The sequence below is a fragment of the Labeo rohita genome, chromosome 19, assembly GCF_022985175.1.
Source record: "Labeo rohita strain BAU-BD-2019 chromosome 19, IGBB_LRoh.1.0, whole genome shotgun sequence".
Lineage (NCBI taxonomy): Eukaryota > Metazoa > Chordata > Actinopteri > Cypriniformes > Cyprinidae > Labeo > Labeo rohita.
The window spans coordinates 25,416,233-25,538,128 of NC_066887.1; the positions used below are offsets into that span (position 1 = coordinate 25,416,233).

General features: G+C 35.0%; 6 protein-coding genes and 1 non-coding gene across 8 annotated transcripts; 1 reads left to right on the forward strand and 6 right to left on the reverse strand.

The window, feature by feature from the left end:
• Nucleotides 1-22,954: 22,954 nt before the first annotated feature.
• On the reverse strand, nucleotides 22,955-31,813 carry si:ch211-288g17.4 (uncharacterized). 2 transcript variants are annotated; one of them, XM_051137095.1, is made up of 18 exons: nucleotides 31,633-31,813; nucleotides 30,487-30,634; nucleotides 30,099-30,200; nucleotides 29,848-29,925; nucleotides 29,583-29,636; nucleotides 29,327-29,410; nucleotides 28,430-28,510; nucleotides 28,138-28,233; nucleotides 27,937-28,029; nucleotides 27,775-27,858; nucleotides 26,690-26,794; nucleotides 26,256-26,408; nucleotides 26,013-26,129; nucleotides 25,516-25,608; nucleotides 25,156-25,242; nucleotides 24,231-24,317; nucleotides 23,996-24,091; nucleotides 22,955-23,774 (listed from the first exon to the last, which is right to left on the reverse strand). In XM_051137095.1, exons 1-17 carry the CDS (start codon nucleotides 31,679-31,681, stop codon nucleotides 24,007-24,009), a joined length of 1,596 nt encoding a protein of 531 aa, XP_050993052.1. In that variant the 5' UTR covers nucleotides 31,682-31,813; the 3' UTR covers nucleotides 22,955-23,774; nucleotides 23,996-24,006. The 2 variants fall into 2 exon arrangements, with proteins under 2 accessions (XP_050993052.1, XP_050993051.1); XM_051137094.1 differs by having other exon boundaries at nucleotides 23,958-24,091; nucleotides 31,633-31,810.
• Nucleotides 31,814-33,705: 1,892 nt separating this feature from the next.
• On the reverse strand, nucleotides 33,706-43,811 carry LOC127182021 (uncharacterized). The gene is made up of 18 exons (XM_051137096.1): nucleotides 43,694-43,811; nucleotides 43,530-43,595; nucleotides 43,247-43,385; nucleotides 43,062-43,166; nucleotides 38,351-38,425; nucleotides 38,193-38,249; nucleotides 37,975-38,058; nucleotides 37,707-37,799; nucleotides 36,693-36,788; nucleotides 36,519-36,611; nucleotides 36,345-36,431; nucleotides 35,815-35,919; nucleotides 35,405-35,554; nucleotides 35,205-35,315; nucleotides 34,938-35,030; nucleotides 34,687-34,773; nucleotides 34,420-34,515; nucleotides 33,706-34,265 (listed from the first exon to the last, which is right to left on the reverse strand). Exons 2-18 carry the CDS (start codon nucleotides 43,579-43,581, stop codon nucleotides 34,196-34,198), a joined length of 1,593 nt encoding a protein of 530 aa, XP_050993053.1. The 5' UTR covers nucleotides 43,582-43,595; nucleotides 43,694-43,811; the 3' UTR covers nucleotides 33,706-34,195.
• Nucleotides 43,812-44,532: 721 nt separating this feature from the next.
• On the reverse strand, nucleotides 44,533-83,231 carry kmt2ba (lysine (K)-specific methyltransferase 2Ba). The gene is given in 38 exon segments (XM_051137098.1): nucleotides 44,533-47,892; nucleotides 48,004-48,133; nucleotides 48,298-48,381; nucleotides 49,603-49,710; nucleotides 49,821-50,073; nucleotides 50,156-50,284; nucleotides 50,391-50,503; nucleotides 50,584-50,703; nucleotides 52,480-54,880; nucleotides 56,376-56,531; nucleotides 56,709-56,869; nucleotides 57,130-57,208; nucleotides 57,300-57,417; nucleotides 57,506-57,664; nucleotides 57,910-58,044; nucleotides 58,132-58,214; nucleotides 58,319-58,407; nucleotides 58,873-58,949; nucleotides 59,071-59,181; nucleotides 60,914-61,012; nucleotides 61,124-61,311; nucleotides 61,397-61,510; nucleotides 62,585-62,702; nucleotides 62,867-62,959; nucleotides 63,119-63,265; nucleotides 63,395-63,508; nucleotides 64,386-64,500; nucleotides 64,502-64,767; nucleotides 66,322-66,416; nucleotides 68,252-68,500; nucleotides 68,717-68,769; nucleotides 68,896-69,106; nucleotides 70,099-70,255; nucleotides 70,334-70,441; nucleotides 71,268-71,452; nucleotides 72,640-74,124; nucleotides 75,038-75,104; nucleotides 82,844-83,231. Coding segments are annotated over 38 exon segments (8,937 nt in total). The 5' UTR covers nucleotides 83,135-83,231; the 3' UTR covers nucleotides 44,533-47,616.
• A 1,721-nt stretch (nucleotides 83,232-84,952) lies between these two features.
• On the forward strand, nucleotides 84,953-85,025 carry trnam-cau (transfer RNA methionine (anticodon CAU)). Its single transcript has one exon. It is a non-coding gene; the product is annotated as a tRNA-Met (tRNA).
• A 5,861-nt stretch (nucleotides 85,026-90,886) lies between these two features.
• Nucleotides 90,887-98,227, reverse strand: ndufv1 (NADH:ubiquinone oxidoreductase core subunit V1). Its single transcript, XM_051137097.1, has 11 exons — nucleotides 98,155-98,227; nucleotides 97,058-97,236; nucleotides 96,897-96,979; nucleotides 94,788-94,958; nucleotides 94,439-94,622; nucleotides 93,808-93,997; nucleotides 93,516-93,728; nucleotides 93,251-93,417; nucleotides 91,712-91,793; nucleotides 91,456-91,601; nucleotides 90,887-91,362 (listed from the first exon to the last, which is right to left on the reverse strand). Exons 2-11 carry the CDS (start codon nucleotides 97,229-97,231, stop codon nucleotides 91,285-91,287), a joined length of 1,488 nt encoding a protein of 495 aa, XP_050993054.1. The 5' UTR covers nucleotides 97,232-97,236; nucleotides 98,155-98,227; the 3' UTR covers nucleotides 90,887-91,284.
• Nucleotides 98,228-99,504: 1,277 nt separating this feature from the next.
• On the reverse strand, nucleotides 99,505-116,089 carry hcn3 (hyperpolarization activated cyclic nucleotide-gated potassium channel 3). The gene is made up of 7 exons (XM_051137093.1): nucleotides 114,958-116,089; nucleotides 108,101-108,533; nucleotides 105,924-106,085; nucleotides 105,567-105,785; nucleotides 105,340-105,486; nucleotides 102,038-102,278; nucleotides 99,505-101,918 (listed from the first exon to the last, which is right to left on the reverse strand). The coding sequence occupies exons 1-7, from the start codon at nucleotides 115,467-115,469 to the stop codon at nucleotides 101,698-101,700; spliced, it is 1,935 nt and encodes a 644-aa protein (XP_050993050.1). The 5' UTR covers nucleotides 115,470-116,089; the 3' UTR covers nucleotides 99,505-101,697.
• A 2,961-nt stretch (nucleotides 116,090-119,050) lies between these two features.
• Nucleotides 119,051-120,900, reverse strand: si:ch211-81a5.8 (uncharacterized protein LOC560648 homolog). Its single transcript, XM_051137376.1, has 4 exons — nucleotides 120,804-120,900; nucleotides 119,665-119,991; nucleotides 119,491-119,578; nucleotides 119,051-119,397 (listed from the first exon to the last, which is right to left on the reverse strand). The coding sequence occupies exons 2-4, from the start codon at nucleotides 119,853-119,855 to the stop codon at nucleotides 119,248-119,250; spliced, it is 429 nt and encodes a 142-aa protein (XP_050993333.1). The 5' UTR covers nucleotides 119,856-119,991; nucleotides 120,804-120,900; the 3' UTR covers nucleotides 119,051-119,247.
• Between the last annotated feature and the right edge of the window lie 996 nt (nucleotides 120,901-121,896).

The following is a 121,896-nucleotide window of genomic DNA, read 5'->3' on the forward strand; positions in this document are numbered from 1 at the left end:
CAAGCTTGTAGTGATGGCAGATTTAGCAGCCTGCGTTTTTTAAATGTCGTACAGCCTTGAACCTGAACTTAATTATACTTACACTTAATTAATTTTCTTGGTCTATGTGTCTTATTTCTATGGCATTTCCAAGGTTTTGCACAGTTCACCCCTGCTATCTTTTTAAGACTGCTGTATTATTTAACTGTGTGGTATCAACTGTTCTGAATCCGCTACATGTTACAAATTACAGCTGCAATGTAGCATATACATGACCTCAACTGCTAACCTGTGTTATCAATAAAGTGCATAACAACTCATGCATATATAGTCAACATGTTTACAGCATACAATTCCCACTTCAATATCTCTTATAAAACAGTCATAAATACTTTAGTTTTCCCCAGAGTACAGTAGATAGTACTGTAAACAACCATCTAAATGGTAGATTCATTAAAAAATCATTATGAAGTATTCATTAAAAATAATTATAATGAGAAAATTTGTACACTATAGGTTCCTTTTCCTCGTCTTGATCATGCACTTTACTTACTTTATGTAACTGGCATTTCTTCCAGCTGAATAAGACCTGTGATCTGAAAAAAAGAAAGTAGAGAGAGTGAAAAAAAAAGTGTGATATAAAGATCTGAGTCATATATCAACTCAAGGTCCATTATATGTACATTCAAGCCATTCAGTCACAAGTCTCAAAACAAAATTTCACCACCAAATTGTGAAACTGAATCAGTACCATCGCAACCAGATGAGTAGCATTCAAATTAAGCATCCCGAATCTGAATCAAAGACATTAGTTAGGAATAACTAACCGCATCGTGCTAAACTAGTGTTTCAAAGGGGCAGAACTAGTGCTGGGTGTGTAGTGCTGGGATGTACCGGTTCAAAGCTGGTTTGAATTATGCAAACGGTTTGAATTTTTAACTTATTTTTGGGTAGTTAACTGAGAGGAGATCCCTGTTAACTGCATACATTTTCGACTAATCTTAAAACTACTATTATAATACACAACTAATTCTTTAACTGGCCAAATAAGCCAACAGTAAATGGCGGTTAACAGAAGCCAGAGATTCTGAAGACCAATGCAAAGAGGAGAAAATACTTATAAAATAATTATTATTAAATCTGATCGTTTTAAACCAGATTATGCTGTAAGATGGTTTTTTTTCAACTACATTTCAATTCTGTTATAGGCTAACTAGCAATTTTGCAAATTTGTAGTTTTTTCCCATTAATTCCTGTTAATTCCCAGTAATTGTCATATATACTTCTATATATATCCGTTTCCATAGAAAGATTCCAGCTTTTGGATGGATGGAAGGATGGATGGATGGATGCATGGATGCATGGATAGATTGATGGATGAATAAAAGGACAGATGAGTACATGAATAGATGGACAGAACGATAAAACAATAGAATGATACAATGACAGATAGATAGATAGATAGACAGACAGACAGATAGACAGATAGATAGATAGATAGCTAGATAGATAGATAGATAGATAGATAGATAGATAGATAGATAGATAGACAGACAGACAATCATGGAACTATAAAACATCAAATAGCTCCTGACATCAGAAAAGACACTTAAATATGTTATTTGTGTTCAAATCAAAGTGTCTTGTCACTAATGCTTGAACTGAATTTCTATGAGTGTCCCAGAGCTCTCTTGAGGGTCTGTTTAGCCACTCAGATCAATACAACTTCGGAGACTGTTTTTGCAAAATGAGTGTGAGAAGTGTGTTGTGTGGAGTTGGGTTGTTAAAGGGATAGTTCAGCCAAAAAAGAAAATTCTTATTATTTACTCACCCTCTTGTCATTCCAAACCTGTATGATGTTCTTTCATCTGCAAAGAACAAAAAAACACTTTCTTTAAAATACTTTTGTGTCACAAAATAATGAAAGTCATACAAGTTTGGAATGACATGAGGGTGAGTAAATGATGACAGAATTTAAATTTTTGGCTAAACAATCCCTTTCGCCGCATAGTACAGTAACAAAAAGTGTTAATGAAACAGCCACAAAAGAACGCCAGCTCCCCTTTGCACTGTTACACGAAACCGGCCAATCAAATCTTCAGAGACAGATGTGCGGCCCAATTACTGCAGCCCTTTGAGAACGAGAGCTACATATCAGACACGACCAACAGTACCAGGCACTCTAATGCACCAATAACAGACACTGTCTCTGTCTCTCACGAGACACACACACACACACACGTTTGCATGTAGATGAACATACTGAAGTATCTGCATTAGGATCGTCTCTATGCATGCATATAGAGGACTCGCTCACGCAAATACAGTCTCTCTCCTTGTCTCGCTATCGCTCACACCCAACCCCCCAGCACCTCAGGGTTTGAAATTCATGTGCGAAATAAATAGAGAGGGAGAGGGAGACAGACAGAGAGAGAACACATGGGGTAACGCAGGAGGCTGGTGAGGGAAAGAGAGAGGAAAAGGGGGGAGGGGAGAAGCGAGCAGGAAGACAGTGACATGTGAGGACAATAGAGGAAAAAAAGAAAGTCAAAAATGTAAAAAGGAAGCACGATATCTAATGAAAGAGAGGGTGGCGTCAAAGGTACGACTTTGCCAGGGAATTCTCTGCATCAGCCTGGAAACATTCCAACACACACACACACAACATGTGGACACATTCCAGCGAGCCGCAGCTGTTAACCCTTACACCACAACTGTACTTCCATAATTACTGCTTCTCCAAAGAAACGTATGTTCAGACAGACCGCTGCTACCCCCCGCCAGACATAAAGTGCAATATATTAGACACGCTATCAGCTCCAATCATCAGATCCTTCCTACACAGTGAAATGTCATTGCCTCTAACAGTGATATTCTCAATGTCATGACAACTCGAACACACGCAGACAACAGAAAACGCAGACAATAATATCCCAAAGCTGTTCGCACAAACACAACTGGACACAGTATTTAGAATATTGCTCAAGGTTTTTCAATACTTTGGTACCTAGTGAGTTATCTGGTATCATCTCTAAAAAAAACATATTATTTCACCATTGTATTTTGATGCACTGTTATTTATATTTATTTATTTAGTCATATATAATCATAATTTTTAATTCTCTGGCAGATGTTCATTGAAGAATTTGCCTGGATAAGATAACAGAAATTGCTCTTAATGGAAACAATATTAAAATAAATCATGATATAAACAATTTACAATAAGGTCCCATTAGTTAACTTTAATTAATGTGTTAACTAATAATGAGCAATAGCATTTATTAATACAGGTAATAAACAGGTAAATAATATTAACAGATACATTACCAGTCAAAAGTTTTTGAACAGTAAAACGTTTAATGTTTTTTAAAGAAGTCTCTTCTGCTCACCAAGCCTGCATTTATTTGAGTAAAATTGTAAAATATTTTTACTATTTAAAATAACTGCTTTCTATTTAAATAGATTTTAAAACGCAATTTATTCCTGTGATCAAAGCTAAATTTTCAGCATCATTACTCTAATCTTCAGTGTCACAAGATCCTTCAGAAATCATTCTAATATGCTGATTTGCTGTTCAACAACATTTTTTTATGATTATTATTATCAATATTTTCAAAAGTTGAGTTCATTTTTGTTCAGGATTCTTTGATGAATAGAAAGATCCAAAGATCAGCATTTATCTGAAATATAAAGCTTTTGTAACATTATAAACTATACCACTCAAAAGCTTGGAGTCAGTATAATTTTTGTATCTTTTGGGGGAAAGAAATTAATACTTTTATTTAGCAAGAATGCTTTAAATTGATCAAAAGTGATGATAAAAATATTATAATTATAATATTACAGGAGATTTCTATTTCAGATAAATGCTGTTCTGAACTTTCTATTCATCAGAGAAACCATAAAAAATTCTACTCAGCTGTTTTCAACATAATCATAATAATAATAAATGTTTTTTGAGCAGCAAATCAGAATATTAGAATGATTTTTGAAGGATCATGTGACTGGAGTAATGATGCTATAAATTCAGCTCTGAAATCACATGAATAAAATACATTTTAAAATATATTTAAATAGAAAGCAGTTACACGGTTCAATTTGTAGTTTAGTCAACTTTAAATTTTAAGTTACTTAATTTTAATTTAATTGACAACTGGAATATTTTAGTTCACTAAACTAAAATTTTTATTTTTTACAGTGTATTTAAAATAGTAAAAATATTTCATAATTTTACTGTTTTTGCTGTACTTTGGATCAAATAAATGCAGACTTGGTGAGCAGAAGAGACTTCTTTAAAAAACATTAAAAATCTTACTGGTCCAAAACTTTTGACTGGTAGTGTACAATTTATTACGCAAGTAATTTTAATAAATGTACATGCTGAAATTAACATTAATTAATTAAATAAACATTAATTAATTAGATTAATATATGCTTTAAGTATTTTTCATTTTAAGTTCATCTCAACTAATGCAGTTAATTAATGCATTTAGATTTGTACATTTTCAATAAGCATTATACTATATTACACTTCAATAAGTATTATATTATATAGTTGGCAATCAGTTCAAAACTGGTGAGCTGCTTATTACATACTGAAGCGTGAAGAAGCAAATGTAAGCTAATATGTAAATCAGGTTGAGGGTATTTAATAAAATAAGTGCTGATTTCAGCTCCAAACTTACAGTGCAAGCATATTTTAGCCTATAAACCTAAAGTGCATCAAAGTTTTTTCTCTGGTTGTAAATTGCTTATTCGCTCTATAACGTAGTAAAAAAGTACATTTGTTCATCATTATATGCTTCAGACCTATTATTGTGTGTTTGTGTTAGACAGTTTGCCAAGTTGATCCCTCATTAATGCAGATTTAGTGCTTCAGTTTTGAGTGACGGTAAGATTACACAACAAAGTTGCATTTCTATGTGCCTTCCCTTCGCTAAATATGCATATTGAGTGTTTTTCAAAAATGCCTCCCGATCAAATTAGCGGGAACAATGAACCTGATACTTTAAACTGGTAAACAGCCCTTTAATTTTCAGCCCATGTTTTCCAAATGCATTGTTTTATGCTACTGACTGGAAATCGTATCATTCAGCTAATTGAGACATCTGGCTGAATCACACGCCACTGTGAGTTTGCACCGAGCGTGTGTGTGTGTGTGCGTTTGAATGAAGAGCTATGCGCGGCCTCCCGAAACTGCGTTGAGATGCAGGGGAGGACGACATGAACACGTAAGTGAAAGAGAGATCCTTGCAAGAATCAGAAAAAGAGCTCTCAAAACCTTGAAATGTCTTCCCAATCTCCAACTGCTTGCTTCCAACTTACAACCACATTTACATTGGCGTTAAACCGCATGACTGCTGATAGTAACTAACATTACAATGACATCTCACAGACTTATGCAAAGTAACAATTCTTGGATTCTTTGGCCAATGCATTAGAGATTAGCACTGTATAAGTTGAAATAGCACTGACGTACCTGTGTTCTCCTCAGGTTCCTTTCAAGCTTGGACAAGCACAGCAGACCTCAACTGACATAATTCCCCATAGGGTTTTGTTTTAATCTTTCTTGAGGAATTCATCCTCCTGCATGCTGGTCGAGTGCTACCGAGCTCAAAACGTATCCTGTGGCTATGTGGGAATTGAGACGTCAAAGTATCAACCAATTTCTGACACTGACACCAGGCTCTTCTGCTACCTCTACTTCCTTTTTGGAACACAGCCTGCATATTTTCCTCAAGGATCTATTCTAAAGAAATTTCATGAAACAAACAACCAACACGTCCAAGATTCTGGGAAATGTGGAAGTTAAAATGCATGGCAAATTCTCTTCTTCAGCATTTTGTTCACACAGTATCAGAGAAGCTAATGTTGAAGTTTTGTTGATCACCACAGAGTTTTCCTGATTATCCAAAATACTGCTTATTATCATCCTCTCAAGAATGCTAAGTTAGTCATTTTAGCTGGCCAAGGAATAGTTTACCCAAAATGTGAACATTTTGTCATAATTTACATCATGCAAATCCGAACCGGTATGACCTTCTTTCTTCTGTGGAACATAAAAGAAGATATTTTGAAGATTGTTTCAGATTTCATTTCAATTTTATTTTTCTAAATATCTTCTTTTGATGTACCACTACTATCTCTATGCAAGTTTGCATATAGCTGTTAACTTAACACAGGCATAACATTGGAAATATGTGCCTCTATATACACATTTCTGAAGAGCTCCAGTACAAATCCTGTGAAACTACAGTTCGACAAAACAGCTCAAATCCTCATAAGGAAGTTAAAATAGCATGGACTGTCACATAGTCAAAATCACGTCACGATAGTCACATATTGAACGTGTGTTTTAGCGCCACTACTGCACATTTCACACTGCAACAGCAACCTACTTCAATGAGGTTGTAGGGCCCTATGAAATCCTTTTTTTTTTTTCAGTTTTATTTTTTTACCCATTTTAATTTTTCTGTATTCCTTTTCTTTTATTATTTTATTTTTTCTAGACTCTGTTTTAATAGTTAAATTAAAAAAAAAAAAATCAAAAAGCATCTCTAATTAATTTAAGTCATGAAACCTAAACAATTTAACAGCAATTTATTAAAAGGTCCTATGATCTTTTTTTTTTTTAATGAATTTTGTGTTTTCCTTTAATTCTCTGGATTCCATTTTAATGGTTTCGATCATTTTTAACAACCAAGAGCATCTCTAATTAATTGATTTTATTAAAAAATATATATATATTTTTTAATTTAATTCTTCTGGTCAATATTTCTTACAAAATAAGGTTTTAAGAATAATTTTCTTAGTAGTAGTACTGTTACTACATTAAGTAATATATTATTGCCGCAGTTCTTCAAGTCAAACTGAACTTTTATTTTGATAGGTTGCTGTTAAAAGTTTCTGTTGATATTTGATATGACGGTTGAGATGATGGTAAAATGCTCATGAAGTGACTCAAAAAACTTCTGGAGATTATTTTCATGTGTTCATGTACTCATATATTAAGGCGGCAGAGGCTAAAAACACCACGAGTGTCGCACGCTTCAATATGCGTGTAATAAACAAAACCGTGAGTCATGCTGAACATGCAGGATTCATATATAAATAGTGTTTTTGTGGCTTAATATTAACAGACACTAGTTCATATCACATTTTGATTTAGGTGTACTGACCTACTCTTAATTTATCCATCCAAAATTCCATTCCGTGTGACATTCCACGTTATACAGTAAATTCCATTTTCATGACTGGATTGCTAATTTTATTTTTCAACACTCAAAATCTTTGCAGAGGTTCTACAGATTTCTACTAACCATTGCTTATTCATTCACAAATAGACTAACTCTCCAACTGTGCTAATTGGTGCTAATAGTCAATTCTCAAATCAGTGTAACTGCATTTTAAGCCTGGAGTATCACAAAGTACTAATATTAGAACTATTGCAACACAGTTCTGAAAACTATCAGGGGCCAGTTGGATAAACTTAGCCTCTATGTTAAGACAGTGTCTTAAGAACTTTTCTGACCAACTACCAGTTAGCCAAGGGGTAATCATCACCCCATTAATTCAACTTACTAATATACATTTTTATGTAACTCACTTGTAAAAATTATGAACAGTCTTAAAGAAAAAAATTAGCTGACTAACTTTTAAGACTAGTCTAAACCTTTTATGCATCTGGCCCCACAACTTTATCAGAAGCTAAAATGCAGGATCAGACTCACTGATTCAACATACAATTGCTGCAGTAAAATGTTAACCGTACTGGTATATGGTATATATATATGGGTATTAGATGTAACTAGGTATGTACTGTATCTAGCAATCATTGATGCTAAATCATTTATTTTGAACAATGCATCACCTATTGTGTAAATGTGCCTAATTACATTTTCTCTAATGCTTTGTTTAAACCATATTGTGGTGTTGTGGTTATGTCAAGACAGCTAGAGAAATAATGATATATATCTGAACATTTGTTGCTGAAATATTCACAGTTAATTCTTTCAAAGCAGCAAAGCATTTGCCATGGTATCAGGTCATCAGTAAGTGAAAGTTCCTCACGAGATATTTCACTTTCACATGTTTCATCCATCTCTCTTAACGGAAAAATCCAGCACAGTCCAGTGACTGGGGATATCCTGAGGTGTATGCAATCCATTACAGTATGGTATGTGGTTGCATTTCATCCATTATGAATGAGAAATACATGAGATGGAGAGAACCGAGGGAGGGAGTAAAACAAGGAGTGGGAGAGAAAGACATAGACAATGAAATGCTGAAATGTTCCACAGCCTGATCTGGACATGGAAAACAACTCGGATAAGGTAAGTTGCGCCTGGATAAGAAAAGGAATGGTATATTGAATATTGTAAATGTAAACTCGGCATGGATGGGATGGTTAAACTAAGTAATGTTTTGATAGCACCAGAGAATACTTCTAAATACTTGTTGCAGAATATTAAGAAGTATTTTTTTTTTAAAAATATCAATATTTTGGTAACACTTCAAAAAAGGTGTCATTTGTTAACATTAGTTAATGTATTAACATGAACAAACAATGAACAATGCATTTATTACACTATTTATTATTTGTTAATGTTAGTTAATAAAAATACAGTTGTTCATTGTTTGTTCATGTTAGCTCACAGTGCATTAACTAATGTTAACAAACACAACTTGTGATTGTAATAATGCATTAGTAAATGTTGAAATTAACATTAAGATTAATAAATGCTGTAGAAGTATTGCTCATTCTTAGTTCATGATAACTAAAGTAGTTAACTAATGTTAACTAATGAACCTTATTGTAAAGTGATACCGTTTTTTATCAAATATATTACACACTTCAGCTCTAAACTACACATTTATTTTAATGTCAGACAATCTCAACATCAGGATGATACTCAGTTCTAAAAATATAAGGGAGTAACGATTCATGCCTTTTCTTATATGCGTCCTGCGTTTAAAAATCCTACCAAAGCAAATGCATTTATTTTGAAATATGAGTTTTGATTTGATTCTAATTTATAATTTACAAACTTGCGATTCGATTCTGATTTATGATTTGATATCGATTATTTTGGATATATATACATATCAGGTACAGAACATGGTAAATCTTCTCAATCTCTCAATATTAAAGGTTAAAACTAAACTAAACTAAAAGTTAACTTTAAATTTAAATTACATAATTATATTTCTAATCCAATTAATTTTCTGAAATATAAACAGTTAAATTACAGCTACCATAAAAACTTGGATTTATTCAAATTTCAGTATTGAAGAACAGTAAAAAATTCTAATGAATATGTTATATGGTGCTTACATTTAGCAAAATGCTCCTCTCTAGAGTTCATTTTTCTAGCTGCCTAACTAGTTTACGGTCACCGAATATGTTTTATTTTTTCTGAAATAAATGTGACGTTATGTGACATATTGTTTACAAGCTGTTATATTGTTATATCTTTCCACAGCTGAAACACTGAATGAGTGATTACATGAGATAGGATAATTTCAATAAGTTGTACTCTTTCTTTTAACATCACTTCAGATGTTTTTTCATGTTTATTTCGTGCTGAAACTGTAAAGCAGAGGAGACGATCAGTTCATATGCACTTTGCGCTGTCACTTCTAAAACGCCATTTATTGTTTGAATATTGTAATAAAATGGACAGAATTTGAATTCTGAGACTTTGTTTCATATCAAAAGTAACAAAGCGCACTTCAATGTTTTGTTTATTAACTAGATTAGACTAATCGATTCTTGGGATTTAAGATTTGAGAATCGATTAAAATCGAAATTTTTTTACATTTTTTTACCCATCCCTAAAAAATCAAATTATTTGTGACAATATCCAAAATAACATACAATATTAGAAATAATATAAAATTATTATTTTTTTCTTTATAATGCATATTTAACCAGATTGCCCCACCACTCCAGACCCTAATCAACTCTCACTGAAATTGAATTCTGAAATAGTTTCTTGTTTTTCATTTTCTTGGCTAAGGTACTTCAGGGAAAGTATAAAAAAAAAAAAATCTGTAAAAGCATATATAAAAGTTACTAAACTGAATGGCTATTCAGTGTCCCAAGATGTATTGAATTATGAATGTCTTTGAAGAAGCATTGACGTTTCTATACACAGTTGATATGCAATATCCACAGGGTTCTGGCATGAACAAACATGGGTAAGAGTGATGACGTTTCTGACCTTGATATTAGGGACAAGGCTGATGCTAATTTACACACTGTTCTGTTACAGAGAACCATGGGAAACATTCCACGATGACAACTTTGTAAGACTGATGAGCCTGAAACAAGGTCACATGGTCTGCAGCACTAAGAGATTCAAAATTTAAAAGTATGAGTTACACAAAAAAAAGAAGATTATAAATCTATAGTCCAACAATGGAAGAATAAACCACTGTAAAGGCAAAAATAAGCTTAAATGATATCAATATTTGGATATCAATTCCAAATATTGCACAGAGTGATTCAAAAATCTTAAGACCACAGTAAAAATCTGTGGTACAAAATAGTTTAAGGATTTTAAATATATATATATATATAGCATTCTGTACAATTTACAATTAAACTAATTAATCAAATTAGTAACAATGATCATGTGAACTCTATTGTACAAAATATCAGATACTTGAAGAAAAAGATCCATGCTGCAGTTGAAATTCTGAAATAATAAAATTCACAATTGGATTGTTTAATTGCATGTTGGATTTCAAAAATTATTTGAAAAGTCTTTATATTTTAGAAGCCTACTGTTATTTTAGCAACAAAGGGACTTTCTAAATGGTGGAATTGAACGCATTGAAAATGCATGTCAAGTCTTTCCTGCTGTGCCGAATCAAAAGAAGGTACGCTGCATAGTTACAATGACTGTGATTACATGCACTTCATAAATTATACACCAAAGGACTTCTTCAGCCCCAATCCATAAGTTTCACATATCCTCTTGATCACAAGTTGAGCTCCAATAACAGAGTTACCACGGAAGCCTGGGTTACGTAACGTTACATAACAGACAGGCGGCATGAGTAATATTTCATAACACCAGAGACCCCGACACCATGGCATCATCTCTCCTTTGCTCTTTTCTCTCACTTCATCTCTCTTCTGATGTTGAAATCAATGGCGTTATTTTCCGGAAAGTCCCCTTGACGGCCATCGATGGCTCGGTATCAAACGGAGCGTGTCGCCGCAGAGCGGCCTTGCGTTTTTTTCCTCCGCCTCTGTCTGTCTCACGCTAGACTAGACACTTTCCTCATCCAAATTTTGATATCAAAGAGTCGTCAAATTCACCCCCCACCCTCGACTCCGCTCGGCCCGATTTCTTTCTTCCCTCTGTCCCCTTGAGTGCTAACAGGGTCAGGTGAGGGTCACGGCACAGATGCACGCCATCCACCAACAGGCCATGGCAAGCGACCAATCACAGACAGCAGACGGCAAAACCACCATCAGGATGCTTTTCTGAAGATAATGGATTTTATATTGCTGCAGATTAATGAATATCAACAACAAGCTCTTTGTTAGATCAGACGTTATGAATACGAAAGCTACAAAATGTAGATACTTAAACAGGAACAGAGAGCAGCAAACACAACATCCAGACCACATTACTGAAACATCATCCTTTTTATATATTTTTTTTCTTCACCCATGATAGATACTCCAACGAATATGAAAGCCAAGTATAAACATGTTAAAATGGGAAACAATCAAAAGGAACTATCTAATGTTAAGATGTTTTATTACTTGTTAAGCCAATCGAAAATGTCCTTGGGGTTCAAAAGCCACAAATTACATAATCAGCATAACAACTTAAGTGAAAAGAATTTAAAAATTAGCATTGTAATTTACAATCCTAAGTAGTTCAAGTAATATTTCCATTTTTTTTTAAACCCTAAAACTTATTTATTTGCAGTAGATTTTGAATCCCAAATTTTCTAAGCAGTGTCAGACTTCTTAAGCCCAATTTTTGTATGTGCAATTCAAATGCTAATTTATATATATATATATATATAAAAAATATATATATTTTTTTTTGACACAGGAAAAAAAAATTATTAACACCTCAAAAAATATACACTGCTAGTCAAAAGTTTTTGAACAGTAAGATTTTTAATGTTTTTAAAAAGAAGTTTCACCAAGCCTGCATTTATTTGATCTAAAGTACAGCAAAAACAGTAAAATTTTGAAATATTTTTACTATTTAAATTAACTGTTTTCTATTTTAATATATTTTAAAATGTCATTTATTCATGTGATTTCAAAGCTGAATTTTTAGCATCATTACTCCAGAGACATGATCCTTCTAATATTCTAATTAGCTGCTCAAAAACATTTTTACTATGATGTTGAAAACAGCTGAGTAGAATTTTTTTCAGGTTTCTTTGATGAACAGAAAGTTTAGAAGAACAGCATTTATCTGAAATAGAAATATTTCGTAACATTATAAATGTCTTTATCATACACTTTGATCAATTTAAAGCATCTTTGCTAAATAAAAGTATTAATTTCTATCATTTCTTTCCCAAAAAATTATACTAACTCCAAGCTTTTGAATGGTATAGTGTATAATGTTACAAAAGCTTTTTATTTCAGATAAATGCTGATCTTTGTATCTTGCTATTCATCAAATAATCCTGAAAAAATGTACTGAACTGTTTTAAATATTGATAATAATAATAAAAAATGTTTTCTGAACAGCAAATCAGCATATTAGAATGATTTCTGAAGGATCATGTGACACTGAAGACTGGAGTAATAATGCTGAAAATGTACATTTGATCACAGGAATAAATTACGTTTTAAAATATATTCAAATAGAAAACAATTGCTTTAAATAGTAAAATTATTTCAAGATTTTACTGTTTTTGCTGTACTTTACATCAAATAAATGCAGGCTTGGTAAACAAAAGAGACTTCTTTAAAAAAAAATAATAATAATAAAAGTCTTTTGATTGGTAGTGTATAAACACTCTATTTTTAATGTGAACAACAGTAATGGTTTTTGTTATATAATTTAACCAAGCACACTGTATATAAGATTTTTCATTTGCAAATAGACCTTTAGTAAGTTAAGCATCATAGAGGTTAGTTAAGAAATCCACAGTACCATAAATCCGAAATTGTTCAAATATACAGCACACAGAATGTAAAATATTCTTAGATAAACACTATACTAAAAAATCAAAAGTCAAAAAATGAAAATTCTGTCAACATTTACTCACCTCACATCGTTCCAAGACTGTATCACTTTCTTTATTCTATGGAACACAAAAAGAAGATATTTTGAGAAAAGCCCATACAGTGTTTACCTACATTTTCTACAAAACATCATCCTTTGTGTTCCACAGAAAAAGAAGACATAAAAGGTGAGTAAATGATGACAGAATTATAATTCTTGGGGTGAGCTCTCCCTTTAGTTCCCAATTAAATTTGCTTCAGGAGAACAACCTTTAGAAAACCACAAACACACACTTTTCATTACAACCCGCTTACAATACTCACCCACACACAAACAAACATTACACCTACCAGATCCAGGTGCATTGAGGACCAAACGCAGACAGCGGAGCATGATCTAAACCACAGACACTCCCTCTATACAAAAATGTGGAGAGATACCACAATAACCCACAAAAATCTCCTCCAGAGAGTCGAACATCACGACACACACAGTCAGCGCCAGCATTTGCCTTTTGTGCATTTCAACAACAACATCTCTGATTTAATGCCTCAATGCACAGAGCAACCCCTGGATGAGATGTGCACTTTAACACATGCGTCCGTCCGCTCGCCGTCCGTTATGTCGCTTTCAACGATATATCGCAACAAGAACAGTTACTTCTCCAAACTCAAAGACCCAGCGCGCATTTTCGCCAAATGCGAAATGTACAAGTCAACTATGGCAGGCCTGAGATCTGTGGCCATTGTCTCTGATTCCCCTGAGCTAGCGGACGACCGGATGGATGGACAGTATGTGGGGGTTCCCGGATGAAAGGATGATGGACAGAGGAAGTTAGGGGCATACTGGGAACGGCGCGCAACACAGAACCAGGGAAAGACAGCGACCCCCACAATTCCAAGCATGTTCAAGCACGCATGGTGACATACACACACACTCACGACACACACATGCACACGCAGAATCACTCACGGACAAAATGTAGCAATTTTGTGCAGCACAAGCGTTAGACAAGAAAAAGTGAAGGAATGGAGAAACAATAATCGCCCGTTTTTAACACACATCTCACACATGCTTTGATTCTGCTCTCTGCTGATGCCTGAACGCTGCACATCACTGATATGAGCCTCGCAAAATGTGAAACAAGACAATGTAGAGTGAGCTACTGTTTTTTAAGAAAAGGAGACAAAAATAGATAAAAAGAAAGTGAGTGAGAAATAGGGGGAACAGAGAGTTAAAGTTGAAAGATAGGGATGCATAGAAAAGGATGGTGACTAGAAGGGTTAAAACAGAAAGACAAGAGTACCAGTCTGGTCGTTCCTCCTTCTTTTCCCGCGGTTTCGTTGATCCCACGCTTGGCTCTTTCTCTCGTTGCTCCGGGTCCTTCCTCCTCTCCGCTATCCTAGTGACTTCTCTTCCTCCCAAACCACGCTTTTTCCTCCTACCCATCCCATTTCCTACTGTTCATTCAGCACTCTGAAGTGCTTTCACATTATGAATGCGAGAATTTGTGGGAAAGAGCTGGAAAATGATTGAACGAAAAAAAGAAAAAATGATGAATGTAAGTGAAGTGCAAAGGAGAGCGGATGGTGATCAGGCACCGAGACAAGTAGGAAAAGGAGCTGTTGAAGGGGCCTGGTTTTTTTAGGGAGGCACGCAGAGGGGTGGGGGGGACCATTAGAAAGGCTGCGCGTGTTTCTGCGTCCAGGAGGGAGGAACACGGATGAAGCTGCCAGGCTGCGAGGATGAGAAGAGAAGCACTGCAGCCGGCGGAGAGAGAGGAAAAGAGAGCGAGATCGTAAGGGCGCATGTGTACGCAAGCGACCGCATGAGGAGGTGGGAGGGGAGAGAGAATGACAGAGAGGGAACGACAGATAGAAAAGAGAGGCTAAGGGGTTCACGGGAGGGAGGGAAGAAGGAGGAGTGAGCCGTAGCTGAGAGTTCAGGGGAGGGGGCCGGAATACATTTTCTTGTCCTCGTCTCCCGGCGTTCGATTTTCTTTCACTTGCGCTTTTGAGAGTGTGCGTGTTTTTTTTTTGTTTTTTGTTTTTTTCAATCTCACCTTCTTCATTCCAGTGCTTGAAAAACGGAGGATATTCCAGCCTGCGCTTTCCCGTTCTTGCTGTCTTCCAGGTCATTTTCTCCACATGCACTTGAACTCCAAATCCTGTCTGCCGGCCCCTCCCCCCGACCTCTGTGACTCGCTCTCCTTCGCTCCTTCTGATGGAGGCTTGAAATAGTGCTCGCAGGCTGTAAGTGAGAGTGAGAGGGAGGGGAGGATGAGGGGGACAGAAAGGGAAAGAGATGTAGGGGGAAGGGGAGAAGGTTTACACGAACAGACTCTGTGCAGAGAGTGTGTGTCTGTATGTGTGTGTGTGCTAGTGTGTGTCAGACGGAGAGAAAACGAGAGGAAGAAACCCCGTGCACATACATGTGTTCAGTGACTTTGATTCTCAGAAATTACAGTGAGCTGCACAAAACATTAATTCTTGGAAGCAGATTGAACAGGGGCATCTATTGTCTTCGAGGGGCCACCAGTGGACAGTCCTGGCACACTTGAAACCCTATAGGCAAGATAAGATAGTATGAGCAGAAGGAAACACTTTTTAATAACTTTGTAGCTCTCTAGGTAAATGCAAGCATTTATAAACAGCAACTGAACTTGTTCATCATGCATTTTCATTGTATGGAAAACTTATTCTATAATACATTTCTATAATAATTCCACAGAACAAAGTTATGACATAAGACATAAGAGCAGTTAAAACACATTTAAAGTCCTCCTATTATGTCTGTTCAAATATGACCTTTCATGCAGTGTGTCATGTAGCTGTATCTGCAAAGTTGTGAAGCAGACATTGCACAATAAATAAAGTTATTGTCTATCAAAAAAAAAGAGCCGGCGTTCTACGTCACAAACAACTTGCCCACCCACAAACACAGTAAAATTTCCATGTGGTTTACGTCATGTCGAAAAGATGCTGTGAGAGCAAATTTATTTTATATTCCCAAGTGAGGTAAAATTAAATCTATTTTTGGAGAAAACTAAAGTGTTTTTTGACCTTGCATACATGTAAACCTCTTTTAGGAAACTCATAAAGCAATATTAGCAACCTTTAAAATGGCATAATAGGAGCACTTTAAAACAACACTTAAAACATTAAACGTACATTTAGTTTTGTTACTGGAACTGGAAATGTAAAAATAAACTTGTTTTAATTTCAGCTACTGTAGTTGCTAAAGCATCATATCTCACTTTCTTTTAGTTTAACCTTAAAGGAGAAGTCCACTTCCAGAACAAAGATTTGTTCATGTCTTTCTTTCTTCAGCCGTAAAGAAATTATGTTTCTTTTTTTGAGGGAAAAATTTTGGGAATTTTCTCTATATAATGGAGTGCTATGGTGCCAACTTCCAAAATGCAGTTTAAATGCAGCTTCAAATGATCCCAACCAAGGAAGTAGGGTCTTGTCTAGCGAAACGATTGGTTATTTTCATTAAAAAAATACAATTTAAATACTTTTTAATCTCAAATGCTCGCCTTGTCTTGCTCTGCCTGAACTCTGTGTATTCTGGCTCAAGACAGTTAGGGTATGTCGAAAAACTCCAATCATATTTTCTCCCTCAACTTCAAAGATCATTTCAAAATCATCCTGCATCACTGCAGAAATACCGACCCAGACCAGTCTTTGCTAAGTGAACATGCAAAGAAGATCAAACACCCTTAACAAAAAAGTTAAAACAGCAATGTAGGTTGATTTTGAAGTCGAGGGAGAACATGAGATGGGAATTTTTCGACATACCCTAACTGTCTTGAACCGGAGAAAACAGTTCAGGCAGAGCGAGACAAGATGAGCGTTTGGCATAAAAACTATATAAATTGTACTTTTTTTATGAAAATAACTAGATAAGAGCCTTCTTCCTCAGCTGGGATCATTTACAACCACATTTGGGATCGTTTGAAGCCGCATTTAAACTGCATTTTGAAAGTTCAAACTCAGGGCACCATATCAGTCCATTATATGGAGAAAAATGCAGAAATGTTTCCCTCACAAAACATAATTTCTTTACAACTGAAGAAAGAAAGACATGAACATCTTGGATGACAATGGGTGAGCACAATGTTATCTGTCAATGTTTGTTCTGGAAGTGGACTTCTCCTTTAAGTACTGAAATAACTAAAAACTAGAGACATTTAAAAAAACTAATGCAAAATGACATAAACACACAATTGAATTACTAAAACTATAAAATAAAAATTAAGGGTAATTCCATGCAAATATCAACCTTACCATGAAAAAATAAAGTTTTTACCAAAGGTTTTTACTATGCTGATAGCACAGATGTCAACATTTGGTGGTTTAAATATCCATGTAAGGTCTCTCTTAAAGTTTTTAAAGCATTTTTTTTATTTTTAGTGCATGATTTTCTATAGTCTGGTAATTGCTATTTTCAGGCTTGTCACATCCATAACAGTACATATTTGTCATAAATAGACACATAAAAATTAAAATAAAGTAACAATTATATGTTCTGTGAAGAGCCATCGCTTCTCTGTTTGTTGGGTATTAGTGTGTCTGGTTTGTGCATTTTAATTCACAGAAATCCTACAAAGTATGTAGTCTCTTAAAAACTGTGTCCTTTTTTGTCACATCCATAACGCATGATTATTTCCCTTTTTTAACATTGAAAACTTGTGCATAGACTGATCTTTTTCTGATGTTTAGACTCAACAAGGGTTTATTTTAACATAAACAGATGGTTCAGTATATTGGTAACACATACATTCTGTAAGCATTTATATGTCACATCCAAAACACTTGAATTGCCCTATTATAAATATACTAAAAAAAAAAAAAAACTATTTAAAAACAATAATAAAACCTATAATAACATACCACTATCTAAGTGGATTGACCACATTAAGTTAATGGGTGATTTTGTCATAGCATTGTAGACAACCAGTTTTTTCCTAAAATAACCAAGCAACTTAATTATCAAATATTCTTATCTATCTGTCTATCTATCTATCTATGTACTGTATGTATGTAGTTATTATTTATTCATTCATTCATTAAATGCCTATGATAATAATCAGTGTCTAATTGGATTGACCACATTTAGACATTTTAATTGTTGGTTTTGTCATAGCATTGTAGACAACCAATCTTTTACCTACAATAACCATGCAACACAATTATTAAATATTCTTACTTATTTATTTATTTACTTATTTGTTTGTTTGTTTGTTTGTTTGTTTAAAATCCAATTGGTGGGGCTAAAATAGTTTGTGGTTTGAACTTTAGTAATTTTTAAGCCATTTTTAAGTTTTGGGCATTTAAAATGTTAACACCTTGTTTCAAATAGCCTACAGCAAGGGATTTCACAATGCAGGCAGACTAACCACAAACTGGCATAGTGAAACCAAAAGTAAGTGTCACTGGAGAATATATGAGATATCAAATAGACAAGAAAAATCCCATTTTGGTTACTGAAATATACAGTTAAACCAAAATTTATTCAGACACCTTCAACATTTCTCACATTGGCACAGTTTATTCACAGTTTACTGGTTTAGAAAATGGTAATAAAATATGACAAGAACGCAGAGTTAAACTGTGTCAGAACTAATTCATCTTGATAATGTCAGATAACTTTGATAGAAAGGTATGTAATGGATTGCAATCAACCAAAAATTCAAACAACTGGTAGTATGACAATATTTTCACAACTATCAATATTTTGTTGACCAATTACCAAGCAATGCTTAATTTTGTTCAGTCTGTGGTGTAAAAAGTTCGCATTAGTAATTAAAAAAAAACAATTAAGCAAAACATGGACAGGTCAAAGTGTCTGAATAATTTCTGGTCCCAACTTTTTATCAATTTTACAGGTAGTCAACTTTATGAAGAATTTTTGGGTATAATATGTCAGTTTACTTTATGTTGCTACCCTCAGTTACATAAATGAGCTATAGCGTCCTGCACCCACTAGTAAAAATCGAAACATATATCTATTGTCCGAATAATTTTTGGTTTGACTATATAACACATTTTCACTATATTATCTATTCAAGCATAATGGGCAACACATTATTTGAATAATAACCCATTTAAAAGAGACATATTGCTTTCCATCAACACATTTGCTGAGAAGGAGGCAGAAACAAAAAAATAAACGATAAAGTTAAACAAAAAACGAAAAACCTAACTGAACTTGAACATGAGCTACTGTACCTGACGAATATCAAGACCTTGTTTATAAAGTAAAACATCTACCATGTTATCGTATTTGTTCATACGATACGTTTTAAACACCACTGCAGTTTCTCCACAACGAGACAGTGACTCACTCATCAAGAGGGTATGCAAAATAATACACTCCTCGATTCCCGCCATTTTAAAATAAGATACGACAGAAATAAAACGAGTAAGGTTATGTAGTCCACTAACCTACTCAGAAAGTCAGTCAGTTGTCGTCGCCTGACGAGCTGATATTCAGCACAAAAGCGCGAATTCTAACAGTTAAAAAAAAACCAAGAGCATAATAATACTGAGTAACAGTTAACTTACATTTAAAACACAATATTCCCAGGTCGTTTTCTTATTTTGTCCTTTCAGAATCTCCAAAGGAGGCACAGAAGAAGACGGTTTTCCTTCCTTACTGAATTGGTTCATAGACAAATGGATTGAGTAACGTCAAGTGGTTCAAAATTCAGTCGTTTCTGACTGAATCCTTTTTGAACGGTTGAGAAAATGATTCAACGACTGGCTAGTCAAAACAGTTTTCGTTCTTGAATGATTCAGTTTTAGAACGGATCGTTTGAATGAATGATTGAATGACTCGTTCATAAAAACAGTAACTTGTCGCTACCTACAGTCAAAGAAAGACTCTGCACTACTAACAGTGTTGCCAACTTAGCAATTTTGTTGCTAGATTTAGCAACTTTTTCCCAAAAGCACCTAGCAACAAATTTAACTATTTAAAAAAAATATTAGGCAACTTTCAGCAACTTTTGAAAATTGACTCAAAAGATTAAAAAGACTATCTATCTATCTATCTGTCTATCTGTCTATCTGTCTGTCTGTCTAAATTCATTGTGTCATTTAAAACATGCTGGTGAAAAATTCATACAGAAAATTCCTTCATATTAACATACGAAATACACTGTGTTCTATTTTATGGACTGTCCTTAGAGTAGCATTTAACTTACTACCAATTCACTGCTTAAAACTATAACTGTTAATCATGTGTAGTTTTACTATTTATTTGGAAAACACATAAAATTTAATTGTTCAAAAATGTGTAACATTTCAATAATCCAATGTTGTATTTAAAAATAAAAATATAATAAAGATTTTTTTATATTGCTTTTACAAACAATATATATCAAGTGTTTATTTTAACAAACATTTATTTTAAATCTAAACCAGCAAAATTAAATTCACTGCTTAAAACTATAATTGTTTATCATGTGTAGTTTTACTAGTTATTTGGAAAACACATAAAATTTAATTGTTCAAAAATGTGTAACATTTCAATAATCCAATGTTGTATTTAAAAATAAAAATATAATAAAGATTTTTTTATATTGCTTTTACAAACAATATATATCAAGTGTTTATTTTAACAAACATTTATTTTAAATCTAAACGAGCAAAATTAAATTCACTGCTTAAACCTATAATTGTTAATCGTGTAGTTTTACTAGTTATTTGGAAAACATAAAATTTAATTTTAATTTTGCTTAAATTAAAATGTAAGCAGTTCACTGCTTAAAACTATAATTGTTAATCATGTGTAGTTTTACTAGTTATTTGGAAAACACTTAAAATGTAATTGTTCAAAAATGTGTAACATTTCAATAATCCAATGTTGTATTTAAAAAATAAAAATATAATTAAGTTTTTTTTTATATTGCTTTTACAAACAATATATATCAAGTGTTTATTTTAACAAACATTTATTTTAAATCTAAACGAGCAAAATTAAATTCACTGCTTAAAACTATAATTGTTAATCATGTGTAGTTTTACTAGTTATTTGGAAAACACATAAAATGTAATTGTTCAAAAATGTGTAACATTTCAATAATCCAATGTTGTATTTAAAAAATAAAAATATAATACGTTTTTTTTATATTGCTTTTACAAACAATATATATCAAGTGTTTATTTTAACAAACATTTATTTTAAATCTAAACGAGCATATTCCTTGCTGAGATTTGAGTAATTTCAATGTGTGTTCTATGCAATGACGCAGTTTTGCGTCATGGTTACATAATGACATCATCATCCAATGACGTCACAACATCATTCAGCAACTTTTAGCAACAATTCGACCTGCCTTTAGCAACTTTTCCTGAAAATTAGTTGCCAACACTGACCACTAATGCACAGACTGACTGTGTAATGTGCAAACACAAACAAGCAGGTGATACAAACAGTCCCAATATTCATTAAAAGAACATTAATGTAAATACTTGTCTGACTAGATGATTAGCTTACTAACCATTACAATATACCATAAACAAACACCATTTATTAAGGTCTCATATTTATAAAGGCCACAGTGAGCCCTCATTTAAGTCCAGAGCAACCTAATATTTAAGCCAGGGAAAATGTTACTGAGATAACAACCCTGCTGCAACACCATTGTGCCCTTCAGCAAGACACTTAACCTCAAGCTGCTCCAAGGGAATCATCCCTGCAATTAGTGTACTCTAATTCACTGTAGATAAAAAAAAACAACTGCTAAACCACACATAACAAGTCCCGTTATGTCCTGTTGTTTAAACTAAGCAGCACTATGCAATCCTGCTAATTGGGTGCTTGCTAAGGCTAATATTGCTATTCCTACTTAAACCTACTGTATCCTTACTGTATTCAATATGTGAAATTCTAAGGCCTTTAAATATACTAAACTAAACATACTTGGGAAGTCAATAGTCTGACACTTGTACATTTCAAGGGTGATGTTACTGAGTTTTAAAATGTACTGTTTTGTTGTCTTTTTTTGAATGTGTGGATAAAAAGAAAGATTTTTTTTCAATAAATAATGAAAGAATTTTCAGTGTTGGCTCAAATATCCCTTTGAGTGTGTTATGCAAGAGCTCAATAGAGGTGGCTCACGGCTAAGTCCTTGTGAGGATCAAACCACTAACCTTCTAGTTACTTGCTCATCATGTTTTAACCACTACATCATAATATAGTTACAAAACTCTCACTGACAACAGCAATATATTACGGGTTCCACTCAGGTACTGTATTCAAACTCTTTTGGCTTCTCCACCAGCCAGGTGCACACATGCTAGTGCTGATAAAGCTTCATTTTTTCATTTCAAAATGCTTGTACATCTATCTTTTGTTGCCTTTCTGCTCATTTTCTCAGCTCTTCTACTTTCCCCTTGGTCTCCGAACAAATCAGTCACAGTGACAGTACTGCAAACAGAGGTGAGCTGATGCAATAGAAAGAACCTGGTCCAGACAGGCTGCTCTGCTGCTCGCGAGCTTCAAGTGTCTGTAATTATACGCAGAAATCCAGCCACACGGATCTGAAGCTAACATCAAAAATGAAACAATATTAGAAAACGTATCCTCTAACTACAGCATGGCATCATTTGTATTTGTGTCTATCATGGCGGCCAAGAAAGTGATTCTGGTAGGTGTCCACTGGCACCCAGTGCAGGTGGTGTAAGAAGATTTTCAGCGCCCTCTGCTGGTTGATGGTGGCTTGTAAAATAACTGGAAGTCAAAATGAATTAGTTGAATGTCTGTTTCTCTTTATTAGCCAACATATTAATGCAGTTATATTTGAGATAGCTGAGCTGTATAATTCATGTGTGGGGAATTACACCAATTTACATTACTCATGTTAAATATGTATATGAATGCATATGTACATGAATATTTGTCCGTTCAAGGCCACTTCTAACAGATGAAATGCTCAAGATACAAGAAAAAGATTTAATGCACACTCAAAGTACAACCAAGGGCAGTCAAGTATTGATGCATGTTGCTTTTTTTCTTTTTTGCTGACTTTGCAGACCCACAAACAGATGTTAGACACACTTTCTCCAACTCACTGCTGCCATCTTATGCCACCATCTTTGCATTGTGCTTTGGTAGACTAGAATTTCATTCAGACTACGCTATTCTTTATTTAGAAATTAATAAAGGTCATAAAATCATTATTATTTTGAAATGTAATACGGTTAGTAATACAGACAGTATATAATGTGAAACTATTTAAATTCAGCATTAAAGGAAGAATTTACAGTCAGAATAAAACAGTCCAAAACAGCTAATAAACACATCACAATAATCCACATATAATCAACACAACTCCAGTCCATCAGTTAAGGTCTGGCTATGTGTTTGTATTAAATAAATCCATCATTAAGACCTGTTCATTTCAAATGAGCCTTCTATCAATTTCATTGTTTTCTCCAGTGAAAAAGTCATTACATCTGAATCACTGTGATTTTTGTTTTTATTTTAGCTGTTTGAACGCTCATTCTGATGGCACACATTCACTGAAGATGATCCATTGGTGAGCAAGTGATATAAATTTCTCTAAATCTGTGGATGAAGAACAAACTTTGGTTACATCCTGGAAGGCCTGAAGGAGCATAAATGTTCAGCCATTTTTGATTTTGGGTACACAAACCGGTCAAAATCTTGTTAACACATTTAGGTAGGGTTATTAGTATTAGCATTCCAATCAAACAACTTTAGAAATTATTCTAGGAAGAGAAGAGGTACCAGCATAAGGCTTATTCATAGGTCACAGAATGACCTGCCTTGAGAGAAACTAATCAGACAGCAGAAAGGCCAGACTATTAACCAGGACAGTATTTGTGGCAGAAAAAGTCTTCAGCATCAATTTTCTAAGAGTTCTGAAAGAGCAAAATGAAAATGTTAGCAATGTAATCTCAACATTCTATGATAGATATAGATATATATAGATATATTATTTATACTTTTTTATATATTATTTTACTGTATGGATAATTTTGGAACGAAATAAGTTCTTACTTAGTGGAAGCACTGATCCTTTCCTCCAGACCATCGATCATTTTCACATATTTGTTGAAGACCATTTGTGTGACACTATTAAAGGATCTTTATAATCATAGAGAAACAGTAAAAGTGTTATTTAGTTAGTTATATTTGCAATAACAATACAATATTAACATAGTTGACAGACATTTCTAAGGTCTAAAGTTTTAAAAGTTACAATTTTTTTGAAGAATTCTCCTCTGCTCACCAAACCTGCATTTATTTGATCAAAAATACAGTAAAAGCAGTAATACTGCTGAATTTTCAGCATCATTACTTCAGTTCTCAGTGTCACATGATCATTCAGAAACAATTCTAATATGCTGATTTGCTGTTCAAGAACATTTTTGTTATTATTTTCAATATTTAAAACAGCTGAGTACATTTTTTCAGGATTCTTTGACAATTAGATCCATAGATCAGCATTTATCTGAAAATAAAAAGCTTTTTTAGCATTATACACTATACTATTCAAAAGCTTAGAGTCAGTATACTTTTTTGTCGGGGGATTTTAGAAGTTAATACTTTTATTTAGCAAGGAAGTTTTAAATTGATCAAAAGTGAAGATAAAGATATTTAGAATGTTACAAAGGTTTCTATTTCAGATAAATGCTATTCTTCTGAACTATCCATTCATCAAAGACAACTGAAAACGTCTGAAAAAAATTAAGCTTTGAAATCACAGGAATAAATGACATTTTAAATAGTAAAAATTAAATTTTGTAATTATTAATAGTAAAAATCTAAATTTTAGCGTTTTTGCTGTACTTTGGATCAAATAAATGCTTGGTGAGCTGAAGAGACTTCTTTAAAAGCATTAAAAATTATACTGTTCAAAAACTTTTGACTGGTAGTGTACATGTGCAGCTGTCCATTTTTTATTTCAAGACTTTTTCCTTACTTTTGTGCTTTATCAAGCTTCTCTTGAGTTAATTTGCCACTGTCAATCAACTCTTTAATGAAAATGCTTTTCACTTCATCCCAGTGCCTATGAAATGTGAGGTAAAAAAAATAGTTTGATGATTTATTTAACTAATAGCGCTCTGTTTATTATAGCATAGACTGAGGTTAAATGTTCACAGGTGTTGTTGTAAAAGTGATATATATCTGTATATAGTATATCTACACATTTAAAAACAAAGAAAAACAGCTTGCTGCAGTGTCATAACATTACAAATTAAAATGTTTTCTTTGGAAATGTCAAAAATAAGATTAAACAGTTAGGACTGGGCTTATTGAGCACAAAATATTTTCACTTTACCTTGCTGATTGCTCGAGTCCATCATTATTAATATTTCTGTTGATCTTAAAGAGAACTCTGTCCCAGATGTCAAAGCATGTTGCTTTAATTTTGCTGTTGATGCAAACATTAACAGAGAAAGTATTTGGATCAGTTTTATATTTGAACAAATTTGTCATAAATTAATTTGTCATCTGAACAGATTTGGAGAATTGTATTATTACATCACTTGTTCACCAATGGATCTTCTGCAGTGAATGGGTGCCGTCAGAATGAGAGTCCAAACAACCGTGCAGCTTTTCACATGGATTTCACATGGCGTAGTGAATTATTGTGAAATTTTTATCAGCTGTTTGGACTCTGATTCTGATGGCACCCATTCACTGCGGAGGATCCATTGGTGAGCAAGTGATGTAATGTAAAATTTCTCCAAATCTGTTTGATGAAGAAACAAATTGATTTACATCTTCATTTTTGGTTAACTATTTCTTTAAACATTGGTGCTTCTTGTATCTTACTGTAAATGTCGCAGTGGGTCCTCATTATCTACATTTGGTATTATTTGGTTTTTCTTGTTTATGGAGACATGCAATATTTCACTACTAACAATATTCCACATTTCATAAAGCACGCCCCTGGAAGACAACAGAAAAGGAAATTATCGCGTTAGTGTTAAAATGGTTAAAATGTTTTTATTTTTTATTAGGGCATCTGTAACTTATTTAAAGTGCCCAGATTGATTTAACAGACAAAGTTCTTACTTCAAATTGGACAAGATGTCCTTGCCTACTAATTCAGTGAGAGTGTCTTCAGTGGCAATAAAAAAAACATTAACTTCAGATATCCCAAGGCCAATTTCAGACAATTTTTCATAAATTGGAAGAGGGTAAACTGTCACAATTTTCATAATGGCACTGTGAAACAAAGAGCAGAGTGAATGGACATACATTTATGCATCTATATTGAAAGGACATTTAAACTGACTAAACTGAAATGCAATACATTCATAAGGCACATCTTATGCTTTTATATCCACACAATAAGCATAACAGCATTATGCATGATTAATGGATTTTAATCCATGCATTTGAATCATGCCTTGGTTCTCAGTTAGATATTAGTCATACAAAGTTATTAATTCACAGTCATTTATTATGCACAGTGTACACTGAATGAAAAGTACTGTCATACTAACCAGTTGGACTGACTGAATCTCTTATCTCCAAAAATCCCATTACCCCAGCGAACATATTCTAGGGCTCCACTGTCAAAAAGATCACCAAAACGCTCATCTGCCCAACTAGATGAGAAAAAAGGAGTTCAGTTCAGTGCCTTTGCACTGATACGGTTCTTGGGTCAACAGTGATGGTATTTGGTATTTGCACAAAAAGCAACACTCATAAACTAAACTCAACTTTCTGAAATCCTTAAAGATTTAAAGGAATAGTTCTCCCAAAAATGATCATTTGTTGAAAATGTACTCATCCTCAGGCCATCCAAGATGTAAATGAGTTTGTTTCTTCATCAGAATAGATTTGGAGAAATGTAGCATTACATCACTTGCTCACCAACGAATCCTCTGCAGTGAATGGGTGCCGTAAGAATGAGAGCCCAAACAGCTGGTAAAAACATCTCACAATATTCCACAAGTAATCCACACGACTCCAGTCCATCAGTTAACACCTTGTAAAGTGGAAAGCTGAATGTTTGTAATAAACAAATCCATCATTAAGACCTTTAATTCCTGGATAAAATACAAGGCCTCTACTGACAATATTAAAGTTATCTTATCTAAATCAGGAGAGAAATAAGCACAAGCACAGTTTGCAAGCAAAAACTGTCCAAAACAGTTTTAAACAAATATGTTGGTGGATTTTGATGTAAGAGGACAAAAGGGAGATGAACTTTTTGCTGGAGGTAGCATTATTCTGAATTATGGACTGGTATTTTGGCCAGAAACAACAGTTTAAAGTTAAAATGCCTTAAACACGGATTAGATGTTCAGACGTTCACTTCACAAGACATTAATTGATTGAGTCGTGTGGATTACTTATGGATTAATGTTTTTATCAGCTGTTTGGACTCCCATTCACTGCAGAGGATCCGTTGGTGTGCAAGAAATGCACTGCTAAATTTCTTCAGACCTGTTCTGATGATGAACAAACTCATCTGCATTATCAAAGGCCTGGGGGTGAATACATTTTCAGCAAATTTTCATTTTTGGGTGAACTATTTCTTTAATGTGTTTTCCCTTGTACAACTGAATTTAAATTTTCTTACGTCCAGACTTGAAGTCCTGTCTCTGGGCTAATAATCGTATGATATTTTTCAGTATTTTTCAACACTCTCAACTCCTTCCATCTCCTGCAAAACATGCAAGGCAAAACTTAGATTCACATTTATTTAACACATATTAGGTAACTACTATGCTCATAGTCTTACCTTACAGCAGCTAAATACATGTTATGGAATGGCCGGCTCTCAGTGTATTCCACTAGTTTATCCCAGTAAAATGCAAGAACTCCAGATACAGTTCTATGAAATACGCATTCCGTAAATACGCATTACAGCTACTATGATTGAGAAACATACAGCTTAACAGTATAAAAAATAGAAAATAATACCCTCTGTGTATGTCCTTACCTCAATGTTATTACAAACTCATCTTGCTCATTCTGTTCTTCTAAGGCAGAAATTTCCATGGCCTTCTCTCTGAGCTGAAGCACAGCGTTTTTTACTCTAATAAAAATAAAATTGAGCACTAAATGATGGACTGTAAAATTCTAGATTTGTCACCTGTGTATTTTGACATTTTACTCAACAGAACCTTTTTAGGAAACAGCAGCTGCATAAAAGAATTAACTTGAATGCACTGAGGAAGTGTTATTGATTTGGTGTGATTTAACACAGCAATGCATGACAAAACAGATCTTACTTGTCAAAAAGTTGATTGATGTCTATCTTTCCAACTTCTGCAGCAACTTTTAGGACTTTAACCATCTGTGGCTGTGCCACCCTGTTATATATCACAACAAATAAAACAATATCCAGTCAACACGAAAACTAATTTGCTTTATACAGTTGAAGTCAAAATTTTATATACACCTTGCAGAATCTGCATAATGTTAATTATTTAAAGTAAGAGGGATCATACAAAAAAAGATATACAGGCAAAATAAGAAAAATTTTCAAAAGTTTACACCCCCAGCTCTTAATGCATTGTGTTTCCTTCTGGAGCATCAGTGAGCGTTTGAACCCTCTGTAATAGTTGCATATGAGTCCCTCAGTTGTCCTCAGTGTGAAAAGATGGATCTTAAAATCATAAAGTCATTGTTGAAAAGTTTTCAAATACACAAAAATGCTGAAAAACCAAAGAATTTGTGGGACCTGAAGGATTTTTCTGATGTAGGCAGTTTAACCATTCAGGACAAACACAAAACAAAAAAAATAAAACACACACAGCTGTGAATCATTCAGGTAACAACACAGTATTAAGAATCAAGAACAAAAATGAACAGGGTCATTTTTATATATTCAACTATCATCTTCTCTTGTAGACTATATGCAAATGCTTTTCATGTGAAATACCTCATTCAGGTCAGTACTACATAAAAAATAACAAGCCGTTTGTATGAACCCTCTTATTTTGGTAAAATAATTAACATTGTGCAGATTCTGCAAGGTGTATGTAAACTTTTGACTTCAGCTGTATATATAATGTAAATGTCTTCACCTTAACTTTGATACAAAAACAGCTACTGATGTAAATATATATTATTTCATTTTTTCACACAGGGAAAGAAACAGTTTGTAAGAAATAATGTGGTCATACATCTTGGACAGAAGGTGGGCAAGGAACCCCAGGGGATATCTGTCGATTGGTGGAGCTCCTGGAAGGTAGCGTGACTCCACATGTCTGCATTAAACAATACTGATGAGCTACATGTTTTAGTTATTACTTCAAACAGTTCTTGAGAAGACTATCTAAGTTGGTGGATTTGAACTGTTCAACGGATTTTATGCTCTCGTCTTTACACAATTTCAAAGCAGTCATCTTGTAGATTCAATTTAAGAAAAAAAAAGATTACTTCCAGAGGTCCATTCCATTTTTGAAGATCCCCTTAAACAAGCCAAATGATTCTCTGTAAGAAGACCAGAACACATTAATCAGTCTTGTGGACTGAGACATCATATCATATTCAAGATGTTCTGATAAAAATATATTTTGCCGCATTAGACATATTCAGCCCTATACATTTCAGCAGCTATTCATTAATTAATTTGCTTGTTGTAAAAACAGAGATAAAAAATGTTATACAATAACATTAATTAATTGGATGAATGGTTTCATACCGCAGATCCTTACTGAGGAGTGCGCTTAACAGATCATTAACCTCCTCTTCGTAAAGTTCAGCCAGTCTGCGAAAAAAACTGTTAAACACACATAAGAAAAAAAAAGAGGGTTTGAAATTGCTCAGGAGAAGAAACAAATATATCATAAGTAGCTTAAGTTCAGCTTTATTATTCAGTATTTAAATGTTTTAGGCTCACTTTATGATTATAGCGTGTAAACGGTTTTTGTATCCAGTGAATGAAGTACTCACCGCAGTGCCACGATGAACTTATCATGTCCTTTAGCTCCTTCCTCAGCATTGATCCTCTTGATCATCTCCTTCACAGACATCCACAAGTCTTGCATATCAGTACTGTACCACACAGAAAACAACGGTAGTGAATTTCCAACCCTCATTCCAAGAAAAATTCCATAGAAATATGGCCCAGTGTACTGTGTTAACATGAAGACATGTTCCATTTTGATTTTTCACAGGTGGTGTTTTCCTGTATTTTGAATTGAGTTGTATTGTGAAATTGTCCATTAACTTGGAAAACATGCAGATGATTTTCTACCAGAACATTATCTGTATTTCTACTATTTTTTTCTAACAGTGCACGGTTTATGTTAACTTCACATTATACATATCTCTGCTTTACCCCGTTTTCTTGATATCATTGTCTTTGATAACCAAATTTCCTCTCTCTATTAAATTGTCCAGGAGTTTCAAAAATGCTTTAGCTTCAAATGTGAAGAGTTTGTCTGCCATTTCATAATCTTCATCTGTTAGGCTGACACTGTCCACACCTGTGTAAAAAAAAAACAAACCAGAATTAGAATCAACTAAAATAAAATTAGCATAATATTCAATGGTTTCAAATGATATGTACACATTTTATGAATTTTCTATAATTAAACACACTTAAATATTTATTTAGCTTTTATTTGCGTGTACAACTGTTCAGAGCTGTGCTAGCTAACCATGTGCTGATTAGCATCTTTGAGCTAGGTTCAAAAATATATATAATTATCAATACCAAAAAAAGTCACAACCGAAACATTTGGTAGTGACATCTTTGTTTTTGAGTGTTATCCCATAAAAATGTCACTACCGTAAAAGTCAGAACTGAAACGTCATCATTGTTTGGGTATAGTGACAAAAGGGAACACATAATCTTTTTCATTTGGAGGAAATAAAGAAAGTTTTAACACAGTTGAGCAATTTTTTTGTATTTTAGTATGTTTTAGTAGTGTTTTAGATGAAAATGTGCTGTCATGACCGAAACATGGGATGTTTTGTCAAAAATAAATATACTAAATTATAAACCAAGACGTTATGATAGTGTATATTCGAACTAATGAATCTTTAAGTTTGAAATCAGTGTGATCAACTTTTTGCCTTTTACAAAGAAGAATTGGATTCAAAATACAAAAAATATCATAAATCACACTTGAAATATTGTTACAATTGTAATTGTTGTTGATTTACCTCTGAAATCTTTTAAATAAAATATATTTACAAGAAATATATAGAAAAATCGTAATAGGTCAATTTTAACCCTTCTTATTAAATAATATATTACTGTGTTTCAGTAGTGATACATTTGGGGAGAGGACAAATATTCCAAAACGTTCTGAAAATACAATATGAGAATTAACTGCACAATTACTAGAAATGTGTACCTTGGATATTATACAATTTGCATACATAAATTTGTAAAAAAAAAAAAAAAAATACACTTCACACTACGACCTTTAACCAATACTGTAGAATGGCCCATATAAGAAAACAGGCGATTACTTACCTTTAAAAAGCAGAACAGCTAAAATTAAGACGCAGAGTGACTTATTCATATTGTTGCTTCTTTCTCAGAACAAACATAAACATCAGGAGTCTAAAAGCTGAACTAAGCTTTATCTCTATTGACATGAACTTTCATCTGTGCACACGCCTACTGAATTTACCTTGAAATCTGTGTGCTTGCGGTTATAGGTTTAGCAACATTAAGTTTAACATTAACATTAAGCAAAAGAAAGGTTATCACCTAGGCTAGTAAAACTTTAAAGTAACTTTAAAGCGAGTTTAAGAACAGTTTAGCGTAGTGCATGCCAAACTGGGTGGGATATGACAGTAAATATGATCTTGATGATGCCAGATGGCAGGAAGTGATGAATGTTTTGTCCAACAAATGCAGTCTGTCAATATTGAATTGAATGTAGGCAAGTTTAATGTGCTTTGCCAGTAATCTAGATCATTGCGAAAGTCTATAGTGTGTGCGTGTTTGTCCAGGTCAATATTGCAAATATTGCAAATAATTTTAAGGGTCAGTAACTCATTGGAGCATAAAAACGTTGAAAATCAGGGACCTTATGCATAAAGCTGCTCAGAGTAAAATTTTATTCTTAAGTGTATGTGTCAGAATTTTAAGAATGGTGTATTTTTGACTTTATTCCTACACTGTAAAAAAAAAAAAAAAAAAAATTACAGTAAAAAACGATCTTTTATTTTTGATCTTAATTCTTAATTATAAAAAGTAGGACTAAGAGTAGAAGCTTTTATAAAGGAACTAAAAGGAACTTTCAACAAAGTCTAAGACAGATTCATAAGCGCTGAGGTAAATCACAAGTGCTGTGGAATAGGAACTACAGGGATGTATAGAGAAAATGGCCATCCCGGTACCTTTTGACAACTCTATCGAAAACATTAAAAATAGTAATGTGTCCAAACTTTTGACCAGTTCTGTACTTCTGTTTGATACTGGCTAGCAGAAGGTAGAAGAAAGAGCATTGCAGCTTAAGCTAGCTAGCACATGATACTTAACTCATAAATTGTAAATGAACCAATGCTAACTAGCTTAGATTGTTCATATCTGATTTACTGGCTAGCTACTGTTTAATCACTTTTTGGTGTTTGCTAGTTAAACTTATCTAAACTTACTTACTTTCCACGGTTAGTTGCACAGTAGTTTACACACATCACAAGGAAGTTTTAAACAAGCAATGTGTAGGGTAGAAATTCAAATAAAATTGCAAGATTATGCTGCAAGTTTTTCTTCTCAGCTTTACATTCCCAGTTCCTGCAATTTTGCAAATTCCCAGTTTATTCCCAATAATTCCTGTTAATTCCCGTACATTACCATTAAATCCCTTGGAAAGTTTCCAGTCTTGAAAATTCCCGGAATTTTGCAACCCTATTTATATATAATATAAATTTCAGAAAAATTATAATAAATACATATACTTGTAAATATTTCTTAAATATATACATGAATGTGCTTGTATTTATATATACACTACCGTTCAAAAGTTTGGGGTCAGTAAGACTTGTAATAGTCTTTAAAGAAGTCTCTTGTGCTCATCAAGGCTGCATTTATTTGATTAAAAATATAGAAAAAACAGTAATATTGCAAAATGATTTTACAATATAAAATAATGTTTTTTATTTTAACATACTTTAAAATAGAATTTATTCCTGTGATGAAAAGCTGAATTTTTATCAGCTGTTACTCCAGTCTTAAGTGTCACATGATCCTTCAGAAATCATTCTAATATGCGGATTTATTATTAGAATGATCAATGTTGGATAATATCAACAGTTGTGCTGCCAAATATTTTTTGGAACCTGTGATTTTTTTTTTTTTCAGGATTCTTTCATGAATAACAGGTTTAAAAAGTACAGTGTTTATTCAAAATATAAATATTTTATAACAATGTAAATTATTTATTATTAACTTTTAATAAACTTTTAATTATTAACTTAATACATCATTGGTGAATAAAAGTATTAATTTCTTAAAAAAAAGAAACAATAAAAATGTACTGACCCCAAACTTTTGAACGGTAGTGTACATAATAACTACACACAGTACACACACATATATTAGACAAACTCAAACTTTTATTTTGAATGCGATTAATCGCGATTAATCATTTACCAGCCCTGTTTGAATATAAAATGATTCCACATTTTGAAGTGGCCAGTGGAGAAGAAATATAATTCACCAATATATCCCAGTATGAAATCTGCTTTGTAGTTGTTCTGATCTATCATTTTATGCTCTCACATATTGCATAGACACATTTTTATTTAATTCGCACTTCAGTGTTAACAAATGAAAACAGATCCAGATGTTACTGATATTAAGACACTGAGCTTTTTTTAATGAATGTGTTAAGATGCTGGAGGATAAAAATGTTTAAAACAAAATGCAACAAATCCTGTTTTGGTGAAAACATAGCATTACAGTAGAACAACTACAGTGGTATTTATTTTACTCAGCATTTACTAATGCAGTATTCTTTCAGAGGCTGGTACAGTTAATACATTGCTGATATAATCCTGTTTATTGCCAGCAGCAAATGTAGAGTTTACTCGAACAGCATGTCCCAGACATCATGAAACATGAGATCTGCGCGATGCATCGTCCTCTCCAAGGCTCTGAAGAAATAATTAACGTTGTGAAGTTTATTGATTGTACTTGATAATACAAACTGATATTTATAGCTGATGTTCATCTTTTATTTACACAAAAAGTGACAGCTGATATGGCTTCTGTTCAAATGCAGATATGGTAAGAAATTGATAATCTTACAAAACAGTTGGATCGATTATTTCATCAAAGCCATCCACGAGATCGGTGTACTGCTTCAGTTTCTCCAGGATCTGGCGAACGGCTTGAACAAAGTTCCTTTATGATTAAAAAATCAAAAAAGGGAGCCAGTGATGAAACAAAGCTGAATTCATTACACCAAAAATGAGAATTAAGAACATACATGTCTCTACATACTACATGGTTTTAGAGTCAAATATTAAGAAATAAATCCTTTTTCTTAAAAAAACACTTGATCTTTCCTCTTACTTTGGTGCTTCTTCAAGCTGCTTTCGAGTAAATACGTTACTTTTCAATAACTCATTAATGGCGATGTTCCTTGCATGATTCAATTTGCTGTAAAATATAACATTTCCAATTGATTATTCGCTGCCTCTCCTCATAAGTGAACAAATATCATACATGTGCAAAATTTCAGTCAACAACTAAGTTGTTCACTAGACTTCCAACTTCACCACACTGGATATTTAAAACATAGACAATAAAATAACATTTCTTACCTCTGTGGTTGCTGGTATTCAGTACGACCGTACAAAAAATCCTCCACTGCGAGAAGATTGGTCCATATTTCTAGGAACACTGTCCTAATTACTCTATGGCAAACAAACAGTGATTAAGAAGTGGATTATATATCCATTATACAAAGCACTAGTTTTCTAGAGAAATATGTTAAGAACATACAACTTAACCTTATGAAAGGTAATCGAAACACTGATTTCAAACACTGGTTCAAAATGATTTTTAGGTAGGTTTTAACATTGTCTTACCGCAAAGGCAGTAATAGTTGGTTATCTGTGCCATGTTTTTGCTTCACCTTTTCAATCACATCTTCAGGTATAGCAAATAATGAATGAATGCATCTCTCCAAAATTGTTTTCCTGCAAAACAGAAAAGAACAAAGTGTTATTATTTTATTAATTACACAGTAAACAATATGAACATCTTACAGACGTTTTATGTTTCTTACTCGTTAGAGTATATATCGTTCCCTTCAAGTGTAAGGCTTATGTGTCGAACTCGGTGAAGAAACCTGTTGATCTCAGAAATCCCAAAGCCAACTTCGGACAGTTTTTTATAAACATGAAGAGAGTAAACGATAGTGCCTCTGGCAACAGCCCTGTGAAACAATTTTTTTTTTTTTTTTTTTAACCTTTAATGACCTATTAATATTGCTTTAGGTATTATGTTCTGCTAGATTTTATGACATATATTTCCATGTCTATGTGTAATTCATCTGAAACAACACATGAACAACTTCTGAAACATTAACTTCACAAATACAATTTTAAGTGGTTACATATTCATTTTTCATAAATAAGGTGGCGTTTCATTTTATGCAGTTTAGATCCATTAAGAAAGTTTAAAAATGAGTTTTACCTGTTGGACTGACTGAATCTGTTGAAACCAAGAACTGCACTTCCACAATTAACATATTCCTCAGCCGCTGCCTTAAAGAATTGACCATAATAACGTTCCATCCAACTATAAAAGAAAAATGAAATGACAAGGCAGAGCAAAACCTCTAGTTTTTGAAAGAAAATTTACCAACACTGAACAATTCAACTGTTATTCATTTTAAGAATCTAACATACTAAGAGTGGATCATTATGGTTCAAGCGTTTAATGATAAACATAGCTGCAAGCAGCAATTACCATGGTTTTAAGAACATTGAGCATATAGACCTTTTAAGATGATTTTACCCAAAAAGGCTGAAAGATCATAACTAAAATCTCATCATAAATCAAACTGGGGTGAGTCTTTGGCACTCTTAGATTCGTGCTTGAACCCCTAATTATAAAATCATTTTAGTAGCCTAAAACAAAAAAGTAAAAACCCTGGGATTAATTGCAGACTGTTTTAAATGACACTTGTAATATCCCATGTTTTGAGTGTCTTTCTTCCTTACTTCGACAAATCATGCCATGTATTCAGTTGTAAAAGTGCATGATAAGTTTCACTTGGGTTTTCTAACTTGGTTAGCTCTGCCCATTTCCTGTAACACAAAATATAAGTATTTTCTTTCATGCTCTTTTTACTTCATATCCTCATATAAATGTGCAGAATTGGACTGTAGTCTTACTTCAGAGAATCCATGAATTCTACATAGAACGCTGGGCTTTCGAAGTGTTCCAAACCTTTATCCCAGTAAAAAACAATCAGTCCAGATGCAGTTCTAGGAAACAGAAAAACAGTTATTTAGAGAATACATCTTTGAAACAGATCATGCACAATATTGAAGTTAAGAAAGGTTTACCTTAATGATACAAGGAAATCATTCTTCTCTTTTTGTCTTTCCAAAATTGAAATTTCAAAGGCCTTCTGTCTAATCTGATTCATAACCATCTGCACTCTTTGGATGAAAACACAAGTGGTTAAAATGACACTTTAAGAAATGCAATCAAAACTTTAAATTTGGAGGACAATAATTCAGTATTCAATTGAGTCAATTTACATACACCTTGCAGAATCTGCAAAATGTTAATTGTTTTATCAAAATAAGAGGGATCATACAAAAATGCATGTTATTTTTTTTATGTAGTACTGACCTAAATAAGATATTTCACATAAAAGACGTTTACATTACATAGTCCAGTCCACTACTTGATTCTTAATACTGTGTTGTCACCTGAATGACAGTTAAATGATAGTAATAGTTAAACTGACCACTGTTCTGAAAAATCCTTCAGGTCCAACAAATTCTTTGGTTTTTCAGCATTTTTGTGTATTTGAACCCTTTCTAATAACGACTGTATGATTTTGAGATCCATCTTTTCACACTGACGACAACTGAGGGACTCATATGCAACTATTACAGAAGGTTCAAACACTCACTGATGCTCCACAAGGAAAAAATAATGCATTAAGACTGGGGGATGAAAACTTTTGAACAGAATGAAGATGTGTACATTTTTCTTATTTTGCCTAAACATCTTTTTATTTTAGTACTGCCCTTCAGAAGCTACAAAAGATACTTACATTTTACCCAAAAGACAAAATAACTTAAATTTACCCTGACCTTCAAATTCAAAAAGTTCAACACAGTATTAAGAATCATGAATTTTATAAATTCAACTATAATTATGTAAACATCTACATGAAATATCTTACTCAGGTCAGTACTATATAAAAATAATATGCATTTTGTATGATCCCTCTTATTTTGGTAAAATATTTGGCATTTTGCAGATTCTGTAAGTTGTATGTAATCTTCTGACCTCAACAGTAGTTGCTTTGAGCTCTAACAGCATGGCTATAAAACAGCTCTTACTCCTCATGAAGTTGGTTAAAATCTATTTTTCCAATCTCCACAACAGTATTCACCCCAGCATCAAGCATGTTCACCAGCTGGGACTTCACCACTCTGTTAGATGCCAGAAATACAAAATGTCACCTTTTAATACACTGCACTTAAAGTAGAATAAAATTACTAAGTAAAATGTATAAAATGGCAATTACAAAATCTGATCAGCTTATTGCTGATAAAGTTTTAAATACAGCATTAAACAAATCCAAATGAAGGCATAGTGAGGTCATACGCCTTGGCCAGAAGGTGACTGAAGAACTGCATGGGTTTACTGTAGATTGGAGGAGCTCCTGGAAGATAGTTTGACTCCACTTCTCTGTAATAAACAAGTCACATCAATAAATCAAGTTATGGTGTGAATGGTGGATTTTTAAGCCCATTATGTTCAATGCACAAACACATCTTTGACCTGCACTTTGGCAAAACAACACTAGAGTTGTCTGTGCTTACTTCCAGATGTCTGCCATGGTCTCGTCTTTTAAGGTCTCACGGTAAATCTTCATATAACTAGAAGAAAAGCACATTCATGGGTAATATATTAATCATGGGTTTCAGAGAACTGGTCAGAAATAATCAACGACAATGTATAAAGATAGTAAAGCTCTTACGAAGTGAAAAATCTGTCAAAGACATCCCGGATTGTTGCCCCAAATGTACCGTCAGTCATTAATGTAAAAACTCTCCTGTGAATCAAAGAACAGAAGCTGTAAATATATATTTATCAACAATAAAAAATCCATTACACACAAAAAAAAAAGTCACATTTGGTCTTTATCTAACAAGTCTGGCCTGTTCACAACAAGAACGATAACTATGACTTTGAAGAAATATAAAATATAAAAATAAATCAAAAATGAATCTGATCATTCTAAGAGAACTGAGAAGTTCACATCACAACTATAACAATAGCGATGCAGTGGAAATAAATTGGTCTAAATTATTGTTTTGTCTTCTTGGAATGGAGGTATAAAAGATCATTAATATTCAGTAAAATCTTTTAAGCTGGATACTTGACTTTACAACATCCACACTGCTATTGAACTGTTATTGAACACTGAACAGACTTGAACTGAAAAATTACACTTCTTGAACAAAAATGTTTGAATAGTCATTAAAACTTGAACTAAACTGATTTAAATGACTACCTTCATACACATCAGTCAAACGATTTTAATAAAGTAAATGTAATTTATCCTGTGATCAAAGCTAAATGATCCTTCAGAAATCATTCTAATATGCTGATTTGCTGTTAAAGAACCATTTTTTATTATTATCATTATCATCAATATTTCAGGTTTCTTTGATGAATACAAAGATCAGCATTTATTTGAAATAAAAAAATTTTGTAATATTATACACTATGTTATTCAAAAGTTTGGAGTCAGTACAATTTAGATTATAGTAGATTATAGAAATTAATATTTTTTATTTAGCAAGGATGCTATAAACTGATTAAAAGTGATGATTTATACATTTACAATATTACAAAAGATTTCTATTTCAGATAAATGCTGTTCTTCTGAATTTTCTATTCATCAAGAAAACCTGAAAACATTCTATTTTAAATCAGAATATTACAATGGTTAGTTAGAAAGATCATGTGACATTTTATATATTTGTTAATTGATCATTTTATATTCAAATAGAAAACAGTTATTTTTAGTAAAAATATTTCAGAATTTTACTGTTTTTGCTGAACTTTATTGGATCAAATAAATGCAGGTTTGGTGAACAGAAGAGACTTCTTTAAAAACATTAAAAATCTTTTGACTGGTAGTGTAACTAATGAATTTTGCGACATTAACACTATTTTTAACTAAATTGAATCAATGTTAAATTTAATAAAGTTAAATAATGACACTATTGTTATTTTAAAGCTGATTTACAGCTGAAATTGTATGTATTTCATAATTGAAAAATTTTGCAACATAAATACTGGAATTTTCTTATTACTGCAAAACAGCTTTGAAACAACCTGTATTGTATAAAGCGGAAATAAATGGAACTCAATAAATATAAAAAAATATCTTCTGTAGCTCCTTAAAAGCAAAAAAATCAGATCTTTACACAAAATAAGAACAATTCACACTGATCATACAGTTAACAGGTTTACAACCCCATGTTGAGTTCATAAAGTGCCCCTATTATGCCATTTTAAAGGCTGCTAATATTGTTTTAACAGACTCCCAAAACAGGTTTACATGTATGCAAGGTCAAAAAACACTTCAGTTTTCTCCAAAAATAGATTTAATTTTACCCCATTTCTAAATGATTCCTAAACGACTCGTGCGAAGCAGTTCGAAGAATCAGTCTCTCTAAACCCCTCCTTTCCGTGAGCCCTCACTGCTGTGATTGGTCAGATGGCGCAGTCCTTTATGATTGGTCTACCGCGTACAGCGTGTCGGAGAACGAAACGCCCATTGCCATAACCGACTGACAGCGCTTGATACTTGTCAATACATAGAAAAGATAGCATCGATTTTACCTTACAAATTCGAGCCAGAGTCTGATGATGAAACGGCTGAAGTGGCTGATCGACAAGTTAGCACGGACTACCGTGGAAAGTGCTCGTAATTTGCTTACGTAAGCGAACCGGGCACACGTCTATGTTGTAAACTTCAACATTGTATAATGCATTAAGCGGCTTTCACACCGAACGCGGAAAGCGCTGTGCTGGGTTCAGTGCAGCTCTTCAGAGCGCAGCGGCAAAACTTCATTTGAACAACTCATTTGAACTTTGTACGCGGCGTGCGCTTTGGTCCAGGCAGAAACAAGCCGTCCTCGTAGGGCGGAAGAAATTGAAACGAGTGGGTTTCATAGCACAGCGCTTTCCGCATTCGGCGTGAAAGCTGCTTCGTGCGCCATCTTTTATCATTACTCCAACTAACGAGACAGACAGACAGTAAAGCTGCATCAATCACAAATTGTCAGACTACAGTGGGTCCACCGCTGAACAACAGAACTACAAAAGTGTGATTTAGCCGGTTAGCAAGACATGTGCAGGGTTGTCACCATAGACTGTAAAAAACATGGACGTAGTGTCCGTGACGTCACCCGTAGGTTTCCGAAGAGCATTTTTGAAGCTCTTAGTGGGCGGGAGTCGGCCAACGCCATCTTGGAATCGCGTCACTGCATGTCACTCCCAGATAATCGAAAATGGGCAAATAGGCGGGACGTGGATGGAGCTGGTTGCTGAAACTACGCCCGCCGAGCGCGACGGTGGTGACAGCAGCGGCAATTAGCCTTTTTCACAAAAATCGGAAGTGACATCAGCGCAGGGTAAAGTCAGTTCCGCTACAGGTCTGTGCCTATTATATTAATATGCTCTTGTCTCAAATAATGCCTTTTACCTTTTCTTTTTTGTCTGCTTTCCAAGTTGTTATATAATCAACAAAGAAACAACATTTTACTTGTTTGTAATTTATATGGGCACTCAGACCGGTACTCGTCAATATAATATATGCGCAACATAGCGCCAGCTATAGTTTCTGTTCTCCATCTCCGGTATATTTAAGCGTATTTTCTCAATTTACTCAGTCATTTCCCTCGAATCACTACATCATGGTAAATTATGACAGCGTTTATATCCAAATGCACATTTCCCCAAGAATAAATGAAACAATTCTGAGTCCGGATGATGCATAAACTCAATACAACAACGTTATCCAGATCCAAAAAGGAATAAAGCCATTAATCGGAGTCATGTCTTATTTAGTAATATATTATTTTATTATGTATATCCCTGGGCACATTATGCAACGTACATTTACACCCTAAAGTTAATAATGCAAAGGAGAGCAAGTAGAAAATACAATATTACTTTCATAATAATAATAATAACAATATTAATCGCGAAAAAAAAATGATGTGAAGAGTCATAATGCACAGCCAGCACCAAATAGACAGTACGGCAAAACTTAAAACTGTACTGTATTATAAGTGCTAACATTCATAATTAAATAAACATAGTATTTGTGATGACCAGACGCTGACACAAAGTTTTTGAATAAATGTTTGCTATTTTTAGAGTAAAACACCGGTATATATCATAGTATCATAGTATCTATTTTGTAAAAATAGACTTTGATTCCCGAACTTACTCTTGTTCAGTACGGCCGCTGCTGTCACCGGAAAAAACGTTTACCCTGCAAGCGCCAATCCGGAAGCCAGAAACACAGAAGTGTGAAAAAGGCTAATCCACCTGTCACTTAAGTGGCCACGCCCTAAATTATGCAGAACTTTAAGGCTTAATATAAATTAAACGGATGAGTTATAAAAAAATTCACCCCCCTCAGAGTTGACATGAAGGGCAAAATTAGCTATATAGACCAAAACCACTTTTTGAACCAGGCTGTAAACACATTTTTTTCTGCTGTGAAGTTGGGCATTTTAACATGGGGAGTCTATGGGATTGACTCCCTTTTGCAGCCAGCCTCTAGCGGCCAGTCGATGAATTGCAGTTTTAGTCACTTCCGTGTTGGCTTCAAGAGGGAAACCGGGAGGTTGCCACTTGGTTGTTACACAACATAACATACACAACTACGTATTTTGAACGATCGCTAGAAAATACAATCTTTGTAGATTTTGTAGAGTTGTTCGCGACATAGAACGTGGGCGGGCATTATGCAAATGTGTTACTTCGTGACATATGGCCGTAACAGAAAAAGATTCGAATTCCTGACGACTCGTTCAGGCTATTGTGAGCCGACTCTTTTTTTTTTTTTTGATAGACAATAACTTTATTTATCGTGCACTGTCGGCTTCACAACTTTGCAGATAGTTTATGTTCACATACAGCTACATGACACACTACATGAAAGATCATATTTGAAAAGGCATAATAGGAGCACTTTAAACACTCATGAATGTTTGAATATTCAACTTTGCAACATTAAGCTGAATAATGACACTGTTGTCTATTTAGAGCTGCTTTACAGCTGAAATTTGTTTTATAAATGAAGAATACTACAACATCACTACTGGTATTTTTTTTGTTTATTACTGTCATTTCTGTTCTAGAAATAAATGTGACTTGACTTGAATGTTTGCATCTTCTGTAATAGTATGAGTTCTCAGTGTAAAAAGATGTTGAAAGGGGTTTAAATATGCAGAAGATGCTGAGAAACCCAAGAATACGCAGGACCTGTAGAACTGTAGGCTGTTTACAAGCTTAGGACAAAGAACTCATTAACAACTATCACAAAACATCAAAGCATATTAAAAATTAAGTGCATATATAAAGTATTGAACCTTTGAGATTTGTGCTCAGAATGAACAGTGTTGTTATGATTATAGTATAATCACGGTGGACAGACTTACTGTGGCAATATAGCTGAATTATCCTGGCTTCCTCTATCACTCTCAGTATTTTTCAGTGGTTTTGCAAACTCTCTTAAGGATTTCATGTGTCCTTGGATAGAAATCCTGTAAAACACAGAAAAAACATTACAATCAGACAGTGGTTAAACCAACAACTGAATAGCAGTACATAATGCTGATTTTACCTTGATTTTCTGAACTGATCATCTCTCACTAATTTCTCTGTAACGGTTCTGACTTTCTTCAGAAAGTCTAAAAAGACTACAGACCCGGAGTTGTAAATTTGTTGTTTCAAGTCATTATATGATTCAGCACTCTGCACACCTTCAAAACAAAGACCGAATCATTAACAGCTCTAGAGAAACAGACAAATACAGTCAAACAAAATACAGTCAATTTATCCAGAAGCACTGCTTTTATCTAATAATATGTAGTTTGGACCACAAAGACAGGAAACATTTACTATACCACAGCAGCAGAGAAATGCAGTCAAACTTAAGATGGCCAAAATTTTATTCATGTTTCCGTCTTATCCTGAAAGAGAGGAAAACAGAGGTTTTAACACTACACGTGCCATTAAGGATTCAGAAACCAAATTAGTTTACGCTACAGCAAAAGTGATGAACACTTACTTCTTGATTCTGTGTGCATATGAAAGCCCTCACTGTCTGATTCTTGCTTAAATGGGTCATTACATGGTCACCTGTTCATAACAGAGTAAATGTGTGTACATTTCAACAGTGAGCACGATCGAAGGGCAGACGAGTAACATGGTGAAACTAAACAAATATTTTTCTGTTAATATTTAAGTGTTTTGTCCATTGGTTTTTACAGAAGGGTTCAATTCAGATCAAATTTCCACAGGCAAAACTGTACAAAAAAAAGCAGATGTAGCATGGAGAAGAGCATCTCCGTATTATTAATAATGTGCATGTATTTAAAATTCTAACATATTTATACGAGATTACCATGAACCAGAGTCAGAGGTTTATGAGCGCTTATGGCAAAAATGCCACCAAAATGAACAAAAATGCCCCATAAATTCAAGACAAAGGGGCAAAAAATACTCAACTGCACAATTAAACAACATATTACAGCTGTCACGATTAAAACGAAATGTGAAAATAAATGAAAAGTGTTTTTTAGATTTGCTCACAATGCACCAGTTTGCTTTTTTGCACTATTTTGTGCAACGTTGAGCCTTATAACCAATCTGACGTGTTTCTGTGAATTTAGGAATGCATTGGCCAATCAGAGGCACTTAGATTAGTCAGTGCTGAAAACGCTGGAGTTGTTCAGATACAATGTAAATAAAAGATAAACGTAATAGTGATTTTAACAGGAGTTTTTGCATAACTAGATTTGGCTAACATCATGGACCGACATGTTTGTCTATGAAGCCCGAATAGGACATGCCCAAACCGAAACAAAAACGCTGTGTACCGTTTAATAATCATTTAATAACATAAAATAATCGTTTAATATAATTAATAATCATTATTACAATACAAAGTATATAATCTACAATAATGATTTTTGCCAAAACATTGCAGCCCTATGAGCTCCTGCTTTTTACATGTGGACACAATTTTAAACATTCTATTGTTATTGACATATTGAAATATTCATTACATTAAGTGGGTAAATTTAAGTATTTGACATTAAAGACAACATAAGGTTTTTATAATAATATGATGATTATAAAAATGTCCCACAAATGTAAAAAACAGAAAAAAATGCACCCTTAACGGAGAAGTTATTTTCTGACCCTGCCATGAACGAGATGATGTTGCAAGATGTATTATATTATTAAAGACAATAACATTTTTTAAAATTAGTAAAAAAAAAAAAAAAAAATTATCAAAATATAAAAACAATTACCGGGGTTCATATGAAGCACATATGAAAAAAGGCATTACTTAGCAAGCCTGTAACCACCTAAATCAATGATTCAAAGAAGGATTTTTGGCAAATACAGGTAATTTACCTGGGAAATATTAAGTTTTTTAAACATTTATGACTTAAAGCACCAGCAGTGGTCTGATCTCCTTAAAACTTAAAACCTAGAGAGTCCAGAGAATTGTACTGCATTGTTTGTTTTTGCAGAAAAACCTAGTGCTAGTTTGCAAAAGTAGGTTTTTGACATCATCTCAATCATTTAACAAACAATTTGATTGAAAGCAGTGGCAATCAAATGTCGAATGAGGTGTTCTATCACATTATACAAATATCATGCATAGGTGCAAAAAAAAAATCTACAATGTATAATTGTTTAGGCCCTTGAAAAATTCTTCATCATCCCCCAGTGGCCAATTTCTTTCCAGACCTTCCAGGCCTGCTGATTTTCATTCTAATCGGTGTTCGTTAACCATGTCTAATGGGTGCTCAAAGTTCGTCGGCCAATGGCGACCATGTTTTTTGAGATACGCAAATGTCCTTGTAGACACTTGTGGCACTTTGGACCAAGATTGTGCACACTGGTTTTCATGTTGAAAGAACAAATGGTGGTGCAGTTATAGCCATTCTTGTTTTTTTTCCCCCTCTAATAGTGCCACCAAATGGCCAAGCTCCTCAATTTTTTTCCTGTGACCTGAGATTGAGATCTTACGTAAGTGTTTTGAGTTTGGCACATATATCTCATTTCGTTCAGGAGTCATTTTACTAAAAGTGACCCTGCCACTTTCGAATGTTTTGGCAGTAGAAAGTTTAACTTTTTTTGGATAATTATTAATATTTACTCTACAGAGAATCTTTCTGTTTGGTTTGGTTCCGATCTAGTGAAAAGCCTAGGACTAGTTTGCAAAAGTTGTTTTTTCAAAAAATGCAAAATACCCAAAAATTTCAAATTGAGGCATGCGTTTTGTCCGGCCAAAGATTCCAATGACATAAGACACTTGAGCCTAAACTGATGGTTTAGGAGTTATGAGCGATTTCGTACTTTTGATCGCTGTAGCGCCTCCGTCAGGCCGATTGTGGTGAGCCTTGATCATGTTGTAGGCTGTGTGAGTACTACCATCCCTCCAATTTTCAAGTCTCTCTTTCTCTCTCTCTCTCTCTCTATATATATTTTATTATTTTATTAGTAGATATTAATATATATATATATTATTATAATATTTAGAACAAAAAACAAATTTCACGATTGTTCTTTGTTCAAATATTTTTGTATCTTTATTACATACAGAACATCATAAATAAAAAAAAAAGTGCGTAGAAAAATTTAACAGATTTAGAAATTCTTGTATACAACTATATACAAAGATTCACTCTGAGTGGATTCACGTTCAGTGATGGAATCAAGCCGCAGTCTTCATTTCTAATAATAAGCACACTTCAATTCTGTACAAAAGCATGAGGGAAGAGGGATCCGGGAATTCACTGGCAAAACAAACAAATGAAACAAACAACCCCTACAGTCACGTTGCATAAAATCAAAGCTAGTGCGGGATTTTCCCAGCACTCTTTATACTACTGTTTGTACTGCAACTTACTAGCTGTCATTGATGTACTGAGGTAGTCAACCCAAACGGAGACGAGAGTCGGTCTAAACGTGCTGCGTGAGGAAGGGTATCAAAAGAAGACACATGGCTATTCATAAGTATGGTTTCCTTAAACACCTGTGGATGATCAGAAAGGGATTTTTCAAATGCTTAACACTGCACAAGTGATCCTAATATGTAGAACATTACAATAGAGCCCCATAAGACTGGCCTCAAGATATAAAAGCACATAAAAACAGTGGGTTCCTAAAAACCAATCTCAAAAATCGGCCTTCGGTCTGTATATGCGTTCAGAGCAAAGGTAGCTAACTTAAATTTAATGTGGCAGTCAAGGGTGTTAAATTTGGTTTTAAAAAAAGTGTTTTAAGTGACGCATTCATTTGCACTCATAATAAAAAAGAAAAAGAAAAAGAAATATACAAACGGCAATGTTCTGGAAACGCACAAATAAGTTGTGTGGTAAGATTGTTCATGGTTTGACTAAAAATTACGTCAGTTCTGGGGAATATGTACAGTGCTTACTTTTCCACAAAAAAAGAGCAAAGATTATTAAGGTGCTGTTGAGGACGACCTATAACAGGAACTCCTCTTGATTCAGTAGCAAAAATAATCACACCCTTTCAAACTTCAGGGCATCCTCCACTATGAAAACCTCTGTACATTAATCTAAACACTTTCAGAATAGATCTACTGCATTACCAGACACCAGTGGCAAAATTTGAAAGGCATGCTGGGACAAAGTAGCATAAGGACAGGTGAAATAGTTAAGTAAAGGGTATTTGTTTGAGGTCACCATTTTTAATTGTTCAATCAAAGTCATCCAGTGCAGGATGTTACTGGGTTGTTGAATGTCAGGGTAGGAAATATAACTCACACGAGGTAACCAAGACGTGCTGGTGGTGTAAAAATGCTACACACCCTGCGCTGTTTCCTTCAGAATACATTCATCTCCACACCACTAAGCACCTGTAATGAGTGACTTCCTTCAAAAATAACCACCCATATTAAAATATCCCTCCTTTTCCCACCTATGTAACAGAGTAAACATGCCAATTTTAGTTCAGGAAACGTCGGCAGCGCCGCGCCCCACAGTTGCAGTGCAATTTGTTGTTTGCATCTTCAATGGGAAACTTGTAGTCATAGGTGAGCTCCTCTCCACGGTAAATCTTCCGAAGGGCGAATATAACAATGTGCTTCTGGCCCTCCACGTTGATGACTCTCGAGTAACAGTTAGGGTCGCAGGAGTGATTTATAAATCGTGCCGCGTTTCCGTGCATGGTGGCATCCACCACGTCAAAGTCATCAATGCGAAACATGTAGCAGCCGATGCCCTTTGAGGAAAGAGAGAGGTGGGAAACAGACAGCAGGGGGTTAGGATTGAAACATTACTGATATGTTTTTAAGTAAAAACCGTACAGCACACTGTTAGGAATCACTTTTACCTTGCTGTCGTAGTACTTCTCCCGTTTGTCTGTGAGGACTGCACGGATGACGTTGCCAGCGTACTCGATCACCATCTCTCCAGCCTCAATGTTTCTCTTGCAGAAAAGACCACGACCATGTATAGCAGATCTGTCAGGGAGATCAGGAAAGCATGATTGCACCAATTACTTTTACTCTTTAAAGGTTGTTTATTAGATTGTTCTATAGATTGTTCTATTTTTTGTTCTATTTTTTTTATTGGCATGGGATTGGTTGTTAGATTCTGCACAGCTAGTTTTCTAGAAAGGCATTACCTGTACACTCCCACAGCCTCTTTCGAGGTTTTCTCCAAGTGCCTGAACCTCATAGCCATTGGCAACTCTGTACTTGTGGCTCGTCTAAAAGGAAGTCAAAATAACAGGATGAGTTACAAAAAAAAAAAAACATTAAAATGTTAACACCACTAGGCATGCACAGTTTAAATACTTTTTTTAAACTTCAAGAATAAAAGTAGGGAAATATATCAATGTTTAGAGTGAAAAACAGAATATTCATTTTGAGATTTGCTGATACATTAAACAGTGTTGATATAAAATTCTTAGTGTTATTGATATGCCAAACTTTTAATTTCATGTATACACGGCAGTTCAAAAGTTTGGGATCAGTAAGATTTGTAATGTTTTTTTTTTGTTTTTTTTTTTAAAGTAGTCTCTTACGCTCATCAAGGCTGCATTTATTTGATCAGAAATATATATAAAAAAAAAAAAAAAAAAAACAGTAATATTGTGAAATGTTATTACAATATAAAATAATGGTTTCTATTTTAATATACTTTAAAATAATTTATTCCTGTGACAAAAAGATGAATTTTCATCAGCCATTACTCCAGTCTTTTGTATCACATGATCCTTCAGAAATCATTCTAATATGTTGATTTAATATTAGAAATATCTATTTTGGCAAAATATTTCTTTGGAACCTGTGATACTTTTTTCAGCATTCTATGATGACCAAAAAGTTGAAAGGAACAGCATTTAATCAAAATATAAATCTTTTCTTAGTCTTTACTATCATTTTAATCATTTAACACATCCTTGCTAAATAAAAGTTTTAATTTCTTTCCAAAAACAAAAAAAAAAACAAAAAAAAAAAAAAAAACATACTGACCCCAAGCTTTTGAACGCTAGTGTATACTGTTAGAAATTGTTTCTATTTTATGTATGCATTTATTTATTTATTACTTTTTATTCAAAGAATACTGAAAAAAATTGTCACAGGTTCCAAAAAAATATTAAGCAGCACAATTTGATTTCAACATTAATAATAAATCAGCATATTATAATGATTTCAAAAGGATCATGTGATACTAAAGACTGGAGTAATGATGCTGAAAATTCAGCTTCGCCATCACAGGAATAAATCAGATTTTAGGTATATTACAACAGAAAAATGTTGTTTTGCATCATAATAATATTTCACAGTATTACATTTCTTTCTGTATTTTTGATCAAATAAACACAGCCTTGATGAGCATAAGAAACTTCTCAAAAAAAAACAAACAAAAAAAAACATTAAAAATCTTACTGATCCCACACACACAATATTGCTAAGCGTCTAACCTGCTGGATTTGAGCATAACGTCATCCTCTTCATCATCACACGGCCTAGACTCAGGAAGCTGACGGTGTTGCGACGCCAGGAAATTGAACATATCAAAGGTAGATTTTCTGGAGGAAAAAAAGAAAGCCAATTTTTGATTTCCAAATTTGGAAAGGAACAAATAGAGCAACTCAAAGTCATACGTGACAAAGGCATACATGAGTTTACAGATACTTACCGCACATAGACCTCTGCGCGGGCACAACCACTGGGGTTTATTGGCAGCTCTTCTTCCGGTACTTCATGCTGGTGGAAACGGAAGCAGTGTTTCTGGCAGAGAGAAGCACCCTGCAGCTGCTCCAGCAGAAAGAGCACAGCATCGTGGAGGACACCCAGCACTCTGGCACCGCTTACCCTGTTGAAGGGAAACTGCTCTAGCCGACAGCCTACCCGTGCCTCCTGGACACCATCCATTACTGCCTTCCACGCCACTGAAGAAACACAGCAAAGGAAACATAATAATGAGCCAAAGTATAAAAGGTACAAACTCATAATAGGTTCATCAATACTGACCATCCATGCTGTCGGCTTCTACACTAAAGCCATCCTCACTGGTAATCTGGAAGCGCAGGTGGGGCAGATACTGACTGGCACACTTATCCTGCTTGCCTGGTGATGGAGAGTCCTCATCTGAACTCCAACCTGAAATTACACATGTAATGAACTTTCAAAACCTCTGTTATTGTTTCATTGAAAAGCTTTAACAGCTACAACTAATGTTTCTAAGGCAACACAACATCTCATTCACCTGCATAGGGGGCCCAGTCAGAGGAATCACCATGTTTGGAGCTACACGGAGATTTAGCACGGTCCTGTTTGTCATTTCCCTGTGCTGCAGTAGGCTCCACAGTGGGAGTAATTCTGAAAAGCGGAAAAAGAAAATATTTTGATTATCTTGGGTAAAACATGACTTAATGTGATTTTAAGTCATCGGCACTGACCTCTCTTTTTCAGCAACCTTAAATTCTTCATTCTTTGGCTGGTCGAGAGATCCAACATCAGGATCGTCAAAGTCGAGTACATCTTTTACACTTGGGGCCTTTATCCTAACCCGGTTTGATCTAAGCATTAACAAAACAACATGGTTGCTATTACACGAAAGAAATTACAAGAAAAGCATGCACTACAAGAAAGAAATTAGTAACAGTTTAGATGTTAATTTTTTGTTGTGTTAATGACTAGTCGGTCGTAACTAGGCTTTGGTTTAGAGGGAGATCCACAAAGAAACTTGTATTTCTGTTAATGAAAAGTTGCTTTTAAGCATTCTTAAGTTGTGGTTGGAGACCTGATGATATTCAGTGTAAATAATCAGCAAAATAAAACACCCTTCAGTGAGGGGGTAAATTACGGAAGCCCATATCCACCACCGAAAGTGGTTATTGCAAAAATTCTTGACTTTTTTCCTCAGAATTGCATGATATAAACTTACAATGGCAAGAAATAAAGTCAGAATTGTGAGATAAAAATGTGCAATTCTGACTTTTTTTTTCTCAGAATTGTGAGATATAAATTTGCATTATTTGCAAAGTTTTAAAGTCAGAATTCCGAGACAAACTTGCAATTGAGAGAACAAAAAAGCCCGATTTGTGAGTTTATATCTCGTCATTCTGACTTTATAACTCGCAACTGTGAGTTTATATCACGCAATTCTGATTTGCGAGTTATAGTCAGAATTGCAAGACAAACTTGCAATCGCAAGACAAATTCCCAAGACAAAATTCCCAGAATTGTATGACACAAACTTGCAATTCTGAGGACAAAAAAGTCTGATTTGTTAGTTTATATCTCAAAATTGTGACTTTATAACTTGCAATTGCGAGTTTCGATCACGCAATTCTGACTTCATTTCTCAAAATTGTGACAGATAAACTTTCAATTGAGAGTTAGAAAGAAAAACTTGCAATTCTGCCGACATAAACTCGCAATTCTGACAAAAAAAGTCAAACTTTTCTTGCAACTTTACATATCGCAATTTTGACTTTTTTTGATGGCGAGATATAAACTCACAAATCTGACCTTTTTTTCAGAACTGCAAGGTTGTTTCTGCGAGTTTATAACACGCAATTCTGATTTGCGAGTTATAAAGTCAGGACTACAAGACAAACTTGCAATTGCAAGAAAAATTCGCAACACAAATTTCTCAGAATTTCAAAATAAACTTGCAAATCTGAGAAAAAAAAAGGTCACAGTTGCAAAATACAAACTCGGAATTCACAACTTTCTCTCAATTCTGACTTTTTTCTCAGAACTGCACCATACAAATTTGCAATTCTGAGAAAAAAGTCTGATTTGTTCGTTTATATCTCAAAATTGTCTTTATAACTCGCAATTGCAAGTTTCTATTACACAAATCTGACTTCATTTCTCAGAATTGAGATATAAACTTTTTATATCTTTTTTTAATATATTTAATAAAGATAAATAAAAAAAAAAAAAAAAAAAAAATGTAATAAACTTCTACGTTTATACACAATTCTGAGAAAAAATTCAGAATTGCAAGTTTGTATCTCGCAATCCTGGGAAAAAAAGCCAAAATTACGAGATGTAAACTTGCAATTGTGAAATAAAAAGTTGCAATTACCTTTATTTTTATTAAGTGGTGGGAACAGGCTGACATCGTAAATACCTTTTCACAGCAGTGTTATCTTTTATTGTACAAAACAACATCAATATATAAATGATTGTGTAACATCTGACAGACTGTTAACATGCTAAAAAAAAACAAACAAAAAAAAACAACACAATAAATCCCCTCTTACAACCTGGGGCTATAAAATAATCTACAACATCGATCATCAACTAGACCACCCTGAATAAATTTGACTGAATATTTGTACCTGCTGTGGTCATCCTGGGAACAAGGATCCAGCTGGTCCAAGAAGTCCGTCCTGCATTTTTTCACACCAATTCGATCAGTTACAGAAGACACTCTCTTGATCTTCACTTGAGGTCTGGAGTGGGACAAGATGTTGGGTTGAGTCCTCAGGCGAAACCCAGGGAATGATTCCTTTGATTCGGGAGAGAGGCGTTTTTCGACATGGAGCTGAGCAGGGCTTATGCCAGTGGGACTTGTTATTTCACGGTGACTTGCCATTGCTTTGTCAATTATCGCCTGGGCCACTTCCTTCTGCCCACTTTCAGAAACCGAGCCAGCTTTTTCTATTGATGGACTCGTGCTCTGTAACTGGCTTCCAGGATAACTCTGAGGAATCCTCCTGATTAGCACCTGGGTTGGCGGTGCTGCTCCATTGTTGCTGCTGTACGATATGATACGCGCTGGCGTGGTTTTGCCGAGACTAGCCTGAACCTGCTGCACTGGTATCACTGTAACCTTAGGGAGAGGTCGCTGGAGAACATTACTGCTGTGTATTATCTTCGCAATCTGGCTGATTTGGGTGTACGAGGGAGAATTAGAGCTAGGTAATTGGTATGTATTAGTCTGAGGGTTTTTCACGAGGATCTGTCCCGCACGGTTGACCAGAAGAACCTGAGGTGTAGGGGGTGCACCAGGTAAACAATGGGGCAGAGGCTGTTCAGTCACTTGTTTTGGGGTGGCAATGCGTATGGCGATCGTACGACCCTTAGTGGCTTCCTTCGGCAAAGCTCCGAAACCATTTATTAAAACCGAGGTGGGAGCAAGCGGAGTTCCTTGCGATGCAACAGAAAAGGTGGGAGAAGATGAGACAACACTGACAGGCACCGAAAGTGGAAGAGAGCTGGCAACAGTCATTGGCATCTGGAGGGTTCTGGGTTGGGAGCCAGGTCGTATGGTCACAAAACGTCTTTTTGCCGGCATAGATGGTGCAACAACGTGAATTGTTCTAGTATTACTCGCTGGCACAGATGCTGCTGGTTTCTCAACAGGAGATAAACCCCTCGTTAAAACATGTTCATCCTGGTTTATTGGTGAAAAACCAGTTGCCGCCTCATGACCAGCATTATTTTCTGTCAAGTCCAAAACCCTGCCATCAACTGCAGATATGAAATTCCCACTAGTGTCATCCAAGAACACTTCTTGCAAGCTTTCTGTTGATTCACTTTCAAGCAAGACTTCTTCTTGGGTTGTTACAAGATCACTGCTTTTGTAAAGGACAGGTGTTGATGCTTTTAGTTCTTCTGGAAATGACGCTTTTTGTACGTTAGAGTCAGAATCAACTATCATGTTTCCGCCATCTTGTAAAGTTATTTCCTGAATTCCCTGTTCTTCACAAACCTGGTCCACGGTTTGAATCTCTGGCTGAAAATTCTGATCAACAGAATCGGGTGCTCCTGGGCAAACTAGCTGCCGGTCGTCAAGGGTTCTGCCCTTGTTTGGACCAGTGTGTTTTAATGGCTCAGTATCCTGACTACAAAAACTACTTTCTACTTCCTGAGTATCATCATCAGCATTGGCTTCACCTGTATCACTCTCTGAGTCATTGTCAGCTCCATCCAACTGAGAGATGGACCCTGAGTTTGGAAGGACAGAGAGACCTGCCTGTGCAGAATCTTTGGCAGGTTCACAGACCACAACTGTGCGGGAGAAATTCAGATAATGGTCAGCGACATCCTCAACTGTTTCCATTTGCATCTCTGAAGCCACAGGAGATGACAAGTCCTTCCTGCCAGTGGTGAATCTGCAGGCTCCTTCTTCCTCACCACCTTGAGGATCACAGTCCAGAGCCACATTTTCATTAAGCAAAGCCTCATCGAATTCAAGCTTTGCATTTAATACCGATGCCACCGCCACATCCGTGTCTGGATCAAAGTGTGCAGAGAGCAGTTCTTGATTCGACCTATCGGATGCGGTGGGAATTCCGTGGCTTGCAGCCTCCTCTGGCTCTGACAAGGCAAAGAGCTCTTGAACCACCTCGTCGGTTTTATGTTGTGTGGTTCTAAAAGGCTGTTGTTGTCTTGGGGAGTGGCGGACAGATGAAGGTAAGGTTGAAGAGGGACTTCGAAGCGCTGCTTGTGGCGGAGAGGGTCCTGAGGTGACGCTAGAGGGAGATGAAGAGGAAGGCCTCCCTCTTCTGCGAGGTGGGGTGGAGCTCATGAGGTTCTCGGTTGCACCAAGTGGTGAGACAGGGGGGCTGAATGAAAGCGACCTAGGGTGAATCGAACCCCCCGATCGCAAAGCCATCGGGCCTGAATGTACCACAGGGGGTGGAGAGGCATTTCGGCTACGTCTCCTTGTCGCACGTCGTGTCTCGTCAAGGTCACTAATGGTCAAAATGTGATGGGATGTGGAAACGGCATTTCCTGAGAAAGCATTTGAAGATAAATATGAATGACTTTATTATGGATAATCAAGGCTCAAAGGAGTAGCTCACTTCCAGAACAAAATTTACATACAGATAATGTACTCACCCCCTTGTCATCCAAGATGTTCAAGTCTTTCTTTGTTCAGTCGATAAGAAATTATGTTTCTTGAGGAAAACATTTCAGTAATTATCTCCATATAGTGGACTTCAATGGTGCCCATAAGTTTGAACTTCCAAAATGCAGTTTCAAATCATCTTTAAATGGCTCTAAACGATCCCAGCCAAGGAACAAAGGTCTTATCTAATGAAACGGTCACAAAATTTATATACTTTTTAACTTCAAATGCTCATCTTGTCTCTGCAATGCGCATGCATACTCTGTGTAATCCGGGTCAATACAGTTAGGGTATGTCGAAAAACTCTGTTTTCTTCCCCAACTTCAAAATCATCCTACATTACTGCAGAACTACCAACCCAGTGTTTACAAAGTGAACATTCAAAGATGACTAAACGTCCTTTACCAAAAAAAAACAAAACAATACAAAAAAAAAAAAAAAAAAAACCCTGGTAAAACAGTGATGTAGGGAGTTTTTCAACCTACCCTAACTGTATTACCCCGGATTACACAGACTACACATGTACATCGCAGAGACGAGACAAGATGAACATTTGAGGTTATAAAGTATATAACTGTCAATTTGTTTAGGAAAAGGCCGAGCGTTTTAGAGAAGACCCTTCTTTCTTGGCTGGGATCGTTTAGATCCTTTGAAGCTGCATTTGAACTGCATTTTGGAAGTTTAAACTCACAGGAACCATTGAAGTCCACTATATATAGATAATTCCTGAAATGTTTTCCTCAAGAAACAATTTCTTATCCACTGAAGAAAGACAGACGTGAACATCTTTACAAGGGGGTGAGTAAATTATCTGTAAATTTTTGTTCTGGAAGTGAACTAATCCTTTAAAAAATAGTTGACCCAAAAGTGAAAAAACTCATTATTTACACAACCTCATGTCATTACGAACACATATTTTTAATAAAACCTTAGATGTTTCATATAACCAAAAGGTTGTAAAGGTGTTGTAAAACAAATCAATATATTTTATTTGTGAACTTATGTTCAGCTACTCCTTTTTATATGTAACTTAACTATTAATGATTTTTTTTTCTAAACAGTCTAAACAGTGATCGAAAGTCAAATGTGCATGTAAGATGCACAAGAACCAATGAGGTTTGTGACATAAATAAAAGGAAAATCTGTTCATCATATAAAGCTATCATGTTTCTTCACAAGCTAGAGACAGAAATCTCTCAGGTTTCATTAAAAGAGATTTACCAAAGTTTTATCAGTTTGAAATGACATAAAGGTGAGTAATTAATGATAGAATTTTCATTTTTGTCTGAACGATTCTTTGAATCACATTAAAACTGAACATAATTTAATTATTTATTTGGTAAATCAACAGAATTTTAAATTATGTAACAATCTTACCTGGAGACGGTAATGGTCTGGACATTCCTCCTGCAGGTCTCCTGCTGTGTGGATAGCCAGGAGTTTTACCTCCAGCCCCTGAGTCTTGTTTGGTCTTGGAGGGGGTGCTGGGGGGCAGCCCAGGTGAAAAGGACTCGCTATCTGTACCATCCTCATCTACAAGGCAGAAATATAATTAGTCAAAAAAAAAAAAATCTTTTGAAAAATGATCACTAATTGCAAAGATTCCACATCATACTGGGACAAAACTATGACAGGCTCTAACTTAAATATGCAATATGCTCTAAATAAAAATGCACGAATATAGATATTATTATATATTAATATACATACCATTGTGAGCTTTTGGACTGTGTACAATTGTGTGATTTTCTCCCTGATCCACCAAGAAGCTAGAAGTTTTGCACCGTGTTGATGGTCGCATCTCTGTCACATTACAAGTGTACCGACACCGCCTGCGGGGGTCAACGGTGCTCCAATACCACCTAGAACATCTGAAACCACAAATTATGTAAACAACTACAGTTCCTCATAATAAAGAAATAGGAATTAAAGCTTTATCTGAAACTGATATGTACTGTTAACAGCTTTGTTAAACCTTGCTTTTAAAGGAAAAAAATGCCTTTTTAAAATATTTTCTTAGACAATAATTACATTACAATACGGATGATGCTTTGATAACTGATCAAAAACAATATCAAATTATTTAATCATCAAGTTACAGCTGAGTGACTTTAAACTTTATATTACTCACTGGTAACCAACTGGATACAATTTTCCAGAATTTGCAGACAACTCCGTCAGAACACCAAGTTTTTGTACATGTAGCGACCCTGCATGGATACATAATAAAACATGTTAAACTCTGTCTTATTTTTAATGCACCAACAAAGAAAAAAAAAACAACATTGCCTGTTTACTTACCAATCATCACATTTACAGACTCTGGCTCCAAGCCTGTTAGAAACTTCCTACGTAGACTGATTCCATCAAAATCTACATAGACCCTTCTGAGAACTTCAAACCCATTGCCTTGTTCAATCTACAAAAAGAAAGCTTGTTTACATTCTTCACACTTCAATTACACAGTACCCGCAAAACATGTCAGTTTTTTACTCAAAGATGCACACCTTATTGTTTATGAGGTCACGGTGTTTGTAACAGTAGACTTTCTTATCACACTGGAAGACACAGTTGCTGGCACGAGCACACATGAAGTGGTAGTTACTCTGACATGAGGTAAGACAGCAGCCCACAGTCGCCCCTGCCTGGCCACAACGCTCACAGCGCTAGCAAAAAAGTGAAAATTAATACATTTAGTTCACTAAAACAGACAACATTCTATTTATTAAGATCAAAATCCATAAAGAACAATATGTAGCTGATATAATATATATTAGTTTTTTCAGGTTATGGCTATGGAAACCCTGAACTGGGTTTAAAATATTTATTAATTTCATTTTTCGTTTTTTCCTTCTACATTTTTATTCAGTTTTTATCTAAATGACAATACTCTGTATCAGTTTATACCAACCATGAAGCGGCCCCTGGCCACAGCACTGTGGACATGCAGCAAAGCTCCTTTGACATCCTGCACCTCCGCCGACCACATGCAGCAGTTCACATGAGCCCATTCATTCTGTCCAATATACAGCAGCCTACCAGCATCCTACACATAAAAACACAACACAACTCAACTGAACATGAGACTCATCTCTGAACTCAACTCATCTCTAACTCTGAACTGGTCACCTACATTCGGTTTGGCATCTCCATGATGCTGGCAGAGGGAGCACTGTCTTTCATCCACGAAAGACTGAGAGCTCACATTCTGCAAATCTGTGGTTCAGGGAAAAAAAAAAAAAAAAAGGAAAAAAAACAATGAACAAAGGATACAAACAAGAGGACAGCATGAGCCATAAAGATAAAAACAATGTGTTTACCTTGAGATTTCGACTGAGGGTTTTCTTTGAGCCACTGTGCATAACTGTGTTCATCGCCGGGGGGAATTACAGCCTCAGGAAGCATACCGCTATGAAACAAAAGGGGCAAAGCCTTAACATCACAAACAGAAAAAACTGAATGCATGAAGCTTATTCCCAAGTAAATTTGTTCAGCTGTCTTAAACACTGATTGCTGTAAAAACATTTGTAGATTTTAAAGGGATAGTTCACTCAAAAATTAAAATTTGCCAAGTCATTAATTACTCACCCTCATGTCGTTCCAAACCCGTGAGATCTTCATTCATCTTTGGAACACAAATGAAGTTATTTTTCTTAATTTGTGTTCCGAAGACGAATGAAGGTCTTACAGGTTTGGAACAACATGAGGGTGAGTAATTACAGACAGAAATTTCATTTTTGGGTGAATTATCCCTTTAACAACTGGAAGAATGACAAAAGTCATTCTATTGTAACAGAGTCAGAAAGTTTTTTTTAATACCAGAATATTTTATTGCTTTAAAAAAAAAAAAAAAAAAAAAAAAAAAGGTTCATACCTGGGGAATTCTTGTATATGAGAGTTCCACGTTTTTGGGTCTTGACTGTTAAACCAGCTAAACACTTGTTCTACTAGCTGCAAAACAATCAAAACATGCACCAAACATCACTTGCGCAATATGCATTGCATTAAAATCCTCAAAAACAGCTGAAACGAACACCAGCAGCTGTTGTAGGCCCACAGGAAAACACATTACCTTTATATAATACAATTTGGCATGGCCAGTGGGCTTTTGCTCCTCTAGAAGATATTTTTCTTTTCTCAGCCTTTCCACCATCACCGCCACCACATCCTCATGAAACGCTTTCTGAAAGAACAGAGTAAACAGCATGTAGTTACGGTTTATACACATTTTTAACTAATGTCAAACCACCCAACTGTGATTTCCAAATTAAATATATTGATATACTAAAAATTCAGTAGTTCTCCTGCAAATGTATAGAGAAGACTTGGACTGAATATAAATATAAACTACACAGTATTAGATTTTTTTTTAAGCGATAATTCTTTCAATAATTCAACATCATGTCATTCCAAACCCGTAAGACCTTCATTCATCTTCGAAACGCAAATTAAGATATTTTTGATGAAATCCGACCCTGCATATTTTTGTTTTCTTTGCACACAAAAAGTATTCTCATAGCTTAATAAAATTACGGCTGAACCTCTGTCACATGGACTATTTTAACAATGTCCTTACTACCTCTCTGGGCCTTGAACGTGGTAATTGCGTTTCTGTCTACACAGGGTCAGAAAGCTCTCGGATTTTATATAAAAAAAAAAAAAATAGCGTTCTGAAGATGAACGAAGGTCTTACGGGTTTGGAACAACTTGAGGGGGTGTAATTAATGACAGAATTTTCATTTTTGGGTGAATGTTAGCTTCCACAGAGTCTTTTTATGTTATGTTGTCATTACTAAATTACATTCAGTGTTTTGGCAGCAAATTTTAATTTGGTCTTAGTCATAGTCTTTTGGCTAAAATGCCATTTAGTTCTTGTCATATCTGAATTGTTTTTATTTTAGTCAAGTTTTAATATACGATTTTAGTCAACTAAATTTAGTTGCAGTGCATTTCTCTAAAATGACCAAATATAGGTTTGATACTAAGGTTTCATCATGGTAGCCACCGATTTAACTGCTGTGAAACACAACCACTTCTCACGAAACCGGCATTTCAATGAAATGCCAATGGTTATATACTGTAGGCTAATTATGCATTCTTTATAACAAACAGTTTACCACATTCTTCGTTCTTTTAAGCAGACATAAATAAATTTAGATTAATCTTTATTAGGGCTACTAAACTGACTCAGTCAAGAGCAGTGAGTGATTTTCTGTCTTCTTTTTGTTGCTTGAGTAACATCAGTGCCACATACAATAGCAAGTAAATTGCGCTGCCGTCCCTTTAAAACCGAATGCACGGATACAATGTACTGATACACGTCTGATATTCTCCCTACTGTTTCATTGACACAAGACGTAACAAGTTTGTTTACATGGACACTCGACAAAACTGAAAATTCTACATCATTTTGTGTATTTCTCCATTTATGAGACACGAAAGACACTGTGTGAGAGGTGCTGCTTCGGTGTGCATTCAGAAACCCAGAAAGAACTGAGTTCTCTTTTGCATCGTCAAATTTATCCATATGCCTGCTCTTCTCTTACTCCCAGATTTTGACATTTTTTAACGTTTTGAGACGCACAGCAAACATAAGCTAGCTTATGTCCCGCTGGACAGATCGTAAGGTTATGATACAGTTCCAACGTACGCATCCAACTTCCTAACCACGCAGAAGATTTGTTCTGAATTAATCTCTTCCCAAATCGTCCTCTTGTTTTTACTCATTGGCAAAAATGTCACTAGATTTGTGTCATAGTTTTTGTCATTCAACACAAGCTTCTGTTTAATTATCTTTTCAATTCTCATGGTGAAAAGATGTTGTTGACAAATATTATGAGGTGAATGATTCGGCAAGCAAACTAACACTAATTACATAAAGTCATAACTAGTTTCACATGAATAAGAGATCTCACCAGAGAAGTGTACAGGCCACTCTCCAGCTTCTGCTCTACGGGATGTAGACAACAGCCTGACTGCTCCTTTACAACTTCAAAATCTGGACAGACCTCACACTGTTGAGGCACACACATAAATCACATTTGATTCACCAAGATGCTACAGGAGTGTGGACAGACAAATTGTTTAAACCAAACCTTCGGTAAATAGACTGCTGAAAACTTCACCTGTGCACACATGAGGAGGTGGCAGATGTTCGGAGAGTTCTTCAATCCATTCATGATCTTTTCCAGACCGTTCCTCAAAACTTCCTGAACAACGTCCTGCCAACCGCTGCGGAATCTCTTACTGCAGGGAGCACAGGAGAACACCAGACTCTTCCCCCGCAAGCGACACAAGATCTCATACAGATCATCTGAAAAAGTAAAAGGTAGGAAGGAAATACAAGACAAAGTGCTATGCATGGAATCAGTGAGGCATTAAAAATGGACACATCCTACCTGTGAGCCCCTCACATTTCGGATGGACCCAGTGGGCACATCGGGCACACTGCATCATGCTGCTGTCAAACTCATGTTCCTCATAGCACTTCAGACACACAGTGCAGAAGTTCCCTGAAAAAACACACAAAACAAAATCACAATAACGCAAAACCCTCAGATTTTTAGAGTTACTGAGATTATTACTTGGTAACATTCGATTTTAATATAAATATAATTTGCAACAATAAAAGTAATGAATGAATTATTTTTTTATTATTAATAAGATATTTTAGTACTTTGAGGTTTATACCTTGCCGTTCAAAAGATTTTTAATGTTTTCTCTTATGCTCATAAAAGTTTTATTCAATTGATCAAAAATAAAAATAATAATAAAAAAAAACTAATATTTTTGCAATTTAAAGTAACATATATTTAAAAATGTAACTCATTTCTGTGATGCAAAGCTGAATTTTCATCAGCCATGACTCCAGTCTTCAGTGTCACATGACCCTTCAGAAGTCTTTTTGTCAATGTTGGAAACATTGATAATACACACAATTTTTTTGGAACCTGTGCTACTTTTTTCAGGATTCTTTGACTAAAATGTTCAAAAGAACAGCATTTATTCAAAATATAAATATTTTCTAACAATTTTTTATCAATTTTTATCAAACTTTTTATCAATTTTACATATCCCTGCTGAATAAAAGTATTAATTTCATTCAAAGAGAGAAAGAAAAAAAAATTCTATTTAAAATAAATGCTGTTCTTTTTAACATTTTATTCTAAATAATTTATTCAAATAATCCTGAAAAAAAGTATCACAGGTTTCAGATAAAAAATAAATAAATAAATAAAGCAGCACAACTATTTCCAGCACTGATAAATCAGCACATTATAATGATTTCTGAAGGACACTGAAGTCTGGAGTAATGATGCTGAAAATTCAGCTTTGCATCACAGGAATAAATTATATTTTAAAGTATATTAAAATACAATATTTCACAATATTACCATTTTTTCTGTGTTTTTGATCAAACAGACGCAGAAACAAAACAGTTAAAAAACAAATTTTTATTGGGGGGGACCTAAAGCCAAATCGTAAGGATCAACTCAAAAGTAAAGATTCCTAGAGGAGTGTATATATATATATATATATATATATATATATATATATATATATAAATTAACTACATAATGTCAAACCTTTGCTATGGAGTTTGGTACAGTCAGGGCAGAGGTCCAGCTCATGGTTCCAGGAGGTGTCCGAGGACTTCCCCGGAGTCACACCACAGCTCTTACACCTAATACACAGCATACAAATCTACAAAGAAACAAAGTATACTTTAATAAGACCAAAAGCATTCTACTCTAAAACTACAAAAACGTATTGTAATTATTAAACTCACTGCACATATGATTCAAACAGAATTGTGAGACAAACTAGGTGAAATTTAAAAGATGATTTTAGGACACAAGATAACTCACCCATGAGGTGTTCATTTTGACAGGTTTTGGATATGTTGGTCCTAAACAGGATGGATGGTAGCAGTACATGCATCTCTTGCACTGCAAAACTGGCTAAAATGATAAAGAACAGAACATCACTTCTGTCAAATATATACTTGCATGGCTCTTCAAATGTACATTTACAATATATCTCTCTTCTTCAGATTAAAAACCGTAGGTCTGCTCTCATAACGCTTCTATATGAATACTAAATTTAAAAGCATAAAGCACCTTTGCTTGCTTGCTCTTGCGGCCACAGACATGGCAGAACTTGCAGCGTCTGCAGCACCAGTTCTCCTTGTTCTCCTCCTTCGGACGGTCATCCGGTGGCAGGCAGAACTGGTGAAAAGGCTCACAGCACATCTGACAGTAGATCATCTGGGAAAGACAACAATTAATCTCAAATTATAATGAAAACTGACATGTCCACTGACAAGCGGTTATGACAGAAATAGTATGGCTGATGATTTAGCGGTATTGAGTGATGTAATGAGAGCTGGATCTTACATCATGCTGGCCTTTGCTGGCACAAAGCAGACACACAAACTGGGGCATGATGGGAACCGAAGTGAGAATACTCAATCCTCCCATCAACCAAACATTCTGGATGTGACAGTCCTCCTGCATAAAGTAACAAAAATGTTGTTAAAATAACAAATAAAAGAATTCAAAAAAAAAATGTGAGAGTCACTTTTTAGAATTATTAATATATTATGTATCATTTGCAAAACTATATAAACTGCCATTCAATATTTTAAATATCGCAATTTAAAATAGCGGTTTTCTATTATAATATTCTTTAAAATAGAATTTATTCCTGTGATGCAAAATTAAATTTTCTGCATCATTACTCCAGTCTTCAGTGTCACATGATCCTTCAAGAAAAAGAACAGCATTTATTCAAAATATAAATCTTTTCTAACGATATTACCATTAAAAGTTTGGGGTCAGTAAATTTTTGTTCTTTCTTTGAAAGAAATGAATACTTTTATTCAGCAAGGAAATGTTAAATTGATAAAGTGATAGTAAAGAATTGTTAGAAAAGATTTCTATTTTGAATAAATGCTTTTTTTACTTTTTCATTTATCAAAGAATTCTGAAAACCAGCACAACTTTTTCCAACATTGTTGATAAATCAGCATTTTAGAATGATTTCTGAAGGATCATATGACACTAAAGACTCAAGTAATGGCTGATGAATGAATTATATTTTATACACTTTTTTGAGATTTGAGATTTAATGTTTTTATCTCATGCACACACCTATGCTGCATTTATTAAAATTGTGATATCAAACATAACTTAACATATATATATATAAAACTGACTTCCTATAAAAACATTAACATTCTTCATAAAAAAAAACTTAATTATTCATAAATTTTAACCGCTAATGTACGTTAATTCTAATTTTATTTTATCGGTTTTAAATGAATAATCTATATTCAAAACTAAGCTTCTGGATTTACATAAAACTCATTGAAATCTCTGCTCTGACCTTGAAGTCCACACGAATCTTGTTCATCGTCCCCTGAGACAGCTTGCCCCTCTGGGTGCAGCCATTGACCAGTGGAGTCAGAACACTGGACGGTGTGTGCTCCCCCCGAACTCTGAGAATGAGTAAGAGAGGAGCAGTGAGTAAAACCTTGCTCCTCTTTCACCAATTCACACATCACTTTCTGTGAGTCTGTGGTGTCGCACTGAGTTAGTGGGACTGCTAAACCCAAAATGGCTGCTTGCACAACACTGGCTGGAAGCCTCTCCAGCCGCAACTGCAGTCTACGCCCAGGCTTAAGGGAGGGACTTCCTGTGGGGGTGAAGGGATGGTGGGGTGGTGCTGGAGGGTCCGATGACGATGATGATGATGGTTCAGGTGGCTCCTGTGTGAATGTCAGAAAACCCCAAGAGAATATGGGGAATGTGGAGGGGACCAGCGTTATAGTGGGAGCACAACACAAGCAGAAAAAAAGAATGGATACAAGGTGGGCGAGAGGAGGACCGTCACCAAACAGAGCATGAGAAGAAATAAGGCGGCAGACAGGAAAGGGAAGCATTTCCATCACCATCAGAACTGTAGATGTTCAGAACAAAGAAGGCAAGAGTAATACTAGTCAATGTCCTAACCAGGCATGTCTAAATTTTTGTCTAGTGGCAACCACAAAAACAACAATGTGCATTTAATTTAATTTAATTTAATTAATCTTGCTAAGGTAAGGAAAAATTACTTGATGCTAAAAACATTACGTAACACCTGATTAGGACACGCTGTTATACTAAAACTGTGGAAAGACAGGAAGAACCGCATCTAGAAACAGGGTAAAAGCAGTTTTATTTTCAAGAGAGAAAGACATGAGATGAATCATTGTTACCAAATACAGAGGTTAAAGACGATGACATTTCAGAGATGATTCAGAAATTGGATTACACTATAATTGAATGACCAAAATAAGGCATCATGATTAATCCAAACCAAATCAATCTTTGGAAATAAAATAAAATTCAACATTTGAAAATGACAAATCACAGAATCGACAAGTACTGATATTGCATTTTACAGTGAAATATTATAATTACAATATATTATAAGTTAATATTTTACATCTGTATATTATTGATTATTATATTACTTTTTTATTGCATTATAACCAGGGGTGCACATATGTTTTTCAGGCTTGTTCTCTTGAGAGCACCAGGAGATTCGGTTTTGTGTTCACACTACACATAGTCTGACCCATTAATCGTAACTATTGAAAAAGAAAACAATAATAGTAATAATAGCATTATTGCAGTTCATTTATGTAGTTTTTAAATAAATAATAATAAAAGAAAAGAAAAATTTTTATTTGTTTATTTAAAATGCTAAAATAAAACAATTAAAGGTGATACTATTATATTTAAAAACTATTTAAATATAATACTATTATTAAAAAAAAAAGTATTAAATAAAAATACAATTATTTTATAGTACATTTAAAAATGTATTTTCCTTTTTTCTTACATTTTATTATACATTTGTTTTAAATATGAATTTTCATCATTTTCAAATTTTAATTTAGCAAGATTTTTTTTTTGGTGGGTTGCCAGCAAGCAAGTATATGCGCTGCTGAGCGAAGCACATCAGTGAATAAAATGTCAGTTTGGCATGCTTTCAGTTAGTCAATCTAAAACTGATTGTGCACATTAACACGTCAACCATGTCAGTGCGCAAATGAGTGGTCCGCATTTTTTATTTTGGTTGAACATGCACACTTGCACACCACTTATGTGCACGCCTGATTATAACAAACAATTTTGACAAATTTTGCAGCCCTACAAATAAACCACAGCAAAACCCAAACTCATGCATTCATTGACCAAAATATATCTTCTAGGTCGATTAATTGTCAGACATTTGTCCATTTTAAAATCATCAAAATCAAGACAAGTTACCATACCTTTTCATTTCTGCGTTGGGCCCAAAATGCTCTGTAAAGCCCTTGGCGTTTCTGCTTTGTTGCGTCTTCTGGAGCAGTTACAGCAGTAGCCACTTCTGAAATGTAGTTCAAATATTGGTTTAATTTCAGAGATACTGGTTTTACATGATCAAGTCAACTCTGTCCCATGAATACTAGGGTTGGGTATCGTTAGAATATTATCAGTTCTGATTCTGATTCTGATTCCAATTCTTTTCAATTCCCAGTTTCGATTCTAATGTGAATAAAAGATTATATCAAGCATATTCATTCGGTTTCTTTTTTTGCTAAACAAGATTCACTTAAGAGCTGTTTGCAAAATAGAGCTGCGTGATTCTGGATAAATTGGGTTGTTGTTGTTTTTAAATGGAAGTTGTGATTCTCGTACGATTCTGAAGAAGAAAAAAAAAAAACATTAGACAACTAAACAAAATCACATGTAGGCCTAATGTAAATGATTCAGTGATTCACTCAAGATTTACTTGGTTCATTACTGGATGAATCAGTGTTTTTGAATGAATGATCAAAGACAAATACATTATTAACAGCCCCCTTTCGCCATCTACTGGCATAACAACGTAATCGATAAATCTTTAACATTATTTGGAATGCCAAATTAACTTTCAAAAGGATGATTTACTCTATTTTAATCTCTACCGTACATATCAGAGTTTACATCCGGTCTATGAACTTTTATCCCAGTACTTCTGTGATTATTTGAATGTTTGTAACAGAAATAATGAACTGTGTGGTTGAAAAGACTGTGAAACTGTTTCATTCATACACATGACAGTGGCTCTCTTTAGGTCAGCGGCAGCACGAATGCAGATTTGAATGTTCAAATTACACTGGTCGTATGCTGCACGGAACGGAAGAAAGGTTGAGGAATCAAACAGATGAATCATTGTAATTTAGGAATAGAATCACGTTGGTATTTGAATCGCATTTGTGATCTTTAACAATCTGTTAAATTAAAATGCTTTGTCATATTGGTGGTGACACATCTATTGCAACATGTTAAGCTTATCACAAATATTATAGGCTACTTTGCTTTTTCGATTTCTGATCCCAAGTGTAGCCATACTTCGCAGCTCTATGCGCTTAGATTAGCGAGCAAGGTCCTGGCAGATCGCTAGGTCGGGCCCTCACAGACGAAAAAAAACTGCACATAGGAATCTGCACATAGGAATCAATAAGCGGAATTGAAATTTTAATTTCACAAGAAGTATCTGATTCTGGAATTGGAATCGATTTTTGAAACCCAACCCTAATAAATACAGTTGAAGTCAAAAGTTTGCATACACCTTGCAGAATCTGCAAAATGTTTATTATTTTACCAAAATAAGGGATCATACAAAATACATGTCATGTTATGTTATTTTTTTTTTTTATTTAGTACTGACCTGAATAAGATATTTCACATAAAAGATGTTTACATATAGTCCACAAGAGAAAATAGTTGAATTTATAAAAATGACCTCGTCCAAAAGTTTACATACACTTGATTCTTAATACTGTGCTGTCACCTGAATGACAGCTGTTTTTTTTTTTTGTTTTGTTTTGTTTGTTTAGTGATAGCTGTTCATAAGTCCCTTGTTTGTCCTGAACAGTTAAACTGCCTGCTGTTCTTCAAAAAAAAATCCTTCAGGTCTTACAAATTCTTTGGGTTTTTTTTTTAGCATTTTGTGTATTTGAACCCATTCCAACAATGACTGTATGACTTTGAGATCCATCTTTTCACACTGAGAACAACTGGGGGACTCATATGCAACTAATACAGAAGGTTCAAATGCTTACTGATGCTTCAGACATAAAAACCTCTTATTTTTGGAAAATAATTAACATTTTGCAGATTCTGTAAACTTTTGACTACAACTGTGTATAATTTAAAGTGTGGACACAAAATTCATACCACTGGACTGAGCCTTTTGGGTCCCGCTGGGCTTCATCTTTTCAGAGCTGACACTCTGTGTCTCGGTGTCAGAAGAGTCGTACCCCAGCAGCTTTCTGTAGGACTGAGGAGTTGCTTGTCGTCTGGGTTGCCTCCTAGTGGGGCTAAACTGTGCCTGTCCTCCTCCATCATCTCCCCCTTCCTCCTCGTTTTCCTCTTCGCTGCTGTTTATGACAGCAGCCGCTGATGGCCGGCGCCGCTTCATCTGGACTGCGTCAAAGAGAGGTGGTCCAATAAAATGATCAAATCGGCACGCATAACCAAAAGGCTACCAATATTTCAACTGTAATATCTGAAAACACTTACATTTTTTTCACTTCATATGTATAGTTATTCAAATTTTGCATTTCCATGTAGCAAATAACTGAGAGGTTAATAACGAATGGTTAAAAAATTATTTACATTTTAAATAGGCAAGTAGAGTACCTTTGTTAAATCGTCTCATTTTGTTCCGCTCAATCAGCACGCACTTCTTTAGGCTGTTAAAAAAAATAAAAAAACAAGTCCACAAATGGGATCAAATACTGAAATGTATGAAGTAATGTATGAGGTGACCTCTTTAAATGCTGGGAAAGGTTTACTCCTTAGGCTATTTGTTCACTTACACACAGCTCTGCCGTTTCTTGTTTGGTCCTCCAAATTTTGGCTTGTCCAGACAGAACACACACCTTCCGCAGTCCTCTAGACGATTGCAGCCCTTGCACCGCATGCAGCGTTTTAGCCGAAGACCAAAAGCTGTGCTTTCGTACCTGCGTCTAAAAGTCGGCTTCGGCTCAACAGATTCTTCGCTCTCAGGTTCTGAGTGAGATGCAACATCTTGAAGAGCCAGATGGGGCAGGTGGAAGAGGGAGACAGAGGCAAAAGAAAGCATCTAACATAAGAATAAGGGCATTTTGGGCATGTCAAGGTTTGGGTTAGGAAGAAATAAAGTGAAGACTGCCTTTTGAGACAGATAACCTAGATACAATACCATAAGTTGGCATTTTGCAATTATTACAGACAATGATTGTGCACTTTACATTGCAATCAAATATTGCCAATTAATTTTTCAATAAAGGGAAAAAGATCTCTTAAAATGTGGATTTTTGTGTTTCTATTTTTATGTTTTTTGTGCAGTAGTGCATTATGTAGTGCATTAGGTGGTGTTTTAAACACAGTCCACAATGCAGTTTGCATGTGTTGTGCATTATGAATGCAACACGCTCCAGGATAATTTTATTTTCACATTTACTTAATTACAAAACTTTTGGCCATTACATACTAGCATATTTAAAAAGGATGAGAACATTTCTGCACACAAAATATCAGGGTAAAATTACGAGTTTAATGCAGAATTACATTTTTATTGCATTCAACTATGCTAAACTAAATTACTAATAATATTAATACTACTAAACATACTATGCAGGTGGGCAATAATAATAATAATAATAATAATAATAATAATAATGCAATAATGTAAAGTGGTCCAAAAAGACAGATATTTTTAGGAATTGTACATTAAATAAAAAATAAATATTTTTAGATTTTAAAATGTTTATTATCTAGAATATTATAAATAGAATATCTCTATTTACAATATTTGCATTTATTATATTTCTCATTAAATATATGTTTAAATATATAAATCACACATTTTATGCTTCCAAGCCCAGTGCGAACAAATTACTTGGTGAACACATATTACAATTACACTGTAACTAACAAACAAAATATACAATTTACAGGTCAAAAGAGCCCAGATGTCTCCATGAGCAACTGTCACTTATAATGGATGCGGACAGAATGAAGAAAGGAGAGGTGTGTACCCTCTTCGGCAGGTGAAGCAGTGATCCCCTCTCTCTCGTGTAGAGGAAGGGCGCTGAGCCTTGGAATGTCGTCGGGAACCATGGCGCGTGGTTGTCCCAGTGCCACTGCTGCTGCTCGACACACATGCTTTATACGTGGACCACCGATCAATTGCTCCTACGGAGTTAAAAGGGCATAACAGTAACTCACAATGCAGAAAAAAGGTGCAGAGCAATATTCTGTATTGAGGCATACCTGTGGAGCGCCTTCTGGGTTAGCTGGGACTACTCTCTTGCCTCGCTTTCTGCCTCTCTGCCTGACTGTTGCTGTTCCATCTCTTATTCTCACAGAGCCAGACAGAAGCTGCAGAGCATAAACACCATCACAATTATAATTATACAGAGTACTGTGGCATTCACTAAGATATAAAAGACTTAAATAACATGTTTATCCAAATCTATTTAAAGGGATAGTCCACCCAAAAATGAAAATTCTGTCATTAATTACTCACCCTCATGTCGTTCCAAACATTTAAAGAGCTCATCAAAAATATCTTCATTTGTGTTCTGAAGATGAAAAAGTCTTACGCGTTCAAAATGACATGAAGGCGAGTAATTAATGATAGAATATTCATTTTTGGGTGAACTATCCTTTTAAGAATATTAAGATATCAAGAATGACAAAAAATAAAGTTCAAAAATATTATTTTTAGATGACTTTCTACATCAATATTGTAAAAAAAATGATTACAATTTAAACATTTTCTATTTAAATGTATTAAAATGTATTTTTTTTCTGTGACAGTTTAATGGCTGAATTTTCAGCATATTTACTTCAGTCCTCAGTGTCACATGATCCTTCAGAAACCAATTCTGCTACTTAATATTTTTGTGCATACTGTGATACATTTCAGGATTCTTTAATGAATATAAAATTCGAAAGAACAGCATTTATTTGAAAGAGATCTTTTGTAACAGTCTAAACATTTTTACTGTAATTTTTGATCAATTTTACGCACCAAGTAAAAAAAAAAATGCTATTAAAAATTCGTACTAAACCCAAACTTTTGAACAATCTTTTGTCTTTGAAAATAAAAACACTAAGTTTGTCTATCTTCCGAATATTGTCAGTTCTTGTCAGATACATAGTGACTTGCATAAATGCAACAAAGCACTGTTTGCATTCTGACCTGAGCTGACTTGAGCTGTTTCTGCTGGTCGATTTTAATCAGTTGGACTCTGGCTCTCTTCAGCAGGTGGAACATCCTCTTATTGGCACCAGAAATACTCATCCTCTGGGTGTTTCCACTTTGCTCCACCATCATCTGGGTATTTTGTGCAGTCATCTCAGTGCTTTCAAGATTGGTAGTCTCTACTGAAGGAATAAATTACCTCAGGATTAGAAGGAGGAGAAAAGAACAGACCAAAATACTTCGATACACTTTTATTGGCATGTATATAATTCTCAGGTATCCCAGAATGTGTCTGTGAATTTTAAGCTCAAAATACTCCACAGATCATTTATCATATCATTTTGAAAATGCCTATTTTGAGTGGAAGCAGAAACACAACTTTGTCGTGCATTTCTCTTTAAATCCAAATGAGCTGCTGCTCGCCACCCCCCTTTTCCAGAATAGAGCTGTGCCTTTACAGCTTGTCTCTGAAATATTCTGCCAAAAAGCATCTGTTTGGTTTTGATGATCATGTCTATCATGCTGAAGTTGTGCGTTTTAAAGCCACATTCATTTAAACTTTATATATACGGTTTTCTGAGTGCAAGCATCTGAAGCACATGCACAAAAACAGCATGTGAGTACTAAGTTTCATGTTTAATTGTGCTTAAACTGCCAAACACATACAAGTTTATGTTAAAATGCATGAGTTACAAAAACAGTCAGTTATGTCTGTGAGGGTAAACAGCTGGGAAAGAAATCACATGTTTATATTAGATCTGTGTGGCAGCAGCATAATATACAGTAAATAAATCAATAAATCCACTGCTCTCTTGTCTCCTCTGAGGCTGGGACTCTAAATAGTGTTCTGTGCAGCCAATGACAGAACAGTTAGCATGCTTTGCTCAAACTTTTTTCATGGTGTTAGAACTGGTACACCGTTGACGGTTGCGAAAACACAATGGCGGCGCCGTGGGTAAAAACATGCAAAATTAAGGGCTGGTAATATTATAAGATCCTCTTCTACATCACAGGGGAAGCAAAATTTGAGCGGGTCATTTTTTCACATTTTCACATGCCAAAAACAATTTACTAGGTTGTTCTTTTTCACGTTTTCTGGGTTGGTGGATGCACCAGTGACCCAATTATACCACTTAAAAAAAAAAAAAAAAAAAAAAACAGTTTTTCATTACATGTCTCCTTTAATGGTATTTTTAATTGTTTACATATAAAGTACTTGGTGTTTTTTGTAAAAAAAAAATAAATAAATAAATAAATAAATTCCTATAAAGCACTTTGAGTTGCATTCCTTGTATAAAAGGTGGTATACAAATAAGATTACTATTATTATTTTTATTCTAATACTCGAACATGAAAGTAAAAACCGTACCGTTTTCTTTAGCAGGGCCTTCCGCCAAAGATGCAAGTTGTGTCTGATCTGACTTGTCCCCAACATGTATCGCTACTTTTGGCACCACCCCTGGAGAATACAGGTCCTCCAATTTGAGATCAGACTTACTTTCTTCCACATCATAGGTCTCTTCCTCAGCACCGACCTCTGTTAGCTTGGAGCCTGCACTGGCAAGCCGCTCCATCCTTCGTTTTGTCAGGCATGCTGTGAGCTTCTTCAACTTCCAGTATATCTTATAATGGTCCGCGGTTTGGCCGGGTCTCCTACCCCTCCCACGAGAACCACCAGACGGCCTGGAGGAACTCAAAACTGGTTTGACGCCCTGAGATTGCACCTTTTCCGAAACGCCTTTTTCATCGTTTAGGATCAGCGGTTCTTGTGCGGTCTTCAGCTTGCTTTCGGAATCAAGGGTTTGGAACTCAACATTTGGTTTGCCGACATCCATTGAGATCTCAGTAAGAGCTGGTTTCTTCGGAGACCCTCGTTCTGGGAGGGCAGACATGCGCTCATCATCCATGAACCTCTTTGGGACCTTGATGACCCGAGAAGATCGAGCACTAATAACTGGTCTGATGGAGTGTTTAGGCTGTGCAGCTCGACCTCCAGACTTGGGTCTCTCAACCTCCCCAAGCATCTGTTCCTGTCCTTCCACTGGCTGCAGCAAATGTGTAGAGTCTGACTCTAGAGAAAGTCGCTTTCTCTTTCTTGGCATGCTAGAGGCTTGTCCTTGACTGTCAGGTACTTTGTGGCACACCTCCTGTTGCAGTAACTTTTTTCGCCGCCTTACAAAAGGCTTCTTTTGGGAAGAACTTAAAGTATCACTAAAAGACACTCCTGCATCTCCACCAAGAGATTCAAGAGGCTCCTCTTTCACTTCTGTCCTTCTGCCCCTTCCACGTTTGGCCACTGGTTTCAAAGATACACCACTTGCCTGATCACCACCAGCAATTTTCTTGTTCCTGTGTGTCTTAGCATATTCTGTTGAAGCTTTTTGGTTTTGGGTGTCTCTAACCCTGCGTGCTTGCTCTTTACCTTTAACCAGTGTTAAAGTCCACACTAATTTGCCCTGCCTCTTCTGTCGGTCTACTGCTCCAGTACCGTGCTTCTTTGACCTTTCAGTGACCTCCTCCTCTTCAAAAGCTCCATCCACATTTTCATCATTTTCTGTCTTTGAAGAGACCCGTGTTCCCTCTCTCTGGTTTTTGAGTACCCTGCCATTTCTCTTATTTGAGCTGCCCTGTTTCAATTGTCCATCTTTATCCACAGATGGCCTTTGTGCCTGTTCCACTCCTTTTTTGGTCACCTTTTTGGCTGCCATTTTAATAACCATTTTGGGCCTCACAGATTTTTGGTCAGTTCTGGAAAATCTTTTCCCTTTCATGCCAGGTTTTTCCAATAGTGATGATTTTAGATCTGGTGCCAAGGGTGACTTCACCTGTGAGGATGCCCGTTTAAGGGCACCGCCTTTAGAGAAAGAGACAACAAATGCATTAAAACTTTATTTTTAATAAACACAATAAAGTAGGAATTTCTCAATTAGGGATGCATCGATATCAGACTTTTCGCAAATAATGATATATAGACAGGGGTGCACATAAGTGGTCCGCAGGTCCGTAAGCGCGACCAAAACAAGAAAATGCGTTGTGTAAATAAATTCAGAGTGCTCATTTGCGGACCGACATGGTTGACAGCTGTTAATGCACAATTACCGTTTTAGATATTTAGACAGACTGTAATACTGTATAAGATGTCTATCCAAACAAAATATAATTGTAGACTATTTGCTGCCATTTTCAAAGCACAATGCAAAAATGTGACATTTCATTCACTGACAATCTTTACTGAACGCTCTAAACCTGGGAGTGCGTATAGTTACTGGCTGGCAACTTGCCAAAAAAAAGCTTGCTAATTTAGGTTTGAAAATGATAAATTCATATACAAAAGTAAATATTATCATTTTATTTTTTACTATAAAATAATAGTTTTTTTTATTTAATTCTCCATTTTTATTTTAAAATATAATAGTATTTCCACACTTTATTGCTTTATTATTTTATTAAAAAAATAATAAAAAAATAAAATAAATAAATAAATAAACTAAACTAAATAAACTAAACTAAAAGTCCAGTGATATTTTTAGCACCATTATAAATTTACTTTTTTAAAGTTATATTTAATGGGTCACACTCTGTGCAGTGTGAGGACCAAACCAAATTTCCAAGTACTCTTATGAGAACTAGACCAAAAAAAACTTGCGTGCACCCCTGTATATAGATATATAGACTGTGATAAGTATAAAAATTAACACACAGAATAGCTAACCCCAAATTACTGTTACAGTTTTCAAAATGCTTGGACAAAATGCTGAAATACTTACTTGTTGAGCTTTGTCCAGAACGTGAGGACCATTGACCGTCCACTTTAAAGCCTGTGAAGTCTCCCTCCTGAGAAAGAAAGATGGATAAAATATAACACCACAAACCTACATGCCGACCTTTACTGTATTTGACATCATATTAATTTAAAATGCATAGGAATAAGACATTTACACAATTTCTCTTTCTCAGCACTGACTAAACCAACAGCAGTTCAATGAATGTTTGCAGTCCATTCTATTACTCACTTATGAGTACAGTGACAGATGGCTGCAATACAAAACCCCTGCTTGATTTGGGGGGGGAAGGGGTACCAAAGATACATTACTCTTTTTTTTGGTACATTACTCTCTGTGTACTAACAAAAACATTTATTTGAGTGAAAAAAATAAGTTTAAAAAAATAAAAAAAAATAAAAAAAATATTCGCAATTTCAACATTTTGAACAGAGCCCTAATCTGATAATCAAATGAAGGCATTAAACATTTCTTTAATTTTAATGAAATGAAAATTAAACCCTTTTATTTGTTGCTAAACAGATTTTTTCTGTTATTTCTGTTATTATTAGAATTTCTGCATTTGATCATTTTATATAAATTATTCAGAAAAAGGAATATATAAACACCTACATTATACTTTACAAAAGTAATACAAGACTAATACCTTTCTGTTACATGTTAAACCGTACTTTTATTTTGACAGGTTGCTGGTTAATTTTTGTTAGGGATGCACGATATTATCGGACTGATATCGGAATCGGCCGATAATGACGTTAATTGTAAATATCGGCATCGGCCCGATATGAAAAATTATGCCGATATGTCTTGCCCATAAGATGAATATGTTAACTCACATGTGCTGAGGGTGTGTTAGGGATTAGATCATGTCAGCAGTGTGGCTCATTCTTGAAGCAAAGTTTTGACTGAATGAGGAGTAGAATCACTGTTTTGGATCGCTGCATTTAAACTGAGAATGCACATACAGAATGATGCGTAGCAATAGCACGTGCATTGGCAGCAGTGGCTATAGGAGAAAGCGCGCCGTTGTTCCATTTGGGATCATTTACTGTTCGCCTGTTTCATATCCAGTCACTAGATCGCTAAATGCACATTTTAAATGGTCTTTGTTGTATTTTGAAACACAATGGCTATTTTTGCAAATGACATGATCTGCATTTAAAATAAAATGATCCCAAAAATAATTACGGCGCGCGGTCATTGAATTCTCTTTCTCCGGCGGCGCAACGGCAAAGCACAATGTTGAAACATTTTTGGATTCATGCGGTTCGAGCCCATACATTTAAAGCTATAAGCGGCTTTGTGTCGTGTGTTCCCGGTTTGCCGGATTGCCACAAACTTCATAATATTTATAGTTTCTTTTCACAAATCATCACCGTCTCACCCTTTAATTTCGCAGGTTTATTTTCTTGTCATTTAGTTTTAATCCATGTTGTCGTATCTTTTATGGTGGTAAACTGCGGGTGGGAAATAAAATATTTTGTGGCAATAAATTTAGAATTCGTTACAACGACTTTTTAATTCGTTACCTCATTTTACAAATTAATAAATTAATAAATCGTAGGAACGAATTAACAAGTTGTAGGAAATAATTATGTCCTGTTCGTGTCCCGCAGCCCTGTCAAAGAGCAGTGATCCGTATAAAATAATTAAACATGACTTAGTGACTACATTTCTATTACTTTCCATGTTGAACGCCTTAGTATTGCAGGGCTCTAGACTGATCAAAACTGTCACATTTTAGATAATTTTATTTATTTATTTTTATTTATTTATTTATTATTATTATTTTTTATTTTTTTTTGGTGCAAGTTAAAATTTGACGTGGTCGCATTTGTGCGAGTGCATGCTCTGCAGTGCTGAAGCATCTGCTCCATACAGCGGGAGTTACAGAGTTATAAAGCCGTGGCATATTCAGGATTTCACTGATCACGCGAGTATAGTTTTCGTTGTGAGCGCTTTGGATGTAGAGCCTGGTTTGTATTTGTAGGGTCAGCACGAGGGAGGAGGTGATAGCAAAAATTACGTGACTATTCTGGAAATGATGGCGGACGGAGGATTTGGTAGGGTAAAAGACCGCTTGTTAAACCATAGAAGGTAAACATGTTGGTATTCTTGTGCAAAAAAAAAAAAAAAAAAAAAAAAAAAAAGTGTACTGTTTTGCCAGTTGGTCACGAATTGCCACATAACTTAATATTTTTCTTTTCCCAAATCCTCACCGTCTCACCCTTTAATTTCGCAGATTTATTTTCTTGTCATTCACTTTTAATCCATGTTTTCGTATCTCTTACTGTGATAAATTGCGGGTGGGAAATAAAATATTTCGTCGGAATAAATTAATAATTGGTTAATACTACATATTAATTCGTTCCCTCATTTTTCAAATTAATAAATTAATAAATCGTATGAACGAATTAAGAAGTTGTAGCGATGAATTATGTCCAGCTCACGTCCTGCAAAGCACCCTCACAGTCACCCTGGGGTGCTTTTCCCAAAAGCATCTAAGCTAACTATGGTCGTTAGTTCCATTGAAATCTATTGGTAACGATGGAACTTACAAACATTGTTGCTTTCGGGAAACGCACCCCAGTTTAGTTCTACTTTTCTTTTTGTTTTTGTTTTGAAATGTTGTTTTCAGATTGCGAATTCGAAAGTGAAAGCATCCGAAATTCGGCTTATAGCAAAAGTAAACATAATTCACAAAATTTAGATCATAAATAATGCTAGCCTACTGATGGAAAAAGGGATTGAATGTAAACCACTGGTTACTATTTATTTAATCCTAACAAATAAGTTATTGTTAAAAACTAACTTTCCAAACAAAAGGATATATATCGGTATCGGTATTGTCCAAAATGAGATGAAAAAATATCGGCATATCGGATATCGGCAAAAATCCAATATCGTGCATCTCTAATTTTTGTGTGTATACACTATGATATGATGCCAATTTTCTCAAATGAAAATGGTAAAATTCACATGAAGTCACTCTCACAGCAGCTCTGGAGATAAAGTTAATGCGTTTCTGTCGTCATATGATGATACACAAAATTACCTCACGTGTGCTTCAGTATTTGTGTAGTAAACAAAACCGCGTCTCTGCCATTAATTCATACAGAGCCAAGCGGAACATGGAGAATTACTATTTAAACCGTCTTTTTGCGTTTTAATATTTCACAGACACTAGTCCATATTGCAATTCGAATTAAGTGAGAGACCTACTTTTGATTTATTCATACAAAATATGCCTTGCTAATGTAATTGCAGGGGAAACACTGACAACAGCTTCCAGGAATATTTAAATATTATAGTCCAGGCTTCACATAAAACAAACATGTAAGACTGAATGGTGAGAAATGCTGACACAGATGAGTACAATACACATCACAGTACTAAATTAATATACTAAATTACTATAGCACAAAGGATAACCTTTGAAGTTGAGCACTTCACACAAGTGTATATTTATCTCACTTGGTTCATAGTTGTGAGCATGGGTGTGAACATTAACTATTAAAATCTGCAATATAAACGCATGTAAAAAGAGATACAGTCATCCACGGACTGTGGATTTGATGACAGCTCCAATATACAGTCATAATACTGACTGATCATTTTAGATGTTACAGAAGGGTGAAATGAGAAATGTTTACCACTTACACTTTAAAAAACAATTTGTTGAGTCACCTAAAATAATTTGTTACCCGGCTGCCTTAAAATTTTAAGTTCAGTCAACTCAAAAACATTTAGTCAACTTGAAATGTTATGTTGTACTAAGTGACAACTTAGATATCTGAGTTGATTCAACTTAATTTTAAGGCAGCTGGGTAACAAGCCCAGCTTTCAAGTTTAACAAACAATTTTTTGTTTAGTCAACTCAATATCTAAGTTGTCACTTAGTACAACTTAACATTTGAAGTTGACTAAACGTATTTGAGTTGACTGAACTTAAAATTAAGGCAGCAGGGTAACAAATTATTTTAAGTTGACTCTATTGTATTTTTGTTTGTTTTTTCATATTGTATAGGGCCAGGAAACTCTTTTGCATTATTTCATTAAATTAATAATTATATAGTGTCCGTAAACAGCATTTTATTTATTTGCAAAAGACAATTTTATTTGCATATGACCAGTGTTAATTCAGTATTCACCACTACAAAGTGATACAAAAGAATTCATGCTGAAATGATCTATGAAGGTTAGTGTGAAATGAACACGGAGTGTTACAAATAAACCTCAGCACTTATGTCTAATAGGGTGTGCACAAATAGTCGCACATTTTAATAATTATTTGAAAAATAAAAACACTATTCGAATTTTACTATTGTGTTCATTTACTGGCCATAAATGCAGGGAATCTATAATAAATCCTAAGCAGTTATAAGTAAATGCACTGGGTGGCACTGTGGAGCGTGTTAACAAGGTGATCATAGAATGCCGTCATCTGCCTCGCAAAGTTTGGAAATTATCTTACTAAATTATCTAACAAAATGTAATTGCTTCTGATCAAATTAACTAGTAAAACTTATTTATCATAATATCACCACCACAATGAGAAATCACATGAAATCCAAACACAGTCACTTGAGGAAAGACAGCTGACCATCACTGCATTCACGACTTCAGGTAAGCGCAGCTGAACCTGAGTGAGTGGAGAACAGAGCACATCTGATAGTGAAATGATCTTGAGACATATATAAGGTTTCCTCGAGGGAGAGTAGTTTAACACAAAGCGCTAAAAAACTGTTAGCACAGGTCTTTGTCGTGCACATTCTTATTGTTATCAGACTAAGGAACAAACTTTCACCTGAGCATGTGGATATTATTGTTTTTTCTCAGCATTAACACATAAAACAATGTAAACACAGGCCGACTTGGGTGCATGTACATTCTGTATTGTAATTAGCACAGTCTGCTTCATTTTTCCGTTTGCTTGAGCTTGCGTTTGTTTTTTGTGTATACATACTTTTTTTTTGCTTACACAGGTTTTCAACCAAAAAAAAAGCCTTCAGATATTTAACGTAATGTTGCTGTAGAACAACAAATCATAAGCTTGTTCAGAAATCATGACAAATCAATTGACATTAATGTCTTTCTCATTAAACCTCATTTAAACAAAAGAATATTCAAATATTCATTTTTTAAGAGCCCAAATATTCGAATGCTATATTTCTGGAAAATCCCATTCCCTAATGTCTAATGCTACAAGTTTTCAGAAACATGCAGAGCTGTAGGTGCTACACTTAGTCAAGAATCTGAACACTAAAAAGGCATTGTTGCCATAAAACTTTTCAGATTTATTCAAAAGATGTCAATAGTCCATTATTGACCAATAAATGCTCGATACCACTGAGGAGGTTTTGAGATTTAAAAGATACAGCTTTATCACAATACAATGAACTCTTAGCTCAAAAGAAGGAAACTGATTCCTCTTGAATGCTGCTTTTAAAAACTGAAAACAAGAAGACTGACCAAATCTCAAAACCAATCACTTTAAAATGTATAGTTTAATTTTACAATATATTTCACCCAAGAGCAACAGAGCATCAACTTAACATAAGTAGTAACAACTTTCCAGCAATACTGGAAAGAGTAGAATATTTCCAAAATACTACACAAATGTTAAAAACCTTCAAGCTAATCTGATCTATTAGTCTTTTTTAAGCACCTGGTGAAAATAAATGTCCACTCTGTGAAAAATCAATGCATGTCAGCATCTCCTGCTATAAACCATGCAGTGCGACTTACATGCAACTGCTCATTAGTCAAAAGGATTCAGACTTCCGAAATCAAGTTCAGTTTTTCATATCCCCAAAAAGTGTATCTGTCCTTTCATATAAGGATGATGCTGGATAGTCCCCTGATTGCAGACAGCCCAGAATTTCAAAGCACAGATTCGGATTGCATCAGTCTATAAGAAGTGATGTCAAAGCTTAACATGAGCTCTGTGCTGCTTCAGCTTTGAATCAGACGGCATTCTAGCTTTCAGTGCATTTGTTTCACTGTATTAGCAAACGGAATTTCTGAAAATGCACCCTCTAATATAAAAGGAAAAAAAAAGGACGTAATACGTTGTACTCGATCTTCTACATGCTTAAATGTAGTACGTAGTATTAAAACATTACTACTATATTAGTAGTATTTAGGTCTTGTAGTATAATAATAACTAATAATGTCCACCTGCAGTTCATGGTACGCATGCGTGTTTGCTTTATTTATGTATTGTTAATAATATTTCAAGATTAACATTTACTGGACTGAAGCAACTTTTGCTTTATTGTCCACAGACCATTTTTTCAGAAAAATTATGTTAAAACATAGGCATCAAATATGCTAATTCAGGCTGCCTTTGAAGGAATGTTCACTTGTACATATCTAAACCATCATTGCACTGCATTGTATGTTTGCCCTCCCGCAATTAGGTCATAAAACTATAAGAAATTAAATATCAACTTACTATGATGTATTATACTGACTGACAACTCTGTAGTCAGCTGTACTGTTTAAAAAAAAAAAAAACACACTATTCAACCGGATAGTTCAACCACAAGTGAAAACTCTTCCGAGAGTTTTCTGACCCTGCATAGACAGCAACGCAACTACCACGTTCAAAGCCCAGAAAGGTAGTAAGGACATTATTAAAAGAGTCCATGTGACATGGTTCAACCATCATTTTATGAATACTTTCTATGCGCAAAGAGTGTATTCAACAATTTCTTCTCTTCACACAAAAAATATTCTCGTAGCTTCATAAATTACAGTTAAATCACTGATGTCACATGGACTATTTTAACAATGTTCTTACTACCTTTCTCGGCCTTGAACACGTCAGTTGTGTTGCTGTCTATGCAGGGTCAGAAAGCACCTGGATTTCATCAGTAGTCTCTTAATTTGTGTTCCAAAAACGAACGACAGTCTTACAGGCTTGGAAAGACATAAGGGGGAGTAATTAATAACACAAAGTAATTTTTGGATGAACTGTCCCTTTAAAATCCAAGCTATCAGAACTTTTTGCCATGTAAATAATATCGGCACCAAGTTTTCTTTTTAGATTTCTTTTTAAACTATCATTTCACATGTCATGCTTTACTGGGTGAGTGTTTAGACAGACTTTTAAAGCACATGCCATTTAAATGAAGCAGCTCTTATTGTACTAAAGAAAGTTTTACTGAATGGAAATAAACTTGAACAACACCTCTCACACATCGTGACTGATTAACAAGATTACTACAAAGCAATTAACATGTCTGTAAACACTGTTACCTGATGTTGTACAAACACATCTAGAAAAAACATAACATAGTTTAATCATACAAAGGTGAGTCCTAACAGAATGCTTACAGAAGAACTATATCATATTCCGGATGTACGCCACGCCTCCTAAACGTTTGAACTAGATAAGCAACCAATATTATCTATTAAGAAATACATACGTGTCAGCAACACTGACATTATGTGCTAAAGTCGATAACTTTGCACAGACTCCCCTAAAACTATTCAGCGGACACCACGCTGTCACTGACCCACAAACAAACCCAGTAGCCACGGCAACACCGAGTTAAACACCCGCCATGAGAGCTCGTCAGCCCGGCAAAAGCCCACGATAAGACTGGCATCTCTTTAAACGCTTTACAGAGGCTCCATCTCTGTAATCTGTAAAGCTCACGACCGTGCAACTATGATCAGGTGGCTGCATCTCTGCAGGAACTGACACCAGCAATTCACCGACATGCTGCTGATGCACTTGCTGCGCATTAGTAATTACTGTATTTCACTCAGCGAAGCGCTCACCTCATCGCTCCCGCTCGAGCAGAATCCCGCCTCGCGTTGGCGCCTGTGTTTCTCCGCCAGCCCGAGCAAGCGCGACAGTGACGGATCCTCTCTCAGCGTAGCTCTAACGTCGACGGGCCTCGGCCCTTTTCTGTCTTCAGCCCTCACCCGACCGACATGAGAGCGTTTCTCCGTCTTCAGCAGGCTCCGAGACGTCCATGGCCGACCTGGGAAACGGCAGCGAACGGTGGCGGAGGTGTTTACGGTCGCTACAACAGCCGAGGCTGGTAATCCGCCTCCTGCTGCCGCCATTATTACATACCACAACAACAACTACGGCGCTGAGCTCTTGAGAGGAACAAGATGGAAAGGCGCGAGATAGTGGAGGAAACGCATGGCATCATGGGAGATGGAGTTTTTCTTTTTGTTGGCCTTTTGCCAATGAACATCATTATGTAAATACTTAATAAACAATATATATATATATACAACAGTTTGTCTGGCATATTAAATAATAGTCATGGAATATTTAGTTACAAAAATATTGTTAAAAATCTTGCATACGTGTTTTACGTTTTGTATCATTTTTTGATACATTGGACTTTTATAGCTCAAAGAGTATGGAATTGGAGAATATGAAGCTCATACTTAAAGGGAAAACACCTCAGATTTATTCAAAGGCCCAATTTGATCAAAATATGCTAGCCTATTTGTTGCTGATGTTTTTTTTTTATAACAGTATAAAATACTACTTACATAAAATGCATGTAAATATCAATTGTCACTTTTTATTTGATAATATTAATCCTAATAATAACAATAATAATAATGAATAATACAGAAAAAAAAAAATAAAGAAAAGTAAAAATGTGAATTATCAGTCTGAGAGCACAATGCATGTAGTAGATTGTCTACAGTGGGCCTTTCCAGCAAAACTGTTTTCCATGTTCACAATTTAGAGACCTTAGAAATTAATGTATCATACACTACCAGTCAAAAGTTTTTGAATAGTAAGATTTTGAATGTTTTCTAAAGAAGTCTCTAATGCTTACCAAGCCTGCATTTTTTTTTTAATCCAAAGTCCTGCAAAAACAGTAAAATGTTGAAATATTTTTACTATTTAAAATAACTGATTTATATTTTAACACATTTAAAAATGTCATTTATTCCTGTGATCAAAGCAAAAATTTTTGGCATCATTACTCCAGTCTTCAGAGTCACATAATCCTTCAGAAATTATTCTAATAAGCTGATTTGCTGTTCAAGAAACATTTTTTTACTATTATTATCAATATTTAAAACAGTTGAGTACATTTTTTTCAGGATTCTTTGATGAATAGAAAGATCCAAAGATCAGCATTGATCTGAAATTAAACAGCTTTTGTAAAATTATACAGTATACCATTCAAAAGCTTGGAGTCAGTATGATTTTTATGCTAAAAGAAATTATGTAAATTAATACTTTTATTAGTAAAAGTAAGGATGCTTTAAATTGTGATGTTAATGACATTTATAATGTTACAAAATGTTCCAGATAAATTACAAAATGTTCCAGATAAATGCTGTTCTTCTGAACTTTATATTCATCAAAGATGAAATGCACGCTTGGTGAGCACGAGACTTCTAAAAAAAACATTAACAATCTTACTGTTCAAAAACTCTTGACTGGTAGTGTACATTATAAAGCAGGCTTTATATGATTTTTTTGTAGTTCTTTGATTATTGGCATGTTATTATTAAGTTATATCCTCTAGATTTATCAAATTTTCTTGTTTTTGGAACCACATTAATATTTGTGAGTGTGAACAATATGAAGTCGGAATAAATATTTTGTCATTTGCACTAGCAGCTAAACAGTTGAATAAAATTACACTTCAAAAGCACGTATTTCTGCTTCGCAGCTCCCGCTAGGGGTCGCTACAGCATAATTATCCGCACCTCGCATAGTTATTTGTCAGCTTCTGCGTCAACTACAAATCACTATTTAAATGATACTAACAACAAATTCCATAAACACGGTCATTCAAATTAGCCATTTCCTGTGTTCCAGCGAAATAAAATATGAATTTTTGGGAAATGAATTGGCCCGCGTCTGTTTTCCCAGAAGCCTTTGCACAGAATAGCGTCACAGCCTCGTTGGCGCAGTAGGCAGCGCGTCAGTCTCATAATCTGAAGGTCGTGAGTTCGAGCCTCACACGGGGCAAGGCAACGTTTTAACTTCTGAAAAAGAATTACAAAGCGTGTCTTAGCGTACCTTAGAAAGATTAGAGTGATAAAAGACTCCGGATCAGAGGAAATATGTGACCCTGTACCACAAAACCAATCATAAGTGTCAATTTTTCAAAACTGAGATTTACACATCATCTGAAAGATGAATAAATACGTTTTCCGTTGATGAATGGTTTGTTAGGATAGGACAATATTTGGCCAAGATACAACTATTTGAAAATCTGGAATCTGAGGGTGCAAAAAATCAAAATATTGAGGAAACGCCTTTGAAGTTGTCCAAATGAAGTTCTTAGCAATGCATAATACTAATCAAAAATTAAGTTTTGATATATAAATAAAGAAATTTACAAAATATCGTCATGGAACATGATCTTTACTTAATATCCCAATGATTTTTGGCATAAAAGAAATATCGATCATTTTGACCCATACAATGTATTAGAAATATACCCATGCTACTTATGACTGGTTTTGTGGTCCAGGGTCACATATGAAGTCACAGAAGTCACCCGAACTGTATGATAATTTCACTGTATTGTATTTATATCTAAGTTACAACTGAATATAACCTTTTACTTTAACTGTTTTGCACAAGTATTCTTTTAAGCAAAGCGTAACGTAAAGCTAAAAGTAAGGAAACATGAACTGAATCTTTTTATGAAAAAAGCTGAGAATTTTCAAAATAAATTATTTGACAAAGAGACTATTTGGACGCTTTAAGAACAATCTTTATGGTTCCTTTTTTTTTAAATGATCTAAGAATCTACATTTTGAAGTCTAAACAGTTGGTTTTATACACAACCAATCAAAAGTTTTTAAAAAAATAATTATTTTCTGCTCACCAAGCCTGCATTTATTCGATCCAAATTATTTTTTACCATTTAAAATAACTGCTTTCTATTTGAATATATTTTAAAATGTAATTTATTCCTGTGATCAAAGCTGAATTTTCAGCATCATTACTCCAGTCTTCAGTTTCACATGATCCTTCAGAAATGATTATAATATACTGATTTGCTGTTCAAAAACATTTATTATTATTATATTTATTTTATTACAATATTTAAGTTGAGTAGGCTAAATTTTTTAGGGTTCTTTGATGAATAGAAAGATTTTTTGCAACATTATACACTACACCGGGAGGTCAGTGATTTGCCTGACTGGGTTGGAGCAGGACCAGGTTGTACTGTTAAAGCTTTTTCGTGTGTTGTGTTGCTGTTTTCCATCATGGTCCCTGGAGGCAAGTTTGAAACGAGAGGCTTGTCATCACAACTGTCTGAAGCCATCATTTCTTTTGCAGGTGCGGATGTGATCAATGGTTAGAGATCTTCCACCTGAAACTGAGCACCTCGACTTATCTTGAATGACTCTCATTAAAGGAGTGGTTCACTCCCAGAATAAAATAATCCCCTGATAATTTACTCAACCCTATGTCATCCAAGATGCTTGTCTTTCTTGCTTCAGTCGCAGAGAAATTATTCCAGAATTTTTCTCCATAAAGTGGAGCCGAGGAATAAAGGTCTCGTCTAGCAAAACGATCAGTCATTTTCTTAAAACAATAAAAATGTATACTTTTTAACCACAAGTGCTTATCTTGCACCAGCCCGACCTTTGAAGCTTCACTGACTCTGCAGTTTGGACCTTCAAACTGTTGGCCACCGCTGAAGTCCACTACAAAGAGGAAAATCCTGGAATGTTTTCCTTAAAAAAAACTTAATTTCTTTGCCACTGAAGAAAGAAAGACATGAACATCTTGGATGACATAAGGGTGAGTAAATTTTTTTTCTCCTTCAATATTAGAATTTTGTGTACATTGACGGAGCAGCTTTTAACGAGATGGGACAAGATGCTGTGCGATTGTCCAGTCCCCAGTGTCCTCTTGTTTGCAACAGCTCTCACGTTCAACCATTTGGACGTCAGTGGTTTCCATCTGTCTGATGATAAAACTACTGTCCTGGATTGCATTGCCAGTCTGCTGGTACAAGTAATCTAACCCAGTCAGTTCACCTGAAAAGGAGTTGAAGATCAATGCACTGGAAATCAAAACGTACAATCACAATTTAAACATGTTTCATGTTCACAGAAATATGAAAACTGTGTCATAATTAGGCATGTCTCAATTAGTCATTTGAACCTTTATGACTTACCTGTGTATTTACTTGTATTCATAGTAGATGCAATGTTCTTTCCATGCACTTCCTTTTCAAGCTGGCTGACAGTTTGCACCCAATGCAAGAATGAGGTTTCTGCAGGCCCTCTGAGGCTGCAGCAGTCATTTCATTCCACCTGACCAATCCATTCAAAAACTCAATCTGCAGTAATGTAGAACAAGACGGCACCCCTGAAATATAATATACACATGCCGTCTCTGAAATCTCATTATATGATGTACCCATCATCTTGCACATAATTATCATCACTCATTAAAAATCAATAAAACTGTCATTGTAAGCACTGCAACACTGAACTGCTGCACTACAGACAGATTTATTTGATTAGTTGTAATGTGCTGCTTGCAATACTGCAGGCATGTTGTTGACATAGCATTGCAAATGTAGTGCCTTTTGAGCATAAGAGACTTCTTTTAAAGGATTAGTTCACTTCCAGAATAAACATTTCCTGATAATTTACTCCCCCCCTACGTCATCCAAGATGTTCATGTCTTTTTTTCTTCAGTCAAAAAAAAAAAAAGGTTTTTGAGGAAAACATTCCAGGATTTTTCTCCGTATAGTGGACTTCAATGGGAGCCAACGGGTTGAAGGTCAAAAATCGCAGTTTCAAAGCAGTTTTAAAGGGCTCTGGTTTATGGAACAAGGGTCTTATCTAGCAAGACGATTAGTCATTTTCTAAAAAATGACCATTTTTATACTTTTTAAATGCAAATGCTCTTTTTGCACTAGCTTGACGTCATGCATTACGTAATCGTGCACATGAAAGGCAGAAGTACCGACCCAGTGTTTACAAATCGAACATGCAAAGAAAGTCAAACGCTCTTTACAACAAAATAAAGGTAAAACAACGTCAGACAATTTTGAAATTGGAGGAGTAAATTAAATTTTCCTTTTTAAACCATAGTACACAGATAAGAACTAACCTCGCGTGACTTTTTCATGAAGCGCATTGCATAATCACGTATAGCAGAGCTAGTGCAAGACAAGCATTTGTGGTTAAAAAGTGTATATACATTTTTTTTTTTTTTTTTTTTTAGAAAATAACCAATAATTTCGCTAGATAAGACCCTTATGCAGGGTGCAATTTGAAACTTCAACCCATTGATTCCACTATATGGAGAAAAATGTCTCCTGAAATGTCTTCCTCAAAAACCTTAATTTCGACTGAAGAAAGACATGAACATCTTGGATGACATAGGGGTGAGTAAATTATCAGGAAATTTTTATTCTGGAAGTGACCCAATCCTTTAAAAGCATCTGACCAACCTAAAACTTTTTAATGGTAGAGTATGTATACCAAATCTTACAAAACTGATTTACCTGGAATGAGCTGGTTCAGATGCTGGTGGAAGGATTCAGTGGTGGTGGAACCTCTGACACATTTGTAGGTTGGCAGAAGGGTGGCCTCCCTTCACCAGTGCCCCAGTACAATTGAACGCTAAAAGGATCCACTTTACATATTGTACTGGAACTGAAGAGTGGTACTCCTGATGAGTCCCATCCCACATTCCCATCATAAACCCAAATAAGCCCTTCGATGAGTTGTTCAACAGTTGTTCAACAATGGAGGGCCAACTCGCTTCTGCTAAGATGACACATCAGTTCGTCATCAGAAGGCTGGATGTTGTTGGAAGCTCGCTACGCTTCGTCTCCTTCAGCTGCTTCAGGTCCTCCTCATCCCATTCGAAAATACAGTGGCTGAGACGGTCCATGAAGGTCGGGTATATCTGATGGGACTCTGACACGCAGCCTGCACCAATCCGTCACATGAACTCTGAGATGTCCAACCTGACCTCCATGTCCTTCCACTCTTTGGATGTTTTTCTGAGAGAGTTGGACCCACAGCAGTCTTCACCGACGTACAAAACCTCAGGAGGAGCCACCGCAGCTCCCTCGTACCTATTTATGAAACCAGACATCATCACCTCGAGACCAGAGTCTTTGTTTGCTGTAAGCACCGACATGATAACCTGCTCATGTCCATTGGCGACACTGGTTGCCCAAGTTCCTAAGAAGTTCCTGAGAAACTTCTTGGTGGAACCCATCTTTAGCACACAACAAACTGTGAGGTTATGCTGGCCTTGATCTCATTCATTTGGCGAAGTATATCCACAGCCAACACTTGCCTCAACCAACAGTGTTTGGGAAGCGGAAAAATGGAAGGTGGGGTTTGAAATGTCATAGGATGGGCAAAGCTTTTGCAATCTGTTAGATATTGTACAGCCTTTTGTAGCCAAACCTCAGTGTGATGTTTCTCCAGTTTCTTCTGGATTTGGCTGACGCTGATCCCAACATGTCTATGACGGTTAAGGCGAATGACCTTCATGTCACAAGCCAACTGTGATGCAAGAATGCAAGGAAACGGGACATATGACTCCAGCTAATCCATTTCTGCTTGCATTTTCCACAAACCAGACACTCAAATGCCATGAAGTATGACCCTTTGACATCAACTACCTGCATGAGCTCCTGGTGCAGACCTGCTGATGTGAGGTCTTCAGGTAGTCCGAACGTGGACAGGTGAGCTTCGTGTTCCACAGCTTTTGTGGCATCCAGAGAAACAACGCATGGTTCTTCGGTTAAGGTAAGAGGTGGGAACGGTGGGTACCACCACATCCTGTCCACCCTAGCATAGTCCATTTTAGGCTGCCTCTTCGAGACAACCTGAACAGGGCCTTTGAAACCCAGGTATGATCGGCAGGGGGCAAAGTGTGAATCCATCTCAGAGGAAGACAAATTCTTTTACCTAAAACAAGCAATATGATTAACTATTGGTGAACAATTACTCAAAAGAAGCAGAACCTTTTAGATACTTACTATATACTTGTGACAGCAGTGGCTCAGAAGTTTGTTCAGGGGTGCAACACTGACCTCCGGACACATCCTTTGCTTTCAAGATAGGCAAAGAATTGCTTTGTCTTCTGTTTGATTTACTCAGCTTCATGACTTATAAGAAAAATACAACTCTTATAAAAAAAATAATGCCCATCTTAGAAATACATACTCATCCACTTTCTGGAATCAGGGTGCTGAAAATAGTAATTCACATTTTTGTTGTTAAGACAACAACAAATTTATATAATTTAACAAAAAAACATTAACATTATCTATAAAGAGTCATTAACAGTCTCACACTGTTAATGACTCTTTATAGATCCAAATTTCTGGTAATTGATATCTAAGTTGAACACACATTTGTTTCAGACAGCTTAATTTTAAAGCACATTCTATAAATTAAAACTAAATCACAAAACTGATTTGTGTTATTTTGTAATTTTATAAAAAATAAACCATTAACTAAATATTAATGAAATCCTATGTACAAAGATGACTCTCACGAAACATGTCAAGGTTATATTTTAATCTAAAATCAAAAGAAAAAAATGAGGTTTTGTTTAAAGAATGAAAAAGAAGCCTACTTCAAGGTAGCATAGAGTGTTTTCACGACGTGTCATCAGTTGGCCATATATTATAAAGAATAATGCCATTAATATCATAATGGGACTAAACCTAATGGTTCCAAAACAGATCTTTACATTGCCTTCTCCCATTTATTTTCTGATGCACTAAGACTTACTTTTGTCCACATATTGGTTCTGCCAACTCAAACAGTTCATGATCAATCAAAACACATTCTCCTCAAACCCCAGAATAACAAACACCGTTTCAAGTTCTAAGCTCTTTATTTCCACAAATAAGAGTTTATACAGTCGTAAGATTTTCTTATCAAGAAAAACGGCATTGACATCATAGTGGGATTTAACATAATTACATCAACCATTACTCACTATATTGTAAATGAGTGGTGTATCTGCTCAAACAGTTTCCTCTTTTTTAATGCATCACAAGTCATCCACAATCAGAAGTATGATGTTGAATCCATCACCATGGTGGTATAGATACGCAAAAACTATTTTAAGAACTTTTATTTCATGTCCCTGATATATAAGAGAAACAAAAGGAGGATGCCAGCAGTACACATATCAGTGAGCGAGACCAGGTTGGTTTTGCTTAAATAACTAAGTGACAGGATGAGTGAGAATGGATGCATATATGAAGCTTTCAGGCATGCGCCTGCTGTTTCTGTTTGAATTCTGCGATTCTGTTCTCCATCAAGGGGCGGAAGTGACGAATCAATCCCTGAAAACAAAGAAATATAAATGCAAGTTTCAGTTAAAACAATTAAAGCAGTTTAGATTAATCATGGTCTATGGAAATATATTCTGCCTTTACCTGAACTGGCCATGCGGCTCCGTCTCCCAAAGCGCAGATGGTGTGGCCCTCAATCTGCTTGCTGATCTCCCAGATCATGTCAATCTCTGCTGACTGTGCATCGCCTTTCACAAAGCGCCACATCATCTTATTCATCCAGTCCACTCCTGAGAGGCACACAAAAGACAGACTGGTAAATATTCACTGTAATGTAACATACTGTATATGGAAATACTGAGAAATGTATATATTCACATAAATTTGCTGTAATTCTTACCCTCTCTGCAAGGAGTGCACTGCCCACAGCTCTCATGCTTGTAGAATTCAATCAAGCGGGCAATAGCTCGGATCGCATCAGTCTGTGAAGGGGGGGAAACTTGAGTGATCAAATGGCCAAACACTCAAATTATCAGACATATCTTTAAAAAAAAAAAAAATCTAAATGCTAACAGAATTTATACACATAAAGTTTCAAGACTACAATTTGGCCATAACACTGTATTCAAAATCTGCATCTGAAGTGGCATTTAGGTATATTTACACAGACTGTTCAGAGGTGGCATGAATGCATTTACAGCGCAATTAGAATAAGAAATATCTTAATTTGTGCTCCGAAGATGAACAAAGGTCACACAGTTTTGGAACAACATGAGAGTGAGTAATAATGACAGAATTTCCATTTTTGGGTGAACTATCCCTTTAACCAGGGCTATACGCTTACTTTTTTCATTAGGAGCATGCATGCTCCCAACAAAAAAATTTAGGAGCACAGTCAAAATTTCAAGAGCACCTTCTAATCAATAATTCAAAAATCTGATCAATTTTGAGCAACTTTATTAAAAGTATATCATCCTTTATATCAAAGTTTAAAAAAATGATAATTTATAAGCTTTTTAAAATTTCTAATTAAAACAACAGAAAAAGAACACGTGGAATAAGAATAAGTTACCAATCAAATGAAATTAGTATTAACAAAATTAATTTTCAAAATGAATACAGAGGTGGTACAGAAGAACACAAAAGTGGCTTGTAGGTGTATTTTCAAGTTTAATGAGGCTCAGAGGTGGCATTAGTGCAGTCAAATTCATAAACTCATGTTGAGATTAATGTTTTAAATAAAAAATTTTGAATATAGAAATAATAAATGTTTTAAATAACTGAAAAGATACTTTAAAAATGAAGCTAAAACTGCCAGTAGGTGGCGGCATTTAAGTCACTGATTTAATTACTGAATCATTCATTTGATTTGTCCGAACGGCTGATTCATTCAGCAAGTGACTCTCTTTATGAATGGGAAACTGAATCATTAACTCACTAGTTTAAAAACACACCTTCATTCATAAACACCGCTGTGTTTGAATGGAGATGCGCAGCAGCTCAGCTGTGACTTGTTTCAGACTATTTTCGATGATGAAATAGAGCAAAATCAGGCAGTAGTGTTAAAGTCAGACAATGTAAGTCACTTAATATTAACTTCTTGTTTATTGAACTGTTGTATTAAATCAATATCTTAGTTATGAACTCTCTTAAAATCATCAAAAGCCATCACTCATCTTAGTTCTCCAAGTTCCATTATAATCAACAAAGCTCTCTACACTGCACAATGAATGTCTTATTTACACTCGCTCTACACTTTATGAAAGGATTTTTGAGACATGTCTGTGATACATTACTCAACGCTGCAAAACACATAGAAACCTTTGAAGCTCCCCTCAGCGCAAACACAAAAATGCACAGATAGCCCTGCCTTGTTTTTTCACATAATTAAATCACACCAAATTAACTTGTTAAATAGTTATTTTACAATTTGACTTACTGATTTATCCATGACAATAAGTGCAGCTGTGCCCAGACCGGTCTGAGCCTGAATAAGAGCATCAAAATCCATGAGAACGGTGTCGCACACATGACGTGGGATTAGTGGTGTGGAAGAGCCACCAGGAATAACACAAAGGAGATTATCCCAACCACCCCGGACACCACCTACGGAGATCATATCAATTAAGGCTCAATTATCTTCAAGATCGGACATGATTAGACCGTGAACAAACATTTCCGTGTACGGATGGAATGAGGTATACCTGCATGTCTTTCAATCAGCTCTTTCAGGGGAATGGACATCTCTTCTTCCACCGTGCAGGGGTTGTTGACATGGCCTGAAATGTTGAAGAGCTTCGTGCCAGAGTTTCTCTCTCGGCCGAAACTCAGAAACCACGTGCCGCCACGACGGCAGATGGTTGGTGCCACAGCTACTGTCTCAACGTTGGCGACGGTTGTTGGACAGCCAAACACGCCTGCAACAGGAACACATAAGTGAAATATAAAGTCACTTATAATTAAAATAACAATACACTGTTGTAATTTTTGACTTACCGACGTCAGCAGGGAAAGGGGGTTTCAGACGGGGTTTTCCTTGTTTTCCCTCGATGGACTCAATCAGAGCTGTCTCCTCTCCGCAGATGTATGCTCCCGCACCGCGCATCACAAACACGTCAAAGTCATAACCCGAGCCGCATGCGTTCCTGCCAATCAGCCCTGCTGCATAGGCCTCATTAATGGCCACCTAGAGAATCCACACAGAAACACATGAGGTCAACAGAATAAAGAAACTGTTGAATAAAGTTGTTATTTTTGTTTTCTTTTCGCACATAAAGTATTTTTGTAGCTTTATAATATTGCGGTTGAACCACTGATGTTACATGGACTACTTTGTCGATGTCCTTACTACCTTTCTGGGCCTTGAACATGGTAGTTGTGCTGTCTATGCAGGCTCAGAAAGCTTTCGGATTTAATCAAAAATATCTTAATTTGTGCTCGAAGATGAACGAAAGTCTTACAAAAGTAATTAATTACAGAAATTTCATTTTTGGGTAAACAATTCCCCTAAAATGCTATAGACTTCTCATTAGGTTTTAAAACTAAGCTTTGTAATCAAGAATGTTTCTTACTCTTTCTCTTTAAAAAATGAATGCTATTGCACTGAATCACATCATTTCTTATTCACCTGCAGGTTGGATGACTCGTTGTAGAACTCTCCACGGATGTAAATGTAGGCTGCACGTGCTCCCATGGCCCTGCCAGCAACCAGACAGCCCTCAATCAGCTTGTGGGGATCATGACGCATGATCTCTCTATCCTTGCAGGTCCCGGGCTCTCCTTCATCAGCATTCACCACCAGATATTTAGGCCTGAGAGGAGATGAAAAAAAAAAAAGAGACTCATATCCTTCTGTATGGCCTGATTTGATCCAAATGGTAAATTATTAAATGTAGATGCACTTGCCAAGCATTTACCAATGCTTTTGCAGAGTCATGTGACTTGTGAACCCCATAATTGTTAAGATGCAAAATTACCTGCCATCACTGGGCTTGTTCATGAAACTCCATTTCATCCCTGTGGGGAATCCGGCGCCTCCTCGGCCACGCAGTCCTGAGACCTTAATCTCATTCAAAATCCAGTCCACTCCTTTATCCAAAATCTCCTTGGTCTTGTACCAGTCACCTCTCCTCAGGGCACCCTTCAGCCTGAGATATATGGACAATTCGTTACAATAATCAAATATACAAGTACAAGCAGAGGTCATGTTAATATATATATATATATATATATATTTTTTTTTTTTATCAGTGATGGAAAAATCTGAAGGCCGTCCGTCATTTTGAGAGATTACACTGAGGGTGATCTATTGTAAAATTCAGTCTGGCAGCAGAGCACTGGATCGAGAACAAAAACGAAACTGTCACGAATCTTTTCCTATAGGTTTGATTAAGCACAGACGAGTACAGAGGAGCTACAACGATCTATCAGGCCATGTTAAAGAGTGCCAAAACGGTATTTATTGCTTGAATTTCGTAGAAATTCAAGCAATTTTTTCATAGGAAAAAAGATAGAAGCTGTGGTCAAAAGTTTACATACACCTTGCACAGTCTGCAAAATGTTAATTATTTTACCAAAATCAGAGGGATCATACAAAATGCATGTTATTTTTTTATTTAGTACTGATCTGAGTAAGATATTTCACAATAAAGACATCTACATATAGTCCACAAGAGAAAATAATAGTCAAATTTATAAAAATGATCCCGTTCAAAAGTTTACATACAGTTGATTTCTTAGTGCTGTGTTGTTACCTGAATGACCCACAGCTGTGTTTTTGTTTAGTGATAGTTTTTTATTCATCCTGAACAGTTAAACTGCCCGCTGTTCTTCAGAAAAATATTGTAGGTCCCAGAGAATCTTTAGTTTTTTAGCATTTTTGTGTATTTAAACCCGTTCCAACAATGGCTGTATGATTTTAAGATCCATTTTTTCACAACTGAGGGACTCATATGCAACTATTACAGAAGGTTAAAATGCTCACTGATGCTTCAGAAGGAATCACAATGCATTAAGAGCCAGGGGTGAAAACTTTTGAACAGAACGAAATGTGTACATTTTGCCAAGATATATATATTTTTTCCATTTAGTACTGCCCTTCAGAAGCTACAGAAGATACATGCATTTTTCCCAGAAGACAAAATAAGTTACATTTACACTGATCTTCAAATTCAAAGTTTTCACCCCTAGTTCTTAATGCATTGTTTTTCCTTCTGAAGCATCAGTGAGCTTTTGAACCTTCTGTAATAGTTGCATACGAGTCCCTCAGTTGTCTTCAGTGTGAAAAGATGGTCTTTGTTGGAAAGGGTTCAAATAAAGAAAAATGCTGAAAACCCACAAAGTTTGTGGGACCTGAAGAACTTTTGTAAAGAACAGCAGGCAGTTTAACAGTTCATGACAAACAAGGAACTCATGAACAACTATCACTAAAACAAACAAACAAAAAAAACATTTCGTTCTGTTTTTAATGCATTGTGATTCCTTCTGAAACATCAGTGAGCATTTTAACCTTGTATAATAGTTGCATATGAGTCCGTCAGTTGTGAAAAAATGGATCTCAAAATCATACAGTCATTGTTGGAACGGGTTTAAATACACAAAAATGCTAAAAAACGAAAGATTCTCTGGGACCTACAAGATTTTTCTGAAGAACAGCGGGCAGTTTAACTGTTCAGGATGAACAAAGAACTCACAACAAAGAAAACACAGCTGTGGATCATTCAGGTAACAACACAGTATTAAAAAATCAAGTGTATGTAAACTTTTGAACAGTGTCATTTTTTATAAATTCATCTATTATTTTCTATATGTAAACGCCTTTTATGTGAAATAACTTATTTAGGTCAGTACTACATAAAAAATAACATGCATTTTGTATGATCCCTCTTATTTTGGTAAAATAATTAACATTTAGCAAATTCTGCAATGTGCATGTAAACTTTTGACCTCAACTGTAAACTTGCAAGTGCACAAAAAAGGCTGAATTGTAGATAAAAAGTCACAATTACCAAATAGGGAACACTTAAAAGTAAGTTTGAGTCCTGTCCTTAGATATATTTCATGATACAATTTTGTATTTTTTTTACCTCCAGTCATGTCGTCCATAAAGGTTAGTGAATATTCTGTCCTGGTCAGCTAAAGGTCCAAATTTGGTCTTCTTTGGTGTTTCCTGGATGACACACATTGATTATAGCCAATTTCCATTGATCATCAATTATGCAAACAGTTGATTTAAGTAACTAATCACCTGTTGAGCTGCGGCGCTGTTGTACCGCACCAGCGTCATGGAGTTTGGAGAAGAGGCGGTGTTGCCGGCTACAGTAGTGCGTGATGCACCAGCTGCAACCGCAGCAACCGGGGCACGTGAAGCCCCGGCGGTCAGAACCCGGCTAAGAACGGGAGAGCCGAGACAGGACAACATCTTATCTGAAAGAGATGTCAAAATCAATAAGCATGAACCGTCCCCTCATAACCAAAGTTGTACCACATGGTGCACTGCTTAATAACATCTCTAGTCCTAATGACCTTCATTGTTATTAATTGTTTTTTGGTCATTAAAAAAAAAAGCTACAATTAAAATATAAATATTACACGACAAAACATAAACTTAAAAATCTATATGAAAATTACAAAAGGTTGTTTTGCCAACTAACTGAAATGTGTTTAAATTTAAGTATTACAATTACTAAAATTAAAACAAAACAAAAAAAAAAATAGAAAAGCGCTATTTAAAAATTAAAAAGCTCATAACAAAATTGCTAAAGATTAAAAAACAACTTAAAATATAAAAAAGGATTTCTACTGTTATTGTTGCATTAAATGTTTACATGTTTGTTAAGAACAAAACGACCAGAGGGAGGCAATAAACATCCTGAAATAATAGTAGCAGATCAAATTAATACACAAGACAAACTTTTGAGGTTTAAACATTATAACATAATCCATACATGAAATAAAAAGTCCAAATGCATCAAAACTTAAGACAAATTTACTGAAGGGAACAGTCACGCAAAGAAAGAGACAGGAAGGATAACGTTAAATAGTTTAGCAGCGGCAATAAACACACATCCATGTAGATCAAAGACAGCTTCTATATTATTAATTATTGCATAAACACACATGCCAAACTCTTTCAGACATTGTACAGTAAGTTAACCGGTTGAAAATGGACTCGTCCGGCAGTGACCTCCATATTCACGCTCATGACATTTGAGGGACTGCAGCACTGCACAACGTTAATGCGCGGATTTATTTACAGAAGGTACTTGAGATTGAACCTGTAGGAACAAACCGTCAAAACCTTTATTTGCAAACAGATGATTCAAGTGGAAAACCGCTGCTTACCTTCGTGATCTCCCTGGATCAGCGTTATAAAATGTACAGCGGAAGGAATATAGCGACCGACCCGGATGTAATAACGGATTTGACCTGTTATGTACGGAGGCGCTGTTGCGCAGTTAAAATCTAAAACAGTGCATTAAAGCATTCAAAAAACCCTAAACAAATAATTTAACTAACCAACTAGTGATATCTGTGTAAACCTGAAGACACTTGATTTGATATTTTGTTATCTATCCAATACAATTTTACGTCTGTGTTAATTCCAAATAAAGTTTCTTCATAGTCAAATACTTCTAGTCGTATTATTTGGACCCAAGTACAGTGTTGGACATGTTATTGTAAAAGAGTAATTAGTTAAAGTTACTAGTTACTTCTCACAAATAGTAATTGAGTTAGTAACTGAGTTACATGATTATAAAAGTAACTAATTATTAGGGAAAGTAACTATTGTGTTACTTTTTTTTAGAAAAATGCTCAAATATGTCAAGTAACTTGGATGTCCCCAATATTAAGTATGCTAAATGAATCAAATGGACACTAAATAGAATAAATTATTATTATAAAACATTGTACACTAATCTACTATAATGTATTTTAATGTTGATGGGAGAGACACCTATCAAATTAAAAAAAATATTGTAAATATTATCAACCTTCTATGGACACCTTTGCAAAAGAATAGCCATTGACTAGTACATTTTTTATTGTTGCTAGTTTTTTTTTTAATATATGAAAGTACACTTTTGCTGTCAAGCAGTATAATATGATATTATAATAATTTAGCATTAAACTTTAGTAATTAGAACTACTAGAATAACCATGTACGAATGCATTTGTCATGCTGACTGATCTTAGGACTGGTGATGGTGCTTAAGATATTGTTTCACATTTAGTGTATCTATAAAAAAAGGGGGGGGGGGGGAATAATACTGATAAAACTACTACGAATTCTACTACTAACAACAATATAAAATGCACTAAAGATTAATAATCTGCTGGGCTCATGAATATTAATTACGTTGTCTGCGTTCCCTCGAACTGATTTGCTGAAATCAAAACAGGGACGATCATTGGAGAGCGCCAGCTAATGAGATTGCCGTTTGTGCATTAGTTCCGCCTACTACCGGAGAAACCGGCAGTTCGTAAAAGCTGAAGAATTCCGAAGGACCTCCGTTATTTTGACAGGAAAATACAACAAAGAATATTGTTTACATATAGCGCGTCAGTTCTGCATGATATAAAAGACTCGTTACTGAAAAAATAACTCCGTTAGTAACGCCGTTTATTTCTAACGCCGTTATTCCCATCACTGCCCACGTATAAACAGTACAAACCATTTAATTTGGTATGGAGTGTAGTTTTATTTGGTGTTGATGAAACCAATTAAATAAATTTCCTATAAAAAATGACAAATTATGCTGGTAAACTTCTATCAAACTGTATGTACTCATGTACAGCGACTGTATTCAACAGTTAATAATATAGTGGCATATGAAAAACATCAAATTAACATTTCCATTTAAAATCAGTTGTTTTTTTCCCATAATACTCCTCATTCATCTCTATAATATCACACATTATTCGGGGTAATATGTTTTATTTCCAGCCACAGAGAAGAGTAGAAATATTAATTAGGCCTAAATATTTTCCTCAAACGCACACCTGAAAACAACTTCCTCTCCAAGGGTTATTTTCGTCATAACCGATTATCGCAGATAAGTATGGGCTCAGGCCAAACGGAAATGAGTTTAATCTGTGATTATGTGACTCATATTGTTTAATACTTTAATTTGAAGTTAAGAGGACAATGGGCAGGATGTCCCAGCTCATCCATGTCTTTGAGTTAGCAGACATCTTTTCTTACAGTGCATGATATTCTTAAGTGCTCAATGTTGAACCGGAAAGCAATTAGAACTCAGTACTCTATTCTATTATAAAACAACTAATAGACATATTATCTTATATATTACTTCAATTTGATTATCTGCTTGCCTCCACAAGGAATCACTGATACATCCAGAGACCTTCCACCAGCAATGACAATAAAGAAAGACTGAATAAGTGCAACACTGTTGTATGCTGGTGGCTGCCTGGAGGATTTTAAATGAAAGAAATGTCAAAGACAATGATTGAAGAGTTAAACATGAGCTGTACTAAGTTAACATATTCAAAACAGCCTTGAGGATATTTTGCTAAATGCAAAATTAACAGGGAGCAATTCCTTGACTAGTAGCTGGTATCATCAGGAGGGTATGTTTATGCTATGTTCATTTAATTTTATTGTATCGTTAATGTACTTGTATTATAATATATAAATTGCTGCTTACATATTTGTTTCCCACATTCATCAGGGTCCCTGCTAAACTAAGGGTTTCTGACTGAAATGAATTACATGGATCCAGTATCTTAGTAGTCAACTAAACATTATAAGAACTACAGGACTGATATTGTTTATTTTTGATCCTATACATTGCATTGCCAAATTAAGAATAAGATATAACTATTTTAAATAGATAAATCACACCATACTGCAACTGTACATTGTCTTTAATGTCAATTACACAACCAGTCAAAAGTTTTTGAACAGTAGGATTTTTAATGTTTTTAAAAACAGTTTCTTCTGCTCACAAAGCCTGCATTTATTTGATCCAAAGCACAGAAAAAATAGTAAAATTTTTAAAATATTTTTTCTCTTTAAAATAACTGTTTTCTATTTAAATATATTTTAAAATGTAATTTATTCCTGTGATTTCAAAGCTGAATTTTTATCATTATTTCAGCCACATGGTCCTTTAGAAATCATTCTATTATTCTGATTTGCTGCTCAAAAACATTTATTATTATTATTATTAGTAGTAGTAGTAGTAGTAGTATTGTTATTATTATTATGTTGAAAACAGCTGAGTAAAAAAAATATTCTGGTTTCTTTGATGAATATAAGTTCAGAAGAACAGCATTTATCTGAAAATAGAAATATTTTGTAACATTTTAAATGTCTTTATCATCACTTTTGATCAATTTAAAGCATCCTTGCTAAATAAAAGTATTACTTTCTACAATGGTAGTGTATAATGTTACAAAAGCTTTTTATTTCAGATAAATGCTGATCTTGGGATCTTTCTATTCATCAAAGAATCCTTAAAAAATGAATAAACCGTGTTAATATATTTAATTTTGATAATAATAATAAAAATCAGCATATTAGAATGATTTCTGAAGGATCATGTGACACTGAAGACTGGAGTAATGATGCTGAAAATTTAGCTTTGATCACAGGAATAAATTACATTTTAAAATATATTAAAATAGAACACAGTTATTTTAAATAGTAAAATATTTCACAATATTACTAATTTGCTACATTTTTAATCAAATGCAGCCTTGGTGAGCAGAAGGACCTCTTTAAAAAAACATAAAAAATCTTACTGTTCAAAAACTTTTGACTGGTCGTGTATATGGACACTGTAACACCATGGTTTTTTTTCTACATTCATTCATCTTCGATGAGTCACCAGTCAGTCAAAGTTCACAAAGACAGAGAATCCATCAGTCTCCAACATCCTCCACACTCTTGTATGAATACACATAGCCGTTTCCGTCACGCTCACGCTCCAACCGGTCCACCGCTACGCTCTCAAACGCCCTCCTCATTAATGGGTTCTCCTCTAAGACTTCATTAAAGCTGTCCACACTGAGCGAATAAAGTCTGCAGTATGTGTCGGCTCTGACGCTGGCTGTACGGCGTCCACGGGTCAGCAGACAAATCTCTAAAAAAGAACAAACATTTATCATCTATATATTTTTATTATCTTATTTCTGTATTCAGTTTTGGCCTATGAAACAGTATTTTTTTATCTTGTAAAAGGCAGGAAAAAATTAAACATACCCCCGAAGTAGCAGCCGTCATTCAGTTTCTTCTCTTTATTGTCCTGAGTGATCACGCTGACGCAGCCATGCTGGATAAAGTACATCTTACGACCAAGTGTCCCTTCACGGATGATTAAATCACCTGGCTGAAAGACCTCGAAGCGCAACTTTGTGAGGAGCACTGTGACGAAGTGAGGATCAGCGTTTGCAAAAAGCGGCATGTTAGCCACCAGCCCACGGCAGTTATAGTTCACTATCTCCTGCAGGTTGAACACACAATATAGGATGGATTAGGAATACCATTATAAGCTACAAATCCATAAATCAGTTTAGTCCTATAAGCTAAGAACTGACCTAAGATTAAGGAGTATATGGATAAGGATTTGTCATATTTAACTGAGATGTGATAAGATATAACAAAAGGGATTGTGTTTGAGAAACAAAACTCTTGTTACAAACTTATATTACATTAACCAACATGATTTAATATTAAATTACTTTTAAACTATTGGCAAGATTTTTGAAAGGCTACATTACCTACTTTTTGGTCATGTCATCTTAAAGGGATAGTTTACCCAAAAATGAAATTTACCCAATGATTTTCTCACTCTCAAGCCATCCTAGGTGTCAATGACTTTCTTCTTTCAGACAAATACAATCAGAGTTATATTAAAAAATGTCCTGGCTCTTCCAACTTTTATAATGGCTGTGAATGGCTGTTGAGATTTTGAAGTCCAATAAAGCATATGACAATTAGCAGAAGCTACAGATTACAATTTATAAGTTTTAAATATGGATATTTTTCTTACACAAACTTGTATTAGAAGGCCTTTATTAACCTCCCAGACTCGTGTGGAGCACTTTTTATGATTGATGGATGCACTTTATTGGACATCAAAATCTCATCAGCCGTTCACTTCTATTACAAAGCTTAGAAGAACCAGGACATTTTTTAGTATAACTCCAATTGTATTCATCTGAAAGAAGAAAGTCATATACACCTAGGATGGCTTGAGGGTGAGTAAATCATGGGGTAATTTTAATTTTTGGGTGGACTATCCCTTTAATACATTTAATATATATTTTTTCCAAATATATATTTACAATACAGACTTAAATAATGTTTTTTTGTGTTATGTGTAATTTCTAAAATCTATCATAAATTTAAAACTGTGCCTAAAGGGGTAGTTCACCATCAACTGTGAACTATTAATTTAAACACTATTTAGATGATACTTGTTTATCATGGGGATGTAAGGTGTTTTCAACATTTGCAATACTAATCTGTGATTTTATTGCCATCCAAATCCAGAATGTCAACCATCAAGGTCATGTGATAATTTAATTGCTGTCCAAATTCACATCTCAGAAACTATTATGGCATGCAATAATTTTTTATATTTAAATAATAGTTTGTATTAACTTATGAATTAAATAAAATGATTTTGTGAGATAAAATGCAAGACTAAAAACCATTTAAACCACAGCGCATCAATATATATAATTTAAATAGGATTTTTAAATAATCAAATAATAAATAGGATATTATTTTCCTATTATTAAAGGGAACCCTGGGTATTATAACTTGTTTGGCTTAATATAACGTAAATTATGTCTCTAAAATATATAAATATATATAGTAGACTAAAATATATAGTAGAAAACCTATGAATGATTTACGTTATTTTAAAAATCCACATTGTTTTATACATATTTTGGACTATGGGGGGGTGCCATTATTTTGATGACGTAGAACAGTTGCACTTGGTGAGCTACTGGCACTACCTGTTGCTATTTTTACCACAACACAACTCGAAATACACAACTTGGAAAATAAAATACAGATACCTAAGGCAACACGAGTAGAGTAAGCCTTTGTTTTTCTTCACTGAAGAGAAAGAGAAAGAAGACAGAAGAGGAGAAAAGAATGGGAAGATGCCTGTGGATGAATAAAACTTCCTAAAGACCCGTGTCTGTTTTCTCTTCACTTTAGCCCTGATGCCTTTGAGGATTTTAGTAGACCACAACTACTGAAAGAGCTTATAAATGATGTAAACATGAAGCCACAGCCACTGAAAGAGTTTCTCAGTGTGGATTTCACTTGATATCTGGGTGCATTCAGACTCTTTGTGAGGGAAATCGATGGTACAGCATTTGGTTTAAGTCTACACTTACATCCATCGCCACCTTTAAGCTTTTTCTGTAGCTGTGGTCATTGTCTCAGTATTTTATACTATGATTCTTTAGGGTCTTAATGAAAAGTCTATAATATACTTCGGTTAAAAATTCTCAATGGTAGTGTAAAACAACACCCTTTTTACCTTGCCAAAATGAGCTCTGCAAAATTCATCCTGTTCTGGTCGAGGTTGCTTTAAATGTTAATGAGCTCTGCTCACCCCGCCCCTCTCTTCTCTCTGTGGAGTGACAAGCCTGTTTATTTTAGCCGCATTTAACAGCTAAACTAATTAACTAGCACGTTATTAGGAAAGGCGATCGCAAAGATTCATAAAAACACCCTTATACTCACTTCTGCTGTAAGTGAAGCTGGATCACAAATGATTCGCGCAAACATAAATGGATATATGCAGATCGGGAGGCGCATTCCATTCACAAACAAACGTAATCCACTGCATCTTCAGCAGCTCAGATGTCGGGAGTAAATGACGACCACTATGTTCATTATTACATCCAGCAACACAACACCTCAATCGCTCAATCTGAGATATTCTTGTCTAACTTACATCCCTGCTCCAGCATCGAAACAATGAAGGTTACTGGACTGTTACAGCTGACGTAAGGCGGGTCTGAGGTAAGACGCTCATGTCAGTCAACTATTGTGGGAGCGGCCTCTTGTCAGTGTGACGCCACACAACATGGATCTGAGAACGGCTTGATTTGAAAAAGGGGATATTATTTTTACAGATCAATTAAAAACCACTATATGGATTTTTATCATTATAGGGTAGATTTGTACATACACTGCCAACACACTTTAATGTTCAAACAACATGTAAAAGTGAACTTTGCATCCGAATACCCTTTAATGGGTTTTTTACTATGTATTTCAGTAAGAGACATCATTTATGTTATATTAAGCCATTCAAGTCTTAAAACCCAGCGTTCCCTTTACATTTATTAATTTATTGTACAAGTAAAAATAGACAGCTCACAGTCATGTGACTGACCATGTGAGCAGCAAAACTTGCTTTTCCACCATGAATAAATGATCAACCAGTAAGGAAAGTAATTTTTGAGGTGAACCAAGTTATTACATGAAAGATTATCTAACCAAAACATGAAAGAAAAAAATATAAGAGAAACCTCTTTTAATGGGTCACTGAGTTCTTCAAGAATATTTTCTTCGTCAAACATCTTGCCCTGGAAGCGGTGCTCATAATAATCATGGATCCTCTGCCTCATGTCAGCCGGCAGCTTGTGGAAGGACATGTACTGCTCCACCTGCTTGTACTGTAACAAACCAAACAACCAAACTGTTGACAAAAGGAAAAAAACAATGTCTCAGAAATGCTTTACTGAGCAGTTAGTACCTTCTCTTGATACTGACGATGGGAAGCATCTAACGACTGGATCAGGTTGGTGGCATTGCCCAAGAACATGGCGTAGCAGGTGGCGCCAATAATCATGCTAATCATCGTGAGCCAGACGTCGGTTGGTCCCTCAGGTGCCTGAGCACCATATCCAATACACAACATATGGCTCATGGCCATAAAAAGGGCATAGGAGTATTGGACATCCCAAGTGGCATTCTGACAGAGAAGGAGAATAGAGATGCAAGCAGAACATAAATGTATAAGATTTTATTAACGGGAGCAGAAGTGCTTATTCTGTTTGCTAACAAACTAGTGTAGTGTTTTTTAAACACTACACTAGATCCTCAAACATACCACCATGTTGTTTTTGGAGACCCAGCAGTTTGGCGGGAAATCTTGCAGCATGGGCACCATGAACTGCATGCAGCCATCCCAGTGACACAGCAGCAGCATCATTCCAATCAGATTCACTATGCGAACTACTGCACTTGCAAGGTCATAGGTCATATGAAAGATCTGTAAAATAATTAAACAGATGTACATTCAGCTCTAGAACTGCTCTGAAGGTGCCGTCATGTTTACTGTTGTTTGGCGAATTTTCAAAGGTGAAATCCAGTCATTTCAATTCACCTGTGAAGTTGTGACGTATTAAATACTGTTTCAGAGAATACAAACCTCAACAGCCATTTATGAGCACTGTTTATTCATACATTTAAGCTTAGCTTTTGAATTCCCACTGATGTGCTTTGCAATGCTCAACGTTATTCAGTGTGTTAACATAATTTCCACTGAAACAGGAAGTTAAAATACTCACTCCTTTATTGTCATTGTTATAAATAAAAACAAGAAAACATCAGAGCAACCTACAATGTAAAAGTGCAATACCTTATACGATTTTGTTCAACAACTTTGTAACAAACAGACAAAAGAGACATAGAAATTATTGCCCATATGAAAATATATTGCTGATTGTGAAATAATAATTTTATAATAATCATGTTATGGGCAATAACTGATTAGTGGCATTTTAAAATAAAAAACACTAACGACAAAAATCTGTCATTTTATAAATTACAAGTGAATTTAGGCATCATAACATTATAACAGAGTATAAAAATTTATCTTGAGATTGGCTAAAGGCGAAACGATTGGTTATTTTCATTAACAAAATAAAATTTAAATACTTTTTAATCTCAAACGCTCGTCTTGTCTTGCTCTCCATGAACTCTGTGTATTCTGGCTCAAGATGGGAGTTTTTCGACATACCGAACTGTACTGACCCGAATTAGAAAGACTACGCATGCGCATTGAAGACGAGACAAGACGAACATTTGAGGTTAAAAAGTATATACATTTTAAAATTGTTTTGCTAGATAAGACCCTTCTTCTTAGGCTGGGATCGTTTAGAGCCATTTGGAGCTGCATTTCAACTGCATTTTGGAAGTTCAAACTTGGGGGCACCATTGAAGTTCATTATATGGAGAAACATTCTGGAATGTTTTTCTCAAGAAACAATTTCTTATCGACTGAAGAAAGAAAGACATGAACATCTTGGATGACAAGGGGGTGAGTACATTATATGTGAATCTTTGTTCTGGAAGTGAAATATTCCTTTAAATTTGTAGGGTTTTTAAACATTAAAGAATTAAATTATTCTGATAATTTACTCACCCCCATGTCATCCAAGATGTTTATGTCTTTCCTTCTTCTGTTGAAAAGAAATGGTTTTTGAGGAAAACATTCCAGGATTTTTCTCCATATAGTGGACTTCAATAGTGGTCAATGGGTTGAAAGTCCAAACTGCAGTTTCAATTAAGTTTCAAAGAGCTCAGCCAAGGAACATGGGTCTTATCTAGCAAAACAATCTGTTATTTTCTGCTCATCTTGCACTAGCTCAACTTCACACATTACATAATCACGTTGGGAAGGTCACGCATGACAAAGGCTGAAAAACCGACCCAGTGTTTACAAAGTGAACATGCAAAGAAAGTCAAATGTCCTTAAAAAGGTAAAACAAAAATGTTTGATAATTTTGAAGTTGGAGGTGTTTGTTGCCCTACCCTACCCTTTTGAACCAAAGTACACAGATGAAGAACTAACCATTTGTGACCTTTCCAGTGTGATTACATAATGCATGATGTCATGGATGCAGAGCTAGTGCAAGATGAGTAAGACGACACATAAATTGTAATTCTTTTTAGAAATGACTGATTGTTTTGCTAGGTAAGACCCTTATTCCTTGGCTGTGATTGTGTAGAGTCCTTTGAAGCTGCATTGAAACTGCAGTTTGGTTCTTCAACCTGTTGATCCCCATTGAAGTCCGCTATATGGAGAAAAATCCTGGAATGTTTTCCTCAAAAACCATAATTTCTTTTCAGCTGAGGAAAGAAAGATATGAACATCATGGATGACATAGGGGTGAATAAATTATTAGGAAATTTTAACTCAGGAGTTAAAAACTCATCAATCTAAATATTGCCATTCTAGTCTCGATTTCCTCTTTCCTTTTCTATTCCTGTTTTTGCACTCACCTCTTCCCACTGATGAATGTAACGTATAAGTCTGGACAAGCGCAACAGTCTGAGGAGACTGAGGATCTTGGTGAAGCGGACGATGCGCAAAGCCCTGGCGGTGCGGTACACCTCTGCCGACTCCAGCCGGGCTTCTATATCCACCACCAGGAAGATGTAGTCCACCGGAATGGAAGAGATGAAGTCCACCAGGAACCAGCCTCGCAGGTAACGCCGACTGATCACTTGCGGGTCCAGGATGATTTGGGAGTTGTCGCCTTCCATAATGCCAGTTCGAAAGTTGAAGACGAGGTCAGCCAGGAAGAGGGTGTCGGAAGCCACATTAAAGGTGATCCACGGCAGCGTGTTCTGATCCTCAAAGAAAGTGATTCCCCATGGTAGAATGACAAGGTTGCCCATCATCAGGCACAGCATTACTAAATCCCAATAGAACCTGTGTGTGAAAATGCATGGTGTAAGAAACAAAAAATGGAGTCTGGAGTATGTACGTTAAAATTCATAACAATAATTCAAATTAAAGGATGCACCAATGGAACAATATATTTAATTATTTTTATATATATTATGGCCAATAACTGATAAATAGTCAATATCAGGGTCAGAAATGAACTTTTCTATTAAGGGGCAATATTTGCCCCCTGGAATTGATTTCCAGGGGCATTTTTTACATTTGTGAGGGCACATCACCTTATCACCTTATAATCACCTTATTATTATGAAAATTATACATGTAAAAAACAGGAGCTCAGAGGGCTGCAATATTATGACAAAAATCATTATTGTAGATTATTGCTGTTTTATTTACATTGTATCGTGCACACTCATCAACAGCTCCTGACTAATCTAAGCACTTCTGATTGGCCAATGCATTCCTAAGTTCAACAGTAACACATTTGATTGGTTATAAGGCTCAATGCTACAAAAAACAGCACATAAAGGCAAACTGATGCAGTGAGTGAATCTAAACGTAATCATGTGAATTTACACTTTTTATTTATTTTCCCTTTGTCTTTAATTTTTGCTCTTTTTTTGGCATTTTTGTTTATTTTGGTGGCATTTTTGACACAATATTACAATTCTACAATATTTTATGTAAATAAATAACAAATAATATACTAAAAGCTAAAATCACAAGTTAAAGAAGGCATCACAACATTATTGCACAATATGAAAAATTGATATTCATTTTGAGTTGCAAAATGTTGCTACAATTAAGTGTTAATAAACTGTTAGTGTTCTTAAATTTTAATTGAAAAGAGCATTTGATGACTAATCTAAATGTAAAAATGTGCAAAATCAGCATGCACAATTAATTATTTAATACTAGACCGATATATGTATATGAAATAAAATGATATAATAAAAATAAAAGGAAATTAAAAAATAATATCACTCATTAAGCAATGTGTCATTCAATTATATCGCTTCTTTTCTTCATATTTTATATATTCATCATTATTGGAGATATATGTGTATATAAAATGAATACAAATAAAATATATATACTATTATAAATAAATATATTTAAATAAATTATAGATAGATACATAGACATAGATAGACATAGATAAACAGATAAACAGATAGATAGATAGATAGATAGACAGATAAACAGATAGATAGATGATAGACAGATAGATAGATAGACAGATAAACATAAACAGATAGATAGATGATAGATAGATAGATGATAGATAGATAGATAGATAGATAGATAGATAGATAGATAGATAGATAGATGGATATACTGATCTATGTATAAGAAATAAAATAAATAAAAAATAAAAATGAATATCAGTTATTAAGCAATGTTTCACTCAGTTATATTGCTTCTTTTTCTTTATATTTTATATATATTAATCAGTATTGGAGATAAAATGTATAAATACATATAAATAAAAAATATAAATAAATATTTTTATATTAATTTTGTATGTATGTGTGTGTGAGTGTATATATATATATATATATATATATATAATTGCAAATATAAATAAAAACAAAAAAGATTAAATTTACTAATATTAGTCACTAAACGCTAACAATTTTGCTATTTTGTATGATTTTTGTATGCTTTCTAATAGCTAATGTTGCCCCTAAACAACATAGGTTACAAAAATGTTATAAAACAAAGCAAGGAGACATTCAGTCCATTGTTCCTTGTGGCTTAAAGATCCAGGCTGACAACCTAAAGGACACTGGTTTGAACCAGTCTTTCAGAGTGCTATAGGGTGACTGTCCCAGTAACTTAATAAGGCGCCGTCCTATGGCGGCGTCACATGTTTCATGGAAATAAATTCAACCAGCCCCAGACGTTTGCAGATAAATAAAAGATTTTCTAAGAAACAAATATATGACGCTGTAAAGCACACCTGGTACTCTATTACAAGTTAATCCATAATGGACATGAAGTTTGATTCAAAAGCTCAAGCACAAAATAAGACATTTATTCAAATAAGTAGCGATGACCTTAAGCAAACAGGCAAATTACGTCAATTACACGTGTTGCAAAACATTCCTCTCCTTGTTAATTACTAAAGTGGTAATGGAGAGTCGTAAACGCACTGTACAGTATGCGACTGTTTAAACTGGATATGCGCCTTTTTACGCACTACCGTACATGTGCACGGTGGTTTGAAGTTTCCATCTGTGGTCATATTTTCCAAAGCAGCATCAGTCACCTGGAATGAGTGGCTATTTTGAATACACTTTCATAAATGTGATATATATCATATGGTTGGCATTTGATGTAAAAGATGATGACGACTAACTAAAGTGAGCTAACTTAAACGACTGCACTTTTTATCAAAATTTACGAACTCTATGATATTTCTAGTGACAAATTCATCTTATTTACTCATATCAGCCATATACTCATGTACTCATATCAGTGGACCACTCATCAGCTAAACAAAAAGTTTTGGTGGTGTAAAAGTAGAAGATTAAAAAAAACGTTATAACATTAAATTATCAGTTATGTCCTTTATATCATGTTTTTAAAGAGAAACGTACACGGGATTGTTATTGTAATAGCAGTACTGTTATTGTTATCTAAAACTAAAAAAATATATATTTGTAAAAAATATGTTAACTGAAACAAAATAAAAAGAGGAGTTAAAGTAAAGTAATTAACAACAGTGTTATCAACAACTGGGCCTGGATATTTAAGAAGCAACTGATCTGTGTTGATAAAACAGTAGTAACTGGCTCATGTGTCTGTTTTGCCGTATCTAAAATGACAATTCTGGCACATTAAACAAATGATGGTGTGATTCTAGTGCCTAAGATTAATTAGAGATTAAAAAATGTTGGTTTTGATCTCTAAACACCTTCTTCTCTTTGGGCTCTGAAACAGGTGTGGAGATTGAATTCCTATTACCCATCATGTCTTGCTTTCTGACAACACAATCCGTTTATCCCTTTACATCTTGCTGCTTTCTCTGCGTACGTGTTTTAGACAAAGAACATCAACCTGACACTCTGTAACCAAGTGGGTCTATCCAGCCCATCCATGAACGCTGATACCCTTTCCAGCTAATGGTAACTCTATAAGGGAAAGCGCTGTAACTGACCTGTCCTGCATTGTGCTTTACTGTGGTGATTGAAAGGGTTTGTGCTTTAAGGACCTGATTTGTGGCGTAAGTGCTTGTTGACATTGTATGATTATTGATAGCGATTTGTAAAAGTGATCTTTAACTGCAAGGTGTTTTCTCACATTCACTGTTAGTATATATAAATTTAGTTTTTAGTAATATTTTTACACTATCTCTAAAGAAAGTGGCACTTGCTTGTCATTCACAAGATGCCTGGTCCACCCTCAAGTTTCCATAAAATTCTGCTTCCAGGTGCCTCTGCAAATCTATGATATTTTGTCACAATTTTTTGTTTATCAAGTGGAATTCTTAAGTCTGATGACTACATCAGCACCACACCATTCCTCAACATGCTGCACTTATCTGAGCACCGAAACATAACACTTACTCCTCACCCTAAGTATGTGTAAGGCTAATAGTGAAGTACCAAGAACAATTGTTAAAAGGAAATTCTGTTAAATTTTCAATACTGTCGGCACCTCGTGGGCAGTGCGGCGACACATAGCGTCATTCGAGTTCCGGCTCGCAGACCTTTCCCAATCCTGTCCCCCCCTCTCTCTCTCACTTTGCTTCCTGTCTACATACTGCCCTATCCTAATAAGGGCAAAAAAAATTCTACACTCTAAAAATCTATAAATAAATACTTCAAAAACATTTTGAGTAGTCAAAAATACAGTTTCTATGGTTTTGTGGCTTTGTTTAGTTGAAATTATTTACATATATAAAGTAAATGTTTTATCTGAATTTTTGTCATGTCAAGTTGATATGACAATTATCAGTTTATTGTAGTTAAAAGATTTCAAGTTCAGAAAAAGTTCTATGCAAATCATTCTGTATATTTACATTTGAAGTATTCACACTTAAGCGCTTCATCTCATGTTTTCTATGTATGTGGAGCAGTACTGTTATTGTTAACTAAAACTAAAACAAAAAAATTAAATGATGTTCATTTAAATGAAAGATTAAAAGGTATTTTTGAAAATTACATTTATTTGTTACATTTACATTGGTGACCCTGTACCACAAAACCAGTCGTAAGTGATAAGATTTTTACATTATCTGAAAGCTGAATAAATAAGCTTTCCGTTGATGTATGGTTTGTTAGGATAGGACAATATTCAAGATACAACTACTTTAAAATCTGGAATCTGATGGTGCAAAAAAATCTAAATACTGAGAAAATCGCCTTTAAAGTTGTCCAAATGAAGTTCATAGCAATGCTAATGCTATTACTAATCAAAAATGAAGTTTTGATGTATTTACGGTGGAAAATTTACAAACTATCTTCATGGAACATGATCTTTCCTTTATATCCTAATGATTTTTGGCATAAAAGAAAAATCGATAAATTTGACCCATACAATGTATTTTTGGCTATTGCTACAAATATACCCCAGTGACTTAAGACTGGTTTTGTGGTCCAGGGTCACATTTATTTTACTATAGTTAGTAACAACTGTTTATTTTAGTTTAAGTTGAAGTTCTGAAATTTCTAAAACAAAATAAAAAGTAATAGACATTTTATAGGCTGTTTAAAGAAAAAAATGACAAAAACAAACAAAAAATGGTAATACTTTACTTACAGTAAGGTTTATTAGTTAACATTAGTTAACTTCTACAGCATTTATTGATCTTAGTTAATGTTAATTACAGCATTTACTAATGCATTATTGAAATCACAAGTTGTGTTTGTTAACATTAGTTAATGCACTGTAAACTAACATGAACAAACAATGAACGACTGTATTTTCATTGACTAACATTACCAAAGATGAATAAATACTGTAATAAATGTATTGTTCATTGTTTGTTCACGTTAGTTAATACATTAACTAATATTAACTAATGGAACCTTATTGTAAAGCGTTAACATTAATATTAACATTACTTAATATTTACTAATGCATTATTAAAATCACAAGTTGTGTTTGTTAACATTAGTTAATGCACTGTGAAATAACATGAACAAACAATGAATAACTGTATGCTTATTAACTAACATTAACAAAGATGAATAAATACTGTAATAAATGTATTATTCATTGTTTGTTCATGTTAGGTAATACATTAACCAATGTTAACTAATTGGAACCTCATTATAAAGTGTTAATGTTAATATTAATTTCAACATTTACTAATGCATTATTAAAATTAAAAGTTGTGCTTGTTAACATTAGTTAATGCACTGTGAAATAACGAACTAACAACAACTGTATTTTTATTAACTAACATTAACAAAGACCAAAAAATCCTGTAATAATTTTTTTGTTCATTGTTTGTTCATGTTAGGTAATACATTAACTAATGTTGACTAATGGAACCTTATTGCAAAGTGTCACCGTTAAAATTCATTTCAACATTTACTAATGCATTATTCAAATCAAAAGTTGTATTTGTTAACATTAGTTAATTCACTGTGAACTAACATGAACAAACAATGAACGACTGTATTTTCATTAACTAACATAAACAAAGATGAATAAATACTGTAATAAATTTTTTGTTCATTGTTTGTTTATGTTTGTTAATACATTAACTAATGTTGATTAATGGAACCTCACTGTAGTGTTATCGTTAATATTAATTTCAACATTTAGTAATGCATTATTAAAATTAAAAGTTGTGTTTGTTAACATTTGTTAATGCACTGCGAAATAACATGAACAAACAATGAACAACTGTATTTTTATTAACTAACATTAACAAAGATTAATAAATACGAAGATTAATAAATTAAATCTAAATATAAATAAATACTATAATAGTATATTAATTACACTAAAATAACACTGGAAGGACAAAGTGTAACACGGAAAGGCTAAATAATAATAATAATAATAATAAAACCTTGAAATTAAATATCTGAAATGCCACACGACACCTCACCAGTTGGTACATAAAACAAGACAAGACAACCAACTGATCATTTTAACTACTAACCTGTCCTGACATCACAAGATAACAAGCCACAAAAAGTAACAGCAAAATAAACAGCAGCTGTGCAAATAAAACTAGCAAACATAATTATACACGCCCCAGTGCATGCTGGGGAGAGGGCGAATTGGTCAGAACCACAAACCCATTTTTTCAGTAGCCTAGACTCTTTTGCTTTTATAGTTTGACTTAAAATTTCAGAGGATTAAAACAGCATCAGTTTTGTTCCTAAAAACTTCTGAACTAGAGTCTACTGTGGCATTCACAACAACACTACCCTTGTTTGACGTCCTGCCAAGTCATATTTTCCCTTTCCCCTGCGTCACTCACCTGAAGTCACTATATGGATGTATAATCCAAACCCCAAACGACTTGACCCTTGCCTGCTCAGCTGCAACACCCTTCGCACTGCCAAACATTCGTAGAGAGAACTTGTTGACCCCTGGCTGCAGCATGGAGCTGAACTGTCTCTGGAGAAATGTGGACTGGTCAGCGGTGACCCTTTCTTCTGATTCGGATAGCTGAGGGGCTCTCGCAGGCCCTGTTGGCTCTGCCATGGCTTTGTCGTGGTGAGGCGGGGTGGATGTGGTCACGGTGGTGGTTGCTGTTGTGCCATCTACCCCTGCGGTCACCTCAAGGGACTTTGAGGTGGGACTGGCCCCCGAGTCTGTGCGTTCCTGGTGGTTCACAACGGACAGGAGTCTGCGGTTCACATCCTCTCCTGTTCGCTCTTCTCGCAGTAAAGTCCTCGAAGAGGAACGCCAGTTGGTGAGGGAGAAGCCCCCTCTGGAGCGGAGCTTCGAGTCACCATTTGAGGCCGGAGGCTGTCCATCACCATCCATAATTCAGATCTGATGTTAGTGCAGGTTCAGGTTTGGCAGATGGAGTCTCAAGATGACAATGAGGACATGATGCTTTCCAAATCCAGAATCGTTTTGTATTTGGAAACCATAGGTTTTCAATATGAAAAGGTCTAAATATGACTTTAACACTTCTTTAAGATGAATGTACTTGTTAGTTTGTCTTTAAATACTCATAACCTTCTTTTTAAACTCTTTCTTGAGTAATATATGAACACAAAGCATTAGGTCTCAACTAGCACTTTTACCAGTACAAACGGACTCCCAAAACTTCCAAGGAGAATCCAGACGTTCCTCTCTGCGTAATTCATCCGCCCTTGGAAAGTTCCTCTGGGAATAAGTGCATTTATTGTCAGTGTTATTCCCCCGTATCCACTTTCCACACATTCACCATTTCGCCCGTTGGCAAAACCTCCTCGAAACGAGCGCGCCGGTTGTCTTGTCGTCAAATCACGCGTCAGTTATTACACGGAGAACGGGATGAAACCCGCATAGGTTTGTGTATAATCGGCTTCTTGATAGCAGGCGCTGTCTTTATCTCCCTCTCTGCTGACACCTGCGTGTTATCTGTTCAACAAGCTGTCGGGATGAACAGGTAGGGGAGAGAGCGTCACACCTCAGCGGCCCGGCTGGGGAGGAAATGGGCGGGGCCAACCTGTGCTAGAGGACACGGAATACGCTGGAGGCTCACAGGTGTATTTACCTGAGGCTGCTGTAAGCTTTAGAAATACATTCTGCGTGTGGGTAGAAATATACTGTATGCATATTTGAGGAACAAATTCATTTTTAAAATGTAGTATTTATTTATTTGTTTGTTTTTTTTTAATCCAGTTTTCTCTAAGTAAATTAAATGTAGTTGTATTTATGTAGCCTATGAATGAATTTATTCTTTTATTTAAAATATATAATATGTTTTATTTATTTTCATGTATTTATTTAAAATATATTATTTAAACAATGTTTAAAAAAAAAAAGATTTTAATTTGATCGATGTACGTATTTATTTAAAATATATTATACTTTTCACTAGTGGTTTTGTTTGGGAAATGTAGTTCAAACCTCTCCTAAACAGAATAATTTAGTGAATTCTGTCCTGTTAAAATAAAAATATGATTAATATGATGCTTTTAGTAGTTGTACTATTAAAATGAAACGACAAATTTATTCAGACAAGTGAATTTTTCCACAAATGTCAGGTAAAAGCGCATTTTTACTAAGGTAAGTTGTCACGTGTGTTGTTGTAACTTTCTAAATTAATTAATTCCAATGTCTTTTACCCCAAACAATGGTTGGATATTTTTTGATGCTACCTTTTCCATTCTTGATGTTTTAATAATTGTTTTACTGTTTAAAACTTGCTAAAAGCTATAACCTATAGCTATAACACCTATTTCTTTAAGCCTACACTATAAAAAGCAATTTGTTGAGTCAACTTAAAATAATTTGTGACCTGGATGCCTTAAAATTTTAAGTTCAGTCAACTCAAAAAAATTCAACTTATACTTAATGACAACTTAGATATTTGAGTTGAATCAACTTAAAATTGTAAGGCAGCTGGGTTACTTACCCATCTGTTAAGTTTAGCAAACACAAATATCTAAGTTGTTACTTAGTACAACTTAACATTTCAAGTTGACTAAACTTATTTTAGTTGACTGAGCTTAAAATTTTAAGGCAGCAGGGTAACAAATTATTTTAAGATGACTCAACAAATTGTGCTTTTTTATTTTTTACAGTGTATGGGTGAGACTTCCGATTTATTCTCTGCTAATAACGAGAAGGATAACAATGTGCAGTGAACGGAAAAACCGCTGGCACTACAAGCCAGTGTGTTCATAATGAAGATGATACATTAAACAATAATATGGTAAGACACTCCAATCTGCAATATCAAACAGCAAAACAAGTTGTTTTGTACAGCTAAAACTAGCGGAAGTCAGACCCATAAAATTTACAAAAATGGCTGTGCCAACTCTTATGGAAGAAATATCATTCTTAAACATAAGATGTCATATTTCAAATGGTATTCTTTCAAATCAGTGTTAAATTGCAGATTCCCATTGCAACAGCTTTTCCCATACAGGATGATTATATGCTATGGGTTAAAATAAGAACAAGTTGTAGTAAATTAATTGAATCTTATCTTATATAGTGTTTTCATGATGCATCATCATTTGGCCATATTGGCAGCACTGAACGTAAACAGTGTCACTGAACCAAACAAAACTTGCATATTTTGCAGATTATTTCTGCTGAAAATGGTTAATCATTGTCATGTTTTGGGCTGTACTAATCAGTTGGACTGGGAAAAACATTTGTAGTACCATAGACTGCCAAAAGTTATAACAAATCAAGAAGAGTGCAAAAAACTGTCTGAGGAACAAAAGGCGTTTGTGTTTGGCCAAACCGAACCAGGATTTCCAGGGTAAGAATCTTGACAACATTCGTGTTTGTTCTTATCATTTCCTGAAATATTAGGCTAATATCGTACGTATCTTAACCACCTGTTAACTTTAGTTTGTCAAAATATTGTGCCCTTTCCTGCTCACTAGGTCCTTTTCTCTATGATTTAGTAGCATCCACACATTTTTCCATGGTTTAGACAGAACAAATATGGCTGCGCATCCGAGTTACTGACCAAACAGTGACGTAAGTGCAAACCCTCTGTCGGGCAAAAATAGTGGAAATGTTATTTATATCCAAAACTTTAAGGTATCAGCCTATACAAAAAATGTCTTTCTAAACTATACTGAAAAAAATCCCTATATAAAAAGTGTGACAGCTAGCCCCAGCATTGTTTATTCTTGCACAGTGTTGTGCAGTGACCTGACGTTGCTCACATCAGGGCCTCAGTAAATTCAGTAACTCCAACGAATACTATCTTGTTTCGACGACTGTCAATCCTGTAAAGTGCCGAGTATCGTGTTCCTGAGTCTGAGCTTAAGTGAGATGCTTTACCTTTGCCAAACAAGAGGAAATAATTAAAGTCACGGCCTTTGCTGTACATAGGCATTCTACAAAGAGGTGCTTGATCATGTCCTGCAACGCTGTGCTGGGTATCCGTATCTGCTAATTGAACTGACTTACGTAAATACAGCATCTGGGCCTTTTACAAGCTCCATTTTTTGCTGTGTTCACATATGTGACTTTATGTGTAGTAAAATTATCTGCAAAATGATCCAATGTCGATCATCTTTATTGAAAAAAAAAACACAAAAGCCAGAAACATAAGCTGTCATAAACTGGTTCAGTTTTTTACTAGTTAAAGTAACAGTGTAATTTGAGGCATTTAAGAAATAAATCTGAGTTCAGTTGTTACTGTACATCCTCACCGAACTTCAGCATTGAAAAGGAAAATACAAAAGAGATACAGAAAAATGGAGAAAATACATATAAACCACACATACCACACAATGTGTCTGAGACCACCAGTGAAAACTCTAATTTAGCATTCAGATTTTTAGTTAGTGGCTTAAAGTGAAGAATATTAAATATATATATATATATATATATATATATATATATATATGTATATTATATTTTAAATCCTAATTTTCATTGAGGTCTCATGGCTTAATCATGAGGTCTCATAATCATTATATCTTATCATGATACATTATAATCAGATTATATTCCTGGAATGCAGCATCTCTGATACTGAACTGAGATATGTATTAGCAGCACTGCCAAGGAAGTTCCTCTTGGTAGCCAGAAAAAAAACCTGGATAACAGTCATTTGAAATGTTTTTCTTCTCTGTGGTCACATGACTTTACATGGATCTGCATTTGATTGTGTTGTTGAGGTTTGTACTCCATTCATGCTGAGACTGAGTCCTTGGAAGGCACCAAAAAGAGAGTTGTCATTTTTGGTGGGGGTCTTGCTCTTTAAGTTTGCCCTCTGTACAGGTGGCTGAAAAAGTACATATACAATAAGTTAGCCTATATTCTGCTGTTTCAGCATATATATATATATTGTTTAGAGACTGAAACAGCACAAACGTACCTTTGTGAAGCGATGAGGACTTCTATAATGTGTCCTCGTTGCAGTTCTTTCTGCATTCTTCTGTGCAAATTTGACTTGCCTCAGTTTCCTGTTCAATAAATAATTACATTATGAATTAAGCAATAAAAGATCAGCTAATAAGAGTCTAATCATTTTATAATCGTATATTTGTACCTTTCCCTGTGCAGTTCTGCTTGGTAAGTCCTTAACCAGGATGAGTCGTGTCCTGTTTGACCGTAGCAGCAGGGGGCGCTCTTCCTGCGGACGGTCTTGCCTTTCCGGCTAAATCCATCCTTATCCCCCGTCACGAAGCTGGTCAGCTGTCGGAAGGGGGCACCAAGAGACTTCTTCACCACGGCATCCATCTCTCCTTTAGCGTGTGTTAAGGAACGTGTGTCTTTTTTAAACTCTCAAAAAATGATGTTGAAGTCCAGGAGTCAAGATTGCTGTTATTTCGATAAGGAAGTGTATTCCAGCTTCCCCAGTTTCATACGTCCCAGTCTAATAAATAAATGTAAGCACAGACTGCGTTAAAACCTTTCTTCTGCGATAGAAATTAGTATTTTTATTTAGCAAGGATGCTTTAAATTGATCAAAAGACATTTATATTTAAGATAAATGCTGTTCTTCTGTACTTTCTACTCATCAAAGAATCCTGAAAAAATTCTACTAAGCTGTTTTCAACGTAATAAATGTTTTTTAAGCAGGAAATCAAAATATTAGAATGATTTCTGAAGGATCATGTGACTGGAGTAATCATGCTAACAATGCAGCTTTCAAATCACAGGAATAAATTACATTTTAAAATATATTCAAACAGAAAAAAGTTGTTTTAAATAATTAAAAGATATTTCAAAATGTTACTGTTTTTGCTGTACTTTAGATCAAATAAATGCAGGCTTGGTGAGCAGTTCATTAAAAAAACATTTTAAAAAAATCCTACTGATCAAAGACTTTTGATTGCATTTTACAAACATTAAAAAAACAAAACAAAACAGGAATTTTAAATTCAGTACATCCAAAAATTCACAATATTACTGTTTTACTGTAACAAATGCATGCAGCTTTGTTGAGCATTAGACTTATTTCAAAAACATAAAAAAAATCATATCAACTCTAAATCTATATATATATATATATGTAAGTATTATTTTCACATGCAATTAGCTAATTACATGTGATAATCACTCATGAAAATGTGCTTATTTATTTGTGGATTGTAAGTATATTAGATATAATAATATAATCAAATCTTAAGTTCTAAATGTACATCACGAAGACAGAAAAACATTCAGCATAAAGATGTGACATACCTGATACCTGCTGAAACTCTTCAGACGCACATCATTTGCTCCAAGAAACCTGACGTCCAAACTCGAGGGTATCTGCTAACTTTCTAGGAGTCTTGTTGAGCTTCATGTTTTTAAAGCCAGCTCCCTCCCTGCATCTGTCCTCGGCTAATTCCCAAATGACGTAATTGTTTATAATCACATTAGTGATGGCGGGAGTTTCAGAGTCATGTGAGAGAGAAGAAACCGCTGACTTATCAGTTAAACCACAACTAGCCTATATGTTAAAATTTATATTTTGGTTTTGTGAAACTGACCAACTATTTTTCTTTGAACTTACAGCAACTTAAACAGTTGAAGAGAAAAAGCTGTTGCATGATTATTGATCTTAACAGATTAAGGGTAAAATCTTTCCTCCCAGCAGATGGGAAGGTAGGAGGGAAAACAGATTGAGGAGCTTTACAGACAACATGAGATGAACATGTGAATGAAGTCCATGACGTGACGAAAAGTCATTTTTAACATCAACAGCTGTTATGGAGTTCAGCCTCAACCTGTGTCTAGTTCATTCACAATTGGATACTAATTGTAATTCAGAATGATTTATGAAAACATATTATGTTATATTATATTATTATGTGGAACTGTGGTTAAGTTCATTTTTTTTGTACTCTTTCTCAAAAGAGAGGTTGTATGTTGGGTATGTTTTAGTGCTTCTCATTTGACAATAGGTTTGGAATGACTAAATGAGTGAATTAGATGACGTCTGCGAGAGCGATGCTTTCTAAATAAAGCTTGATAGCTGGTCAGAGAAAAGGTGCTTGTAGAAGAGCTTTACTGTGATTGTCTACACACTAAGCTGTGCTCTTTAAATCTTATGGCTATGATTGAGGAAAACAGGGCCAATAAAAACAAAGAAATTACTTGAAATGCTGAATTTACGTCTCTGGAATCTTTAATTCGTTCATCATTTGTCATCACTGCTCCTGCAATTTTTTATGTTGTGTTTATCCACCTTATTTTCCCCCAAAGAGCGGGTGTGGCCATTTGTAAATTTTATGTCTGGCTTCTGGTCTTTTCTGTGCCCAGCTATTTTTAGCTGTACAAAACAGCTTCT

What these genes read in the sequence shown, in the direction of transcription:
- si:ch211-288g17.4 (XM_051137095.1), bottom strand. Translation starts at nt 31,681, where the DNA reads ATGAATAAGTCACTCTGCGTCTTAATTTTAGCTGTTCTGCTTTTTAAA. An exon ending in AAGTTCATCGTGGCACTGCG is followed by an intron (nt 29,926 to 30,098) that starts GTGAGTACTTCA and finishes TGTGTTTAACAG; the next exon opens with TTTTTTTCGCAGACTGGCTG. An exon ending in GCCCACCTTCTGTCCAAGAT is followed by an intron (nt 28,511 to 29,326) that starts GTATGACCACAT and finishes GATATATAACAG; the next exon opens with GGTGGCACAGCCACAGATGG.
- LOC127182021 (XM_051137096.1), bottom strand. Translation starts at nt 43,581, where the DNA reads ATGAATAAAATTTTGGCCATCTTAAGTTTGACTGCATTTCTCTGCTGC. An exon ending in AGTCACCTTCTGGCCAAGGC is followed by an intron (nt 37,800 to 37,974) that starts GTATGACCTCAC and finishes GGCATCTAACAG; the next exon opens with AGTGGTGAAGTCCCAGCTGG. An exon ending in CAACTATTACTGCCTTTGCG is followed by an intron (nt 35,031 to 35,204) that starts GTAAGACAATGT and finishes TGTTTGCCATAG; the next exon opens with AGTAATTAGGACAGTGTTCC.
- ndufv1 (XM_051137097.1), bottom strand. Translation starts at nt 97,231, where the DNA reads ATGTTGTCCTGTCTCGGCTCTCCCGTTCTTAGCCGGGTTCTGACCGCC. An exon ending in ACAGCGCCGCAGCTCAACAG is followed by an intron (nt 96,980 to 97,057) that starts GTGATTAGTTAC and finishes TGTGTCATCCAG; the next exon opens with GAAACACCAAAGAAGACCAA. An exon ending in GTGCACTCCTTGCAGAGAGG is followed by an intron (nt 91,602 to 91,711) that starts GTAAGAATTACA and finishes TGTGCCTCTCAG; the next exon opens with GAGTGGACTGGATGAATAAG.
- hcn3 (XM_051137093.1), bottom strand. Translation starts at nt 115,469, where the DNA reads ATGGATGGTGATGGACAGCCTCCGGCCTCAAATGGTGACTCGAAGCTC. An exon ending in ACATTCATCAGTGGGAAGAG is followed by an intron (nt 106,086 to 108,100) that starts GTGAGTGCAAAA and finishes ATTATTTTACAG; the next exon opens with ATCTTTCATATGACCTATGA. An exon ending in TCTCCAAAAACAACATGGTG is followed by an intron (nt 105,786 to 105,923) that starts GTATGTTTGAGG and finishes CTTCTCTGTCAG; the next exon opens with AATGCCACTTGGGATGTCCA.
- si:ch211-81a5.8 (XM_051137376.1), bottom strand. Translation starts at nt 119,855, where the DNA reads ATGGATGCCGTGGTGAAGAAGTCTCTTGGTGCCCCCTTCCGACAGCTG. An exon ending in GCAGAACTGCACAGGGAAAG is followed by an intron (nt 119,579 to 119,664) that starts GTACAAATATAC and finishes TTTATTGAACAG; the next exon opens with GAAACTGAGGCAAGTCAAAT. An exon ending in GTCCTCATCGCTTCACAAAG is followed by an intron (nt 119,398 to 119,490) that starts GTACGTTTGTGC and finishes GTACTTTTTCAG; the next exon opens with CCACCTGTACAGAGGGCAAA.